The following is a 144,179-nucleotide window of genomic DNA, read 5'->3' on the forward strand; positions in this document are numbered from 1 at the left end:
AAGATTTTGACAGTTTCATCTGAAGTGTACATTCGGGCTGAAAGTGCATTTAAAGCAATACAAAGTTCATTTTGGCTCTCACACCTTAACTAAATGTTGTACACTCAAACTTTTTGCTGTCATTAGTGTATTTTAGCAACTTGAAGATGATTCCAGCATTAATTTCATTGTGCTTTTGCTCATTTTGAAGATTTTGACACTTTCACCTGAAATGTACAATCAAGGGCTGAAAACGCGTTTAAAGCAATAAAAAGTTAATTTAGGCTCTCACACCTTAACTAAATGTTGTAGACTCAAACTTTTTGCTGTCATTAGTGTATTTTAGCAACTTGAAGATGATTCCAACATTAATTTAATTGTGCTTTTGCTCATTTTGAAGATTTTGACAGTTTCACCTGAAGTGTACATTCTGGTGCATAAAACGCGTTTACAGCAATACAAAGTTCATTTTGGCTCTCACACCTTAACTAAATGTTGTAGACTCAAACTTTTTGCTGTCATTAGTGTATTTTAGCAACTTGAATATGATTCCATTATTAATTTCATTGTGCTTTTGCTCATTTTGAAGATTTTGACAGTTTCACCTGAAGTGTACAATCAGGTGCTGAAAACGCGTTTACAGCAATACAAAGTTCATTTTGGCTCTCACACCTTAACTAAATGTTGTAGACTCAAACTTTTTGCTGTCATTAGTGTATTTTAGCAACTTGAAGATGATTCCATCATTAATTTAATTGTGCTTTTGCTCATTTTGAAGATTTTGACAGTTTCACCTGAAGTGTACTATCGGGCTGAAAATGCATTTAAAGCAATACAAAGTTCATTTTGACTCTCACACCTTAACTAAATGTTGTAGACTCAAACTTTTTGCTGTCATTAGTGTATTTTAGCAACTTGAAGATGATTCCAGCATTAATTTCATTGTGCTTTTGCTCATTTTGAAGATTTTGACAGTTTCACCTGAAGTTTACAATCAGGTGCTGAAAACGCGTTTACAGCAATACAAAGTTCATTTAGGCTCTCACACCTTAACTAAATGTTGTAGACTCAAACTTTTTGCTGTCATTAGTGTATTTTAGCAACTTGAAGATGATTCCAGCATTAATTTCATTGTGCTTTTGCTCATTTTGAAGATTTTGACAGTTTCATCTGAAGTGTACATTCGGGCTGAAAGTGCATTTCAAGCAATACAAAGTTCATTTTGGCTCTCACACCTTAACTAAATGTTGTACACTCAAACTTTTTGCTGTCATTAGTGTATTTTAGCAACTTGAAGATGATTCCAGCATTAATTTCATTGTGCTTTTGCTCATTTTGAAGATTTTGACACTTTCACCTGAAGTGTACAATCAAGGGCTGAAAACACGTTTAAAGCAATAAAAAGTTAATTTAGGCTCTCACACCTTAACTAAATGTTGTAGACTCAAACTCTTTGCTGTCTTTAGTGTATTTTAGCAACTTGAAGATGATTCCAACATTAATTTAATTGTGCTTTTGCTCATTTTGAAGATTTTGACAGTTTCACCTGAAGTGTACATTCAGGTGCTGAAAACGCGTTTACAGCAATACAAAGTTAATTTTGGCTCTCACACCTTAACTAAATGTTGTAAACTCAAACTTTTTTCTGTCATTAGTGTATTTTAGCAACTTGAAGATGATTCCAGCATTAATTTCATTGTGCTTTTGCTCATTTTGAATATTTTGACAGTTTCACCTGAAGTGTACAATCAGGTGCTGAAAACGCGTTTACAGCAATACAAAGTTCATTTTGGCTCTCACACCTTAACTAAATGTTGTAGACTCAAACTTGTTGCTGTCATTAGTGTATTTTAGCAACTTGAAGATGTTTCCAGCATTAATTTCATTGTGCTTTTGCTCATTTTGAAGAATTTGACAGTTTCACCTGAAGTGTACATTCGGGCTGAAAATGCATTTAAAGCAATACAACGTTCATTTTGGCTCTCACACCTTAACTAAATGTTGTAGACTTAAACTTTTTACTGTCATTAGTGTATTTTAGCAACTTGAAGATGATTCCAGCATTAATTTAATTTTGCTTTTGCTCATTTTGAAGATTTTGACAGTTTCACCTGAAGTGTCCAATCGGGCTGAAAATGCATTTAAAGCAATACAAAGTTCATTTTGGCTCTCACACCTTAACTAAACGTTGTAGACTCAAACTTTTTGCTGTCATTAGTGTATTTTAGAAACTTGAAGATGATTCCATCATTAATTTCATTGTGCTTTTGCTCATTTTGAAGATTTTGACAGTTTCACCTGAAGTGTACAATCGGGCTGAAAATGAATTTTAAAGCAATACAAAGTTCATTTTGGCTCTCACACCTTAACTAAATATTGTAGACTCAAACGTTTTGCTGTCATTAGTGTATTTTAGCAACTTGAAGATGATTCCAACATTAATTTCATTGTGCTTTTGCTCATTTTGAAGATTTTGACAGTTTCACCTGAAGTGTACAATCGGGCTGAAAATGAATTTTAAAGCAATACAAAGTTAATTTTGGCTCTCACACCTTAACTAAATGTTGTAGACTCAAACTTTTTGCTGTCATTAGTGTATTTTAGCAACTTGAAGATGATTCCAGCATTAATTTCATTGTGCTTTTGCTCATTTTTAAGATTTTGACAGTTTCATCTGAAGTGTACATTCGGGCTGAAAGTGCATTTAAAGCAATACAAAGTTCATTTTGGCTCTCACACCTTAACTAAATGTTGTACACTCAAACTTTTTGCTGTCATTAGTGTATTTTAGCAACTTGAAGATGATTCCAGCATTAATTTCATTGTGCTTTTGCTCATTTTGAAGATTTTGACACTTTCACCTGAAATGTACAATCAAGGGCTGAAAACGCGTTTAAAGCAATAACAAGTTAATTTAGGCTCTCACACCTTAACTAAATGTTGTAGACTCAAACTCTTTGCTGTCATTAGTGTATTTTAGCAACTTGAAGATGATTCCAACATTAATTTAATTGTGCTTTTGCTCATTTTGAAGATTTTGACAGTTTCACCTGAAGTGTACATTCAGGTGCTGAAAACGCGTTTACAGCAATACAAAGTTCATTTTGGCTCTCACACCTTAACTAAATGTTGTAGACTCAAACTTTTTGCTGTCATTAGTGTATTTTAGCAACTTGAATATGATTCCATTATTAATTTCATTGTGCTTTTGCTCATTTTGAAGATTTTGACAGTTTCACCTGAAGTGTACAATCAGGTGCTGAAAACGCGTTTACAGCAATACAAAGTTCATTTTGGCTCTCACACCTTAACTAAATGTTGTAGACTCAAACTTTTTGCTGTCATTAGTGTATTTTAGCAACTTGAAGATGATTCCATCATTAATTTAATTGTGCTTTTGCTCATTTTGAAGATTTTGACAGTTTCACCTGAAGTGTACTATCGGGCTGAAAATGCATTTAAATCAATACAAAGTTCATTTTGACTCTCACACCTTAACTAAATGTTGTAGACTCAAAATTTTTGCTGTCATTAGTGTATTTTAGCAACTTGAAGATGATTCCAGCATTAATTTCATTGTGCTTTTGCTCATTTTGAAGATTTTGACAGTTTCACCTGAAGTTTACAATCAGGTGCTGAAAACGCGTTTACAGCAATACAAAGTTCATTTAGGCTCTCACACCTTAACTAAATGTTGTAGACTCAAACTTTTTGCTGTCATTAGTGTATTTTAGCAACTTGAAGATGATTCCAGCATTAATTTCATTGTGCTTTTGCTCATTTTGAAGATTTTGACAGTTTCATCTGAAGTGTACATTCGGGCTGAAAGTGCATTTCAAGCAATACAAAGTTCATTTTGGCTCTCACACCTTAACTAAATGTTGTAGACTCAAACTTTTTGCTGTCATTAGTGTATTTTAGCAACTTGAAGATGATTCCAGCATTAATTTCATTGTGCTTTTGCTCATTTTGAAGATTTTGACAGTTTCACCTGAAGTGTACATTCATGTGCTGAAAACGCGTTTACAGCAATAAAAAGTTCATTTTGGCTCTCACACCTCAACTAAATGTTGTAGACACAAAATGTTTGCTGTCATTAGTGCATTTTAGCAACTTGAAGATGATTCCAGCATTAATTTCATTGTGCTTTTGCTCATTTTGAACATTTTGACAGTTTCACCTGAAGTGTACAATCAGGTGCTGAAAACGCGTTTACAGCAATACAAAGTTCATTTTGGCTCTCACACCTTAACTAAATGTTGTAGACTCAAACTTTTTGCTGTCATTAGTGTATTTTAGCAACTTGAAGATGATTCCAGCATTAATTTCATTGTGCTTTTGCTCATTTTGAAGATTTTGACAGTTTCACCTGAAGTGTACAATCAGGTGCTGAAAACGCGTTTACAGCAATACAAAGTTCATTTAGGCTCTCACACCTCAACTAAATGTTGTAGACTCAAACTTTTTGCTGTCATTAGTGTATTTTAGCAACTTGAAGATGATTCCAACATTAATTTCATTGTGCTTTTGCTCATTTTGAAGATTTTGACAGTTTCACCTGAAGTGTACAATCGGGCTGAAAATGAATTTTAAAGCAATACAAAGTTCATTTTGGCTCTCACACCTTAACTAAATATTGTAGACTCAAACTTTTTGCTGTCATTAGTGTATTTTAGCAACTTGAAGATGATTCCAGCATTAATTTCATTGTGCTTTTGCTCATTTTGAAGATTTTGACAGTTTCACCTGAAGTGTACAATCAGGTGCTGAAAACGCGTTTACAGCAATACAAAGTTCATTTTGGCTCTCACACCTTAACTAAATGTTGTAGACTCAAACTTTTTGCTGTCATTAGTGTATTTTAGCAACTTGAAGATGATTCCATCATTAATTTAATTGTGCTTTTGCTCATTTTGAAGATTTTGACAGTTTCACCTGAAGTGTACTATCGGGCTGAAAATGCATTTAAAGCAATACAAAGTTCATTTTGGCTCTCACACCTTAACTAAATGTTGTAGACTCAAACTTTTTGCTGTCATTGGTGTATTTTAGCAACTTGAAGATGATTCCAGCATTAATTTCATTGTGCTTTTGCTAATTTTGAAGATTTTGAAAGTTTCACCTGAAGTGTACAATCAGGTGCTGAAAATGCGTTTACAGCAATACAAAGTTCATTTAGGCTCTCACACCTTAACTAAATGTTGTAGACTCAAACTTGTTGCTGTCATTAGTGTATTTTAGCAACTTGAAGATGATTCCAGCATTAATTTCATTGTGCTTTTGCTCATTTTGAAGATTTTGACAGTTTCACCTGAAGTGTACATTCAGGTGCTGAAAACGCGTTTAAAGCAATAAAAAGTTAATTTAGGCTCTCACAACTTAACTAAATGTTGTAGACTCAAACTTTTTGCTGTCATTAGTGTATTTTAGCAACTTGAAGATGATTCCAGCATTAATTTCATTGTGCTTTTGCTCATTTTGAAGATTTTGACAGTTTCACCTGAAGTGTACAATCAGGTGCTGAAAACGCGTTTACAGCAATACAAAGTTCATTTTGGCTCTCACACCTTAACTAAATGTTGTAGACTCAAACTTTTTGCTGTCATTAGTGTATTTTAGCAACTTGAAGATGATTCCATCATTAATTTATTTGTGCTTTTGCTCATTTTGAAGATTTTGACAGTTTCACCTGAAGTGTACTATCGGGCTGAAAATGCATTTAAAGCAATACAAAGTTCATTTTGGCTCTCACACCTTAACTAAATGTTGTAGACTCAAACTTGTTGCTGTCATTAGTGTATTTTAGCAACTTGAAGATGATTCCAGCATTAATTTCATTGTGCTTTTGCTCATTTTTAAGATTTTGACAGTTTCACCTGAAGTGTACAATCAGGTGCTGAAAACGCGTTTACAGCAATACAAAGTTCATTTAGGCTCTCACACCTTAACTAAATGTTGTAGACTCAAAATTGTTGCTGTCATTAGTGTATTTTAGCAACTTGAATATGATTCCAGCATTAATTTCATTGTGCTTTTGCTCATGTTGAAGATTTTGACAGTTTCACCTGAATTGTACAATCAAGGGCTGAAAACGCGTTTAAAGCAATACAAAGTTCATTTAGGCTCTCACACCTCAACTAAATGTTGTAGACTCAAACTTTTTGCTGTCATTAGTGTATTTTAGCAACTTGAAGATGATTCCAGCATTAATTTCATTGTGCTTTTGCTCATTTTGAAGATTTTGACACTTTCACCTGAAATGTACAATCAAGGGCTGAAAACGCGTTTAAAGCAATAAAAAGTTAATTTAGGCTCTCACAACTTAACTAAATGTTGTAGACTCAAACTCTTTGCTGTCATTAGTGTATTTTAGCAACTTGAAGATGATTCCAACATTAATTTAATTGTGCTTTTGCTCATTTTGAAGATTTTGACAGTTTCACCTGAAGTGTACATTCAGGTGCTGAAAACGCGTTTACAGCAATACAAAGTTCATTTTGGCTCTCACACCTTAACTAAATGTTGTAGACTCAAACTTTTTGCTGTCATTAGTGTATTTTAGCAACTTGAATATGATTCCATTATTAATTTCATTGTGCTTTTGCTCATTTTGAAGATTTTGACAGTTTCACCTGAAGTGTACAATCAGGTGCTGAAAACGCGTTTACAGCAATACAAAGTTCATTTTGGCTCTCACACCTTAACTAAATGTTGCAGACTCAAACTTTTTGCTGTCATTAGTGTATTTTAGCAACTTGAAGATGATTCCATCATTAATTTAATTGTGCTTTTGCTCATTTTGAAGATTTTGACAGTTTCACCTGAAGTGTACTATCGGGCTGAAAATGCATTTAAAGCAATACAAAGTTCATTTTGACTCTCACACCTTAACTAAATGTTGTAGACTCAAACTTTTTGCTGTCATTAGTGTATTTTAGCAACTTGAAGATGATTCCAGCATTAATTTCATTGTGCTTTTGCTCATTTTGAAGATTTTGACAGTTTCACCTGAAGTTTACAATCAGGTGCTGAAAACGCGTTTACAGCAATACAAAGTTCATTTAGGCTCTCACACCTTAACTAAATGTTGTAGACTCAAACTTTTTGCTGTCATTAGTGTATTTTAGCAACTTGAAGATGATTCCAGCATTAATTTCATTGTGCTTTTGCTCATTTTGAAGATTTTGACAGTTTCATCTGAAGTGTACATTCGGGCTGAAAGTGCATTTAAAGCAATACAAAGTTCATTTTGGCTCTCACACCTTAACTAAATGTTGTACACTCAAACTTTTTGCTGTCATTAGTGTATTTTAGCAACTTGAAGATGATTCCAGCATTAATTTCATTGTGCTTTTGCTCATTTTGAAGATTTTGACACTTTCACCTGAAATGTACAATCAAGGGCTGAAAACGCGTTTAAAGCAATAAAAAGTTAATTTAGGCTCTCACACCTTAACTAAATGTTGTAGACTCAAACTTTTTGCTGTCATTAGTGTATTTTAGCAACTTGAAGATGATTCCAACATTAATTTAATTGTGCTTTTGCTCATTTTGAAGATTTTGACAGTTTCACCTGAAGTGTACATTCTGGTGCATAAAACGCGTTTACAGCAATACAAAGTTCATTTTGGCTCTCACACCTTAACTAAATGTTGTAGACTCAAACTTTTTGCTGTCATTAGTGTATTTTAGCAACTTGAATATGATTCCATTATTAATTTCATTGTGCTTTTGCTCATTTTGAAGATTTTGACAGTTTCACCTGAAGTGTACAATCAGGTGCTGAAAACGCGTTTACAGCAATACAAAGTTCATTTTGGCTCTCACACCTTAACTAAATGTTGTAGACTCAAACTTTTTGCTGTCATTAGTGTATTTTAGCAACTTGAAGATGATTCCATCATTAATTTAATTGTGCTTTTGCTCATTTTGAAGATTTTGACAGTTTCACCTGAAGTGTACTATCGGGCTGAAAATGCATTTAAAGCAATACAAAGTTCATTTTGACTCTCACACCTTAACTAAATGTTGTAGACTCAAACTTTTTGCTGTCATTAGTGTATTTTAGCAACTTGAAGATGATTCCAGCATTAATTTCATTGTGCTTTTGCTCATTTTGAAGATTTTGACAGTTTCACCTGAAGTTTACAATCAGGTGCTGAAAACGCGTTTACAGCAATACAAAGTTCATTTAGGCTCTCACACCTTAACTAAATGTTGTAGACTCAAACTTTTTGCTGTCATTAGTGTATTTTAGCAACTTGAAGATGATTCCAGCATTAATTTCATTGTGCTTTTGCTCATTTTGAAGATTTTGACAGTTTCATCTGAAGTGTACATTCGGGCTGAAAGTGCATTTCAAGCAATACAAAGTTCATTTTGGCTCTCACACCTTAACTAAATGTTGTACACTCAAACTTTTTGCTGTCATTAGTGTATTTTAGCAACTTGAAGATGATTCCAGCATTAATTTCATTGTGCTTTTGCTCATTTTGAAGATTTTGACACTTTCACCTGAAGTGTACAATCAAGGGCTGAAAACACGTTTAAAGCAATAAAAAGTTAATTTAGGCTCTCACACCTTAACTAAATGTTGTAGACTCAAACTCTTTGCTGTCTTTAGTGTATTTTAGCAACTTGAAGATGATTCCAACATTAATTTAATTGTGCTTTTGCTCATTTTGAAGATTTTGACAGTTTCACCTGAAGTGTACATTCAGGTGCTGAAAACGCGTTTACAGCAATACAAAGTTAATTTTGGCTCTCACACCTTAACTAAATGTTGTAAACTCAAACTTTTTTCTGTCATTAGTGTATTTTAGCAACTTGAAGATGATTCCAGCATTAATTTCATTGTGCTTTTGCTCATTTTGAATATTTTGACAGTTTCACCTGAAGTGTACAATCAGGTGCTGAAAACGCGTTTACAGCAATACAAAGTTCATTTTGGCTCTCACACCTTAACTAAATGTTGTAGACTCAAACTTGTTGCTGTCATTAGTGTATTTTAGCAACTTGAAGATGTTTCCAGCATTAATTTCATTGTGCTTTTGCTCATTTTGAAGAATTTGACAGTTTCACCTGAAGTGTACATTCGGGCTGAAAATGCATTTAAAGCAATACAACGTTCATTTTGGCTCTCACACCTTAACTAAATGTTGTAGACTTAAACTTTTTACTGTCATTAGTGTATTTTAGCAACTTGAAGATGATTCCAGCATTAATTTAATTTTGCTTTTGCTCATTTTGAAGATTTTGACAGTTTCACCTGAAGTGTCCAATCGGGCTGAAAATGCATTTAAAGCAATACAAAGTTCATTTTGGCTCTCACACCTTAACTAAACGTTGTAGACTCAAACTTTTTGCTGTCATTAGTGTATTTTAGAAACTTGAAGATGATTCCATCATTAATTTCATTGTGCTTTTGCTCATTTTGAAGATTTTGACAGTTTCACCTGAAGTGTACAATCGGGCTGAAAATGAATTTTAAAGCAATACAAAGTTCATTTTGGCTCTCACACCTTAACTAAATATTGTAGACTCAAACGTTTTGCTGTCATTAGTGTATTTTAGCAACTTGAAGATGATTCCAACATTAATTTCATTGTGCTTTTGCTCATTTTGAAGATTTTGACAGTTTCACCTGAAGTGTACAATCGGGCTGAAAATGAATTTTAAAGCAATACAAAGTTAATTTTGGCTCTCACACCTTAACTAAATGTTGTAGACTCAAACTTTTTGCTGTCATTAGTGTATTTTAGCAACTTGAAGATGATTCCAGCATTAATTTCATTGTGCTTTTGCTCATTTTTAAGATTTTGACAGTTTCACCTGAAGTGTACAATCAGGTGCTGAAAACGCGTTTACAGCAATACAAAGTTCATTTAGGCTCTCACACCTTAACTAAATGTTGTAGACTCAAAATTGTTGCTGTCATTAGTGTATTTTAGCAACTTGAATATGATTCCAGCATTAATTTCATTGTGCTTTTGCTCATGTTGAAGATTTTGACAGTTTCACCTGAATTGTACAATCAAGGGCTGAAAACGCGTTTAAAGCAATAAAAAGTTCATTTAGGCTCTCACACCTCAACTAAATGTTGTAGACTCAAACTTTTTGCTGTCATTAGTGTATTTTAGCAACTTGAAGATGATTCCAGCATTAATTTCATTGTGCTTTTGCTCATTTTGAAGATTTTGACACTTTCACCTGAAATGTACAATCAAGGGCTGAAAACGCGTTTAAAGCAATAAAAAGTTAATTTAGGCTCTCACAACTTAACTAAATGTTGTAGACTCAAACTCTTTGCTGTCATTAGTGTATTTTAGCAACTTGAAGATGATTCCAACATTAATTTAATTGTGCTTTTGCTCATTTTGAAGATTTTGACAGTTTCACCTGAAGTGTACATTCAGGTGCTGAAAACGCGTTTACAGCAATACAAAGTTCATTTTGGCTCTCACACCTTAACTAAATGTTGTAGACTCAAACTTTTTGCTGTCATTAGTGTATTTTAGCAACTTGAATATGATTCCATTATTAATTTCATTGTGCTTTTGCTCATTTTGAAGATTTTGACAGTTTCACCTGAAGTGTACAATCAGGTGCTGAAAACGCGTTTACAGCAATACAAAGTTCATTTTGGCTCTCACACCTTAACTAAATGTTGTAGACTCAAACTTTTTGCTGTCATTAGTGTATTTTAGCAACTTGAAGATGCTTCCATCATTAATTTAATTGTGCTTTTGCTCATTTTGAAGATTTTGACAGTTTCACCTGAAGTGTACTATCGGGCTGAAAATGCATTTAAAGCAATACAAAGTTCATTTTGACTCTCACACCTTAACTAAATGTTGTAGACTCAAACTTTTTGCTGTCATTAGTGTATTTTAGCAACTTGAAGATGATTCCAGCATTAATTTCATTGTGCTTTTGCTCATTTTGAAGATTTTGACAGTTTCACCTGAAGTTTACAATCAGGTGCTGAAAACGCGTTTACAGCAATACAAAGTTCATTTAGGCTCTCACACCTTAACTAAATGTTGTAGACTCAAACTTTTTGCTGTCATTAGTGTATTTTAGCAACTTGAAGATGATTCCAGCATTAATTTCATTGTGCTTTTGCTCATTTTGAAGATTTTGACAGTTTCATCTGAAGTGTACATTCGGGCTGAAAGTGCATTTAAAGCAATACAAAGTTCATTTTGGCTCTCACACCTTAACTAAATGTTGTACACTCAAACTTTTTGCTGTCATTAGTGTATTTTAGCAACTTGAAGATGATTCCAGCATTAATTTCATTGTGCTTTTGCTCATTTTGAAGATTTTGACACTTTCACCTGAAATGTACAATCAAGGGCTGAAAACGCGTTTAAAGCAATAACAAGTTAATTTAGGCTCTCACACCTTAACTAAATGTTGTAGACTCAAACTCTTTGCTGTCATTAGTGTATTTTAGCAACTTGAAGATGATTCCAACATTAATTTAATTGTGCTTTTGCTCATTTTGAAGATTTTGACAGTTTCACCTGAAGTGTACATTCAGGTGCTGAAAACGCGTTTACAGCAATACAAAGTTCATTTTGGCTCTCACACCTTAACTAAATGTTGTAGACTCAAACTTTTTGCTGTCATTAGTGTATTTTAGCAACTTGAATATGATTCCATTATTAATTTCATTGTGCTTTTGCTCATTTTGAAGATTTTGACAGTTTCACCTGAAGTGTACAATCAGGTGCTGAAAACGCGTTTACAGCAATACAAAGTTCATTTTGGCTCTCACACCTTAACTAAATGTTGTAGACTCAAACTTTTTGCTGTCATTAGTGTATTTTAGCAACTTGAAGATGATTCCATCATTAATTTAATTGTGCTTTTGCTCATTTTGAAGATTTTGACAGTTTCACCTGAAGTGTACTATCGGGCTGAAAATGCATTTAAATCAATACAAAGTTCATTTTGACTCTCACACCTTAACTAAATGTTGTAGACTCAAAATTTTTGCTGTCATTAGTGTATTTTAGCAACTTGAAGATGATTCCAGCATTAATTTCATTGTGCTTTTGCTCATTTTGAAGATTTTGACAGTTTCACCTGAAGTTTACAATCAGGTGCTGAAAACGCGTTTACAGCAATACAAAGTTCATTTAGGCTCTCACACCTTAACTAAATGTTGTAGACTCAAACTTTTTGCTGTCATTAGTGTATTTTAGCAACTTGAAGATGATTCCAGCATTAATTTCATTGTGCTTTTGCTCATTTTGAAGATTTTGACAGTTTCATCTGAAGTGTACATTCGGGCTGAAAGTGCATTTCAAGCAATACAAAGTTCATTTTGGCTCTCACACCTTAACTAAATGTTGTAGACTCAAACTTTTTGCTGTCATTAGTGTATTTTAGCAACTTGAAGATGATTCCAGCATTAATTTCATTGTGCTTTTGCTCATTTTGAAGATTTTGACAGTTTCACCTGAAGTGTACATTCATGTGCTGAAAACGCGTTTACAGCAATAAAAAGTTCATTTTGGCTCTCACACCTCAACTAAATGTTGTAGACACAAAATGTTTGCTGTCATTAGTGCATTTTAGCAACTTGAAGATGATTCCAGCATTAATTTCATTGTGCTTTTGCTCATTTTGAACATTTTGACAGTTTCACCTGAAGTGTACAATCAGGTGCTGAAAACGCGTTTACAGCAATACAAAGTTCATTTTGGCTCTCACACCTTAACTAAATGTTGTAGACTCAAACTTTTTGCTGTCATTAGTGTATTTTAGCAACTTGAAGATGATTCCAGCATTAATTTCATTGTGCTTTTGCTCATTTTGAAGATTTTGACAGTTTCACCTGAAGTGTACAATCAGGTGCTGAAAACGCGTTTACAGCAATACAAAGTTCATTTAGGCTCTCACACCTCAACTAAATGTTGTAGACTCAAACTTTTTGCTGTCATTAGTGTATTTTAGCAACTTGAAGATGATTCCAACATTAATTTCATTGTGCTTTTGCTCATTTTGAAGATTTTGACAGTTTCACCTGAAGTGTACAATCGGGCTGAAAATGAATTTTAAAGCAATACAAAGTTCATTTTGGCTCTCACACCTTAACTAAATATTGTAGACTCAAACTTTTTGCTGTCATTAGTGTATTTTAGCAACTTGAAGATGATTCCAGCATTAATTTCATTGTGCTTTTGCTCATTTTGAAGATTTTGACAGTTTCACCTGAAGTGTACAATCAGGTGCTGAAAACGCGTTTACAGCAATACAAAGTTCATTTTGGCTCTCACACCTTAACTAAATGTTGTAGACTCAAACTTTTTGCTGTCATTAGTGTATTTTAGCAACTTGAAGATGATTCCATCATTAATTTAATTGTGCTTTTGCTCATTTTGAAGATTTTGACAGTTTCACCTGAAGTGTACTATCGGGCTGAAAATGCATTTAAAGCAATACAAAGTTCATTTTGGCTCTCACACCTTAACTAAATGTTGTAGACTCAAACTTTTTGCTGTCATTGGTGTATTTTAGCAACTTGAAGATGATTCCAGCATTAATTTCATTGTGCTTTTGCTAATTTTGAAGATTTTGAAAGTTTCACCTGAAGTGTACAATCAGGTGCTGAAAATGCGTTTACAGCAATACAAAGTTCATTTAGGCTCTCACACCTTAACTAAATGTTGTAGACTCAAACTTGTTGCTGTCATTAGTGTATTTTAGCAACTTGAAGATGATTCCAGCATTAATTTCATTGTGCTTTTGCTCATTTTGAAGATTTTGACAGTTTCACCTGAAGTGTACATTCAGGTGCTGAAAACGCGTTTAAAGCAATAAAAAGTTAATTTAGGCTCTCACAACTTAACTAAATGTTGTAGACTCAAACTTTTTGCTGTCATTAGTGTATTTTAGCAACTTGAAGATGATTCCAGCATTAATTTCATTGTGCTTTTGCTCATTTTGAAGATTTTGACAGTTTCACCTGAAGTGTACAATCAGGTGCTGAAAACGCGTTTACAGCAATACAAAGTTCATTTTGGCTCTCACACCTTAACTAAATGTTGTAGACTCAAACTTTTTGCTGTCATTAGTGTATTTTAGCAACTTGAAGATGATTCCATCATTAATTTATTTGTGCTTTTGCTCATTTTGAAGATTTTGACAGTTTCACCTGAAGTGTACTATCGGGCTGAAAATGCATTTAAAGCAATACAAAGTTCATTTTGGCTCTCACACCTTAACTAAATGTTGTAGACTCAAACTTGTTGCTGTCATTAGTGTATTTTAGCAACTTGAAGATGATTCCAGCATTAATTTCATTGTGCTTTTGCTCATTTTTAAGATTTTGACAGTTTCACCTGAAGTGTACAATCAGGTGCTGAAAACGCGTTTACAGCAATACAAAGTTCATTTAGGCTCTCACACCTTAACTAAATGTTGTAGACTCAAAATTGTTGCTGTCATTAGTGTATTTTAGCAACTTGAATATGATTCCAGCATTAATTTCATTGTGCTTTTGCTCATGTTGAAGATTTTGACAGTTTCACCTGAATTGTACAATCAAGGGCTGAAAACGCGTTTAAAGCAATACAAAGTTCATTTAGGCTCTCACACCTCAACTAAATGTTGTAGACTCAAACTTTTTGCTGTCATTAGTGTATTTTAGCAACTTGAAGATGATTCCAGCATTAATTTCATTGTGCTTTTGCTCATTTTGAAGATTTTGACAGTTTCACCTGAAGTGTACAATCGGGCTGAAAATGCATTTAAAGCAATACAAAGTTCATTTAGGCTCTCACACCTTAACTAAATGTTGTAGACTCAAACTTTTTGCTGTCATTAGTGTATTTTAGCAACTTGAATATGATTCCATTATTAATTTCATTGTGCTTTTGCTCATTTTGAAGATTTTGACAGTTTCACCTGAAGTGTACAATCAGGTGCTGAAAACGCGTTTACAGCAATACAAAGTTCATTTTGGCTCTCACACCTTAACTAAATGTTGTAGACTCAAACTTTTTGCTGTCATTAGTGTATTTTAGCAACTTGAAGATGATTCCATCATTAATTTAATTGTGCTTTTGCTCATTTTGAAGATTTTGACAGTTTCACCTGAAGTGTACTATCGGGCTGAAAATGCATTTAAAGCAATACAAAGTTCATTTTGGCTCTCACACCTTAACTAAATGTTGTAGACTCAAACTTTTTGCTGTCATTGGTGTATTTTAGCAACTTGAAGATGATTCCAGCATTAATTTCATTGTGCTTTTGCTCATTTTGAAGATTTTGACAGTTTCACCTGAAGTGTACAATCGGGCTGAAAATGCATTTAAAGCAATACAAAGTTCATTTAGGCTCTCACACCTTAACTAAATGTTGTAGACTCAAACTTGTTGCTGTCATTAGTGTATTTTAGCAACTTGAAGATGATTCCAGCATTAATTTCATTGTGCTTTTGCTCATTTTGAAGATTTTGACAGTTTCACCTGAAGTGTACAATCAGGGGCTGAAAACGCGTTTAAAGCAATACAAAGTTCATTTAGGCTCTCACACCTTAACTAAATGTTGTAGACTTAAACTTTTTACTGTCATTAGTGTATTTTAGCAACTTGAAGATGATTCCAGCATTAATTTCATTGTGCTTTTGCTCATTTTGAAGATTTTGACAGTTTCACCTGAAGTGTCCAATCGGGCTGAAAATGCATTTAAAGCAATACAAAGTTAATTTTGAATCTCACACCTTACCTAAATGTTGTAGACTCAAACTTGTTGCTGTCATTAGTGTATTTTAGCAACTTGAAGATGATTCCAGCATTAATTTCATTGTGCTTTTGCTCATGTTGAAGATTTTGACAGTTTCACCTGAATTGTACAATCAAGGGCTGAAAACGCGTTTAAAGCAATAAAAAGTTAATTTAGGCTCTCACACCTCAACTAAATGTTGTAGACTCAAACTTTTTGCTGTCATTAGTGTATTTTAGCAACTTGAAGATGATTCCAACATTAATTTCATTGTGCTTTTGCTCATTTTGAAGATTTTGACAGTTTCACCTGAAGTGTACAATCGGGCTGAAAATGAATTTTAAAGCAATACAAAGTTCATTTTGGCTCTCACACCTTAACTAAATATTGTAGACTCAAACTTTTTGCTGTCATTAGTGTATTTTAGCAACTTGAAGATGATTCCAGCATTAATTTCATTGTGCTTTTGCTCATTTTGAAGATTTTGACAGTTTCACCTGAAGTGTACAATCAGGTGCTGAAAACGCGTTTACAGCAATACAAAGTTCATTTTGGCTCTCACACCTTAACTAAATGTTGTAGACTCAAACTTTTTGCTGTCATTAGTGTATTTTAGCAACTTGAAGATGATTCCATCATTAATTTAATTGTGCTTTTGCTCATTTTGAAGATTTTGACAGTTTCACCTGAAGTGTACTATCGGGCTGAAAATGCATTTAAAGCAATACAAAGTTCATTTTGGCTCTCACACCTTAACTAAATGTTGTAGACTCAAACTTTTTGCTGTCATTGGTGTATTTTAGCAACTTGAAGATGATTCCAGCATTAATTTCATTGTGCTTTTGCTAATTTTGAAGATTTTGAAAGTTTCACCTGAAGTGTACAATCAGGTGCTGAAAATGCGTTTACAGCAATACAAAGTTCATTTAGGCTCTCACACCTTAACTAAATGTTGTAGACTCAAACTTGTTGCTGTCATTAGTGTATTTTAGCAACTTGAAGATGATTCCAGCATTAATTTCATTGTGCTTTTGCTCATTTTGAAGATTTTGACAGTTTCACCTGAAGTGTACATTCAGGTGCTGAAAACGCGTTTAAAGCAATAAAAAGTTAATTTAGGCTCTCACAACTTAACTAAATGTTGTAGACTCAAACTTTTTGCTGTCATTAGTGTATTTTAGCAACTTGAAGATGATTCCAGCATTAATTTCATTGTGCTTTTGCTCATTTTGAAGATTTTGACAGTTTCACCTGAAGTGTACTATCGGGCTGAAAATGCATTTAAAGCAATACAAAGTTAATTTTGGCTCTCACACCTTAACTAAATGTTGTAGACTCAAACTTGTTGCTGTCATTAGTGTATTTTAGCAACTTGAAGATGATTCCAGCATTAATTTCATTGTGCTTTTGCTCATTTTTAAGATTTTGACAGTTTCACCTGAAGTGTACAATCAGGTGCTGAAAACGCGTTTACAGCAATACAAAGTTCATTTAGGCTCTCACACCTTAACTAAATGTTGTAGACTCAAAATTGTTGCTGTCATTAGTGTATTTTAGCAACTTGAATATGATTCCAGCATTAATTTCATTGTGCTTTTGCTCATGTTGAAGATTTTGACAGTTTCACCTGAATTGTACAATCAAGGGCTGAAAACGCGTTTAAAGCAATACAAAGTTCATTTAGGCTCTCACACCTCAACTAAATGTTGTAGACTCAAACTTTTTGCTGTCATTAGTGTATTTTAGCAACTTGAAGATGATTCCAGCATTAATTTCATTGTGCTTTTGCTCATTTTGAAGATTTTGACACTTTCACCTGAAATGTACAATCAAGGGCTGAAAACGCGTTTAAAGCAATAAAAAGTTAATTTAGGCTCTCACAACTTAACTAAATGTTGTAGACTCAAACTCTTTGCTGTCATTAGTGTATTTTAGCAACTTGAAGATGATTCCAACATTAATTTAATTGTGCTTTTGCTCATTTTGAAGATTTTGACAGTTTCACCTGAAGTGTACATTCAGGTGCTGAAAACGCGTTTACAGCAATACAAAGTTCATTTTGGCTCTCACACCTTAACTAAATGTTGTAGACTCAAACTTTTTGCTGTCATTAGTGTATTTTAGCAACTTGAATATGATTCCATTATTAATTTCATTGTGCTTTTGCTCATTTTGAAGATTTTGACAGTTTCACCTGAAGTGTACAATCAGGTGCTGAAAACGCGTTTACAGCAATACAAAGTTCATTTTGGCTCTCACACCTTAACTAAATGTTGCAGACTCAAACTTTTTGCTGTCATTAGTGTATTTTAGCAACTTGAAGATGATTCCATCATTAATTTAATTGTGCTTTTGCTCATTTTGAAGATTTTGACAGTTTCACCTGAAGTGTACTATCGGGCTGAAAATGCATTTAAAGCAATACAAAGTTCATTTTGACTCTCACACCTTAACTAAATGTTGTAGACTCAAACTTTTTGCTGTCATTAGTGTATTTTAGCAACTTGAAGATGATTCCAGCATTAATTTCATTGTGCTTTTGCTCATTTTGAAGATTTTGACAGTTTCACCTGAAGTTTACAATCAGGTGCTGAAAACGCGTTTACAGCAATACAAAGTTCATTTAGGCTCTCACACCTTAACTAAATGTTGTAGACTCAAACTTTTTGCTGTCATTAGTGTATTTTAGCAACTTGAAGATGATTCCAGCATTAATTTCATTGTGCTTTTGCTCATTTTGAAGATTTTGACAGTTTCATCTGAAGTGTACATTCGGGCTGAAAGTGCATTTAAAGCAATACAAAGTTCATTTTGGCTCTCACACCTTAACTAAATGTTGTACACTCAAACTTTTTGCTGTCATTAGTGTATTTTAGCAACTTGAAGATGATTCCAGCATTAATTTCATTGTGCTTTTGCTCATTTTGAAGATTTTGACACTTTCACCTGAAATGTACAATCAAGGGCTGAAAACGCGTTTAAAGCAATAAAAAGTTAATTTAGGCTCTCACACCTTAACTAAATGTTGTAGACTCAAACTTTTTGCTGTCATTAGTGTATTTTAGCAACTTGAAGATGATTCCAACATTAATTTAATTGTGCTTTTGCTCATTTTGAAGATTTTGACAGTTTCACCTGAAGTGTACATTCTGGTGCATAAAACGCGTTTACAGCAATACAAAGTTCATTTTGGCTCTCACACCTTAACTAAATGTTGTAGACTCAAACTTTTTGCTGTCATTAGTGTATTTTAGCAACTTGAATATGATTCCATTATTAATTTCATTGTGCTTTTGCTCATTTTGAAGATTTTGACAGTTTCACCTGAAGTGTACAATCAGGTGCTGAAAACGCGTTTACAGCAATACAAAGTTCATTTTGGCTCTCACACCTTAACTAAATGTTGTAGACTCAAACTTTTTGCTGTCATTAGTGTATTTTAGCAACTTGAAGATGATTCCATCATTAATTTAATTGTGCTTTTGCTCATTTTGAAGATTTTGACAGTTTCACCTGAAGTGTACTATCGGGCTGAAAATGCATTTAAAGCAATACAAAGTTCATTTTGACTCTCACACCTTAACTAAATGTTGTAGACTCAAACTTTTTGCTGTCATTAGTGTATTTTAGCAACTTGAAGATGATTCCAGCATTAATTTCATTGTGCTTTTGCTCATTTTGAAGATTTTGACAGTTTCACCTGAAGTTTACAATCAGGTGCTGAAAACGCGTTTACAGCAATACAAAGTTCATTTAGGCTCTCACACCTTAACTAAATGTTGTAGACTCAAACTTTTTGCTGTCATTAGTGTATTTTAGCAACTTGAAGATGATTCCAGCATTAATTTCATTGTGCTTTTGCTCATTTTGAAGATTTTGACAGTTTCATCTGAAGTGTACATTCGGGCTGAAAGTGCATTTCAAGCAATACAAAGTTCATTTTGGCTCTCACACCTTAACTAAATGTTGTACACTCAAACTTTTTGCTGTCATTAGTGTATTTTAGCAACTTGAAGATGATTCCAGCATTAATTTCATTGTGCTTTTGCTCATTTTGAAGATTTTGACACTTTCACCTGAAGTGTACAATCAAGGGCTGAAAACACGTTTAAAGCAATAAAAAGTTAATTTAGGCTCTCACACCTTAACTAAATGTTGTAGACTCAAACTCTTTGCTGTCTTTAGTGTATTTTAGCAACTTGAAGATGATTCCAACATTAATTTAATTGTGCTTTTGCTCATTTTGAAGATTTTGACAGTTTCACCTGAAGTGTACATTCAGGTGCTGAAAACGCGTTTACAGCAATACAAAGTTAATTTTGGCTCTCACACCTTAACTAAATGTTGTAAACTCAAACTTTTTTCTGTCATTAGTGTATTTTAGCAACTTGAAGATGATTCCAGCATTAATTTCATTGTGCTTTTGCTCATTTTGAATATTTTGACAGTTTCACCTGAAGTGTACAATCAGGTGCTGAAAACGCGTTTACAGCAATACAAAGTTCATTTTGGCTCTCACACCTTAACTAAATGTTGTAGACTCAAACTTGTTGCTGTCATTAGTGTATTTTAGCAACTTGAAGATGTTTCCAGCATTAATTTCATTGTGCTTTTGCTCATTTTGAAGAATTTGACAGTTTCACCTGAAGTGTACATTCGGGCTGAAAATGCATTTAAAGCAATACAACGTTCATTTTGGCTCTCACACCTTAACTAAATGTTGTAGACTTAAACTTTTTACTGTCATTAGTGTATTTTAGCAACTTGAAGATGATTCCAGCATTAATTTAATTTTGCTTTTGCTCATTTTGAAGATTTTGACAGTTTCACCTGAAGTGTCCAATCGGGCTGAAAATGCATTTAAAGCAATACAAAGTTCATTTTGGCTCTCACACCTTAACTAAATGTTGTAGACTCAAACTTTTTGCTGTCATTAGTGTATTTTAGAAACTTGAAGATGATTCCATCATTAATTTCATTGTGCTTTTGCTCATTTTGAAGATTTTGACAGTTTCACCTGAAGTGTACAATCGGGCTGAAAATGAATTTTAAAGCAATACAAAGTTCATTTTGGCTCTCACACCTTAACTAAATATTGTAGACTCAAACGTTTTGCTGTCATTAGTGTATTTTAGCAACTTGAAGATGATTCCAACATTAATTTCATTGTGCTTTTGCTCATTTTGAAGATTTTGACAGTTTCACCTGAAGTGTACAATCGGGCTGAAAATGAATTTTAAAGCAATACAAAGTTAATTTTGGCTCTCACACCTTAACTAAATGTTGTAGACTCAAACTTTTTGCTGTCATTAGTGTATTTTAGCAACTTGAAGATGATTCCAGCATTAATTTCATTGTGCTTTTGCTCATTTTTAAGATTTTGACAGTTTCACCTGAAGTGTACAATCAGGTGCTGAAAACGCGTTTACAGCAATACAAAGTTCATTTAGGCTCTCACACCTTAACTAAATGTTGTAGACTCAAAATTGTTGCTGTCATTAGTGTATTTTAGCAACTTGAATATGATTCCAGCATTAATTTCATTGTGCTTTTGCTCATGTTGAAGATTTTGACAGTTTCACCTGAATTGTACAATCAAGGGCTGAAAACGCGTTTAAAGCAATAAAAAGTTCATTTAGGCTCTCACAACTTAACTAAATGTTGTAGACTCAAACTCTTTGCTGTCATTAGTGTATTTTAGCAACTTGAAGATGATTCCAACATTAATTTAATTGTGCTTTTGCTCATTTTGAAGATTTTGACAGTTTCACCTGAAGTGTACATTCAGGTGCTGAAAACGCGTTTACAGCAATACAAAGTTCATTTTGGCTCTCACACCTTAACTAAATGTTGTAGACTCAAACTTTTTGCTGTCATTAGTGTATTTTAGCAACTTGAATATGATTCCATTATTAATTTCATTGTGCTTTTGCTCATTTTGAAGATTTTGACAGTTTCACCTGAAGTGTACAATCAGGTGCTGAAAACGCGTTTACAGCAATACAAAGTTCATTTTGGCTCTCACACCTTAACTAAATGTTGTAGACTCAAACTTTTTGCTGTCATTAGTGTATTTTAGCAACTTGAAGATGCTTCCATCATTAATTTAATTGTGCTTTTGCTCATTTTGAAGATTTTGACAGTTTCACCTGAAGTGTACTATCGGGCTGAAAATGCATTTAAAGCAATACAAAGTTCATTTTGACTCTCACACCTTAACTAAATGTTGTAGACTCAAACTTTTTGCTGTCATTAGTGTATTTTAGCAACTTGAAGATGATTCCAGCATTAATTTCATTGTGCTTTTGCTCATTTTGAAGATTTTGACAGTTTCACCTGAAGTTTACAATCAGGTGCTGAAAACGCGTTTACAGCAATACAAAGTTCATTTAGGCTCTCACACCTTAACTAAATGTTGTAGACTCAAACTTTTTGCTGTCATTAGTGTATTTTAGCAACTTGAAGATGATTCCAGCATTAATTTCATTGTGCTTTTGCTCATTTTGAAGATTTTGACAGTTTCATCTGAAGTGTACATTCGGGCTGAAAGTGCATTTAAAGCAATACAAAGTTCATTTTGGCTCTCACACCTTAACTAAATGTTGTACACTCAAACTTTTTGCTGTCATTAGTGTATTTTAGCAACTTGAAGATGATTCCAGCATTAATTTCATTGTGCTTTTGCTCATTTTGAAGATTTTGACACTTTCACCTGAAATGTACAATCAAGGGCTGAAAACGCGTTTAAAGCAATAACAAGTTAATTTAGGCTCTCACACCTTAACTAAATGTTGTAGACTCAAACTCTTTGCTGTCATTAGTGTATTTTAGCAACTTGAAGATGATTCCAACATTAATTTAATTGTGCTTTTGCTCATTTTGAAGATTTTGACAGTTTCACCTGAAGTGTACATTCAGGTGCTGAAAACGCGTTTACAGCAATACAAAGTTCATTTTGGCTCTCACACCTTAACTAAATGTTGTAGACTCAAACTTTTTGCTGTCATTAGTGTATTTTAGCAACTTGAATATGATTCCATTATTAATTTCATTGTGCTTTTGCTCATTTTGAAGATTTTGACAGTTTCACCTGAAGTGTACAATCAGGTGCTGAAAACGCGTTTACAGCAATACAAAGTTCATTTTGGCTCTCACACCTTAACTAAATGTTGTAGACTCAAACTTTTTGCTGTCATTAGTGTATTTTAGCAACTTGAAGATGATTCCATCATTAATTTAATTGTGCTTTTGCTCATTTTGAAGATTTTGACAGTTTCACCTGAAGTGTACTATCGGGCTGAAAATGCATTTAAATCAATACAAAGTTCATTTTGACTCTCACACCTTAACTAAATGTTGTAGACTCAAACTTTTTGCTGTCATTAGTGTATTTTAGCAACTTGAAGATGATTCCAGCATTAATTTCATTGTGCTTTTGCTCATTTTGAAGATTTTGACAGTTTCACCTGAAGTTTACAATCAGGTGCTGAAAACGCGTTTACAGCAATACAAAGTTCATTTAGGCTCTCACACCTTAACTAAATGTTGTAGACTCAAACTTTTTGCTGTCATTAGTGTATTTTAGCAACTTGAAGATGATTCCAGCATTAATTTCATTGTGCTTTTGCTCATTTTGAAGATTTTGACAGTTTCATCTGAAGTGTACATTCGGGCTGAAAGTGCATTTCAAGCAATACAAAGTTCATTTTGGCTCTCACACCTTAACTAAATGTTGTAGACTCAAACTTTTTGCTGTCATTAGTGTATTTTAGCAACTTGAAGATGATTCCAGCATTAATTTCATTGTGCTTTTGCTCATTTTGAAGATTTTGACAGTTTCACCTGAAGTGTACATTCATGTGCTGAAAACGCGTTTACAGCAATAAAAAGTTCATTTTGGCTCTCACACCTCAACTAAATGTTGTAGACACAAAATGTTTGCTGTCATTAGTGCATTTTAGCAACTTGAAGATGATTCCAGCATTAATTTCATTGTGCTTTTGCTCATTTTGAACATTTTGACAGTTTCACCTGAAGTGTACAATCAGGTGCTGAAAACGCGTTTACAGCAATACAAAGTTCATTTTGGCTCTCACACCTTAACTAAATGTTGTAGACTCAAACTTTTTGCTGTCATTAGTGTATTTTAGCAACTTGAAGATGATTCCAGCATTAATTTCATTGTGCTTTTGCTCATTTTGAAGATTTTGACAGTTTCACCTGAAGTGTACAATCAGGTGCTGAAAACGCGTTTACAGCAATACAAAGTTCATTTAGGCTCTCACACCTTAACTAAATGTTGTAGACTCAAATTTTTTGCTGTCATTGGTGTATTTTAGCAACTTGAAGATGATTCCAGCATTAATTTCATTGTGCTTTTTCTCATTTTGAAGATTTTGACAGTTTCATCTGAAGTGTACATTCGGGCTGAAAGTGCATTTAAAGCAATACAAAGTTCATTTTGGCTCTCACACCTTAACTAAATGTTGTACACTCAAACTTTTTACTGTCATTAGTGTATTTTAGCAACTTGAAGATGATTCCAGCATTAATTTCATTGTGCTTTTGTTCATTTTGAAGATTTTGACAGTTTCACCTGAAGTGTACAATCGGCCTGATAATGCATTTAAAGCAATACAAAGTTCATTTTGGCTCTCACACCTTAACTAAATGTTGTAGACTCAAACTTTTTGCTGTCATTAGTGTATTTTAGCAACTTGAAGATGATTCCAGCATTAATTTAATTGTGCTTTTGCTCATTTTGAAGATTTTGACAGTTTCACCTGAAGTGTACAATCAGGGGCTGAAAACGCGTTTAAAGCAATACAAAGTTCATTTAGGCTCTCACACCTTAACTAAATGTTGTAGACTCAAACTTTTTGCTGTCATTAGTGTATTTTAGCAAATTGAAGATGATTCCAGCATTAATTTCATTGTGCTTTTGCTCATTTTGAAGATTTTGACAGTTTCACCTGAAGTGTACAATCGGGCTGAAAATGCATTTAAAGCAATACAAAGTTCATTTAGGCTCTCACACCTTAACTAAATGTTGTAGACTCAAACTTGTTGCTGTCATTAGTGTATTTTAGCAACTTGAAGATGATTCCAGCATTAATTTCATTGTGCTTTTGCTCATTTTGAAGATTTTGACAGTTTCACCTGAAGTGTACAATCAGGGGCTGAAAACGCGTTTAAAGCAATACAAAGTTCATTTAGGCTCTCACACCTTAACTAAATGTTGTAGACTTAAACTTTTTACTGTCATTAGTGTATTTTAGCAACTTGAAGATGATTCCAGCATTAATTTCATTGTGCTTTTGCTCATTTTGAAGATTTTGACAGTTTCACCTGAAGTGTCCAATCGGGCTGAAAATGCATTTAAAGCAATACAAAGTTAATTTTGAATCTCACACCTTAACTAAATGTTGTAGACTCAAACTTGTTGCTGTCATTAGTGTATTTTAGCAACTTGAAGATGATTCCAGCATTAATTTCATTGTGCTTTTGCTCATGTTGAAGATTTTGACAGTTTCACCTGAATTGTACAATCAAGGGCTGAAAACGCGTTTAAAGCAATAAAAAGTTCATTTAGGCTCTCACACCTCAACTAAATGTTGTAGACTCAAACTTTTTGCTGTCATTAGTGTATTTTAGCAACTTGAAGATGATTCCAACATTAATTTCATTGTGCTTTTGCTCATTTTGAAGATTTTGACAGTTTCACCTGAAGTGTACAATCGGGCTGAAAACGCGTTTAAAGCAATACAAAGTTCATTTTGGCTCTCACACCTTAACTAAATATTGTAGACTCAAACTTTTTGCTGTCATTAGTGTATTTTAGCAACTTGAAGATGATTCCAGCATTAATTTCATTGTGCTTTTGCTCATTTTGAAGATTTTGACAGTTTCACCTGAAGTGTACAATCAGGTGCTGAAAACGCGTTTACAGCAATACAAAGTTCATTTTGGCTCTCACACCTTAACTAAATGTTGTAGACTCAAACTTTTTGCTGTCATTAGTGTATTTTAGCAACTTGAAGATGATTCCATCATTAATTTAATTGTGCTTTTGCTCATTTTGAAGATTTTGACAGTTTCACCTGAAGTGTACTATCGGGCTGAAAATGCATTTAAAGCAATACAAAGTTCATTTTGGCTCTCACACCTTAACTAAATGTTGTAGACTCAAACTTTTTGCTGTCATTGGTGTATTTTAGCAACTTGAAGATGATTCCAGCATTAATTTCATTGTGCTTTTGCTCATTTTGAAGATTTTGACAGTTTCACCTGAAGTGTCCAATCGGGCTGAAAATGCATTTAAAGCAATACAAAGTTAATTTTGAATCTCACACCTTAACTAAATGTTGTAGACTCAAACTTTTTGCTGTCATTAGTGTATTTTAGCAAATTGAAGATGATTCCAGCATTAATTTCATTGTGCTTTTGCTCATTTTGAAGATTTTGACAGTTTCACCTGAAGTGTACAATCGGGCTGAAAATGCATTTAAAGCAATACAAAGTTCATTTAGGCTCTCACACCTTAACTAAATGTTGTAGACTCAAACTTGTTGCTGTCATTAGTGTATTTTAGCAACTTGAAGATGATTCCAGCATTAATTTCATTGTGCTTTTGCTCATTTTGAAGATTTTGACAGTTTCACCTGAAGTGTACAATCAGGGGCTGAAAACGCGTTTAAAGCAATACAAAGTTCATTTAGGCTCTCACACCTTAACTAAATGTTGTAGACTTAAACTTTTTACTGTCATTAGTGTATTTTAGCAACTTGAAGATGATTCCAGCATTAATTTCATTGTGCTTTTGCTCATTTTGAAGATTTTGACAGTTTCACCTGAAGTGTCCAATCGGGCTGAAAATGCATTTAAAGCAATACAAAGTTAATTTTGAATCTCACACCTTAACTAAATGTTGTAGACTCAAACTTGTTGCTGTCTTTAGTGTATTTTAGAAACTTGAAGATGATTCCAGCATTAATTTCATTGTGCTTTTGCTCATGTTGAAGATTTTGACAGTTTCACCTGAATTGTACAATCAAGGGCTGAAAACGCGTTTAAAGCAATAAAAAGTTCATTTAGGCTCTCACACCTCAACTAAATGTTGTAGACTCAAACTTTTTGCTGTCATTAGTGTATTTTAGCAACTTGAAGATGATTCCAACATTAATTTCATTGTGCTTTTGCTCATTTTGAAGATTTTGACAGTTTCACCTGAAGTGTACAATCGGGCTGAAAATGAATTTTAAAGCAATACAAAGTTCATTTTGGCTCTCACACCTTAACTAAATATTGTAGACTCAAACTTTTTGCTGTCATTAGTGTATTTTAGCAACTTGAAGATGATTCCAGCATTAATTTCATTGTGCTTTTGGTCATTTTGAAGATTTTGACAGTTTCACCTGAAGTGTACAATCAGGTGCTGAAAACGCGTTTACAGCAATACAAAGTTCATTTTGGCTCTCACACCTTAACTAAATGTTGTAGACTCAAACTTTTTGCTGTCATTAGTGTATTTTAGCAACTTGAAGATGATTCCATCATTAATTTAATTGTGCTTTTGCTCATTTTGAAGATTTTGACAGTTTCACCTGAAGTGTACTATCGGGCTGAAAATGCATTTAAAGCAATACAAAGTTCATTTTGGCTCTCACACCTTAACTAAATGTTGTAGACTCAAACTTTTTGCTGTCATTGGTGTATTTTAGCAACTTGAAGATGATTCCAGCATTAATTTCATTGTGCTTTTGCTCATTTTGAAGATTTTGACAGTTTCACCTGAAGTGTACAATCGGGCTGAAAATGCGTTTAAAGCAATACAAAGTTCATTTAGGCTCTCACACCTTAACTAAATGTTGTAGACTTAAACTTTTTACTGTCATTAGTGTATTTTAGCAACTTGAAGATGATTCCAGCATTAATTTCATTGTGCTTTTGCTCATTTTGAAGATTTTGACAGTTTCACCTGAAGTGTCCAATCGGGCTGAAAATGCATTTAAAGCAATACAAAGTTAATTTTGAATCTCACACCTTAACTAAATGTTGTAGACTCAAACTTGTTGCTGTCATTAGTGTATTTTAGCAACTTGAAGATGATTCCAGCATTAATTTCATTGTGCTTTTGCTCATGTTGAAGATTTTGACAGTTTCAACTGAATTGTACAATCAAGGGCTGAAAACGCGTTTAAAGCAATAAAAAGTTCATTTAGGCTCTCACACCTCAACTAAATGTTGTAGACTCAAACTTTTTGCTGTCATTAGTGTATTTTAGCAACTTGAAGATGATTCCAACATTAATTTCATTGTGCTTTTGCTCATTTTGAAGATTTTGACAGTTTCACCTGAAGTGTACAATCGGGCTGAAAATGAATTTTAAAGCAATACAAAGTTCATTTTGGCTCTCACACCTTAACTAAATATTGTAGACTCAAACTTTTTGCTGTCATTAGTGTATTTTAGCAACTTGAAGATGATTCCAGCATTAATTTCATTGTGCTTTTGCTCATTTTGAAGATTTTGACAGTTTCACCTGAAGTGTACAATCAGGTGCTGAAAACGCGTTTACAGCAATACAAAGTTCATTTTGGCTCTCACACCTTAACTAAATGTTGTAGACTCAAACTTTTTGCTGTCATTAGTGTATTTTAGCAACTTGAAGATGATTCCATCATTAATTTAATTGTGCTTTTGCTCATTTTGAAGATTTTGACAGTTTCACCTGAAGTGTACTATCGGGCTGAAAATGCATTTAAAGCAATACAAAGTTCATTTTGGCTCTCACACCTTAACTAAATGTTGTAGACTCAAACTTTTTGCTGTCATTAGTGTATTTTAGCAACTTGAAGATGATTCCAACATTAATTTAATTGTGCTTTTGCTCATTTTGAAGATTTTGACAGTTTCACCTGAAGTGTACATTCAGGTGCTGAAAACGCGTTTACAGCAATACAAAGTTCATTTTGGCTCTCACACCTTAACTAAATGTTGTAGACTCAAACTTTTTGCTGTCATTAGTGTATTTTAGCAACTTGAAGATGATTCCAGCATTAATTTCATTGTGCTTTTGCTCATTTTGAATATTTTGACAGTTTCACCTGAAGTGTACAATCAGGTGCTGAAAACGCGTTTACAGCAATACAAAGTTCATTTTGGCTTTCACACCTTAACTAAATGTTGTAGACTCAAACTTGTTGCTGTCATTAGTGTATTTTAGCAACTTGAAGATGTTTCCAGAATTAATTTCATTGTGCTTTTGCTCATTTTGAAGAATTTGACAGTTTCACCTGAAGTGTACATTCGGGCTGAAAATGCATTTAAAGCAATACAACGTTCATTTTGGCTCTCACACCTTAACTAAATGTTGTAGACTCAAACTTGTTGCTGTCATTAGTGTATTTTAGCAACTTGAAGATGATTCCAGCATTAATTTCATTGTGCTTTTGCTCATTTTGAAGATTTTGACAGTTTCACCTGAAGTGAACAAACAAGGGCTGAAAACGCGTTTAAAGCAATAAAAAGTTAATTTAGGCTCTCACAACTTAACTAAATGTTGTAGACTCAAACTTTTTGCTGTCATTAGTGTATTTTAGCAACTTGAAGATGATTCCAGCATTAATTTCATTGTGCTTTTGCTCATTTTGAAGATTTTGACAGTTTCACCTGAAGTGTACAATCAGGTGCTGAAAACGCGTTTACAGCAATACAAAGTTCATTTTGGCTCTCACACCTTAACTAAATGTTGTAGACTCAAACTTTTTGCTGTCATTAGTGTATTTTAGCAACTTGAAGATGATTCCATCATTAATTTATTTGTGCTTTTGCTCATTTTGAAGATTTTGACAGTTTCACCTGAAGTGTACTATCGGGCTGAAAATGCATTTAAAGCAATACAAAGTTCATTTTGGCTCTCACACCTTAACTAAATGTTGTAGACTCAAACTTGTTGCTGTCATTAGTGTATTTTAGCAACTTGAAGATGATTCCAGCATTAATTTCATTGTGCTTTTGCTCATTTTGAAGATTTTGACAGTTTCACCTGAAGTGTACAATCAGGTGCTGAAAACGCGTTTACAGCAATACAAAGTTCATTTAGGCTCTCACACCTTAACTAAATGTTGTAGACTCAAATTTTTTGCTGTCATTGGTGTATTTTAGCAACTTGAAGATGATTCCAGCATTAATTTCATTGTGCTTTTTCTCATTTTGAAGATTTTGACAGTTTCATCTGAAGTGTACATTCGGGCTGAAAGTGCATTTAAAGCAATACAAAGTTCATTTTGGCTCTCACACCTTAACTAAATGTTGTACACTCAAACTTTTTACTGTCATTAGTGTATTTTAGCAACTTGAAGATGATTCCAGCATTAATTTCATTGTGCTTTTGTTCATTTTGAAGATTTTGACAGTTTCACCTGAAGTGTACAATCGGCCTGATAATGCATTTAAAGCAATACAAAGTTCATTTTGGCTCTCACACCTTAACTAAATGTTGTAGACTCAAACTTTTTGCTGTCATTAGTGTATTTTAGCAACTTGAAGATGATTCCAGCATTAATTTAATTGTGCTTTTGCTCATTTTGAAGATTTTGACAGTTTCACCTGAAGTGTACAATCAGGGGCTGAAAACGCGTTTAAAGCAATACAAAGTTCATTTAGGCTCTCACACCTTAACTAAATGTTGTAGACTCAAACTTTTTGCTGTCATTAGTGTATTTTAGCAAATTGAAGATGATTCCAGCATTAATTTCATTGTGCTTTTGCTCATTTTGAAGATTTTGACAGTTTCGCCTGAAGTGTACAATCGGGCTGAAAATGCATTTAAAGCAATACAAAGTTCATTTAGGCTCTCACACCTTAACTAAATGTTGTAGACTCAAACTTGTTGCTGTCATTAGTGTATTTTAGCAACTTGAAGATGATTCCAGCATTAATTTAATTGTGCTTTTGCTCATTTTGAAGATTTTGACAGTTTCACCTGAAGTGTACAATCAGGGGCTGAAAACGCGTTTAAAGCAATACAAAGTTCATTTAGGCTCTCACACCTTAACTAAATGTTGTAGACTTAAACTTTTTACTGTCATTAGTGTATTTTAGCAACTTGAAGATGATTCCAGCATTAATTTCATTGTGCTTTTGCTCATTTTGAAGATTTTGACAGTTTCACCTGAAGTGTCCAATCGGGCTGAAAATGCATTTAAAGCAATACAAAGTTAATTTTGAATCTCACACCTTAACTAAATGTTGTAGACTCAAACTTGTTGCTGTCATTAGTGTATTTTAGCAACTTGAAGATGATTCCAGCATTAATTTCATTGTGCTTTTGCTCATGTTGAAGATTTTGACAGTTTCACCTGAATTGTACAATCAAGGGCTGAAAACGCGTTTAAAGCAATAAAAAGTTCATTTAGGCTCTCACACCTCAACTAAATGTTGTAGACTCAAACTTTTTGCTGTCATTAGTGTATTTTAGCAACTTGAAGATGATTCCAACATTAATTTCATTGTGCTTTTGCTCATTTTGAAGATTTTGACAGTTTCACCTGAAGTGTACAATCGGGCTGAAAACGCGTTTAAAGCAATACAAAGTTCATTTTGGCTCTCACACCTTAACTAAATATTGTAGACTCAAACTTTTTGCTGTCATTAGTGTATTTTAGCAACTTGAAGATGATTCCAGCATTAATTTCATTGTGCTTTTGCTCATTTTGAAGATTTTGACAGTTTCACCTGAAGTGTACAATCAGGTGCTGAAAACGCGTTTACAGCAATACAAAGTTCATTTTGGCTCTCACACCTTAACTAAATGTTGTAGACTCAAACTTTTTGCTGTCATTAGTGTATTTTAGCAACTTGAAGATGATTCCATCATTAATTTAATTGTGCTTTTGCTCATTTTGAAGATTTTGACAGTTTCACCTGAAGTGTACTATCGGGCTGAAAATGCATTTAAAGCAATACAAAGTTCATTTTGGCTCTCACACCTTAACTAAATGTTGTAGACTCAAACTTTTTGCTGTCATTGGTGTATTTTAGCAACTTGAAGATGATTCCAGCATTAATTTCATTGTGCTTTTGCTCATTTTGAAGATTTTGACAGTTTCACCTGAAGTGTACAATCGGGCTGAAAATGCATTTAAAGCAATACAAAGTTCATTTAGGCTCTCACACCTTAACTAAATGTTGTAGACTCAAACTTGTTGCTGTCATTAGTGTATTTTAGCAACTTGAAGATGATTCCAGCATTAATTTCATTGTGCTTTTGCTCATTTTGAAGATTTTGACAGTTTCACCTGAAGTGTCCAATCGGGCTGAAAATGCATTTAAAGCAATACAAAGTTAATTTTGAATCTCACACCTTAACTAAATGTTGTAGACTCAAACTTTTTGCTGTCATTAGTGTATTTTAGCAAATTGAAGATGATTCCAGCATTAATTTCATTGTGCTTTTGCTCATTTTGAAGATTTTGACAGTTTCACCTGAAGTGTACAATCGGGCTGAAAATGCATTTAAAGCAATACAAAGTTCATTTAGGCTCTCACACCTTAACTAAATGTTGTAGACTCAAACTTGTTGCTGTCATTAGTGTATTTTAGCAACTTGAAGATGATTCCAGCATTAATTTCATTGTGCTTTTGCTCATTTTGAAGATTTTGACAGTTTCACCTGAAGTGTACAATCAGGGGCTGAAAACGCGTTTAAAGCAATACAAAGTTCATTTAGGCTCTCACACCTTAACTAAATGTTGTAGACTTAAACTTTTTACTGTCATTAGTGTATTTTAGCAACTTGAAGATGATTCCAGCATTAATTTCATTGTGCTTTTGCTCATTTTGAAGATTTTGACAGTTTCACCTGAAGTGTCCAATCGGGCTGAAAATGCATTTAAAGCAATACAAAGTTAATTTTGAATCTCACACCTTAACTAAATGTTGTAGACTCAAACTTGTTGCTGTCTTTAGTGTATTTTAGAAACTTGAAGATGATTCCAGCATTAATTTCATTGTGCTTTTGCTCATGTTGAAGATTTTGACAGTTTCACCTGAATTGTACAATCAAGGGCTGAAAACGCGTTTAAAGCAATAAAAAGTTCATTTAGGCTCTCACACCTCAACTAAATGTTGTAGACTCAAACTTTTTGCTGTCATTAGTGTATTTTAGCAACTTGAAGATGATTCCAACATTAATTTCATTGTGCTTTTGCTCATTTTGAAGATTTTGACAGTTTCACCTGAAGTGTACAATCGGGCTGAAAATGAATTTTAAAGCAATACAAAGTTCATTTTGGCTCTCACACCTTAACTAAATATTGTAGACTCAAACTTTTTGCTGTCATTAGTGTATTTTAGCAACTTGAAGATGATTCCAGCATTAATTTCATTGTGCTTTTGGTCATTTTGAAGATTTTGACAGTTTCACCTGAAGTGTACAATCAGGTGCTGAAAACGCGTTTACAGCAATACAAAGTTCATTTTGGCTCTCACACCTTAAATAAATGTTGTAGACTCAAACTTTTTGCTGTCATTAGTGTATTTTAGCAACTTGAAGATGATTCCATCATTAATTTAATTGTGCTTTTGCTCATTTTGAAGATTTTGACAGTTTCACCTGAAGTGTACTATCGGGCTGAAAATGCATTTAAAGCAATACAAAGTTCATTTTGGCTCTCACACCTTAACTAAATGTTGTAGACTCAAACTTTTTGCTGTCATTGGTGTATTTTAGCAACTTGAAGATGATTCCAGCATTAATTTCATTGTGCTTTTGCTCATTTTGAAGATTTTGACAGTTTCACCTGAAGTGTACAATCGGGCTGAAAATGCGTTTAAAGCAATACAAAGTTCATTTAGGCTCTCACACCTTAACTAAATGTTGTAGACTTAAACTTTTTACTGTCATTAGTGTATTTTAGCAACTTGAAGATGATTCCAGCATTAATTTCATTGTGCTTTTGCTCATTTTGAAGATTTTGACAGTTTCACCTGAAGTGTCCAATCGGGCTGAAAATGCATTTAAAGCAATACAAAGTTAATTTTGAATCTCACACCTTAACTAAATGTTGTAGACTCAAACTTGTTGCTGTCATTAGTGTATTTTAGCAACTTGAAGATGATTCCAGCATTAATTTCATTGTGCTTTTGCTCATGTTGAAGATTTTGACAGTTTCAACTGAATTGTACAATCAAGGGCTGAAAACGCGTTTAAAGCAATAAAAAGTTCATTTAGGCTCTCACACCTCAACTAAATGTTGTAGACTCAAACTTTTTGCTGTCATTAGTGTATTTTAGCAACTTGAAGATGATTCCAACATTAATTTCATTGTGCTTTTGCTCATTTTGAAGATTTTGACAGTTTCACCTGAAGTGTACAATCGGGCTGAAAATGAATTTTAAAGCAATACAAAGTTCATTTTGGCTCTCACACCTTAACTAAATATTGTAGACTCAAACTTTTTGCTGTCATTAGTGTATTTTAGCAACTTGAAGATGATTCCAGCATTAATTTCATTGTGCTTTTGCTCATTTTGAAGATTTTGACAGTTTCACCTGAAGTGTACAATCAGGTGCTGAAAACGCGTTTACAGCAATACAAAGTTCATTTTGGCTCTCACACCTTAACTAAATGTTGTAGACTCAAACTTTTTGCTGTCATTAGTGTATTTTAGCAACTTGAAGATGATTCCATCATTAATTTAATTGTGCTTTTGCTCATTTTGAAGATTTTGACAGTTTCACCTGAAGTGTACTATCGGGCTGAAAATGCATTTAAAGCAATACAACGTTCATTTTGGCTCTCACACCTTAACTAAATGTTGTAGACTCAAACTTGTTGCTGTCATTAGTGTATTTTAGCAACTTGAAGATGATTCCAGCATTAATTTCATTGTGCTTTTGCTCATTTTGAAGATTTTGACAGTTTCACCTGAAGTGAACAAACAAGGGCTGAAAACGCGTTTAAAGCAATAAAAAGTTAATTTAGGCTCTCACAACTTAACTAAATGTTGTAGACTCAAACTTTTTGCTGTCATTAGTGTATTTTAGCAACTTGAAGATGATTCCAGCATTAATTTCATTGTGCTTTTGCTCATTTTGAAGATTTTGACAGTTTCACCTGAAGTGTACAATCAGGTGCTGAAAACGCGTTTACAGCAATACAAAGTTCATTTTGGCTCTCACACCTTAACTAAATGTTGTAGACTCAAACTTTTTGCTGTCATTAGTGTATTTTAGCAACTTGAAGATGATTCCATCATTAATTTATTTGTGCTTTTGCTCATTTTGAAGATTTTGACAGTTTCACCTGAAGTGTACTATCGGGCTGAAAATGCATTTAAAGCAATACAAAGTTCATTTTGGCTCTCACACCTTAACTAAATGTTGTAGACTCAAACTTGTTGCTGTCATTAGTGTATTTTAGCAACTTGAAGATGATTCCAGCATTAATTTCATTGTGCTTTTGCTCATTTTTAAGATTTTGACAGTTTCACCTGAAGTGTACAATCAGGTGCTGAAAACGCGTTTACAGCAATACAAAGTTCATTTAGGCTCTCACACCTTACCTAAATGTTGTAGACTCAAAATTGTTGCTGTCATTAGTGTATTTTAGCAACTTGAATATGATTCCAGCATTAATTTCATTGTGCTTTTGCTCATGTTGAAGATTTTGACAGTTTCACCTGAATTGTACAATCAAGGGCTGAAAACGCGTTTAAAGCAATAAAAAGTTCATTTAGGCTCTCACACCTCAACTAAATGTTGTAGACTCAAACTTTTTGCTGTCATTAGTGTATTTTAGCAACTTGAAGATGATTCCAGCATTAATTTCATTGTGCTTTTGCTCATTTTGAAGATTTTGACACTTTCACCTGAAATGTACAATCAAGGGCTGAAAACGCGTTTAAAGCAATAAAAAGTTAATTTAGGCTCTCACAACTTAACTAAATGTTGTAGACTCAAACTCTTTGCTGTCATTAGTGTATTTTAGCAACTTGAAGATGATTCCAACATTAATTTAATTGTGCTTTTGCTCATTTTGAAGATTTTGACAGTTTCACCTGAAGTGTACATTCAGGTGCTGAAAACGCGTTTACAGCAATACAAAGTTCATTTTGGCTCTCACACCTTAACTAAATGTTGTAGACTCAAACTTTTTGCTGTCATTAGTGTATTTTAGCAACTTGAATATGATTCCATTATTAATTTCATTGTGCTTTTGCTCATTTTGAAGATTTTGACAGTTTCACCTGAAGTGTACAATCAGGTGCTGAAAACGCGTTTACAGCAATACAAAGTTCATTTTGGCTCTCACACCTTAACTAAATGTTGTAGACTCAAACTTTTTGCTGTCATTAGTGTATTTTAGCAACTTGAAGATGATTCCATCATTAATTTAATTGTGCTTTTGCTCATTTTGAAGATTTTGACAGTTTCACCTGAAGTGTACTATCGGGCTGAAAATGCATTTAAAGCAATACAAAGTTCATTTTGACTCTCACACCTTAACTAAATGTTGTAGACTCAAACTTTTTACTGTCATTAGTGTATTTTAGCAACTTGAAGATGATTCCAGCATTAATTTCATTGTGCTTTTGCTCATTTTGAAGATTTTGACAGTTTCACCTGAAGTGTCCAATCGGGCTGAAAATGCATTTAAAGCAATACAAAGTTAATTTTGAATCTCACACCTTAACTAAATGTTGTAGACTCAAACTTGTTGCTGTCATTAGTGTATTTTAGCAACTTGAAGATGATTCCAGCATTAATTTCATTGTGCTTTTGCTCATGTTGAAGATTTTGACAGTTTCACCTGAATTGTACAATCAAGGGCTGAAAACGCGTTTAAAGCAATAAAAAGTTCATTTAGGCTCTCACACCTCAACTAAATGTTGTAGACTCAAACTTTTTGCTGTCATTAGTGTATTTTAGCAACTTGAAGATGATTCCAACATTAATTTCATTGTGCTTTTGCTCATTTTGAAGATTTTGACAGTTTCACCTGAAGTGTACAATCGGGCTGAAAACGCGTTTAAAGCAATACAAAGTTCATTTTGGCTCTCACACCTTAACTAAATATTGTAGACTCAAACTTTTTGCTGTCATTAGTGTATTTTAGCAACTTGAAGATGATTCCAGCATTAATTTCATTGTGCTTTTGCTCATTTTGAAGATTTTGACAGTTTCACCTGAAGTGTACAATCAGGTGCTGAAAACGCGTTTACAGCAATACAAAGTTCATTTTGGCTCTCACACCTTAACTAAATGTTGTAGACTCAAACTTTTTGCTGTCATTAGTGTATTTTAGCAACTTGAAGATGATTCCATCATTAATTTAATTGTGCTTTTGCTCATTTTGAAGATTTTGACAGTTTCACCTGAAGTGTACTATCGGGCTGAAAATGCATTTAAAGCAATACAAAGTTCATTTTGGCTCTCACACCTTAACTAAATGTTGTAGACTCAAACTTTTTGCTGTCATTGGTGTATTTTAGCAACTTGAAGATGATTCCAGCATTAATTTCATTGTGCTTTTGCTCATTTTGAAGATTTTGACAGTTTCACCTGAAGTGTACAATCGGGCTGAAAATGCATTTAAAGCAATACAAAGTTCATTTAGGCTCTCACACCTTAACTAAATGTTGTAGACTCAAACTTGTTGCTGTCATTAGTGTATTTTAGCAACTTGAAGATGATTCCAGCATTAATTTCATTGTGCTTTTGCTCATTTTGAAGATTTTGACAGTTTCACCTGAAGTGTCCAATCGGGCTGAAAATGCATTTAAAGCAATACAAAGTTAATTTTGAATCTCACACCTTAACTAAATGTTGTAGACTCAAACTTTTTGCTGTCATTAGTGTATTTTAGCAAATTGAAGATGATTCCAGCATTAATTTCATTGTGCTTTTGCTCATTTTGAAGATTTTGACAGTTTCACCTGAAGTGTACAATCGGGCTGAAAATGCATTTAAAGCAATACAAAGTTCATTTAGGCTCTCACACCTTAACTAAATGTTGTAGACTCAAACTTGTTGCTGTCATTAGTGTATTTTAGCAACTTGAAGATGATTCCAGCATTAATTTCATTGTGCTTTTGCTCATTTTGAAGATTTTGACAGTTTCACCTGAAGTGTACAATCAGGGGCTGAAAACGCGTTTACAGCAATACAAAGTTCATTTTGAATCTCACACCTTAACTAAATGTTGTAGACTCAAACTTGTTGCTGTCTTTAGTGTATTTTAGCAACTTGAAGATGATTCCAGCATTAATTTCATTGTGCTTTTGCTCATGTTGAAGATTTTGACAGTTTCACCTGAATTGTACAATCAAGGGCTGAAAACGCGTTTAAAGCAATAAAAAGTTCATTTAGGCTCTCACACCTCAACTAAATGTTGTAGACTCAAACTTTTTGCTGTCATTAGTGTATTTTAGCAACTTGAAGATGATTCCAACATTAATTTCATTGTGCTTTTGCTCATTTTGAAGATTTTGACAGTTTCACCTGAAGTGTACAATCGGGCTGAAAATGAATTTTAAAGCAATACAAAGTTCATTTTGGCTCTCACACCTTAACTAAATATTGTAGACTCAAACTTTTTGCTGTCATTAGTGTATTTTAGCAACTTGAAGATGATTCCAGCATTAATTTCATTGTGCTTTTGCTCATTTTGAAGATTTTGACAGTTTCACCTGAAGTGTACAATCAGGTGCTGAAAACGCGTTTACAGCAATACAAAGTTCATTTTGGCTCTCACACCTTAACTAAATGTTGTAGACTCAAACTTTTTGCTGTCATTAGTGTATTTTAGCAACTTGAAGATGATTCCATCATTAATTTAATTGTGCTTTTGCTCATTTTGAAGATTTTGACAGTTTCACCTGAAGTGTAGTATCGGGCTGAAAATGCATTTAAAGCAATACAAAGTTCATTTTGGCTCTCACACCTTAACTAAATGTTGTAGACTCAAACTTTTTGCTGTCATTGGTGTATTTTAGCAACTTGAAGATGATTCCAGCATTAATTTCACTGTGCTTTTGCTCATTTTGAAGATTTTGACAGTTTCACCTGAAGTGTACAATCGGGCTGAAAATGCGTTTAAAGCAATACAAAGTTCATTTAGGCTCTCACACCTTAACTAAATGTTGTAGACTTAAACTTTTTACTGTCATTAGTGTATTTTAGCAACTTGAAGATGATTCCAGCATTAATTTCATTGTGCTTTTGCTCATTTTGAAGATTTTGACAGTTTCACCTGAAGTGTCCAATCGGGCTGAAAATGCATTTAAAGCAATACAAAGTTAATTTTGAATCTCACACCTTAACTAAATGTTGTAGACTCAAACTTGTTGCTGTCATTAGTGTATTTTAGCAACTTGAAGATGATTCCAGCATTAATTTCATTGTGCTTTTGCTCATGTTGAAGATTTTGACAGTTTCACCTGAATTGTACAATCAAGGGCTGAAAACGCGTTTAAAGCAATAAAAAGTTCATTTAGGCTCTCACACCTCAACTAAATGTTGTAGACTCAAACTTTTTGCTGTCATTAGTGTATTTTAGCAACTTGAAGATGATTCCATCATTAATTTAATTGTGCTTTTGCTCATTTTGAAGATTTTGACAGTTTCACCTGAAGTGTACTATCGGGCTGAAAATGCATTTAAAGCAATACAAAGTTCATTTTGGCTCTCACACCTTAACTAAATGTTGTAGACTCAAACTTTTTGCTGTCATTGGTGTATTTTAGCAACTTGAAGATGATTCCAGCATTAATTTCATTCTGCTTTTGCTAATTTTGAAGATTTTGAAAGTTTCACCTGACGTGTACAATCAGGTGCTGAAAATGCGTTTACAGCAATACAAAGTTCATTTAGGCTCTCACACCTTAACTAAATGTTGTAGACTCAAACTTTTTGCTGTCATTAGTGTATTTTAGCAACTTGAAGATGATTCCAACATTAATTTAATTGTGCTTTTGCTCATTTTGAAGATTTTGACAGTTTCACCTGAAGTGTACATTCAGGTGCTGAAAACGCGTTTACAGCAATACAAAGTTCATTTTGGCTCTCACACCTTAACTAAATGTTGTAGACTCAAACTTTTTGCTGTCATTAGTGTATTTTAGCAACTTGAAGATGATTCCAGCATTAATTTCATTGTGCTTTTGCTCATTTTGAATATTTTGACAGTTTCACCTGAAGTGTACAATCAGGTGCTGAAAACGCGTTTACAGCAATACAAAGTTCATTTTGGCTTTCACACCTTAACTAAATGTTGTAGACTCAAACTTGTTGCTGTCATTAGTGTATTTTAGCAACTTGAAGATGTTTCCAGAATTAATTTCATTGTGCTTTTGCTCATTTTGAAGAATTTGACAGTTTCACCTGAAGTGTACATTCGGGCTGAAAATGCATTTAAAGCAATACAACGTTCATTTTGGCTCTCACACCTTAACTAAATGTTGTAGACTCAAACTTGTTGCTGTCATTAGTGTATTTTAGCAACTTGAAGATGATTCCAGCATTAATTTCATTGTGCTTTTGCTCATTTTGAAGATTTTGACAGTTTCACCTGAAGTGAACAAACAAGGGCTGAAAACGCGTTTAAAGCAATAAAAAGTTAATTTAGGCTCTCACAACTTAACTAAATGTTGTAGACTCAAACTTTTTGCTGTCATTAGTGTATTTTAGCAACTTGAAGATGATTCCAGCATTAATTTCATTGTGCTTTTGCTCATTTTGAAGATTTTGACAGTTTCACCTGAAGTGTACAATCAGGTGCTGAAAACGCGTTTACAGCAATACAAAGTTCATTTTGGCTCTCACACCTTAACTAAATGTTGTAGACTCAAACTTTTTGCTGTCATTAGTGTATTTTAGCAACTTGAAGATGATTCCATCATTAATTTATTTGTGCTTTTGCTCATTTTGAAGATTTTGACAGTTTCACCTGAAGTGTACTATCGGGCTGAAAATGCATTTAAAGCAATACAAAGTTCATTTTGGCTCTCACACCTTAACTAAATGTTGTAGACTCAAACTTGTTGCTGTCATTAGTGTATTTTAGCAACTTGAAGATGATTCCAGCATTAATTTCATTGTGCTTTTGCTAATTTTGAAGATTTTGACAGTTTCACCTGAAGTGTACAATCAGGTGCTGAAAACGCGTTTACAGCAATACAAAGTTCATTTAGGCTCTCACACCTTACCTAAATGTTGTAGACTCAAAATTGTTGCTGTCATTAGTGTATTTTAGCAACTTGAATATGATTCCAGCATTAATTTCATTGTGCTTTTGCTCATGTTGAAGATTTTGACAGTTTCACCTGAATTGTACAATCAAGGGCTGAAAACGCGTTTAAAGCAATAAAAAGTTCATTTAGGCTCTCACACCTCAACTAAATGTTGTAGACTCAAACTTTTTGCTGTCATTAGTGTATTTTAGCAACTTGAAGATGATTCCAGCATTAATTTCATTGTGCTTTTGCTCATTTTGAAGATTTTGACACTTTCACCTGAAATGTACAATCAAGGGCTGAAAACGCGTTTAAAGCAATAAAAAGTTAATTTAGGCTCTCACAACTTAACTAAATGTTGTAGACTCAAACTCTTTGCTGTCATTAGTGTATTTTAGCAACTTGAAGATGATTCCAACATTAATTTAATTGTGCTTTTGCTCATTTTGAAGATTTTGACAGTTTCACCTGAAGTGTACATTCAGGTGCTGAAAACGCGTTTACAGCAATACAAAGTTCATTTTGGCTCTCACACCTTAACTAAATGTTGTAGACTCAAACTTTTTGCTGTCATTAGTGTATTTTAGCAACTTGAATATGATTCCATTATTAATTTCATTGTGCTTTTGCTCATTTTGAAGATTTTGACAGTTTCACCTGAAGTGTACAATCAGGTGCTGAAAACGCGTTTACAGCAATACAAAGTTCATTTTGGCTCTCACACCTTAACTAAATGTTGTAGACTCAAACTTTTTGCTGTCATTAGTGTATTTTAGCAACTTGAAGATGATTCCATCATTAATTTAATTGTGCTTTTGCTCATTTTGAAGATTTTGACAGTTTCACCTGAAGTGTACTATCGGGCTGAAAATGCATTTAAAGCAATACAAAGTTCATTTTGACTCTCACACCTTAACTAAATGTTGTAGACTCAAACTTTTTGCTGTCATTAGTGTATTTTAGCAACTTGAAGATGATTCCAGCATTAATTTCATTGTGCTTTTGCTCATTTTGAAGATTTTGACAGTTTCACCTGAAGTTTACAATCAGGTGCTGAAAACGCGTTTACAGCAATACAAAGTTCATTTAGGCTCTCACACCTTAACTAAATGTTGTAGACTCAAACTTTTTGCTGTCATTAGTGTATTTTAGCAACTTGAAGATGATTCCAGCATTAATTTCATTGTGCTTTTGCTCATTTTGAAGATTTTGACAGTTTCATCTGAAGTGTACATTCGGGCTGAAAGTGCATTTAAAGCAATACAAAGTTCATTTTGGCTCTCACACCTTAACTAAATGTTGTACACTCAAACTTTTTGCTGTCATTAGTGTATTTTAGCAACTTGAAGATGATTCCAGCATTAATTTCATTGTGCTTTTGCTCATTTTGAAGATTTTGACACTTTCACCTGAAATGTACAATCAAGGGCTGAAAACGCGTTTAAAGCAATAAAAAGTTAATTTAGGCTCTCACACCTTAACTAAATGTTGTAGACTCAAACTTTTTGCTGTCATTAGTGTATTTTAGCAACTTGAAGATGATTCCAACATTAATTTAATTGTGCTTTTGCTCATTTTGAAGATTTTGACAGTTTCACCTGAAGTGTACATTCAGGTGCTGAAAACGCGTTTACAGCAATACAAAGTTCATTTTGGCTCTCACACCTTAACTAAATGTTGTAGACTCAAACTTTTTGCTGTCATTAGTGTATTTTAGCAACTTGAATATGATTCCATTATTAATTTCATTGTGCTTTTGCTCATTTTGAAGATTTTGACAGTTTCACCTGAAGTGTACAATCAGGTGCTGAAAACGCGTTTACAGCAATACAAAGTTCATTTTGGCTCTCACACCTTAACTAAATGTTGTAGACTCAAACTTTTTGCTGTCATTAGTGTATTTTAGCAACTTGAAGATGATTCCATCATTAATTTAATTGTGCTTTTGCTCATTTTGAAGATTTTGACAGTTTCACCTGAAGTGTACTATCGGGCTGAAAATGCATTTAAAGCAATACAAAGTTCATTTTGACTCTCACACCTTAACTAAATGTTGTAGACTCAAACTTTTTGCTGTCATTAGTGTATTTTAGCAACTTGAAGATGATTCCAGCATTAATTTCATTGTGCTTTTGCTCATTTTGAAGATTTTGACAGTTTCACCTGAAGTTTACAATCAGGTGCTGAAAACGCGTTTACAGCAATACAAAGTTCATTTAGGCTCTCACACCTTAACTAAATGTTGTAGACTCAAACTTTTTGCTGTCATTAGTGTATTTTAGCAACTTGAAGATGATTCCAGCATTAATTTCATTGTGCTTTTGCTCATTTTGAAGATTTTGACAGTTTCATCTGAAGTGTACATTCGGGCTGAAAGTGCATTTAAAGCAATACAAAGTTAATTTAGGCTCTCACAACTTAACTAAATGTTGTAGACTCAAACTTTTTGCTGTCATTAGTGTATTTTAGCAACTTGAAGATGATTCCAGCATTAATTTCATTGTGCTTTTGCTCATTTTGAAGATTTTGACACTTTCACCTGAAATGTACAATCAAGGGCTGAAAACGCGTTTAAAGCAATAAAAAGTTAATTTAGGCTCTCACACCTTAACTAAATGTTGTAGACTCAAACTTTTTGCTGTCATTAGTGTATTTTAGCAACTTGAAGAAGATTCCAACATTAATTTAATTGTGCTTTTGCTCATTTTGAAGATTTTGACAGTTTCACCTGAAGTGTACATTCAGGTGCTGAAAACGCGTTTACAGCAATACAAAGTTCATTTTGGCTCTCACACCTTAACTAAATGTTGTAGACTCAAACTTTTTGCTGTCATTAGTGTATTTTAGCAACTTGAAGATGATTCCAGCATTAATTTCATTGTGCTTTTGCTCATTTTGAAGATTTTGACAGTTTCACCTGAAGTTTAGAATCAGGTGCTGAAAACGCGTTTACAGCAATACAAAGTTCATTTAGGCTCTCACACCTTAACTAAATGTTGTAGACTCAAACTTTTTGCTGTCATTAGTGTATTTTAGCAACTTGAAGATGATTCCAGCATTAATTTCATTGTGCTTTTGCTCATTTTGAAGATTTTGACAGTTTCATCTGAAGTGTACATTCGGGCTGAAAGTGCATTTCAAGCAATACAAAGTTCATTTTGGCTCTCACACCTTAACTAAATGTTGTAGACTCAAACTTTTTGCTGTCATTAGTGTATTTTAGCAAATTGAAGATGATTCCAGCATTAATTTCATTGTGCTTTTGCTCATTTTGAAGATTTTGACAGTTTCACCTGAAGTGTACAATCGGGCTGAAAATGCATTTAAAGCAATACAAAGTTCATTTAGGCTCTCACACCTTAACTAAATGTTGTAGACTCAAACTTGTTGCTGTCATTAGTGTATTTTAGCAACTTGAAGATGATTCCAGCATTAATTTCATTGTGCTTTTGCTCATTTTGAAGATTTTGACAGTTTCACCTGAAGTGTACAATCAGGGGCTGAAAACGCGTTTAAAGCAATACAAAGTTCATTTAGGCTCTCACACCTTAACTAAATGTTGTAGACTTAAACTTTTTACTGTCATTAGTGTATTTTAGCAACTTGAAGATGATTCCAGCATTAATTTCATTGTGCTTTTGCTCATTTTGAAGATTTTGACAGTTTCACCTGAAGTGTCCAATCGGGCTGAAAATGCATTTAAAGCAATACAAAGTTAATTTTGAATCTCACACCTTAACTAAATGTTGTAGACTCAAACTTGTTGCTGTCATTAGTGTATTTTAGCAACTTGAAGATGATTCCAGCATTAATTTCATTGTGCTTTTGCTCATGTTGAAGATTTTGACAGTTTCACCTGAATTGTACAATCAAGGGCTGAAAACGCGTTTAAAGCAATAAAAAGTTCATTTAGGCTCTCACACCTTAACTAAATGTTGTAGACTCAAACTTTTTGCTGTCATTGGTGTATTTTAGCAACTTGAAGATGATTCCAGCATTAATTTCACTGTGCTTTTGCTCATTTTGAAGATTTTGACAGTTTCACCTGAAGTGTACAATCGGGCTGAAAATGCGTTTAAAGCAATACAAAGTTCATTTAGGCTCTCACACCTTAACTAAATGTTGTAGACTTAAACTTTTTACTGTCATTAGTGTAATTTAGCAACTTGAAGATGATTCCAGCATTAATTTCATTGTGCTTTTGCTCATTTTGAAGATTTTGACAGTTTCACCTGAAGTGTCCAATCGGGCTGAAAATGCATTTAAAGCAATACAAAGTTAATTTTGAATCTCACACCTTAACTAAATGTTGTAGACTCAAACTTGTTGCTGTCATTAGTGTATTTTAGCAACTTGAAGATGATTCCAGCATTAATTTCATTGTGCTTTTGCTCATGTTGAAGATTTTGACAGTTTCACCTGAATTGTACAATCAAGGGCTGAAAACGCGTTTAAAGCAATAAAAAGTTCATTTAGGCTCTCACACCTCAACTAAATGTTGTAGACTCAAACTTTTTGCTGTCATTAGTGTATTTTAGCAACTTGAAGATGATTCCATCATTAATTTAATTGTGCTTTTGCTCATTTTGAAGATTTTGACAGTTTCACCTGAAGTGTACTATCGGGCTGAAAATGCATTTAAAGCAATACAAAGTTCATTTTGGCTCTCACACCTTAACTAAATGTTGTAGACTCAAACTTTTTGCTGTCATTGGTGTATTTTAGCAACTTGAAGATGATTCCAGCATTAATTTCATTGTGCTTTTGCTAATTTTGAAGATTTTGAAAGTTTCACCTGACGTGTACAATCAGGTGCTGAAAATGCGTTTACAGCAATACAAAGTTCATTTAGGCTCTCACACCTTAACTAAATGTTGTAGACTCAAACTTTTTGCTGTCATTAGTGTATTTTAGCAACTTGAAGATGATTCCAACATTAATTTAATTGTGCTTTTGCTCATTTTGAAGATTTTGACAGTTTCACCTGAAGTGTACATTCAGGTGCTGAAAACGCGTTTACAGCAATACAAAGTTCATTTTGGCTCTCACACCTTAACTAAATGTTGTAGACTCAAACTTTTTGCTGTCATTAGTGTATTTTAGCAACTTGAAGATGATTCCAGCATTAATTTCATTGTGCTTTTGCTCATTTTGAATATTTTGACAGTTTCACCTGAAGTGTACAATCAGGTGCTGAAAACGCGTTTACAGCAATACAAAGTTCATTTTGGCTTTCACACCTTAACTAAATGTTGTAGACTCAAACTTGTTGCTGTCATTAGTGTATTTTAGCAACTTGAAGATGTTTCCAGAATTAATTTCATTGTGCTTTTGCTCATTTTGAAGAATTTGACAGTTTCACCTGAAGTGTACATTCGGGCTGAAAATGCATTTAAAGCAATACAACGTTCATTTTGGCTCTCACACCTTAACTAAATGTTGTAGACTCAAACTTGTTGCTGTCATTAGTGTATTTTAGCAACTTGAAGATGATTCCAGCATTAATTTCATTGTGCTTTTGCTCATTTTGAAGATTTTGACAGTTTCACCTGAAGTGAACAAACAAGGGCTGAAAACGCGTTTAAAGCAATAAAAAGTTAATTTAGGCTCTCACAACTTAACTAAATGTTGTAGACTCAAACTTTTTGCTGTCATTAGTGTATTTTAGCAACTTGAAGATGATTCCAGCATTAATTTCATTGTGCTTTTGCTCATTTTGAAGATTTTGACAGTTTCACCTGAAGTGTACAATCAGGTGCTGAAAACGCGTTTACAGCAATACAAAGTTCATTTTGGCTCTCACACCTTAACTAAATGTTGTAGACTCAAACTTTTTGCTGTCATTAGTGTATTTTAGCAACTTGAAGATGATTCCATCATTAATTTATTTGTGCTTTTGCTCATTTTGAAGATTTTGACAGTTTCACCTGAAGTGTACTATCGGGCTGAAAACGCGTTTACAGCAATACAAAGTTCATTTAGGCTCTCACACCTTACCTAAATGTTGTAGACTCAAAATTGTTGCTGTCATTAGTGTATTTTAGCAACTTGAATATGATTCCAGCATTAATTTCATTGTGCTTTTGCTCATGTTGAAGATTTTGACAGTTTCACCTGAATTGTACAATCAAGGGCTGAAAACGCGTTTAAAGCAATAAAAAGTTAATTTAGGCTCTCACACCTCAACTAAATGTTGTAGACTCAAACTTTTTGCTGTCATTAGTGTATTTTAGCAACTTGAAGATGATTCCAGCATTAATTTCATTGTGCTTTTGCTCATTTTGAAGATTTTGACACTTTCACCTGAAATGTACAATCAAGGGCTGAAAACGCGTTTAAAGCAATAAAAAGTTAATTTAGGCTCTCACAACTTAACTAAATGTTGTAGACTCAAACTCTTTGCTGTCATTAGTGTATTTTAGCAACTTGAAGATGATTCCAACATTAATTTAATTGTGCTTTTGCTCATTTTGAAGATTTTGACAGTTTCACCTGAAGTGTACATTCAGGTGCTGAAAACGCGTTTACAGCAATACAAAGTTCATTTTGGCTCTCACACCTTAACTAAATGTTGTAGACTCAAACTTTTTGCTGTCATTAGTGTATTTTAGCAACTTGAATATGATTCCATTATTAATTTCATTGTGCTTTTGCTCATTTTGAAGATTTTGACAGTTTCACCTGAAGTGTACAATCAGGTGCTGAAAACGCGTTTACAGCAATACAAAGTTCATTTTGGCTCTCACACCTTAACTAAATGTTGTAGACTCAAACTTTTTGCTGTCATTAGTGTATTTTAGCAACTTGAAGATGATTCCATCATTAATTTAATTGTGCTTTTGCTCATTTTGAAGATTTTGACAGTTTCACCTGAAGTGTACTATCGGGCTGAAAATGCATTTAAAGCAATACAAAGTTCATTTTGACTCTCACAACTTAACTAAATGTTGTAGACTCAAACTTTTTGCTGTCATTAGTGTATTTTAGCAACTTGAAGATGATTCCAGCATTAATTTCATTGTGCTTTTGCTCATTTTGAAGATTTTGACAGTTTCACCTGAAGTTTACAATCAGGTGCTGAAAACGCGTTTACAGCAATACAAAGTTCATTTAGGCTCTCACACCTTAACTAAATGTTGTAGACTCAAACTTTTTGCTGTCATTAGTGTATTTTAGCAACTTGAAGATGATTCCAGCATTAATTTCATTGTGCTTTTGCTCATTTTGAAGATTTTGACAGTTTCATCTGAAGTGTACATTCGGGCTGAAAGTGCATTTAAAGCAATACAAAGTTAATTTAGGCTCTCACAACTTAACTAAATGTTGTAGACTCAAACTTTTTGCTGTCATTAGTGTATTTTAGCAACTTGAAGATGATTCCAGCATTAATTTCATTGTGCTTTTGCTCATTTTGAAGATTTTGACACTTTCACCTGAAATGTACAATCAAGGGCTGAAAACGCGTTTAAAGCAATAAAAAGTTAATTTAGGCTCTCACACCTTAACTAAATGTTGTAGACTCAAACTTTTTGCTGTCATTAGTGTATTTTAGCAACTTGAAGAAGATTCCAACATTAATTTAATTGTGCTTTTGCTCATTTTGAAGATTTTGACAGTTTCACCTGAAGTGTACATTCAGGTGCTGAAAACGCGTTTACAGCAATACAAAGTTCATTTTGGCTCTCACACCTTAACTAAATGTTGTAGACTCAAACTTTTTGCTGTCATTAGTGTATTTTAGCAACTTGAAGATGATTCCAGCATTAATTTCATTGTGCTTTTGCTCATTTTGAAGATTTTGACAGTTTCACCTGAAGTTTACAATCAGGTGCTGAAAACGCGTTTACAGCAATACAAAGTTCATTTAGGCTCTCACACCTTAACTAAATGTTGTAGACTCAAACTTTTTGCTGTCATTAGTGTATTTTAGCAACTTGAAGATGATTCCAGCATTAATTTCATTGTGCTTTTGCTCATTTTGAAGATTTTGACAGTTTCATCTGAAGTGTACATTCGGGCTGAAAGTGCATTTCAAGCAATACAAAGTTCATTTTGGCTCTCACACCTTAACTAAATGTTGTAGACTCAAACTTTTTGCTGTCATTAGTGTATTTTAGCAAATTGAAGATGATTCCAGCATTAATTTCATTGTGCTTTTGCTCATTTTGAAGATTTTGACAGTTTCACCTGAAGTGTACAATCGGGCTGAAAATGCATTTAAAGCAATACAAAGTTCATTTAGGCTCTCACACCTTAACTAAATGTTGTAGACTCAAACTTGTTGCTGTCATTAGTGTATTTTAGCAACTTGAAGATGATTCCAGCATTAATTTCATTGTGCTTTTGCTCATTTTGAAGATTTTGACAGTTTCACCTGAAGTGTACAATCAGGGGCTGAAAACGCGTTTAAAGCAATACAAAGTTCATTTAGGCTCTCACACCTTAACTAAATGTTGTAGACTTAAACTTTTTACTGTCATTAGTGTATTTTAGCAACTTGAAGATGATTCCAGCATTAATTTCATTGTGCTTTTGCTCATTTTGAAGATTTTGACAGTTTCACCTGAAGTGTCCAATCGGGCTGAAAATGCATTTAAAGCAATACAAAGTTAATTTTGAATCTCACACCTTAACTAAATGTTGTAGACTCAAACTTGTTGCTGTCATTAGTGTATTTTAGCAACTTGAAGATGATTCCAGCATTAATTTCATTGTGCTTTTGCTCATGTTGAAGATTTTGACAGTTTCACCTGAATTGTACAATCAAGGGCTGAAAACGCGTTTAAAGCAATAAAAAGTTCATTTAGGCTCTCACACCTTAACTAAATGTTGTAGACTCAAACTTTTTGCTGTCATTGGTGTATTTTAGCAACTTGAAGATGATTCCAGCATTAATTTCATTGTGCTTTTGCTCATTTTGAAGATTTTGACAGTTTCACCTGAAGTGTACAATCGGGCTGAAAATGCGTTTAAAGCAATACAAAGTTCATTTAGGCTCTCACACCTTAACTAAATGTTGTAGACTTAAACTTTTTACTGTCATTAGTGTAATTTAGCAACTTGAAGATGATTCCAGCATTAATTTCATTGTGCTTTTGCTCATTTTGAAGATTTTGACAGTTTCACCTGAAGTGTCCAATCGGGCTGAAAATGCATTTAAAGCAATACAAAGTTAATTTTGAATCTCACACCTTAACTAAATGTTGTAGACTCAAACTTGTTGCTGTCATTAGTGTATTTTAGCAACTTGAAGATGATTCCAGCATTAATTTCATTGTGCTTTTGCTCATGTTGAAGATTTTGACAGTTTCACCTGAATTGTACAATCAAGGGCTGAAAACGCGTTTAAAGCAATAAAAAGTTCATTTAGGCTCTCACACCTCAACTAAATGTTGTAGACTCAAACTTTTTGCTGTCATTAGTGTATTTTAGCAACTTGAAGATGATTCCATCATTAATTTAATTGTGCTTTTGCTCATTTTGAAGATTTTGACAGTTTCACCTGAAGTGTACTATCGGGCTGAAAATGCATTTAAAGCAATACAAAGTTCATTTTGGCTCTCACACCTTAACTAAATGTTGTAGACTCAAACTTTTTGCTGTCATTGGTGTATTTTAGCAACTTGAAGATGATTCCAGCATTAATTTCATTGTGCTTTTGCTAATTTTGAAGATTTTGAAAGTTTCACCTGACGTGTACAATCAGGTGCTGAAAATGCGTTTACAGCAATACAAAGTTCATTTAGGCTCTCACACCTTAACTAAATGTTGTAGACTCAAACTTTTTGCTGTCATTAGTGTATTTTAGCAACTTGAAGATGATTCCAACATTAATTTAATTGTGCTTTTGCTCATTTTGAAGATTTTGACAGTTTCACCTGAAGTGTACATTCAGGTGCTGAAAACGCGTTTACAGCAATACAAAGTTCATTTTGGCTCTCACACCTTAACTAAATGTTGTAGACTCAAACTTTTTGCTGTCATTAGTGTATTTTAGCAACTTGAAGATGATTCCAGCATTAATTTCATTGTGCTTTTGCTCATTTTGAATATTTTGACAGTTTCACCTGAAGTGTACAATCAGGTGCTGAAAACGCGTTTACAGCAATACAAAGTTCATTTTGGCTTTCACACCTTAACTAAATGTTGTAGACTCAAACTTGTTGCTGTCATTAGTGTATTTTAGCAACTTGAAGATGTTTCCAGAATTAATTTCATTGTGCTTTTGCTCATTTTGAAGAATTTGACAGTTTCACCTGAAGTGTACATTCGGGCTGAAAATGCATTTAAAGCAATACAACGTTCATTTTGGCTCTCACACCTTAACTAAATGTTGTAGACTCAAACTTGTTGCTGTCATTAGTGTATTTTAGCAACTTGAAGATGATTCCAGCATTAATTTCATTGTGCTTTTGCTCATTTTGAAGATTTTGACAGTTTCACCTGAAGTGAACAAACAAGGGCTGAAAACGCGTTTAAAGCAATAAAAAGTTAATTTAGGCTCTCACAACTTAACTAAATGTTGTAGACTCAAACTTTTTGCTGTCATTAGTGTATTTTAGCAACTTGAAGATGATTCCAGCATTAATTTCATTGTGCTTTTGCTCATTTTGAAGATTTTGACAGTTTCACCTGAAGTGTACAATCAGGTGCTGAAAACGCGTTTACAGCAATACAAAGTTCATTTTGGCTCTCACACCTTAACTAAATGTTGTAGACTCAAACTTTTTGCTGTCATTAGTGTATTTTAGCAACTTGAAGATGATTCCATCATTAATTTATTTGTGCTTTTGCTCATTTTGAAGATTTTGACAGTTTCACCTGAAGTGTACTATCGGGCTGAAAATGCATTTAAAGCAATACAAAGTTCATTTTGGCTCTCACACCTTAACTAAATGTTGTAGACTCAAACTTGTTGCTGTCATTAGTGTATTTTAGCAACTTGAAGATGATTCCAGCATTAATTTCATTGTGCTTTTGCTCATTTTGAAGATTTTGACAGTTTCACCTGAAGTGTACAATCAGGTGCTGAAAACGCGTTTACAGCAATACAAAGTTCATTTAGGCTCTCACACCTTACCTAAATGTTGTAGACTCAAAATTGTTGCTGTCATTAGTGTATTTTAGCAACTTGAATATGATTCCAGCATTAATTTCATTGTGCTTTTGCTCATGTTGAAGATTTTGACAGTTTCACCTGAATTGTACAATCAAGGGCTGAAAACGCGTTTAAAGCAATAAAAAGTTCATTTAGGCTCTCACACCTCAACTAAATGTTGTAGACTCAAACTTTTTGCTGTCATTAGTGTATTTTAGCAACTTGAAGATGATTCCAGCATTAATTTCATTGTGCTTTTGCTCATTTTGAAGATTTTGACACTTTCACCTGAAATGTACAATCAAGGGCTGAAAACGCGTTTAAAGCAATAAAAAGTTAATTTAGGCTCTCACAACTTAACTAAATGTTGTAGACTCAAACTCTTTGCTGTCATTAGTGTATTTTAGCAACTTGAAGATGATTCCAACATTAATTTAATTGTGCTTTTGCTCATTTTGAAGATTTTGACAGTTTCACCTGAAGTGTACATTCAGGTGCTGAAAACGCGTTTACAGCAATACAAAGTTCATTTTGGCTCTCACACCTTAACTAAATGTTGTAGACTCAAACTTTTTGCTGTCATTAGTGTATTTTAGCAACTTGAATATGATTCCATTATTAATTTCATTGTGCTTTTGCTCATTTTGAAGATTTTGACAGTTTCACCTGAAGTGTACAATCAGGTGCTGAAAACGCGTTTACAGCAATACAAAGTTCATTTTGGCTCTCACACCTTAACTAAATGTTGTAGACTCAAACTTTTTGCTGTCATTAGTGTATTTTAGCAACTTGAAGATGATTCCATCATTAATTTAATTGTGCTTTTGCTCATTTTGAAGATTTTGACAGTTTCACCTGAAGTGTACTATCGGGCTGAAAATGCATTTAAAGCAATACAAAGTTCATTTTGACTCTCACACCTTAACTAAATGTTGTAGACTCAAACTTTTTGCTGTCATTAGTGTATTTTAGCAACTTGAAGATGATTCCAGCATTAATTTCATTGTGCTTTTGCTCATTTTGAAGATTTTGACAGTTTCACCTGAAGTTTACAATCAGGTGCTGAAAACGCGTTTACAGCAATACAAAGTTCATTTAGGCTCTCACACCTTAACTAAATGTTGTAGACTCAAACTTTTTGCTGTCATTAGTGTATTTTAGCAACTTGAAGATGATTCCAGCATTAATTTCATTGTGCTTTTGCTCATTTTGAAGATTTTGACAGTTTCATCTGAAGTGTACATTCGGGCTGAAAGTGCATTTAAAGCAATACAAAGTTCATTTTGGCTCTCACACCTTAACTAAATGTTGTACACTCAAACTTTTTGCTGTCATTAGTGTATTTTAGCAACTTGAAGATGATTCCAGCATTAATTTCATTGTGCTTTTGCTCATTTTGAAGATTTTGACACTTTCACCTGAAATGTACAATCAAGGGCTGAAAACGCGTTTAAAGCAATAAAAAGTTAATTTAGGCTCTCACACCTTAACTAAATGTTGTAGACTCAAACTTTTTGCTGTCATTAGTGTATTTTAGCAACTTGAAGATGATTCCAACATTAATTTAATTGTGCTTTTGCTCATTTTGAAGATTTTGACAGTTTCACCTGAAGTGTACATTCAGGTGCTGAAAACGCGTTTACAGCAATACAAAGTTCATTTTGGCTCTCACACCTTAACTAAATGTTGTAGACTCAAACTTTTTGCTGTCATTAGTGTATTTTAGCAACTTGAATATGATTCCATTATTAATTTCATTGTGCTTTTGCTCATTTTGAAGATTTTGACAGTTTCACCTGAAGTGTACAATCAGGTGCTGAAAACGCGTTTACAGCAATACAAAGTTCATTTTGGCTCTCACACCTTAACTAAATGTTGTAGACTCAAACTTTTTGCTGTCATTAGTGTATTTTAGCAACTTGAAGATGATTCCATCATTAATTTAATTGTGCTTTTGCTCATTTTGAAGATTTTGACAGTTTCACCTGAAGTGTACTATCGGGCTGAAAATGCATTTAAAGCAATACAAAGTTCATTTTGACTCTCACACCTTAACTAAATGTTGTAGACTCAAACTTTTTGCTGTCATTAGTGTATTTTAGCAACTTGAAGATGATTCCAGCATTAATTTCATTGTGCTTTTGCTCATTTTGAAGATTTTGACAGTTTCACCTGAAGTTTACAATCAGGTGCTGAAAACGCGTTTACAGCAATACAAAGTTCATTTAGGCTCTCACACCTTAACTAAATGTTGTAGACTCAAACTTTTTGCTGTCATTAGTGTATTTTAGCAACTTGAAGATGATTCCAGCATTAATTTCATTGTGCTTTTGCTCATTTTGAAGATTTTGACAGTTTCATCTGAAGTGTACATTCGGGCTGAAAGTGCATTTAAAGCAATACAAAGTTAATTTAGGCTCTCACAACTTAACTAAATGTTGTAGACTCAAACTTTTTGCTGTCATTAGTGTATTTTAGCAACTTGAAGATGATTCCAGCATTAATTTCATTGTGCTTTTGCTCATTTTGAAGATTTTGACACTTTCACCTGAAATGTACAATCAAGGGCTGAAAACGCGTTTAAAGCAATAAAAAGTTAATTTAGGCTCTCACACCTTAACTAAATGTTGTAGACTCAAACTTTTTGCTGTCATTAGTGTATTTTAGCAACTTGAAGAAGATTCCAACATTAATTTAATTGTGCTTTTGCTCATTTTGAAGATTTTGACAGTTTCACCTGAAGTGTACATTCAGGTGCTGAAAACGCGTTTACAGCAATACAAAGTTCATTTTGGCTCTCACACCTTAACTAAATGTTGTAGACTCAAACTTTTTGCTGTCATTAGTGTATTTTAGCAACTTGAAGATGATTCCAGCATTAATTTCATTGTGCTTTTGCTCATTTTGAAGATTTTGACAGTTTCACCTGAAGTTTACAATCAGGTGCTGAAAACGCGTTTACAGCAATACAAAGTTCATTTAGGCTCTCACACCTTAACTAAATGTTGTAGACTCAAACTTTTTGCTGTCATTAGTGTATTTTAGCAACTTGAAGATGATTCCAGCATTAATTTCATTGTGCTTTTGCTCATTTTGAAGATTTTGACAGTTTCATCTGAAGTGTACATTCGGGCTGAAAGTGCATTTCAAGCAATACAAAGTTCATTTTGGCTCTCACACCTTAACTAAATGTTGTAAACTCAAACTTTTTTCTGTCATTAGTGTATTTTAGCAACTTGAAGATGATTCCAGCATTAATTTCATTGTGCTTTTGCTCATTTTGAATATTTTGACAGTTTCACCTGAAGTGTACAATCAGGTGCTGAAAACGCGTTTACAGCAATACAAAGTTCATTTTGGCTCTCACACCTTAACTAAATGTTGTAGACTCAAACTTGTTGCTGTCATTAGTGTATTTTAGCAACTTGAAGATGTTTCCAGCATTAATTTCATTGTGCTTTTGCTCATTTTGAAGAATTTGACAGTTTCATCTGAAGTGTACATTCGGGCTGAAAGTGCATTTAAAGCAATACAAAGTTCATTTTGGCTCTCACACCTTAACTAAATGTTGTACACTCAAACTTTTTGCTGTCATTAGTGTATTTTAGCAACTTGAAGATGATTCCAGCATTAATTTCATTGTGCTTTTGCTCATTTTGAAGATTTTGACAGTTTCACCTGAAGTGTACAATCAGGGGCTGAAAACGCGTTTAAAGCAATACAAAGTTCATTTTGGCTCTCACACCTTAACTAAATGTTGTAGACTCAAACTTTTTGCTGTCATTAGTGTATTTTAGCAACTTGAAGATGATTCCATCATTAATGGAATTGTGCTTTTGCTCATTTTGAAGATTTTGACAGTTTCACCTGAAGTGTACTATCGGGCTGAAAATGCATTTAAAGCAATACAAAGTTCATTTTGACTCTCACACCTTAACTAAATGTTGTAGACTCAAACTTTTTGCTGTCATTAGTGTATTTTAGCAACTTGAAGATGATTCCAGCATTAATTTCATTGTGCTTTTGCTCATTTTGAAGATTTTGACAGTTTCACCTGAAGTTTACAATCAGGTGCTGAAAACGCGTTTACAGCAATACAAAGTTCATTTAGGCTCTCACACCTTAACTAAATGTTGTAGACTCAAACTTTTTGCTGTCGTTAGTGTATTTTAGCAACTTGAAGATGATTCCAGCATTAATTTCATTGTGCTTTTGCTCATTTTGAAGATTTTGACAGTTTCATCTGAAGTGTACATTCGGGCTGAAAGTGCATTTCAAGCAATACAAAGTTCATTTTGGCTCTCACACCTTAACTAAATGTTGTAGACTCAAACTTTTTGCTGTCATTAGTGTATTTTAGCAACTTGAAGATGATTCCAGCATTAATTTCATTGTGCTTTTGCTCATTTTGAAGATTTTGACAGTTTCACCTGAAGTGTACATTCAGGTGCTGAAAACGCGTTTACAGCAATAAAAAGTTCATTTTGGCTCTCACACCTCAACTAAATGTTGTAGACACAAAATGTTTGCTGTCATTAGTGCATTTTAGCAACTTGAAGATGATTCCAGCATTAATTTCATTGTGCTTTTGCTCATTTTGAACATTTTGACAGTTTCACCTGAAGTGTACAATCAGGTGCTGAAAACGCGTTTACAGCAATACAAAGTTCATTTTGGCTCTCACACCTTAACTAAATGTTGTAGACTCAAACTTTTTGCTGTCATTAGTGTATTTTAGCAACTTGAAGATGATTCCAGCATTAATTTCATTGTGCTTTTGCTCATTTTGAAGATTTTGACAGTTTCACCTGAAGTGTACAATCAGGTGCTGAAAACGCGTTTACAGCAATACAAAGTTCATTTAGGCTCTCACACCTTAACTAAATGTTGTAGACTCAAATTTTTTGCTGTCATTAGTGTATTTTAGCAACTTGAAGATGATTCCAGCATTAATTTCATTGTGCTTTTGCTCATTTTGAAGATTTTGACAGTTTCATCTGAAGTGTACATTCGGGCTGAAAGTGCATTTAAAGCAATACAAAGTTCATTTTGGCTCTCACACCTTAACTAAATGTTGTACACTCAAACTTTTTACTGTCATTAGTGTATTTTAGCAACTTGAAGATGATTCCAGCATTAATTTCATTGTGCTTTTGCTCATTTTGAAGATTTTGACAGTTTCACCTGAAGTGTCCAATCGGGCTGAAAATGCATTTAAAGCAATACAAAGTTAATTTTGAATCTCACACCTTAACTAAATGTTGTAGACTCAAACTTGTTGCTGTCATTAGTGTATTTTAGCAACTTGAAGATGATTCCAGCATTAATTTCATTGTGCTTTTGCTCATGTTGAAGATTTTGACAGTTTCACCTGAATTGTACAATCAAGGGCTGAAAACGCGTTTAAAGCAATAAAAAGTTCATTTAGGCTCTCACACCTCAACTAAATGTTGTAGACTCAAACTTTTTGCTGTCATTAGTGTATTTTAGCAACTTGAAGATGATTCCAACATTAATTTCATTGTGCTTTTGCTCATTTTGAAGATTTTGACAGTTTCACCTGAAGTGTACAATCGGGCTGAAAATGCATTTAAAGCAATACAAAGTTCATTTAGGCTCTCACACCTTAACTAAATGCTGTAGACTCAAACTTGTTGCTGTCATTAGTGTATTTTAGCAACTTGAAGATGATTCCAGCATTAATTTCATTGTGCTTTTGCTCATTTTGAAGATTTTGACAGTTTCACCTGAAGTGTACAATCAGGGGCTGAAAACGCGTTTAAAGCAATACAAAGTTCATTTAGGCTCTCACACCTTAACTAAATGTTGTAGACTTAAACTTTTTACTGTCATTAGTGTATTTTAGCAACTTGAAGATGATTCCAGCATTAATTTCATTGTGCTTTTGCTCATTTTGAAGATTTTGACAGTTTCACCTGAAGTGTCCAATCGGGCTGAAAATGCATTTAAAGCAATACAAAGTTAATTTTGAATCTCACACCTTAACTAAATGTTGTAGACTCAAACTTTTTGCTGTCATTAGTGTATTTTAGCAACTTGAAGATGATTCCATCATTAATTTATTTGTGCTTTTGCTCATTTTGAAGATTTTGACAGTTTCACCTGAAGTGTACTATCGGGCTGAAAATGCATTTAAAGCAATACAAAGTTCATTTTGGCTCTCACACCTTAACTAAATGTTGTAGACTCAAACTTGTTGCTGTCATTAGTGTATTTTAGCAACTTGAAGATGATTCCAGCATTAATTTCATTGTGCTTTTGCTCATTTTTAAGATTTTGACAGTTTCACCTGAAGTGTACAATCAGGTGCTGAAAACGCGTTTACAGCAATACAAAGTTCATTTAGGCTCTCACACCTTAACTAAATGTTGTAGACTCAAAATTGTTGCTGTCATTAGTGTATTTTAGCAACTTGAATATGATTCCAGCATTAATTTCATTGTGCTTTTGCTCATGTTGAAGATTTTGACAGTTTCACCTGAAGTGTACAATCAGGTGCTGAAAACGCGTTTACAGCAATACAAAGTTCATTTTGGCTCTCACACCTTAACTAAATGTTGTAGACTCAAACTTTTTGCTGTCATTAGTGTATTTTAGCAACTTGAAGATGATTCCATCATTAATTTAATTGTGCTTTTGCTCATTTTGAAGATTTTGACAGTTTCACCTGAAGTGTACTATCGGGCTGAAAATGCATTTAAAGCAATACAAAGTTCATTTTGGCTCTCACACCTTAACTAAATGTTGTAGACTCAAACTTTTTGCTGTCATTTGTGTATTTTAGCAACTTGAAGATGATTCCAGCATTAATTTCATTGTGCTTTTGCTCATTTTGAAGATTTTGACAGTTTCACCTGAAGTGTACAATCGGGCTGAAAATGCATTTAAAGCAATACAAAGTTCATTTAGGCTCTCACACCTTAACTAAATGTTGTAGACTCAAACTTGTTGCTGTCATTAGTGTATTTTAGCAACTTGAAGATGATTCCAGCATTAATTTCATTGTGCTTTTGCTCATTTTGAAGATTTTGACAGTTTCACCTGAAGTGTACAATCAGGGGCTGAAAACGCGTTTAAAGCAATACAAAGTTCATTTAGGCTCTCACACCTTAACTAAATGTTGTAGACTTAAACTTTTTACTGTCATTAGTGTATTTTAGCAACTTGAAGATGATTCCAGCATTAATTTCATTGTGCTTTTGCTCATTTTGAAGATTTTGACAGTTTCACCTGAAGTGTCCAATCGGGCTGAAAATGCATTTAAAGCAATACAAAGTTAATTTTGAATCTCACACCTTAACTAAATGTTGTAGACTCAAACTTGTTGCTGTCATTAGTGTATTTTAGCAACTTGAAGATGATTCCAGCATTAATTTCATTGTGCTTTTGCTCATGTTGAAGATTTTGACAGTTTCACCTGAATTGTACAATCAAGGGCTGAAAACGCGTTTAAAGCAATAAAAAGTTAATTTAGGCTCTCACACCTCAACTAAATGTTGTAGACTCAAACTTTTTGCTGTCATTAGTGTATTTTAGCAACTTGAAGATGATTCCAACATTAATTTCATTGTGCTTTTGCTCATTTTGAAGATTTTGACAGTTTCACCTGAAGTGTACAATCGGGCTGAAAATGAATTTTAAAGCAATACAAAGTTCATTTTGGCTCTCACACCTTAACTAAATGTTGTAGACTCAAACTTTTTGCTGTCATTAGTGTATTTTAGCAACTTGAAGATGATTCCAGCATTAATTTCATTGTGCTTTTGCTCATTTTGAAGATTTTGACAGTTTCACCTGAAGTGTACAATCAGGTGCTGAAAACGCGTTTACAGCAATACAAAGTTCATTTTGGCTCTCACACCTTAACTAAATGTTGTAGACTCAAACTTTTTGCTGTCATTAGTGTATTTTAGCAACTTGAAGATGATTCCATCATTAATTTAATTGTGCTTTTGCTCATTTTGAAGATTTTGACAGTTTCACCTGAAGTGTACTATCGGGCTGAAAATGCATTTAAAGCAATACAAAGTTCATTTTGGCTCTCACACCTTAACTAAATGTTGTAGACTCAAACTTTTTGCTGTCATTGGTGTATTTTAGCAACTTGAAGATGATTCCAGCATTAATTTCATTGTGCTTTTGCTAATTTTGAAGATTTTGAAAGTTTCACCTGAAGTGTACAATCAGGTGCTGAAAATGCGTTTACAGCAATACAAAGTTCATTTAGGCTCTCACACCTTAACTAAATGTTGTAGACTCAAACTTGTTGCTGTCATTAGTGTATTTTAGCAACTTGAAGATGATTCCAGCATTAATTTCATTGTGCTTTTGCTCATTTTGAAGATTTTGACAGTTTCACCTGAAGTGAACAAACAAGGGCTGAAAACGCGTTTAAAGCAATAAAAAGTTAATTTAGGCTCTCACAACTTAACTAAATGTTGTAGACTCAAACTTTTTTCTGTCATTAGTGTATTTTAGCAACTTGAAGATGATTCCAGCATTAATTTCATTGTGCTTTTGCTCATTTTGAAGATTTTGACAGTTTCACCTGAAGTGTACAATCAGGTGCTGAAAACGCGTTTACAGCAATACAAAGTTCATTTTGGCTCTCACACCTTAACTAAATGTTGTAGACTCAAACTTTTTGCTGTCATTAGTGTATTTTAGCAACTTGAAGATGATTCCATCATTAATTTATTTGTGCTTTTGCTCATTTTGAAGATTTTGACAGTTTCACCTGAAGTGTACTATCGGGCTGAAAATGCATTTAAAGCAATACAAAGTTCATTTTGGCTCTCACACCTTAACTAAATGTTGTAGACTCAAACTTGTTGCTGTCATTAGTGTATTTTAGCAACTTGAAGATGATTCCAGCATTAATTTAATTGTGCTTTTGCTCATTTTGAAGATTTTGACAGTTTCACCTGAAGTGTACTATCGGGCTGAAAATGCATTTAAAGCAATACAAAGTTCATTTTGACTCTCACACCTTAACTAAATGTTGTAGACTCAAACTTTTTGCTGTCATTAGTGTATTTTAGCAACTTGAAGATGATTCCAGCATTAATTTCATTGTGCTTTTGCTCATTTTGAAGATTTTGACAGTTTCATCTGAAGTGTACATTCGGGCTGAAAGTGCATTTAAAGCAATACAAAGTTAATTTAGGCTCTCACAACTTAACTAAATGTTGTAGACTCAAACTTTTTGCTGTCATTAGTGTATTTTAGCAACTTGAAGATGATTCCAGCATTAATTTCATTGTGCTTTTGCTCATTTTGAAGATTTTGACAGTTTCACCTGAAGTGTACAATCAGGTGCTGAAAACGCGTTTACAGCAATACAAAGTTCATTTTGGCTCTCACACCTTAACTAAATGTTGTAGACTCAAACTTTTTGCTGTCATTAGTGTATTTTAGCAACTTGAAGATGATTCCATCATTAATTTAATTGTGCTTTTGCTCATTTTGAAGATTTTGACAGTTTCACCTGAAGTGTACTATCGGGCTGAAAATGCATTTAAAGCAATACAAAGTTCATTTTGGCTTTCACACCTTAACTAAATGTTGTAGACTCAAACTTGTTGCTGTCATTAGTGTATTTTAGCAACTTGAAGATGTTTCCAGAATTAATTTCATTGTGCTTTTGCTCATTTTGAAGAATTTGACAGTTTCACCTGAAGTGTACATTCGGGCTGAAAATGCATTTAAAGCAATACAACGTTCATTTTGGCTCTCACACCTTACCTAAATGTTGTAGACTCAAAATTGTTGCTGTCATTAGTGTATTTTAGCAACTTGAATATGATTCCAGCATTAATTTCATTGTGCTTTTGCTCATGTTGAAGATTTTGACAGTTTCACCTGAATTGTACAATCAAGGGCTGAAAACGCGTTTAAAGCAATACAAAGTTCATTTAGGCTCTCACACCTCAACTAAATGTTGTAGACTCAAACTTTTTGCTGTCATTAGTGCATTTTAGCAACTTGAAGATGATTCCAGCATTAATTTCATTGTGCTTTTGCTCATTTTGAAGATTTTGACACTTTCACCTGAAATGTACAATCAAGGGCTGAAAACGCGTTTAAAGCAATAAAAAGTTAATTTAGGCTCTCACAACTTAACTAAATGTTGTAGACTCAAACTCTTTGCTGTCATTAGTGTATTTTAGCAACTTGAAGATGATTCCAACATTAATTTAATTGTGCTTTTGCTCATTTTGAAGATTTTGACAGTTTCACCTGAAGTGTACATTCAGGTGCTGAAAACGCGTTTACAGCAATACAAAGTTCATTTTGGCTCTCACACCTTAACTAAATGTTGTAGACTCAAACTTTTTGCTGTCATTAGTGTATTTTAGCAACTTGAATATGATTCCATTATTAATTTCATTGTGCTTTTGCTCATTTTGAAGATTTTGACAGTTTCACCTGAAGTGTACAATCAGGTGCTGAAAACGCGTTTACAGCAATACAAAGTTCATTTTGGCTCTCACACCTTAACTAAATGTTGCAGACTCAAACTTTTTGCTGTCATTAGTGTATTTTAGCAACTTGAAGATGATTCCATCATTAATTTAATTGTGCTTTTGCTCATTTTGAAGATTTTGACAGTTTCACCTGAAGTGTACTATCGGGCTGAAAATGCATTTAAAGCAATACAAAGTTCATTTTGACTCTCACACCTTAACTAAATGTTGTAGACTCAAACTTTTTGCTGTCATTAGTGTATTTTAGCAACTTGAAGATGATTCCAGCATTAATTTCATTGTGCTTTTGCTCATTTTGAAGATTTTGACAGTTTCACCTGAAGTTTACAATCAGGTGCTGAAAACGCGTTTACAGCAATACAAAGTTCATTTAGGCTCTCACACCTTAACTAAATGTTGTAGACTCAAACTTTTTGCTGTCATTAGTGTATTTTAGCAACTTGAAGATGATTCCAGCATTAATTTCATTGTGCTTTTGCTCATTTTGAAGATTTTGACAGTTTCATCTGAAGTGTACATTCGGGCTGAAAGTGCATTTAAAGCAATACAAAGTTCATTTTGGCTCTCACACCTTAACTAAATGTTGTACACTCAAACTTTTTGCTGTCATTAGTGTATTTTAGCAACTTGAAGATGATTCCAGCATTAATTTCATTGTGCTTTTGCTCATTTTGAAGATTTTGACACTTTCACCTGAAATGTACAATCAAGGGCTGAAAACGCGTTTAAAGCAATAAAAAGTTAATTTAGGCTCTCACACCTTAACTAAATGTTGTAGACTCAAACTTTTTGCTGTCATTAGTGTATTTTAGCAACTTGAAGATGATTCCAACATTAATTTAATTGTGCTTTTGCTCATTTTGAAGATTTTGACAGTTTCACCTGAAGTGTACATTCTGGTGCATAAAACGCGTTTACAGCAATACAAAGTTCATTTTGGCTCTCACACCTTAACTAAATGTTGTAGACTCAAACTTTTTGCTGTCATTAGTGTATTTTAGCAACTTGAATATGATTCCATTATTAATTTCATTGTGCTTTTGCTCATTTTGAAGATTTTGACAGTTTCACCTGAAGTGTACAATCAGGTGCTGAAAACGCGTTTACAGCAATACAAAGTTCATTTTGGCTCTCACACCTTAACTAAATGTTGTAGACTCAAACTTTTTGCTGTCATTAGTGTATTTTAGCAACTTGAAGATGATTCCATCATTAATTTAATTGTGCTTTTGCTCATTTTGAAGATTTTGACAGTTTCACCTGAAGTGTACTATCGGGCTGAAAATGCATTTAAAGCAATACAAAGTTCATTTTGACTCTCACACCTTAACTAAATGTTGTAGACTCAAACTTTTTGCTGTCATTAGTGTATTTTAGCAACTTGAAGATGATTCCAGCATTAATTTCATTGTGCTTTTGCTCATTTTGAAGATTTTGACAGTTTCACCTGAAGTTTACAATCAGGTGCTGAAAACGCGTTTACAGCAATACAAAGTTCATTTAGGCTCTCACACCTTAACTAAATGTTGTAGACTCAAACTTTTTGCTGTCATTAGTGTATTTTAGCAACTTGAAGATGATTCCAGCATTAATTTCATTGTGCTTTTGCTCATTTTGAAGATTTTGACAGTTTCATCTGAAGTGTACATTCGGGCTGAAAGTGCATTTCAAGCAATACAAAGTTCATTTTGGCTCTCACACCTTAACTAAATGTTGTACACTCAAACTTTTTGCTGTCATTAGTGTATTTTAGCAACTTGAAGATGATTCCAGCATTAATTTCATTGTGCTTTTGCTCATTTTGAAGATTTTGACACTTTCACCTGAAGTGTACAATCAAGGGCTGAAAACACGTTTAAAGCAATAAAAAGTTAATTTAGGCTCTCACACCTTAACTAAATGTTGTAGACTCAAACTCTTTGCTGTCTTTAGTGTATTTTAGCAACTTGAAGATGATTCCAACATTAATTTAATTGTGCTTTTGCTCATTTTGAAGATTTTGACAGTTTCACCTGAAGTGTACATTCAGGTGCTGAAAACGCGTTTACAGCAATACAAAGTTAATTTTGGCTCTCACACCTTAACTAAATGTTGTAAACTCAAACTTTTTTCTGTCATTAGTGTATTTTAGCAACTTGAAGATGATTCCAGCATTAATTTCATTGTGCTTTTGCTCATTTTGAATATTTTGACAGTTTCACCTGAAGTGTACAATCAGGTGCTGAAAACGCGTTTACAGCAATACAAAGTTCATTTTGGCTCTCACACCTTAACTAAATGTTGTAGACTCAAACTTGTTGCTGTCATTAGTGTATTTTAGCAACTTGAAGATGATTCCAGCATTAATTTCATTGTGCTTTTGCTCATTTTGAAGATTTTGACACTTTCACCTGAAGTGTACAATCAAGGGCTGAAAACACGTTTAAAGCAATAAAAAGTTAATTTAGGCTCTCACACCTTAACTAAATGTTGTAGACTCAAACTCTTTGCTGTCTTTAGTGTATTTTAGCAACTTGAAGATGATTCCAACATTAATTTAATTGTGCTTTTGCTCATTTTGAAGATTTTGACAGTTTCACCTGAAGTGTACATTCAGGTGCTGAAAACGCGTTTACAGCAATACAAAGTTAATTTTGGCTCTCACACCTTAACTAAATGTTGTAAACTCAAACTTTTTTCTGTCATTAGTGTATTTTAGCAACTTGAAGATGATTCCAGCATTAATTTCATTGTGCTTTTGCTCATTTTGAATATTTTGACAGTTTCACCTGAAGTGTACAATCAGGTGCTGAAAACGCGTTTACAGCAATACAAAGTTCATTTTGGCTCTCACACCTTAACTAAATGTTGTAGACTCAAACTTGTTGCTGTCATTAGTGTATTTTAGCAACTTGAAGATGATTCCAGCATTAATTTAATTTTGCTTTTGCTCATTTTGAAGATTTTGACAGTTTCACCTGAAGTGTCCAATCGGGCTGAAAATGCATTTAAAGCAATACAAAGTTCATTTTGGCTCTCACACCTTAACTAAATGTTGTAGACTCAAACTTTTTGCTGTCATTAGTGTATTTTAGAAACTTGAAGATGATTCCATCATTAATTTCATTGTGCTTTTGCTCATTTTGAAGATTTTGACAGTTTCACCTGAAGTGTACAATCGGGCTGAAAATGAATTTTAAAGCAATACAAAGTTCATTTTGGCTCTCACACCTTAACTAAATATTGTAGACTCAAACGTTTTGCTGTCATTAGTGTATTTTAGCAACTTGAAGATGATTCCAACATTAATTTCATTGTGCTTTTGCTCATTTTGAAGATTTTGACAGTTTCACCTGAAGTGTACAATCGGGCTGAAAATGAATTTTAAAGCAATACAAAGTTAATTTTGGCTCTCACACCTTAACTAAATGTTGTAGACTCAAACTTTTTGCTGTCATTAGTGTATTTTAGCAACTTGAAGATGATTCCAGCATTAATTTCATTGTGCTTTTGCTCATTTTTAAGATTTTGACAGTTTCACCTGAAGTGTACAATCAGGTGCTGAAAACGCGTTTACAGCAATACAAAGTTCATTTTGGCTCTCACACCTTAACTAAATGTTGTAGACTCAAAATTGTTGCTGTCATTAGTGTATTTTAGCAACTTGAATATGATTCCAGCATTAATTTCATTGTGCTTTTGCTCATGTTGAAGATTTTGACAGTTTCACCTGAATTGTACAATCAAGGGCTGAAAACGCGTTTAAAGCAATAAAAAGTTCATTTAGGCTCTCACACCTCAACTAAATGTTGTAGACTCAAACTTTTTGCTGTCATTAGTGTATTTTAGCAACTTGAAGATGATTCCAGCATTAATTTCATTGTGCTTTTGCTCATTTTGAAGATTTTGACACTTTCACCTGAAATGTACAATCAAGGGCTGAAAACGCGTTTAAAGCAATAAAAAGTTAATTTAGGCTCTCACAACTTAACTAAATGTTGTAGACTCAAACTCTTTGCTGTCATTAGTGTATTTTAGCAACTTGAAGATGATTCCAACATTAATTTAATTGTGCTTTTGCTCATTTTGAAGATTTTGACAGTTTCACCTGAAGTGTACATTCAGGTGCTGAAAACGCGTTTACAGCAATACAAAGTTCATTTTGGCTCTCACACCTTAACTAAATGTTGTAGACTCAAACTTTTTGCTGTCATTAGTGTATTTTAGCAACTTGAATATGATTCCATTATTAATTTCATTGTGCTTTTGCTCATTTTGAAGATTTTGACAGTTTCACCTGAAGTGTACAATCAGGTGCTGAAAACGCGTTTACAGCAATACAAAGTTCATTTTGGCTCTCATACCTTAACTAAATGTTGTAGACTCAAACTTTTTGCTGTCATTAGTGTATTTTAGCAACTTGAAGATGCTTCCATCATTAATTTAATTGTGCTTTTGCTCATTTTGAAGATTTTGACAGTTTCACCTGAAGTGTACTATCGGGCTGAAAATGCATTTAAAGCAATACAAAGTTCATTTTGACTCTCACACCTTAACTAAATGTTGTAGACTCAAACTTTTTGCTGTCATTAGTGTATTTTAGCAACTTGAAGATGATTCCAGCATTAATTTCATTGTGCTTTTGCTCATTTTGAAGATTTTGACAGTTTCACCTGAAGTTTACAATCAGGTGCTGAAAACGCGTTTACAGCAATACAAAGTTCATTTAGGCTCTCACACCTTAACTAAATGTTGTAGACTCAAACTTTTTGCTGTCATTAGTGTATTTTAGCAACTTGAAGATGATTCCAGCATTAATTTCATTGTGCTTTTGCTCATTTTGAAGATTTTGACAGTTTCATCTGAAGTGTACATTCGGGCTGAAAGTGCATTTAAAGCAATACAAAGTTCATTTTGGCTCTCACACCTTAACTAAATGTTGTACACTCAAACTTTTTGCTGTCATTAGTGTATTTTAGCAACTTGAAGATGATTCCAGCATTAATTTCATTGTGCTTTTGCTCATTTTGAAGATTTTGACACTTTCACCTGAAATGTACAATCAAGGGCTGAAAACGCGTTTAAAGCAATAACAAGTTAATTTAGGCTCTCACACCTTAACTAAATGTTGTAGACTCAAACTCTTTGCTGTCATTAGTGTATTTTAGCAACTTGAAGATGATTCCAACATTAATTTAATTGTGCTTTTGCTCATTTTGAAGATTTTGACAGTTTCACCTGAAGTGTACATTCAGGTGCTGAAAACGCGTTTACAGCAATACAAAGTTCATTTTGGCTCTCACACCTTAACTAAATGTTGTAGACTCAAACTTTTTGCTGTCATTAGTGTATTTTAGCAACTTGAATATGATTCCATTATTAATTTCATTGTGCTTTTGCTCATTTTGAAGATTTTGACAGTTTCACCTGAAGTGTACAATCAGGTGCTGAAAACGCGTTTACAGCAATACAAAGTTCATTTTGGCTCTCACACCTTAACTAAATGTTGTAGACTCAAACTTTTTGCTGTCATTAGTGTATTTTAGCAACTTGAAGATGATTCCATCATTAATTTAATTGTGCTTTTGCTCATTTTGAAGATTTTGACAGTTTCACCTGAAGTGTACTATCGGGCTGAAAATGCATTTAAATCAATACAAAGTTCATTTTGACTCTCACACCTTAACTAAATGTTGTAGACTCAAACTTTTTGCTGTCATTAGTGTATTTTAGCAACTTGAAGATGATTCCAGCATTAATTTCATTGTGCTTTTGCTCATTTTGAAGATTTTGACAGTTTCACCTGAAGTTTACAATCAGGTGCTGAAAACGCGTTTACAGCAATACAAAGTTCATTTAGGCTCTCACACCTTAACTAAATGTTGTAGACTCAAACTTTTTGCTGTCATTAGTGTATTTTAGCAACTTGAAGATGATTCCAGCATTAATTTCATTGTGCTTTTGCTCATTTTGAAGATTTTGACAGTTTCATCTGAAGTGTACATTCGGGCTGAAAGTGCATTTCAAGCAATACAAAGTTCATTTTGGCTCTCACACCTTAACTAAATGTTGTAGACTCAAACTTTTTGCTGTCATTAGTGTATTTTAGCAACTTGAAGATGATTCCAGCATTAATTTCATTGTGCTTTTGCTCATTTTGAAGATTTTGACAGTTTCACCTGAAGTGTACATTCATGTGCTGAAAACGCGTTTACAGCAATAAAAAGTTCATTTTGGCTCTCACACCTCAACTAAATGTTGTAGACACAAAATGTTTGCTGTCATTAGTGCATTTTAGCAACTTGAAGATGATTCCAGCATTAATTTCATTGTGCTTTTGCTCATTTTGAACATTTTGACAGTTTCACCTGAAGTGTACAATCAGGTGCTGAAAACGCGTTTACAGCAATACAAAGTTCATTTTGGCTCTCACACCTTAACTAAATGTTGTAGACTCAAACTTTTTGCTGTCATTAGTGTATTTTAGCAACTTGAAGATGATTCCAGCATTAATTTCATTGTGCTTTTGCTCATTTTGAAGATTTTGACAGTTTCACCTGAAGTGTACAATCAGGTGCTGAAAACGCGTTTACAGCAATACAAAGTTCATTTAGGCTCTCACACCTTAACTAAATGTTGTAGACTCAAATTTTTTGCTGTCATTGGTGTATTTTAGCAACTTGAAGATGATTCCAGCATTAATTTCATTGTGCTTTTGCTCATTTTGAAGATTTTGACAGTTTCATCTGAAGTGTACATTCGGGCTGAAAGTGCATTTAAAGCAATACAAAGTTCATTTTGGCTCTCACACCTTAACTAAATGTTGTACACTCAAACTTTTTACTGTCATTAGTGTATTTTAGCAACTTGAAGATGATTCCAGCATTAATTTCATTGTGCTTTTGTTCATTTTGAAGATTTTGACAGTTTCACCTGAAGTGTACAATCGGCCTGATAATGCATTTAAAGCAATACAAAGTTCATTTTGGCTCTCACACCTTAACTAAATGTTGTAGACTCAAACTTTTTGCTGTCATTAGTGTATTTTAGCAACTTGAAGATGATTCCAGCATTAATTTAATTGTGCTTTTGCTCATTTTGAAGATTTTGACAGTTTCACCTGAAGTGTACAATCAGGGGCTGAAAACGCGTTTAAAGCAATACAAAGTTCATTTAGGCTCTCACACCTTAACTAAATGTTGTAGACTCAAACTTTTTGCTGTCATTAGTGTATTTTAGCAAATTGAAGATGATTCCAGCATTAATTTCATTGTGCTTTTGCTCATTTTGAAGATTTTGACAGTTTCACCTGAAGTGTACAATCGGGCTGAAAATGCATTTAAAGCAATACAAAGTTCATTTAGGCTCTCACACCTTAACTAAATGTTGTAGACTCAAACTTGTTGCTGTCATTAGTGTATTTTAGCAACTTGAAGATGATTCCAGCATTAATTTCATTGTGCTTTTGCTCATTTTGAAGATTTTGACAGTTTCACCTGAAGTGTAAAATCAGGGAATGAAAACGCGTTTAAAGCAATACAAAGTTCATTTAGGCTCTCACACCTTAACTAAATGTTGTAGACTTAAACTTTTTACTGTCATTAGTGTATTTTAGCAACTTGAAGATGATTCCAGCATTAATTTCATTGTGCTTTTGCTCATTTTGAAGATTTTGACAGTTTCACCTGAAGTGTCCAATCGGGCTGAAAATGCATTTAAAGCAATACAAAGTTAATTTTGAATCTCACACCTTAACTAAATGTTGTAGACTCAAACTTGTTGCTGTCATTAGTGTATTTTAGCAACTTGAAGATGATTCCAGCATTAATTTCATTGTGCTTTTGCTCATTTTGAAGATTTTGACAGTTTCACCTGAATTGTACAATCAAGGGCTGAAAACGCGTTTAAAGCAATAAAAAGTTCATTTAGGCTCTCACACCTCAACTAAATGTTGTAGACTCAAACTTTTTGCTGTCATTAGTGTATTTTAGCAACTTGAAGATGATTCCAACATTAATTTCATTGTGCTTTTGCTCATTTTGAAGATTTTGACAGTTTCACCTGAAGTGTACAATCGGGCTGAAAACGCGTTTAAAGCAATACAAAGTTCATTTTGGCTCTCACACCTTAACTAAATATTGTAGACTCAAACTTTTTGCTGTCATTAGTGTATTTTAGCAACTTGAAGATGATTCCAGCATTAATTTCATTGTGCTTTTGCTCATTTTGAAGATTTTGACAGTTTCACCTGAAGTGTACAATCAGGTGCTGAAAACGCGTTTACAGCAATACAAAGTTCATTTTGGCTCTCACACCTTAACTAAATGTTGTAGACTCAAACTTTTTGCTGTCATTAGTGTATTTTAGCAACTTGAAGATGATTCCATCATTAATTTAATTGTGCTTTTGCTCATTTTGAAGATTTTGACAGTTTCACCTGAAGTGTACTATCGGGCTGAAAATGCATTTAAAGCAATACAAAGTTCATTTTGGCTCTCACACCTTAACTAAATGTTGTAGACTCAAACTTTTTGCTGTCATTGGTGTATTTTAGCAACTTGAAGATGATTCCAGCATTAATTTCATTGTGCTTTTGCTCATTTTGAAGATTTTGACAGTTTCACCTGAAGTGTACAATCGGGCTGAAAATGCATTTAAAGCAATTCAAAGTTCATTTAGGCTCTCACACCTTAACTAAATGTTGTAGACTCAAACTTGTTGCTGTCATTAGTGTATTTTAGCAACTTGAAGATGATTCCAGCATTAATTTCATTGTGCTTTTGCTCATTTTGAAGATTTTGACAGTTTCACCTGAAGTGTCCAATCGGGCTGAAAATGCATTTAAAGCAATACAAAGTTAATTTTGAATCTCACACCTTAACTAAATGTTGTAGACTCAAACTTTTTGCTGTCATTAGTGTATTTTAGCAAATTGAAGATGATTCCAGCATTAATTTCATTGTGCTTTTGCTCATTTTGAAGATTTTGACAGTTTCACCTGAAGTGTACAATCGGGCTGAAAATGCATTTAAAGCAATACAAAGTTCATTTAGGCTCTCACACCTTAACTAAATGTTGTAGACTCAAACTTGTTGCTGTCATTAGTGTATTTTAGCAACTTGAAGATGATTCCAGCATTAATTTCATTGTGCTTTTGCTCATTTTGAAGATTTTGACAGTTTCACCTGAAGTGTACAATCAGGGGCTGAAAACGCGTTTAAAGCAATACAAAGTTCATTTAGGCTCTCACACCTTAACTAAATGTTGTAGACTTAAACTTTTTACTGTCATTAGTGTATTTTAGCAACTTGAAGATGATTCCAGCATTAATTTCATTGTGCTTTTGCTCATTTTGAAGATTTTGACAGTTTCACCTGAAGTGTCCAATCGGGCTGAAAATGCATTTAAAGCAATACAAAGTTAATTTTGAATCTCACACCTTAACTAAATGTTGTAGACTCAAACTTGTTGCTGTCTTTAGTGTATTTTAGCAACTTGAAGATGATTCCAGCATTAATTTCATTGTGCTTTTGCTCATGTTGAAGATTTTGACAGTTTCACCTGAATTGTACAATCAAGGGCTGAAAACGCGTTTAAAGCAATAAAAAGTTCATTTAGGCTCTCACACCTCAACTAAATGTTGTAGACTCAAACTTTTTGCTGTCATTAGTGTATTTTAGCAACTTGAAGATGATTCCAACATTAATTTCATTGTGCTTTTGCTCATTTTGAAGATTTTGACAGTTTCACCTGAAGTGTACAATCGGGCTGAAAATGAATTTTAAAGCAATACAAAGTTCATTTTGGCTCTCACACCTTAACTAAATATTGTAGACTCAAACTTTTTGCTGTCATTAGTGTATTTTAGCAACTTGAAGATGATTCCAGCATTAATTTCATTGTGCTTTTGGTCATTTTGAAGATTTTGACAGTTTCACCTGAAGTGTACAATCAGGTGCTGAAAACGCGTTTACAGCAATACAAAGTTCATTTTGGCTCTCACACCTTAACTAAATGTTGTAGACTCAAACTTTTTGCTGTCATTAGTGTATTTTAGCAACTTGAAGATGATTCCATCATTAATTTAATTGTGCTTTTGCTCATTTTGAAGATTTTGACAGTTTCACCTGAAGTGTACTATCGGGCTGAAAATGCATTTAAAGCAATACAAAGTTCATTTTGGCTCTCACACCTTAACTAAATGTTGTAGACTCAAACTTTTTGCTGTCATTGGTGTATTTTAGCAACTTGAAGATGATTCCAGCATTAATTTCATTGTGCTTTTGCTCATTTTGAAGATTTTGACAGTTTCACCTGAAGTGTACAATCGGGCTGAAAATGCGTTTAAAGCAATACAAAGTTCATTTAGGCTCTCACACCTTAACTAAATGTTGTAGACTTAAACTTTTTACTGTCATTAGTGTATTTTAGCAACTTGAAGATGATTCCAGCATTAATTTCATTGTGCTTTTGCTCATTTTGAAGATTTTGACAGTTTCACCTGAAGTGTCCAATCGGGCTGAAAATGCATTTAAAGCAATACAAAGTTAATTTTGAATCTCACACCTTAACTAAATGTTGTAGACTCAAACTTGTTGCTGTCATTAGTGTATTTTAGCAACTTGAAGATGATTCCAGCATTAATTTCATTGTGCTTTTGCTCATTTTGAAGATTTTGACAGTTTCACCTGAAGTGTACAATCAGGTGCTGAAAACGCGTTTACAGCAATACAAAGTTCATTTAGGCTCTCACACCTTAACTAAATGTTGTAGACTCAAACTTTTTGCTGTCATTAGTGTATTTTAGCAACTTGAAGATGATTCCATCATTAATTTAATTGTGCTTTTGCTCATTTTGAAGATTTTGACAGTTTCACCTGAAGTGTACTATCGGGCTGAAAATGCATTTAAAGCACAAATACAAAGTTCATTTTGGCTCTCACACCTTAACTAAATGTTGTAGACTCAAACTTTTTGCTGTCATTGGTGTATTTTAGCAACTTGAAGATGATTCCAGCATTAATTTCATTGTGCTTTTGCTAATTTTGAAGATTTTGAAAGTTTCACCTGACGTGTACAATCAGGTGCTGAAAATGCGTTTACAGCAATACAAAGTTCATTTAGGCTCTCACACCTTAACTAAATGTTGTAGACTCAAACTTTTTGCTGTCATTAGTGTATTTTAGCAACTTGAAGATGATTCCAACATTAATTTAATTGTGCTTTTGCTCATTTTGAAGATTTTGACAGTTTCACCTGAAGTGTACATTCAGGTGCTGAAAACGCGTTTACAGCAATACAAAGTTCATTTTGGCTCTCACACCTTAACTAAATGTTGTAGACTCAAACTTTTTGCTGTCATTAGTGTATTTTAGCAACTTGAAGATGATTCCAGCATTAATTTCATTGTGCTTTTGCTCATTTTGAATATTTTGACAGTTTCACCTGAAGTGTACAATCAGGTGCTGAAAACGCGTTTACAGCAATACAAAGTTCATTTTGGCTTTCACACCTTAACTAAATGTTGTAGACTCAAACTTGTTGCTGTCATTAGTGTATTTTAGCAACTTGAAGATGTTTCCAGAATTAATTTCATTGTGCTTTTGCTCATTTTGAAGAATTTGACAGTTTCACCTGAAGTGTACATTCGGGCTGAAAATGCATTTAAAGCAATACAACGTTCATTTTGGCTCTCACACCTTAACTAAATGTTGTAGACTCAAACTTGTTGCTGTCATTAGTGTATTTTAGCAACTTGAAGATGATTCCAGCATTAATTTCATTGTGCTTTTGCTCATTTTGAAGATTTTGACAGTTTCACCTGAAGTGAACAAACAAGGGCTGAAAACGCGTTTAAAGCAATAAAAAGTTAATTTAGGCTCTCACAACTTAACTAAATGTTGTAGACTCAAACTTTTTGCTGTCATTAGTGTATTTTAGCAACTTGAAGATGATTCCAGCATTAATTTCATTGTGCTTTTGCTCATTTTGAAGATTTTGACAGTTTCACCTAAAGTGTACAATCAGGTGCTGAAAACGCGTTTACAGCAATACAAAGTTCATTTTGGCTCTCACACCTTAACTAAATGTTGTAGACTCAAACTTTTTGCTGTCATTAGTGTATTTTAGCAACTTGAAGATGATTCCATCATTAATTTATTTGTGCTTTTGCTCATTTTGAAGATTTTGACAGTTTCACCTGAAGTGTACTATCGGGCTGAAAATGCATTTAAAGCAATACAAAGTTCATTTTGGCTCTCACACCTTAACTAAATGTTGTAGACTCAATCTTGTTGCTGTCATTAGTGTATTTTAGCAACTTGAAGATGATTCCAGCATTAATTTCATTGTGCTTTTGCTCATTTTTAAGATTTTGACAGTTTCACCTGAAGTGTACAATCAGGTGCTGAAAACGCGTTTACAGCAATACAAAGTTCATTTAGGCTCTCACACCTTACCTAAATGTTGTAGACTCAAAATTGTTGCTGTCATTAGTGTATTTTAGCAACTTGAATATGATTCCAGCATTAATTTCATTGTGCTTTTGCTCATGTTGAAGATTTTGACAGTTTCACCTGAATTGTACAATCAAGGGCTGAAAACGCGTTTAAAGCAATAAAAAGTTCATTTAGGCTCTCACACCTCAACTAAATGTTGTAGACTCAAACTTTTTGCTGTCATTAGTGTATTTTAGCAACTTGAAGATGATTCCAGCATTAATTTCATTGTGCTTTTGCTCATTTTGAAGATTTTGACACTTTCACCTGAAATGTACAATCAAGGGCTGAAAACGCGTTTAAAGCAATAAAAAGTTAATTTAGGCTCTCACAACTTAACTAAATGTTGTAGACTCAAACTCTTTGCTGTCATTAGTGTATTTTAGCAACTTGAAGATGATTCCAACATTAATTTAATTGTGCTTTTGCTCATTTTGAAGATTTTGACAGTTTCACCTGAAGTGTACATTCAGGTGCTGAAAACGCGTTTACAGCAATACAAAGTTCATTTTGGCTCTCACACCTTAACTAAATGTTGTAGACTCAAACTTTTTGCTGTCATTAGTGTATTTTAGCAACTTGAATATGATTCCATTATTAATTTCATTGTGCTTTTGCTCATTTTGAAGATTTTGACAGTTTCACCTGAAGTGTACAATCAGGTGCTGAAAACGCGTTTACAGCAATACAAAGTTCATTTTGGCTCTCACACCTTAACTAAATGTTGTAGACTCAAACTTTTTGCTGTCATTAGTGTATTTTAGCAACTTGAAGATGATTCCATCATTAATTTAATTGTGCTTTTGCTCATTTTGAAGATTTTGACAGTTTCACCTGAAGTGTACTATCGGGCTGAAAATGCATTTAAAGCAATACAAAGTTCATTTTGACTCTCACACCTTAACTAAATGTTGTAGACTCAAACTTTTTACTGTCATTAGTGTATTTTAGCAACTTGAAGATGATTCCAGCATTAATTTCATTGTGCTTTTGCTCATTTTGAAGATTTTGACAGTTTCACCTGAAGTGTCCAATCGGGCTGAAAATGCATTTAAAGCAATACAAAGTTAATTTTGAATCTCACACCTTAACTAAATGTTGTAGACTCAAACTTGTTGCTGTCATTAGTGTATTTTAGCAACTTGAAGATGATTCCAGCATTAATTTCATTGTGCTTTTGCTCATGTTGAAGATTTTGACAGTTTCACCTGAATTGTACAATCAAGGGCTGAAAACGCGTTTAAAGCAATAAAAAGTTCATTTAGGCTCTCACACCTCAACTAAATGTTGTAGACTCAAACTTTTTGCTGTCATTAGTGTATTTTAGCAACTTGAAGATGATTCCAACATTAATTTCATTGTGCTTTTGCTCATTTTGAAGATTTTGACAGTTTCACCTGAAGTGTACAATCGGGCTGAAAACGCGTTTAAAGCAATACAAAGTTCATTTTGGCTCTCACACCTTAACTAAATATTGTAGACTCAAACTTTTTGCTGTCATTAGTGTATTTTAGCAACTTGAAGATGATTCCAGCATTAATTTCATTGTGCTTTTGCTCATTTTGAAGATTTTGACAGTTTCACCTGAAGTGTACAATCAGGTGCTGAAAACGCGTTTACAGCAATACAAAGTTCATTTTGGCTCTCACACCTTAACTAAATGTTGTAGACTCAAACTTTTTGCTGTCATTAGTGTATTTTAGCAACTTGAAGATGATTCCATCATTAATTTAATTGTGCTTTTGCTCATTTTGAAGATTTTGACAGTTTCACCTGAAGTGTACTATCGGGCTGAAAATGCATTTAAAGCAATACAAAGTTCATTTTGGCTCTCACACCTTAACTAAATGTTGTAGACTCAAACTCTTTGCTGTCATTGGTGTATTTTAGCAACTTGAAGATGATTCCAGCATTAATTTCATTGTGCTTTTGCTCATTTTGAAGATTTTGACAGTTTCACCTGAAGTGTACAATCGGGCTGAAAATGCATTTAAAGCAATACAAAGTTCATTTAGGCTCTCACACCTTAACTAAATGTTGTAGACTCAAACTTGTTGCTGTCATTAGTGTATTTTAGCAACTTGAAGATGATTCCAGCATTAATTTCATTGTGCTTTTGCTCATTTTGAAGATTTTGACAGTTTCACCTGAAGTGTCCAATCGGGCTGAAAATGCATTTAAAGCAATACAAAGTTAATTTTGAATCTCACACCTTAACTAAATGTTGTAGACTCAAACTTTTTGCTGTCATTAGTGTATTTTAGCAAATTGAAGATGATTCCAGCATTAATTTCATTGTGCTTTTGCTCATTTTGAAGATTTTGACAGTTTCACCTGAAGTGTACAATCGGGCTGAAAATGCATTTAAAGCAATACAAAGTTCATTTAGGCTCTCACACCTTAACTAAATGTTGTAGACTCAAACTTGTTGCTGTCATTAGTGTATTTTAGCAACTTGAAGATGATTCCAGCATTAATTTCATTGTGCTTTTGCTCATTTTGAAGATTTTGACAGTTTCACCTGAAGTGTACAATCAGGGGCTGAAAACGCGTTTAAAGCAATACAAAGTTCATTTAGGCTCTCACACCTTAACTAAATGTTGTAGACTTAAACTTTTTACTGTCATTAGTGTATTTTAGCAACTTGAAGATGATTCCAGCATTAATTTCATTGTGCTTTTGCTCATTTTGAAGATTTTGACAGTTTCACCTGAAGTGTCCAATCGGGCTGAAAATGCATTTAAAGCAATACAAAGTTAATTTTGAATCTCACACCTTAACTAAATGTTGTAGACTCAAACTTGTTGCTGTCTTTAGTGTATTTTAGCAACTTGAAGATGATTCCAGCATTAATTTCATTGTGCTTTTGCTCATGTTGAAGATTTTGACAGTTTCACCTGAATTGTACAATCAAGGGCTGAAAACGCGTTTAAAGCAATAAAAAGTTCATTTAGGCTCTCACACCTCAACTAAATGTTGTAGACTCAAACTTTTTGCTGTCATTAGTGTATTTTAGCAACTTGAAGATGATTCCAACATTAATTTCATTGTGCTTTTGCTCATTTTGAAGATTTTGACAGTTTCACCTGAAGTGTACAATCGGGCTGAAAATGAATTTTAAAGCAATACAAAGTTCATTTTGGCTCTCACACCTTAACTAAATATTGTAGACTCAAACTTTTTGCTGTCATTAGTGTATTTTAGCAACTTGAAGATGATTCCAGCATTAATTTCATTGTGCTTTTGCTCATTTTGAAGATTTTGACAGTTTCACCTGAAGTGTACAATCAGGTGCTGAAAACGCGTTTACAGCAATACAAAGTTCATTTTGGCTCTCACACCTTAACTAAATGTTGTAGACTCAAACTTTTTGCTGTCATTAGTGTATTTTAGCAACTTGAAGATGATTCCATCATTAATTTAATTGTGCTTTTGCTCATTTTGAAGATTTTGACAGTTTCACCTGAAGTGTAGTATCGGGCTGAAAATGCATTTAAAGCAATACAAAGTTCATTTTGGCTCTCACACCTTAACTAAATGTTGTAGACTCAAACTTTTTGCTGTCATTGGTGTATTTTAGCAACTTGAAGATGATTCCAGCATTAATTTCATTGTGCTTTTGCTCATTTTGAAGATTTTGACAGTTTCACCTGAAGTGTACAATCTGGCTGAAAATGCGTTTAAAGCAATACAAAGTTCATTTAGGCTCTCACACCTTAACTAAATGTTGTAGACTTAAACTTTTTACTGTCATTAGTGTATTTTAGCAACTTGAAGATGATTCCAGCATTAATTTCATTGTGCTTTTGCTCATTTTGAAGATTTTGACAGTTTCACCTGAAGTGTCCAATCGGGCTGAAAATGCATTTAAAGCAATACAAAGTTAATTTTGAATCTCACACCTTAACTAAATGTTGTAGACTCAAACTTGTTGCTGTCATTAGTGTATTTTAGCAACTTGAAGATGATTCCAGCATTAATTTCATTGTGCTTTTGCTCATGTTGAAGATTTTGACAGTTTCACCTGAATTGTACAATCAAGGGCTGAAAACGCGTTTAAAGCAATAAAAAGTTCATTTAGGCTCTCACACCTCAACTAAATGTTGTAGACTCAAACTTTTTGCTGTCATTAGTGTATTTTAGCAACTTGAAGATGATTCCATCATTAATTTAATTGTGCTTTTGCTCATTTTGAAGATTTTGACAGTTTCACCTGAAGTGTACTATCGGGCTGAAAATGCATTTAAAGCAATACAAAGTTCATTTTGGCTCTCACACCTTAACTAAATGTTGTAGACTCAAACTTTTTGCTGTCATTGGTGTATTTTAGCAACTTGAAGATGATTCCAGCATTAATTTCATTGTGCTTTTGCTAATTTTGAAGATTTTGAAAGTTTCACCTGACGTGTACAATCAGGTGCTGAAAATGCGTTTACAGCAATACAAAGTTCATTTAGGCTCTCACACCTTAACTAAATGTTGTAGACTCAAACTTTTTGCTGTCATTAGTGTATTTTAGCAACTTGAAGATGATTCCAACATTAATTTAATTGTGCTTTTGCTCATTTTGAAGATTTTGACAGTTTCACCTGAAGTGTACATTCAGGTGCTGAAAACGCGTTTACAGCAATACAAAGTTCATTTTGGCTCTCACACCTTAACTAAATGTTGTAGACTCAAACTTTTTGCTGTCATTAGTGTATTTTAGCAACTTGAAGATGATTCCAGCATTAATTTCATTGTGCTTTTGCTCATTTTGAAGATTTTGACAGTTTCACCTGAAGTTTACAATCAGGTGCTGAAAACGCGTTTACAGCAATACAAAGTTCATTTAGGCTCTCACACCTTAACTAAATGTTGTAGACTCAAACTTTTTGCTGTCATTAGTGTATTTTAGCAACTTGAAGATGATTCCAGCATTAATTTCATTGTGCTTTTGCTCATTTTGAAGATTTTGACAGTTTCACCTGAAGTGAACAAACAAGGGCTGAAAACGCGTTTAAAGCAATAAAAAGTTAATTTAGGCTCTCACAACTTAACTAAATGTTGTAGACTCAAACTTTTTGCTGTCATTAGTGTATTTTAGCAACTTGAAGATGATTCCAGCATTAATTTCATTGTGCTTTTGCTCATTTTGAAGATTTTGACAGTTTCACCTGAAGTGTACAATCAGGTGCTGAAAACGCGTTTACAGCAATACAAAGTTCATTTTGGCTCTCACACCTTAACTAAATGTTGTAGACTCAAACTTTTTGCTGTCATTAGTGTATTTTAGCAACTTGAAGATGATTCCATCATTAATTTATTTGTGCTTTTGCTCATTTTGAAGATTTTGACAGTTTCACCTGAAGTGTACTATCGGGCTGAAAATGCATTTAAAGCAATACAAAGTTCATTTTGGCTCTCACACCTTAACTAAATGTTGTAGACTCAAACTTGTTGCTGTCATTAGTGTATTTTAGCAACTTGAAGATGATTCCAGCATTAATTTCATTGTGCTTTTGCTCATTTTGAAGATTTTGACAGTTTCACCTGAAGTGTACAATCAGGTGCTGAAAACGCGTTTACAGCAATACAAAGTTCATTTAGGCTCTCACACCTTACCTAAATGTTGTAGACTCAAAATTGTTGCTGTCATTAGTGTATTTTAGCAACTTGAATATGATTCCAGCATTAATTTCATTGTGCTTTTGCTCATGTTGAAGATTTTGACAGTTTCACCTGAATTGTACAATCAAGGGCTGAAAACGCGTTTAAAGCAATAAAAAGTTCATTTAGGCTCTCACACCTCAACTAAATGTTGTAGACTCAAAATTTTTGCTGTCATTAGTGTATTTTACTAACTTGAAGATGATTCCAGCATTAATTTCATTGTGCTTTTGCTCATTTTGAAGATTTTGACACTTTCACCTGAAATGTACAATCAAGGGCTGAAAACGCGTTTAAAGCAATAAAAAGTTAATTTAGGCTCTCACAACTTAACTAAATGTTGTAGACTCAAACTCTTTGCTGTCATTAGTGTATTTTAGCAACTTGAAGATGATTCCAACATTAATTTAATTGTGCTTTTGCTCATTTTGAAGATTTTGACAGTTTCACCTGAAGTGTACATTCAGGTGCTGAAAACGCGTTTACAGCAATACAAAGTTCATTTTGGCTCTCACACCTTAACTAAATGTTGTAGACTCAAACTTTTTGCTGTCATTAGTGTATTTTAGCAACTTGAATATGATTCCATTATTAATTTCATTGTGCTTTTGCTCATTTTGAAGATTTTGACAGTTTCACCTGAAGTGTACAATCAGGTGCTGAAAACGCGTTTACAGCAATACAAAGTTCATTTTGGCTCTCACACCTTAACTAAATGTTGTAGACTCAAACTTTTTGCTGTCATTAGTGTATTTTAGCAACTTGAAGATGATTCCATCATTAATTTAATTGTGCTTTTGCTCATTTTGAAGATTTTGACAGTTTCACCTGAAGTGTACTATCGGGCTGAAAATGCATTTAAAGCAATACAAAGTTCATTTTGACTCTCACACCTTAACTAAATGTTGTAGACTCAAACTTTTTGCTGTCATTAGTGTATTTTAGCAACTTGAAGATGATTCCAGCATTAATTTCATTGTGCTTTTGCTCATTTTGAAGATTTTGACAGTTTCACCTGAAGTTTACAATCAGGTGCTGAAAACGCGTTTACAGCAATACAAAGTTCATTTAGGCTCTCACACCTTAACTAAATGTTGTAGACTCAAACTTTTTGCTGTCATTAGTGTATTTTAGCAACTTGAAGATGATTCCAGCATTAATTTCATTGTGCTTTTGCTCATTTTGAAGATTTTGACAGTTTCATCTGAAGTGTACATTCGGGCTGAAAGTGCATTTAAAGCAATACAAAGTTAATTTAGGCTCTCACAACTTAACTAAATGTTGTAGACTCAAACTTTTTGCTGTCATTAGTGTATTTTAGCAACTTGAAGATGATTCCAGCATTAATTTCATTGTGCTTTTGCTCATTTTGAAGATTTTGACACTTTCACCTGAAATGTACAATCAAGGGCTGAAAACGCGTTTAAAGCAATAAAAAGTTAATTTAGGCTCTCACACCTTAACTAAATGTTGTAGACTCAAACTTTTTGCTGTCATTAGTGTATTTTAGCAACTTGAAGAAGATTCCAACATTAATTTAATTGTGCTTTTGCTCATTTTGAAGATTTTGACAGTTTCACCTGAAGTGTACATTCAGGTGCTGAAAACGCGTTTACAGCAATACAAAGTTCATTTTGGCTCTCACACCTTAACTAAATGTTGTAGACTCAAACTTTTTGCTGTCATTAGTGTATTTTAGCAACTTGAAGATGATTCCAGCATTAATTTCATTGTGCTTTTGCTCATTTTGAAGATTTTGACAGTTTCACCTGAAGTTTACAATCAGGTGCTGAAAACGCGTTTACAGCAATACAAAGTTCATTTAGGCTCTCACACCTTAACTAAATGTTGTAGACTCAAACTTTTTGCTGTCATTAGTGTATTTTAGCAACTTGAAGATGATTCCAGCATTAATTTCATTGTGCTTTTGCTCATTTTGAAGATTTTGACAGTTTCATCTGAAGTGTACATTCGGGCTGAAAGTGCATTTCAAGCAATACAAAGTTCATTTTGGCTCTCACACCTTAACTAAATGTTGTAAACTCAAACTTTTTTCTGTCATTAGTGTATTTTAGCAACTTGAAGATGATTCCAGCATTAATTTCATTGTGCTTTTGCTCATTTTGAATATTTTGACAGTTTCACCTGAAGTGTACAATCAGGTGCTGAAAACGCGTTTACAGCAATACAAAGTTCATTTAGGCTCTCACACCTTAACTAAATGTTGTAGACTCAAACTTTTTGCTGTCATTAGTGTATTTTAGCAACTTGAAGATGATTCCAGCATTAATTTCATTGTGCTTTTGCTCATTTTGAAGAATTTGACAGTTTCACCTGAAGTGTACATTCGGGCTGAAAATGCATTTAAAGCAATACAACGTTCATTTTGGCTCTCACACCTTAACTAAATGTTGTAGACTTAAACTTTTTACTGTCATTAGTGTATTTTAGCAACTTGAAGATGATTCCAGCATTAATTTAATTTTGCTTTTGCTCATTTTGAAGATTTTGACAGTTTCACCTGAAGTGTCCAATCGGGCTGAAAATGCATTTAAAGCAATACAAAGTTCATTTTGGCTCTCACACCTTAACTAAATGTTGTAGACTCAAACTTTTTGCTGTCATTAGTGTATTTTAGAAACTTGAAGATGATTCCATCATTAATTTCATTGTGCTTTTGCTCATTTTGAAGATTTTGACAGTTTCACCTGAAGTGTACAATCAAGGGCTGAAAACGCGTTTAAAGCAATAAAAAGTTAATTTAGGCTCTCACAACTTAACTAAATGTTGTAGACTCAAACTTTTTGCTGTCATTAGTGTATTTTAGCAACTTGAAGATGATTCCAACATTAATTTCATTGTGCTTTTGCTCATTTTTAAGATTTTGACAGTTTCACCTGAAGTGTACAATCGGGCTGAAAATGAATTTTAAAGCAATACAAAGTTCATTTTGGCTCTCACACCTTAACTAAATATTGTAGACTCAAACTTTTTGCTGTCATTAGTGTATTTTAGCAAAATGAAGATGATTCAAGCATTAATTTCATTGTGCTTTTGCTCATTTTGAAGATTTTGACATTTTCACCTGAAATGTACAATTAGGGGCTGAAAACGCGTTTAAAGCAATAAAAAGTTAATTTTGACTCTCACACCTTAACTAAATGTTGTAGACTCAAACTTGTTGCTGTCATTAGTGTATTTTAGCAACTTGAAGATGATTCCAGCATTAATTTCATTGTGCTTTTGCTCATTTTTAAGATTTTGACAGTTTCACCTGAAGTGTACAATCAGGTGCTGAAAACGCGTTTACAGCAATACAAAGTTCATTTAGGCTCTCACACCTTACCTAAATGTTGTAGACTCAAAATTGTTGCTGTCATTAGTGTATTTTAGCAACTTGAATATGATTCCAGCATTAATTTCATTGTGCTTTTGCTCATGTTGAAGATTTTGACAGTTTCACCTGAATTGTACAATCAAGGGCTGAAAACGCGTTTAAAGCAATAAAAAGTTCATTTAGGCTCTCACACCTCAACTAAATGTTGTAGACTCAAACTTTTTGCTGTCATTAGTGTATTTTAGCAACTTGAAGATGATTCCAGCATTAATTTCATTGTGCTTTTGCTCATTTTGAAGATTTTGACACTTTCACCTGAAATGTACAATCAAGGGCTGAAAACGCGTTTAAAGCAATAAAAAGTTAATTTAGGCTCTCACAACTTAACTAAATGTTGTAGACTCAAACTCTTTGCTGTCATTAGTGTATTTTAGCAACTTGAAGATGATTCCAACATTAATTTAATTGTGCTTTTGCTCATTTTGAAGATTTTGACAGTTTCACCTGAAGTGTACATTCAGGTGCTGAAAACGCGTTTACAGCAATACAAAGTTCATTTTGGCTCTCACACCTTAACTAAATGTTGTAGACTCAAACTTTTTGCTGTCATTAGTGTATTTTAGCAACTTGAATATGATTCCATTATTAATTTCATTGTGCTTTTGCTCATTTTGAAGATTTTGACAGTTTCACCTGAAGTGTACAATCAGGTGCTGAAAACGCGTTTACAGCAATACAAAGTTCATTTTGGCTCTCACACCTTAACTAAATGTTGTAGACTCAAACTTTTTGCTGTCATTAGTGTATTTTAGCAACTTGAAGATGATTCCATCATTAATTTAATTGTGCTTTTGCTCATTTTGAAGATTTTGACAGTTTCACCTGAAGTGTACTATCGGGCTGAAAATGCATTTAAAGCAATACAAAGTTCATTTTGACTCTCACACCTTAACTAAATGTTGTAGACTCAAACTTTTTGCTGTCATTAGTGTATTTTAGCAACTTGAAGATGATTCCAGCATTAATTTCATTGTGCTTTTGCTCATTTTGAAGATTTTGACAGTTTCACCTGAAGTTTACAATCAGGTGCTGAAAACGCGTTTACAGCAATACAAAGTTCATTTAGGCTCTCACACCTTAACTAAATGTTGTAGACTCAAACTTTTTGCTGTCATTAGTGTATTTTAGCAACTTGAAGATGATTCCAGCATTAATTTCATTGTGCTTTTGCTCATTTTGAAGATTTTGACAGTTTCATCTGAAGTGTACATTCGGGCTGAAAGTGCATTTAAAGCAATACAAAGTTCATTTTGGCTCTCACACCTTAACTAAATGTTGTACACTCAAACTTTTTGCTGTCATTAGTGTATTTTAGCAACTTGAAGATGATTCCAGCATTAATTTCATTGTGCTTTTGCTCATTTTGAAGATTTTGACACTTTCACCTGAAATGTACAATCAAGGGCTGAAAACGCGTTTAAAGCAATAAAAAGTTAATTTAGGCTCTCACACCTTAACTAAATGTTGTAGACTCAAACTTTTTGCTGTCATTAGTGTATTTTAGCAACTTGAAGATGATTCCAACATTAATTTAATTGTGCTTTTGCTCATTTTGAAGATTTTGACAGTTTCACCTGAAGTGTACATTCAGGTGCTGAAAACGCGTTTACAGCAATACAAAGTTCATTTTGGCTCTCACACCTTAACTAAATGTTGTAGACTCAAACTTTTTGCTGTCATTAGTGTATTTTAGCAACTTGAATATGATTCCATTATTAATTTCATTGTGCTTTTGCTCATTTTGAAGATTTTGACAGTTTCACCTGAAGTGTACAATCAGGTGCTGAAAACGCGTTTACAGCAATACAAAGTTCATTTTGGCTCTCACACCTTAACTAAATGTTGTAGACTCAAACTTTTTGCTGTCATTAGTGTATTTTAGCAACTTGAAGATGATTCCATCATTAATTTAATTGTGCTTTTGCTCATTTTGAAGATTTTGACAGTTTCACCTGAAGTGTACTATCGGGCTGAAAATGCATTTAAAGCAATACAAAGTTCATTTTGACTCTCACACCTTAACTAAATGTTGTAGACTCAAACTTTTTGCTGTCATTAGTGTATTTTAGCAACTTGAAGATGATTCCAGCATTAATTTCATTGTGCTTTTGCTCATTTTGAAGATTTTGACAGTTTCACCTGAAGTTTACAATCAGGTGCTGAAAACGCGTTTACAGCAATACAAAGTTCATTTAGGCTCTCACACCTTAACTAAATGTTGTAGACTCAAACTTTTTGCTGTCATTAGTGTATTTTAGCAACTTGAAGATGATTCCAGCATTAATTTCATTGTGCTTTTGCTCATTTTGAAGATTTTGACAGTTTCATCTGAAGTGTACATTCGGGCTGAAAGTGCATTTAAAGCAATACAAAGTTAATTTAGGCTCTCACAACTTAACTAAATGTTGTAGACTCAAACTTTTTGCTGTCATTAGTGTATTTTAGCAACTTGAAGATGATTCCAGCATTAATTTCATTGTGCTTTTGCTCATTTTGAAGATTTTGACACTTTCACCTGAAATGTACAATCAAGGGCTGAAAACGCGTTTAAAGCAATAAAAAGTTAATTTAGGCTCTCACACCTTAACTAAATGTTGTAGACTCAAACTCTTTGCTGTCATTAGTGTATTTTAGCAACTTGAAGATGATTCCAACATTAATTTAATTGTGCTTTTGCTCATTTTGAAGATTTTGACAGTTTCACCTGAAGTGTACATTCAGGTGCTGAAAACGCGTTTACAGCAATACAAAGTTCATTTTGGCTCTCACACCTTAACTAAATGTTGTAGACTCAAACTTTTTGCTGTCATTAGTGTATTTTAGCAACTTGAATATGATTCCATTATTAATTTCATTGTGCTTTTGCTCATTTTGAAGATTTTGACAGTTTCACCTGAAGTGTACAATCAGGTGCTGAAAACGCGTTTACAGCAATACAAAGTTCATTTTGGCTCTCACACCTTAACTAAATGTTGTAGACTCAAACTTTTTGCTGTCATTAGTGTATTTTAGCAACTTGAAGATGATTCCATCATTAATTTAATTGTGCTTTTGCTCATTTTGAAGATTTTGACAGTTTCACCTGAAGTGTACTATCGGGCTGAAAATGCATTTAAAGCAATACAAAGTTCATTTTGACTCTCACACCTTAACTAAATGTTGTAGACTCAAACTTTTTGCTGTCATTAGTGTATTTTAGCAACTTGAAGATGATTCCAGCATTAATTTCATTGTGCTTTTGCTCATTTTGAAGATTTTGACAGTTTCACCTGAAGTTTACAATCAGGTGCTGAAAACGCGTTTACAGCAATACAAAGTTCATTTAGGCTCTCACACCTTAACTAAATGTTGTAGACTCAAACTTTTTGCTGTCATTAGTGTATTTTAGCAACTTGAAGATGATTCCAGCATTAATTTCATTGTGCTTTTGCTCATTTTGAAGATTTTGACAGTTTCATCTGAAGTGTACATTCGGGCTGAAAGTGCATTTAAAGCAATACAAAGTTCATTTTGGCTCTCACACCTTAACTAAATGTTGTACACTCAAACTTTTTGCTGTCATTAGTGTATTTTAGCAACTTGAAGATGATTCCAGCATTAATTTCATTGTGCTTTTGCTCATTTTGAAGATTTTGACACTTTCACCTGAAATGTACAATCAAGGGCTGAAAACGCGTTTAAAGCAATAAAAAGTTAATTTAGGCTCTCACACCTTAACTAAATGTTGTAGACTCAAACTTTTTGCTGTCATTAGTGTATTTTAGCAACTTGAAGATGATTCCAACATTAATTTAATTGTGCTTTTGCTCATTTTGAAGATTTTGACAGTTTCACCTGAAGTGTACATTCAGGTGCTGAAAACGCGTTTACAGCAATACAAAGTTCATTTTGGCTCTCACACCTTAACTAAATGTTGTAGACTCAAACTTTTTGCTGTCATTAGTGTATTTTAGCAACTTGAATATGATTCCATTATTAATTTCATTGTGCTTTTGCTCATTTTGAAGATTTTGACAGTTTCACCTGAAGTGTACAATCAGGTGCTGAAAACGCGTTTACAGCAATACAAAGTTCATTTTGGCTCTCACACCTTAACTAAATGTTGTAGACTCAAACTTTTTGCTGTCATTAGTGTATTTTAGCAACTTGAAGATGATTCCATCATTAATTTAATTGTGCTTTTGCTCATTTTGAAGATTTTGACAGTTTCACCTGAAGTGTACTATCGGGCTGAAAATGCATTTAAAGCAATACAAAGTTCATTTTGACTCTCACACCTTAACTAAATGTTGTAGACTCAAACTTTTTGCTGTCATTAGTGTATTTTAGCAACTTGAAGATGATTCCAGCATTAATTTCATTGTGCTTTTGCTCATTTTGAAGATTTTGACAGTTTCACCTGAAGTTTACAATCAGGTGCTGAAAACGCGTTTACAGCAATACAAAGTTCATTTAGGCTCTCACACCTTAACTAAATGTTGTAGACTCAAACTTTTTGCTGTCATTAGTGTATTTTAGCAACTTGAAGATGATTCCAGCATTAATTTCATTGTGCTTTTGCTCATTTTGAAGATTTTGACAGTTTCATCTGAAGTGTACATTCGGGCTGAAAGTGCATTTAAAGCAATACAAAGTTAATTTAGGCTCTCACAACTTAACTAAATGTTGTAGACTCAAACTTTTTGCTGTCATTAGTGTATTTTAGCAACTTGAAGATGATTCCAGCATTAATTTCATTGTGCTTTTGCTCATTTTGAAGATTTTGACACTTTCACCTGAAATGTACAATCAAGGGCTGAAAACGCGTTTAAAGCAATAAAAAGTTAATTTAGGCTCTCACACCTTAACTAAATGTTGTAGACTCAAACTTTTTGCTGTCATTAGTGTATTTTAGCAACTTGAAGAAGATTCCAACATTAATTTAATTGTGCTTTTGCTCATTTTGAAGATTTTGACAGTTTCACCTGAAGTGTACATTCAGGTGCTGAAAACGCGTTTACAGCAATACAAAGTTCATTTTGGCTCTCACACCTTAACTAAATGTTGTAGACTCAAACTTTTTGCTGTCATTAGTGTATTTTAGCAACTTGAAGATGATTCCAGCATTAATTTCATTGTGCTTTTGCTCATTTTGAAGATTTTGACAGTTTCACCTGAAGTTTACAATCAGGTGCTGAAAACGCGTTTACAGCAATACAAAGTTCATTTAGGCTCTCACACCTTAACTAAATGTTGTAGACTCAAACTTTTTGCTGTCATTAGTGTATTTTAGCAACTTGAAGATGATTCCAGCATTAATTTCATTGTGCTTTTGCTCATTTTGAAGATTTTGACAGTTTCATCTGAAGTGTACATTCGGGCTGAAAGTGCATTTCAAGCAATACAAAGTTCATTTTGGCTCTCACACCTTAACTAAATGTTGTAAACTCAAACTTTTTTCTGTCATTAGTGTATTTTAGCAACTTGAAGATGATTCCAGCATTAATTTCATTTTGCTTTTGCTCATTTTGAATATTTTGACAGTTTCACCTGAAGTGTACAATCAGGTGCTGAAAACGCGTTTACAGCAATACAAAGTTCATTTTGGCTCTCACACCTTAACTAAATGTTGTAGACTCAAACTTGTTGCTGTCATTAGTGTATTTTAGCAACTTGAAGATGTTTCCAGCATTAATTTCATTGTGCTTTTGCTCATTTTGAAGAATTTGACAGTTTCACCTGAAGTGTACATTCGGGCTGAAAATGCATTTAAAGCAATACAACGTTCATTTTGGCTCTCACACCTTAACTAAATGTTGTAGACTTAAACTTTTTGCTGTCATTAGTGTATTTTAGCAACTTGAAGATGATTCCAGCATTAATTTCATTGTGCTTTTGCTCATTTTGAAGATTTTGACAGTTTCACCTGAAGTTTACAATCAGGTGCTGAAAACGCGTTTACAGCAATACAAAGTTCATTTAGGCTCTCACACCTTAACTAAATGTTGTAGACTCAAACTTTTTGCTGTCATTAGTGTATTTTAGCAACTTGAAGATGATTCCAGCATTAATTTCATTGTGCTTTTGCTCATTTTGAAGATTTTGACAGTTTCATCTGAAGTGTACATTCGGGCTGAAAGTGCATTTAAAGCAATACAAAGTTCATTTTGGCTCTCACACCTTAACTAAATGTTGTACACTCAAACTTTTTGCTGTCATTAGTGTATTTTAGCAACTTGAAGATGATTCCAGCATTAATTTCATTGTGCTTTTGCTCATTTTGAAGATTTTGACACTTTCACCTGAAATGTACAATCAAGGGCTGAAAACGCGTTTAAAGCAATAAAAAGTTAATTTAGGCTCTCACACCTTAACTAAATGTTGTAGACTCAAACTTTTTGCTGTCATTAGTGTATTTTAGCAACTTGAAGATGATTCCAACATTAATTTAATTGTGCTTTTGCTCATTTTGAAGATTTTGACAGTTTCACCTGAAGTGTACATTCAGGTGCTGAAAACGCGTTTACAGCAATACAAAGTTCATTTTGGCTCTCACACCTTAACTAAATGTTGTAGACTCAAACTTTTTGCTGTCATTAGTGTATTTTAGCAACTTGAATATGATTCCATTATTAATTTCATTGTGCTTTTGCTCATTTTGAAGATTTTGACAGTTTCACCTGAAGTGTACAATCAGGTGCTGAAAACGCGTTTACAGCAATACAAAGTTCATTTTGGCTCTCACACCTTAACTAAATGTTGTAGACTCAAACTTTTTGCTGTCATTAGTGTATTTTAGCAACTTGAAGATGATTCCATCATTAATTTAATTGTGCTTTTGCTCATTTTGAAGATTTTGACAGTTTCACCTGAAGTGTACTATCGGGCTGAAAATGCATTTAAAGCAATACAAAGTTCATTTTGACTCTCACACCTTAACTAAATGTTGTAGACTCAAACTTTTTGCTGTCATTAGTGTATTTTAGCAACTTGAAGATGATTCCAGCATTAATTTCATTGTGCTTTTGCTCATTTTGAAGATTTTGACAGTTTCACCTGAAGTTTACAATCAGGTGCTGAAAACGCGTTTACAGCAATACAAAGTTCATTTAGGCTCTCACACCTTAACTAAATGTTGTAGACTCAAACTTTTTGCTGTCATTAGTGTATTTTAGCAACTTGAAGATGATTCCAGCATTAATTTCATTGTGCTTTTGCTCATTTTGAAGATTTTGACAGTTTCATCTGAAGTGTACATTCGGGCTGAAAGTGCATTTAAAGCAATACAAAGTTAATTTAGGCTCTCACAACTTAACTAAATGTTGTAGACTCAAACTTTTTGCTGTCATTAGTGTATTTTAGCAACTTGAAGATGATTCCAGCATTAATTTCATTGTGCTTTTGCTCATTTTGAAGATTTTGACACTTTCACCTGAAATGTACAATCAAGGGCTGAAAACGCGTTTAAAGCAATAAAAAGTTAATTTAGGCTCTCACACCTTAACTAAATGTTGTAGACTCAAACTTTTTGCTGTCATTAGTGTATTTTAGCAACTTGAAGAAGATTCCAACATTAATTTAATTGTGCTTTTGCTCATTTTGAAGATTTTGACAGTTTCACCTGAAGTGTACATTCAGGTGCTGAAAACGCGTTTACAGCAATACAAAGTTCATTTTGGCTCTCACACCTTAACTAAATGTTGTAGACTCAAACTTTTTGCTGTCATTAGTGTATTTTAGCAACTTGAAGATGATTCCAGCATTAATTTCATTGTGCTTTTGCTCATTTTGAAGATTTTGACAGTTTCACCTGAAGTTTACAATCAGGTGCTGAAAACGCGTTTACAGCAATACAAAGTTCATTTAGGCTCTCACACCTTAACTAAATGTTGTAGACTCAAACTTTTTGCTGTCATTAGTGTATTTTAGCAACTTGAAGATGATTCCAGCATTAATTTCATTGTGCTTTTGCTCATTTTGAAGATTTTGACAGTTTCATCTGAAGTGTACATTCGGGCTGAAAGTGCATTTCAAGCAATACAAAGTTCATTTTGGCTCTCACACCTTAACTAAATGTTGTAAACTCAAACTTTTTTCTGTCATTAGTGTATTTTAGCAACTTGAAGATGATTCCAGCATTAATTTCATTGTGCTTTTGCTCATTTTGAATATTTTGACAGTTTCACCTGAAGTGTACAATCAGGTGCTGAAAACGCGTTTACAGCAATACAAAGTTCATTTAGGCTCTCACACCTTAACTAAATGTTGTAGACTCAAACTTTTTGCTGTCATTAGTGTATTTTAGCAACTTGAAGATGATTCCAGCATTAATTTCATTGTGCTTTTGCTCATTTTGAAGAATTTGACAGTTTCACCTGAAGTGTACATTCGGGCTGAAAATGCATTTAAAGCAATACAACGTTCATTTTGGCTCTCACACCTTAACTAAATGTTGTAGACTTAAACTTTTTACTGTCATTAGTGTATTTTAGCAACTTGAAGATGATTCCAGCATTAATTTAATTTTGCTTTTGCTCATTTTGAAGATTTTGACAGTTTCACCTGAAGTGTCCAATCGGGCTGAAAATGCATTTAAAGCAATACAAAGTTCATTTTGGCTCTCACACCTTAACTAAATGTTGTAGACTCAAACTTTTTGCTGTCATTAGTGTATTTTAGAAACTTGAAGATGATTCCATCATTAATTTCATTGTGCTTTTGCTCATTTTGAAGATTTTGACAGTTTCACCTGAAGTGTACAATCAAGGGCTGAAAACGCGTTTAAAGCAATAAAAAGTTAATTTAGGCTCTCACAACTTAACTAAATGTTGTAGACTCAAACTTTTTGCTGTCATTAGTGTATTTTAGCAACTTGAAGATGATTCCAACATTAATTTCATTGTGCTTTTGCTCATTTTTAAGATTTTGACAGTTTCACCTGAAGTGTACAATCGGGCTGAAAATGAATTTTAAAGCAATACAAAGTTCATTTTGGCTCTCACACCTTAACTAAATATTGTAGACTCAAACTTTTTGCTGTCATTAGTGTATTTTAGCAAAATGAAGATGATTCAAGCATTAATTTCATTGTGCTTTTGCTCATTTTGAAGATTTTGACATTTTCACCTGAAGTGTACAATTAGGGGCTGAAAACGCGTTTAAAGCAATAAAAAGTTAATTTTGACTCTCACACCTTAACTAAATGTTGTAGACTCAAACTTGTTGCTGTCATTAGTGTATTTTAGCAACTTGAAGATGATTCCAGCATTAATTTCATTGTGCTTTTGCTCATTTTTAAGATTTTGACAGTTTCACCTGAAGTGTACAATCAGGTGCTGAAAACGCGTTTACAGCAATACAAAGTTCATTTAGGCTCTCACACCTTACCTAAATGTTGTAGACTCAAAATTGTTGCTGTCATTAGTGTATTTTAGCAACTTGAATATGATTCCAGCATTAATTTCATTGTGCTTTTGCTCATGTTGAAGATTTTGACAGTTTCACCTGAATTGTACAATCAAGGGCTGAAAACGCGTTTAAAGCAATAAAAAGTTCATTTAGGCTCTCACACCTCAACTAAATGTTGTAGACTCAAACTTTTTGCTGTCATTAGTGTATTTTAGCAACTTGAAGATGATTCCAGCATTAATTTCATTGTGCTTTTGCTCATTTTGAAGATTTTGACACTTTCACCTGAAATGTACAATCAAGGGCTGAAAACGCGTTTAAAGCAATAAAAAGTTAATTTAGGCTCTCACAACTTAACTAAATGTTGTAGACTCAAACTCTTTGCTGTCATTAGTGTATTTTAGCAACTTGAAGATGATTCCAACATTAATTTAATTGTGCTTTTGCTCATTTTGAAGATTTTGACAGTTTCACCTGAAGTGTACATTCAGGTGCTGAAAACGCGTTTACAGCAATACAAAGTTCATTTTGGCTCTCACACCTTAACTAAATGTTGTAGACTCAAACTTTTTGCTGTCATTAGTGTATTTTAGCAACTTGAATATGATTCCATTATTAATTTCATTGTGCTTTTGCTCATTTTGAAGATTTTGACAGTTTCACCTGAAGTGTACAATCAGGTGCTGAAAACGCGTTTACAGCAATACAAAGTTCATTTTGGCTCTCACACCTTAACTAAATGTTGTAGACTCAAACTTTTTGCTGTCATTAGTGTATTTTAGCAACTTGAAGATGATTCCATCATTAATTTAATTGTGCTTTTGCTCATTTTGAAGATTTTGACAGTTTCACCTGAAGTGTACTATCGGGCTGAAAATGCATTTAAAGCAATACAAAGTTCATTTTGACTCTCACACCTTAACTAAATGTTGTAGACTCAAACTTTTTGCTGTCATTAGTGTATTTTAGCAACTTGAAGATGATTCCAGCATTAATTTCATTGTGCTTTTGCTCATTTTGAAGATTTTGACAGTTTCACCTGAAGTTTACAATCAGGTGCTGAAAACGCGTTTACAGCAATACAAAGTTCATTTAGGCTCTCACACCTTAACTAAATGTTGTAGACTCAAACTTTTTGCTGTCATTAGTGTATTTTAGCAACTTGAAGATGATTCCAGCATTAATTTCATTGTGCTTTTGCTCATTTTGAAGATTTTGACAGTTTCATCTGAAGTGTACATTCGGGCTGAAAGTGCATTTAAAGCAATACAAAGTTAATTTAGGCTCTCACAACTTAACTAAATGTTGTAGACTCAAACTTTTTGCTGTCATTAGTGTATTTTAGCAACTTGAAGATGATTCCAGCATTAATTTCATTGTGCTTTTGCTCATTTTGAAGATTTTGACACTTTCACCTGAAATGTACAATCAAGGGCTGAAAACGCGTTTAAAGCAATAAAAAGTTAATTTAGGCTCTCACACCTTAACTAAATGTTGTAGACTCAAACTTTTTGCTGTCATTAGTGTATTTTAGCAACTTGAAGAAGATTCCAACATTAATTTAATTGTGCTTTTGCTCATTTTGAAGATTTTGACAGTTTCACCTGAAGTGTACATTCAGGTGCTGAAAACGCGTTTACAGCAATACAAAGTTCATTTTGGCTCTCACACCTTAACTAAATGTTGTAGACTCAAACTTTTTGCTGTCATTAGTGTATTTTAGCAACTTGAAGATGATTCCAGCATTAATTTCATTGTGCTTTTGCTCATTTTGAAGATTTTGACAGTTTCACCTGAAGTTTACAATCAGGTGCTGAAAACGCGTTTACAGCAATACAAAGTTCATTTAGGCTCTCACACCTTAACTAAATGTTGTAGACTCAAACTTTTTGCTGTCATTAGTGTATTTTAGCAACTTGAAGATGATTCCAGCATTAATTTCATTGTGCTTTTGCTCATTTTGAAGATTTTGACAGTTTCATCTGAAGTGTACATTCGGGCTGAAAGTGCATTTCAAGCAATACAAAGTTCATTTTGGCTCTCACACCTTAACTAAATGTTGTAAACTCAAACTTTTTTCTGTCATTAGTGTATTTTAGCAACTTGAAGATGATTCCAGCATTAATTTCATTGTGCTTTTGCTCATTTTGAATATTTTGACAGTTTCACCTGAAGTGTACAATCAGGTGCTGAAAACGCGTTTACAGCAATACAAAGTTCATTTTGGCTCTCACACCTTAACTAAATGTTGTAGACTCAAACTTGTTGCTGTCATTAGTGTATTTTAGCAACTTGAAGATGTTTCCAGCATTAATTTCATTGTGCTTTTGCTCATTTTGAAGAATTTGACAGTTTCACCTGAAGTGTACATTCGGGCTGAAAATGCATTTAAAGCAATACAACGTTCATTTTGGCTCTCACACCTTAACTAAATGTTGTAGACTTAAACTTTTTACTGTCATTAGTGTATTTTAGCAACTTGAAGATGATTCCAGCATTAATTTAATTTTGCTTTTGCTCATTTTGAAGATTTTGACAGTTTCACCTGAAGTGTCCAATCGGGCTGAAAATGCATTTAAAGCAATACAAAGTTCATTTTGGCTCTCACACCTTAACTAAATGTTGTAGACTCAAACTTTTTGCTGTCATTAGTGTATTTTAGAAACTTGAAGATGATTCCATCATTAATTTCATTGTGCTTTTGCTCATTTTGAAGATTTTGACAGTTTCACCTGAAGTGTACAATCAAGGGCTGAAAACGCGTTTAAAGCAATAAAAAGTTAATTTAGGCTCTCACAACTTAACTAAATGTTGTAGACTCAATCTTTTTGCTGTCATTAGTGTATTTTAGCAACTTGAAGATGATTCCAACATTAATTTCATTGTGCTTTTGCTCATTTTTAAGATTTTGACAGTTTCACCTGAAGTGTACAATCGGGCTGAAAATGAATTTTAAAGCAATACAAAGTTCATTTTGGCTCTCACACCTTAACTAAATATTGTAGACTCAAACTTTTTGCTGTCATTAGTGTATTTTAGCAAAATGAAGATGATTCAAGCATTAATTTCATTGTGCTTTTGCTCATTTTGAAGATTTTGACATTTTCACCTGAAGTGTACAATTAGGGGCTGAAAACGCGTTTAAAGCAATAAAAAGTTAATTTTGACTCTCACACCTTAACTAAATGTTGTAGACTCAAACTTGTTGCTGTCATTAGTGTATTTTAGCAACTTGAAGATGATTCCAGCATTAATTTCATTGTGCTTTTGCTCATTTTTAAGATTTTGACAGTTTCACCTGAAGTGTACAATCAGGTGCTGAAAACGCGTTTACAGCAATACAAAGTTCATTTAGGCTCTCACACCTTAACTAAATGTTGTAGACTCAAAATTGTTGCTGTCATTAGTGTATTTTAGCAACTTGAATATGATTCCAGCATTAATTTCATTGTGCTTTTGCTCATGTTGAAGATTTTGACAGTTTCACCTGAATTGTACAATCAAGGGCTGAAAACGCGTTTAAAGCAATAAAAAGTTCATTTAGGCTCTCACACCTCAACTAAATGTTGTAGACTCAGACTTTTTGCTGTCATTAGTGTATTTTAGCAACTTGAAGATGATTCCAGCATTAATTTCATTGTGCTTTTGCTCATTTTGAAGATTTTGACACTTTCACCTGAAATGTACAATCAAGGGCTGAAAACGCGTTTAAAGCAATAAAAAGTTAATTTAGGCTCTCACAACTTAACTAAATGTTGTAGACTCAAACTCTTTGCTGTCATTAGTGTATTTTAGCAACTTGAAGATGATTCCAACATTAATTTAATTGTGCTTTTGCTCATTTTGAAGATTTTGACAGTTTCACCTGAAGTGTACATTCAGGTGCTGAAAACGCGTTTACAGCAATACAAAGTTCATTTTGGCTCTCACACCTTAACTAAATGTTGTAGACTCAAACTTTTTGCTGTCATTAGTGTATTTTAGCAACTTGAAGATGATTCCAGCATTAATTTCATTGTGCTTTTGCTCATTTTGAAGATTTTGACACTTTCACCTGAAATGTACAATCAAGGGCTGAAAACGCGTTTAAAGCAATAAAAAGTTAATTTAGGCTCTCACACCTTAACTAAATGTTGTAGACTCAAACTTTTTGCTGTCATTAGTGTATTTTAGCAACTTGAAGAAGATTCCAACATTAATTTAATTGTGCTTTTGCTCATTTTGAAGATTTTGACAGTTTCACCTGAAGTGTACATTCAGGTGCTGAAAACGCGTTTACAGCAATACAAAGTTCATTTTGGCTCTCACACCTTAACTAAATGTTGTAGACTCAAACTTTTTGCTGTCATTAGTGTATTTTAGCAACTTGAAGATGATTCCAGCATTAATTTCATTGTGCTTTTGCTCATTTTGAAGATTTTGACAGTTTCACCTGAAGTTTACAATCAGGTGCTGAAAACGCGTTTACAGCAATACAAAGTTCATTTAGGCTCTCACACCTTAACTAAATGTTGTAGACTCAAACTTTTTGCTGTCATTAGTGTATTTTAGCAACTTGAAGATGATTCCAGCATTAATTTCATTGTGCTTTTGCTCATTTTGAAGATTTTGACAGTTTCATCTGAAGTGTACATTCGGGCTGAAAGTGCATTTCAAGCAATACAAAGTTCATTTTGGCTCTCACACCTTAACTAAATGTTGTAAACTCAAACTTTTTTCTGTCATTAGTGTATTTTAGCAACTTGAAGATGATTCCAGCATTAATTTCATTGTGCTTTTGCTCATTTTGAATATTTTGACAGTTTCACCTGAAGTGTACAATCAGGTGCTGAAAACGCGTTTACAGCAATACAAAGTTCATTTTGGCTCTCACACCTTAACTAAATGTTGTAGACTCAAACTTGTTGCTGTCATTAGTGTATTTTAGCAACTTGAAGATGTTTCCAGCATTAATTTCATTGTGCTTTTGCTCATTTTGAAGAATTTGACAGTTTCACCTGAAGTGTACATTCGGGCTGAAAATGCATTTAAAGCAATACAACGTTCATTTTGGCTCTCACACCTTAACTAAATGTTGTAGACTTAAACTTTTTACTGTCATTAGTGTATTTTAGCAACTTGAAGATGATTCCAGCATTAATTTAATTTTGCTTTTGCTCATTTTGAAGATTTTGACAGTTTCACCTGAAGTGTCCAATCGGGCTGAAAATGCATTTAAAGCAATACAAAGTTCATTTTGGCTCTCACACCTTAACTAAATGTTGTAGACTCAAACTTTTTGCTGTCATTAGTGTATTTTAGAAACTTGAAGATGATTCCATCATTAATTTCATTGTGCTTTTGCTCATTTTGAAGATTTTGACAGTTTCACCTGAAGTGTACAATCAAGGGCTGAAAACGCGTTTAAAGCAATAAAAAGTTAATTTAGGCTCTCACAACTTAACTAAATGTTGTAGACTCAATCTTTTTGCTGTCATTAGTGTATTTTAGCAACTTGAAGATGATTCCAACATTAATTTCATTGTGCTTTTGCTCATTTTTAAGATTTTGACAGTTTCACCTGAAGTGTACAATCGGGCTGAAAATGAATTTTAAAGCAATACAAAGTTCATTTTGGCTCTCACACCTTAACTAAATATTGTAGACTCAAACTTTTTGCTGTCATTAGTGTATTTTAGCAAAATGAAGATGATTCAAGCATTAATTTCATTGTGCTTTTGCTCATTTTGAAGATTTTGACATTTTCACCTGAAGTGTACAATTAGGGGCTGAAAACGCGTTTAAAGCAATAAAAAGTTAATTTTGACTCTCACACCTTAACTAAATGTTGTAGACTCAAACTTGTTGCTGTCATTAGTGTATTTTAGCAACTTGAAGATGATTCCAGCATTAATTTCATTGTGCTTTTGCTCATTTTTAAGATTTTGACAGTTTCACCTGAAGTGTACAATCAGGTGCTGAAAACGCGTTTACAGCAATACAAAGTTCATTTAGGCTCTCACACCTTAACTAAATGTTGTAGACTCAAAATTGTTGCTGTCATTAGTGTATTTTAGCAACTTGAATATGATTCCAGCATTAATTTCATTGTGCTTTTGCTCATGTTGAAGATTTTGACAGTTTCACCTGAATTGTACAATCAAGGGCTGAAAACGCGTTTAAAGCAATAAAAAGTTCATTTAGGCTCTCACACCTCAACTAAATGTTGTAGACTCAGACTTTTTGCTGTCATTAGTGTATTTTAGCAACTTGAAGATGATTCCAGCATTAATTTCATTGTGCTTTTGCTCATTTTGAAGATTTTGACACTTTCACCTGAAATGTACAATCAAGGGCTGAAAACGCGTTTAAAGCAATAAAAAGTTAATTTAGGCTCTCACAACTTAACTAAATGTTGTAGACTCAAACTCTTTGCTGTCATTAGTGTATTTTAGCAACTTGAAGATGATTCCAACATTAATTTAATTGTGCTTTTGCTCATTTTGAAGATTTTGACAGTTTCACCTGAAGTGTACATTCAGGTGCTGAAAACGCGTTTACAGCAATACAAAGTTCATTTTGGCTCTCACACCTTAACTAAATGTTGTAGACTCAAACTTTTTGCTGTCATTAGTGTATTTTAGCAACTTGAATATGATTCCATTATTAATTTCATTGTGCTTTTGCTCATTTTGAAGATTTTGACAGTTTCACCTGAAGTGTACTATCGGGCTGAAAATGCATTTAAAGCAATACAAAGTTCATTTTGACTCTCACACCTTAACTAAATGTTGTAGACTCAAACTTTTTGCTGTCATTAGTGTATTTTAGCAACTTGAAGATGATTCCAGCATTAATTTCATTGTGCTTTTGCTCATTTTGAAGATTTTGACAGTTTCACCTGAAGTTTACAATCAGGTGCTGAAAACGCGTTTACAGCAATACAAAGTTCATTTAGGCTCTCACACCTTAACTAAATGTTGTAGACTCAAACTTTTTGCTGTCATTAGTGTATTTTAGCAACTTGAAGATGATTCCAGCATTAATTTCATTGTGCTTTTGCTCATTTTGAAGATTTTGACAGTTTCACCTGAAGTTTACAATCAGGTGCTGAAAACGCGTTTACAGCAATACAAAGTTCATTTAGGCTCTCACACCTTAACTAAATGTTGTAGACTCAAACTTTTTGCTGTCATTAGTGTATTTTAGCAACTTGAAGATGATTCCAGCATTAATTTCATTGTGCTTTTGCTCATTTTGAAGATTTTGACAGTTTCATCTGAAGTGTACATTCGGGCTGAAAGTGCATTTAAAGCAATACAAAGTTCATTTTGGCTCTCACACCTTAACTAAATGTTGTACACTCAAACTTTTTGCTGTCATTAGTGTATTTTAGCAACTTGAAGATGATTCCAGCATTAATTTCATTGTGCTTTTGCTCATTTTGAAGATTTTGACACTTTCACCTGAAATGTACAATCAAGGGCTGAAAACGCGTTTAAAGCAATAACAAGTTAATTTAGGCTCTCACACCTTAACTAAATGTTGTAGACTCAAACTCTTTGCTGTCATTAGTGTATTTTAGCAACTTGAAGATGATTCCAACATTAATTTAATTGTGCTTTTGCTCATTTTGAAGATTTTGACAGTTTCACCTGAAGTGTACATTCAGGTGCTGAAAACGCGTTTACAGCAATACAAAGTTCATTTTGGCTCTCACACCTTAACTAAATGTTGTAGACTCAAACTTTTTGCTGTCATTAGTGTATTTTAGCAACTTGAATATGATTCCATTATTAATTTCATTGTGCTTTTGCTCATTTTGAAGATTTTGACAGTTTCACCTGAAGTGTACAATCAGGTGCTGAAAACGCGTTTACAGCAATACAAAGTTCATTTTGGCTCTCACACCTTAACTAAATGTTGTAGACTCAAACTTTTTGCTGTCATTAGTGTATTTTAGCAACTTGAAGATGATTCCATCATTAATTTAATTGTGCTTTTGCTCATTTTGAAGATTTTGACAGTTTCACCTGAAGTGTACTATCGGGCTGAAAATGCATTTAAATCAATACAAAGTTCATTTTGACTCTCACACCTTAACTAAATGTTGTAGACTCAAACTTTTTGCTGTCATTAGTGTATTTTAGCAACTTGAAGATGATTCCAGCATTAATTTCATTGTGCTTTTGCTCATTTTGAAGATTTTGACAGTTTCACCTGAAGTTTACAATCAGGTGCTGAAAACGCGTTTACAGCAATACAAAGTTCATTTAGGCTCTCACACCTTAACTAAATGTTGTAGACTCAAACTTTTTGCTGTCATTAGTGTATTTTAGCAACTTGAAGATGATTCCAGCATTAATTTCATTGTGCTTTTGCTCATTTTGAAGATTTTGACAGTTTCATCTGAAGTGTACATTCGGGCTGAAAGTGCATTTCAAGCAATACAAAGTTCATTTTGGCTCTCACACCTTAACTAAATGTTGTAGACTCAAACTTTTTGCTGTCATTAGTGTATTTTAGCAACTTGAAGATGATTCCAGCATTAATTTCATTGTGCTTTTGCTCATTTTGAAGATTTTGACAGTTTCACCTGAAGTGTACATTCATGTGCTGAAAACGCGTTTACAGCAATAAAAAGTTCATTTTGGCTCTCACACCTCAACTAAATGTTGTAGACACAAAATGTTTGCTGTCATTAGTGCATTTTAGCAACTTGAAGATGATTCCAGCATTAATTTCACTGTGCTTTTGCTCATTTTGAACATTTTGACAGTTTCACCTGAAGTGTACAATCAGGTGCTGAAAACGCGTTTACAGCAATACAAAGTTCATTTTGGCTCTCACACCTTAACTAAATGTTGTAGACTCAAACTTTTTGCTGTCATTAGTGTATTTTAGCAACTTGAAGATGATTCCAGCATTAATTTCATTGTGCTTTTGCTCATTTTGAAGATTTTGACAGTTTCACCTGAAGTGTACAATCAGGTGCTGAAAACGCGTTTACAGCAATACAAAGTTCATTTAGGCTCTCACACCTTAACTAAATGTTGTAGACTCAAATTTTTTGCTGTCATTGGTGTATTTTAGCAACTTGAAGATGATTCCAGCATTAATTTCATTGTGCTTTTGCTCATTTTGAAGATTTTGACAGTTTCATCTGAAGTGTACATTCGGGCTGAAAGTGCATTTAAAGCAATACAAAGTTCATTTTGGCTCTCACACCTTAACTAAATGTTGTACACTCAAACTTTTTACTGTCATTAGTGTATTTTAGCAACTTGAAGATGATTCCAGCATTAATTTCATTGTGCTTTTGTTCATTTTGAAGATTTTGACAGTTTCACCTGAAGTGTACAATCGGCCTGATAATGCATTTAAAGCAATACAAAGTTCATTTTGGCTCTCACACCTTAACTAAATGTTGTAGACTCAAACTTTTTGCTGTCATTAGTGTATTTTAGCAACTTGAAGATGATTCCAGCATTAATTTAATTGTGCTTTTGCTCATTTTGAAGATTTTGACAGTTTCACCTGAAGTGTACAATCAGGGGCTGAAAACGCGTTTAAAGCAATACAAAGTTCATTTAGGCTCTCACACCTTAACTAAATGTTGTAGACTCAAACTTTTTGCTGTCATTAGTGTATTTTAGCAAAATGAAGATGATTCCAGCATTAATTTCATTGTGCTTTTGCTCATTTTGAAGATTTTGACAGTTTCACCTGAAGTGTACAATCGGGCTGAAAATGCATTTAAAGCAATACAAAGTTCATTTAGGCTCTCACACCTTAACTAAATGTTGTAGACTCAAACTTGTTGCTGTCATTAGTGTATTTTAGCAACTTGAAGATGATTCCAGCATTAATTTCATTGTGCTTTTGCTCATTTTGAAGATTTTGACAGTTTCACCTGAAGTGTACAATCAGGGGCTGAAAACGCGTTTAAAGCAATACAAAGTTGATTTAGGCTCTCACACCTTAACTAAATGTTGTAGACTTAAACTTTTTACTGTCATTAGTGTATTTTAGCAACTTGAAGATGATTCCAGCATTAATTTCATTGTGCTTTTGCTCATTTTGAAGATTTTGACAGTTTCACCTGAAGTGTCCAATCGGGCTGAAAATGCATTTAAAGCAATACAAAGTTAATTTTGAATCTCACACCTTAACTAAATGTTGTAGACTCAAACTTGTTGCTGTCATTAGTGTATTTTAGCAACTTGAAGATGATTCCAGCATTAATTTCATTGTGCTTTTGCTCATGTTGAAGATTTTGACAGTTTCACCTGAATTGTACAATCAAGGGCTGAAAACGCGTTTAAAGCAATAAAAAGTTCATTTAGGCTCTCACACCTCAACTAAATGTTGTAGACTCAAACTTTTTGCTGTCATTAGTGTATTTTAGCAACTTGAAGATGATTCCAACATTAATTTCATTGTGCTTTTGCTCATTTTGAAGATTTTGACAGTTTCACCTGAAGTGTACAATCGGGCTGAAAACGCGTTTAAAGCAATACAAAGTTCATTTTGGCTCTCACACCTTAACTAAATATTGTAGACTCAAACTTTTTGCTGTCATTAGTGTATTTTAGCAACTTGAAGATGATTCCAGCATTAATTTCATTGTGCTTTTGCTCATTTTGAAGATTTTGACAGTTTCACCTGAAGTGTACAATCAGGTGCTGAAAACGCGTTTACAGCAATACAAAGTTCATTTTGGCTCTCACACCTTAACTAAATGTTGTAGACTCAAACTTTTTGCTGTCATTAGTGTATTTTAGCAACTTGAAGATGATTCCATCATTAATTTAATTGTGCTTTTGCCTATTTTGAAGATTTTGACAGTTTCACCTGAAGTGTACTATCGGGCTGAAAATGCATTTAAAGCAATACAAAGTTCATTTTGGCTCTCACACCTTAACTAAATGTTGTAGACTCAAACTTTTTGCTGTCATTGGTGTATTTTAGCAACTTGAAGATGATTCCAGCATTAATTTCATTGTGCTTTTGCTCATTTTGAAGATTTTGACAGTTTCACCTGAAGTGTACAATCGGGCTGAAAATGCATTTAAAGCAATACAAAGTTCATTTAGGCTCTCACACCTTAACTAAATGTTGTAGACTCAAACTTGTTGCTGTCATTAGTGTATTTTAGCAACTTGAAGATGATTCCAGCATTAATTTCATTGTGCTTTTGCTCATTTTGAAGATTTTGACAGTTTCACCTGAAGTGTCCAATCGGGCTGAAAATGCATTTAAAGCAATACAAAGTTAATTTTGAATCTCACACCTTAACTAAATGTTGTAGACTCAAACTTTTTGCTGTCATTAGTGTATTTTAGCAAATTGAAGATGATTCCAGCATTAATTTCATTGTGCTTTTGCTCATTTTGAAGATTTTGACAGTTTCACCTGAAGTGTACAATCGGGCTGAAAATGCATTTAAAGCAATACAAAGTTCATTTAGGCTCTCACACCTTAACTAAATGTTGTAGACTCAAACTTGTTGCTGTCATTAGTGTATTTTAGCAACTTGAAGATGATTCCAGCATTAATTTCATTGTGCTTTTGCTCATTTTGAAGATTTTGACAGTTTCACCTGAAGTGTACAATCAGGGGCTGAAAACGCGTTTAAAGCAATACAAAGTTCATTTAGGCTCTCACACCTTAACTAAATGTTGTAGACTTAAACTTTTTACTGTCATTAGTGTATTTTAGCAACTTGAAGATGATTCCAGCATTAATTTCATTGTGCTTTTGCTCATTTTGAAGATTTTGACAGTTTCACCTGAAGTGTCCAATCGGGCTGAAAATGCATTTAAAGCAATACAAAGTTAATTTTGAATCTCACACCTTAACTAAATGTTGTAGACTCAAACTTGTTGCTGTCTTTAGTGTATTTTAGCAACTTGAAGATGATTCCAGCATTAATTTCATTGTGCTTTTGCTCATGTTGAAGATTTTGACAGTTTCACCTGAATTGTACAATCAAGGGCTGAAAACGCGTTTAAAGCAATAAAAAGTTCATTTAGGCTCTCACACCTCAACTAAATGTTGTAGACTCAAACTTTTTGCTGTCATTAGTGTATTTTAGCAACTTGAAGATGATTCCAACATTAATTTCATTGTGCTTTTGCTCATTTTGAAGATTTTGACAGTTTCACCTGAAGTGTACAATCGGGCTGAAAATGAATTTTAAAGCAATACAAAGTTCATTTTGGCTCTCACACCTTAACTAAATATTGTAGACTCAAACTTTTTGCTGTCATTAGTGTATTTTAGCAACTTGAAGATGATTCCAGCATTAATTTCATTGTGCTTTTGGTCATTTTGAAGATTTTGACAGTTTCACCTGAAGTGTACAATCAGGTGCTGAAAACGCGTTTACAGCAATACAAAGTTCATTTTGGCTCTCACACCTTAACTAAATGTTGTAGACTCAAACTTTTTGCTGTCATTAGTGTATTTTAGCAACTTGAAGATGATTCCATCATTAATTTAATTGTGCTTTTGCTCATTTTGAAGATTTTGACAGTTTCACCTGAAGTGTACTATCGGGCTGAAAATGCATTTAAAGCAATACAAAGTTCATTTTGGCTCTCACACCTTAACTAAATGTTGTAGACTCAAACTTTTTGCTGTCATTGGTGTATTTTAGCAACTTGAAGATGATTCCAGCATTAATTTCATTGTGCTTTTGCTCATTTTGAATATTTTGACAGTTTCACCTGAAGTGTACAATCAGGTGCTGAAAACGCGTTTACAGCAATACAAAGTTCATTTTGGCTTTCACACCTTAACTAAATGTTGTAGACTCAAACTTGTTGCTGTCATTAGTGTATTTTAGCAACTTGAAGATGTTTCCAGAATTAATTTCATTGTGCTTTTGCTCATTTTGAAGAATTTGACAGTTTCACCTGAAGTGTACATTCGGGCTGAAAATGCATTTAAAGCAATACAACGTTCATTTTGGCTCTCACACCTTAACTAAATGTTGTAGACTCAAACTTGTTGCTGTCATTAGTGTATTTTAGCAACTTGAAGATGATTCCAGCATTAATTTCATTGTGCTTTTGCTCATTTTGAAGATTTTGACAGTTTCACCTGAAGTGAACAAACAAGGGCTGAAAACGCGTTTAAAGCAATAAAAAGTTAATTTAGGCTCTCACAACTTAACTAAATGTTGTAGACTCAAACTTTTTGCTGTCATTAGTGTATTTTAGCAACTTGAAGATGATTCCAGCATTAATTTCATTGTGCTTTTGCTCATTTTGAAGATTTTGACAGTTTCACCTGAAGTGTACAATCAGGTGCTGAAAACGCGTTTACAGCAATACAAAGTTCATTTTGGCTCTCACACCTTAACTAAATGTTGTAGACTCAAACTTTTTGCTGTCATTAGTGTATTTTAGCAACTTGAAGATGATTCCATCATTAATTTATTTGTGCTTTTGCTCATTTTGAAGATTTTGACAGTTTCACCTGAAGTGTACTATCGGGCTGAAAATGCATTTAAAGCAATACAAAGTTCATTTTGGCTCTCACACCTTAACTAAATGTTGTAGACTCAAACTTGTTGCTGTCATTAGTGTATTTTAGCAACTTGAAGATGATTCCAGCATTAATTTCATTGTGCTTTTGCTCATTTTGAAGATTTTGACAGTTTCACCTGAAGTGTACAATCAGGTGCTGAAAACGCGTTTACAGCAATACAAAGTTCATTTAGGCTCTCACACCTTACCTAAATGTTGTAGACTCAAAATTGTTGCTGTCATTAGTGTATTTTAGCAACTTGAATATGATTCCAGCATTAATTTCATTGTGCTTTTGCTCATGTTGAAGATTTTGACAGTTTCACCTGAATTGTACAATCAAGGGCTGAAAACGCGTTTAAAGCAATAAAAAGTTCATTTAGGCTCTCACACCTCAACTAAATGTTGTAGACTCAAACTTTTTGCTGTCATTAGTGTATTTTAGCAACTTGAAGATGATTCCAGCATTAATTTCATTGTGCTTTTGCTCATTTTGAAGATTTTGACACTTTCACCTGAAATGTACAATCAAGGGCTGAAAACGCGTTTAAAGCAATAAAAAGTTAATTTAGGCTCTCACAACTTAACTAAATGTTGTAGACTCAAACTCTTTGCTGTCATTAGTGTATTTTAGCAACTTGAAGATGATTCCAACATTAATTTAATTGTGCTTTTGCTCATTTTGAAGATTTTGACAGTTTCACCTGAAGTGTACATTCAGGTGCTGAAAACGCGTTTACAGCAATACAAAGTTCATTTTGGCTCTCACACCTTAACTAAATGTTGTAGACTCAAACTTTTTGCTGTCATTAGTGTATTTTAGCAACTTGAATATGATTCCATTATTAATTTCATTGTGCTTTTGCTCATTTTGAAGATTTTGACAGTTTCACCTGAAGTGTACAATCAGGTGCTGAAAACGCGTTTACAGCAATACAAAGTTCATTTTGGCTCTCACACCTTAACTAAATGTTGTAGACTCAAACTTTTTGCTGTCATTAGTGTATTTTAGCAACTTGAAGATGATTCCATCATTAATTTAATTGTGCTTTTGCTCATTTTGAAGATTTTGACAGTTTCACCTGAAGTGTACTATCGGGCTGAAAATGCATTTAAAGCAATACAAAGTTCATTTTGACTCTCACACCTTAACTAAATGTTGTAGACTCAAACTTTTTGCTGTCATTAGTGTATTTTAGCAACTTGAAGATGATTCCAGCATTAATTTCATTGTGCTTTTGCTCATTTTGAAGATTTTGACAGTTTCACCTGAAGTTTACAATCAGGTGCTGAAAACGCGTTTACAGCAATACAAAGTTCATTTAGGCTCTCACACCTTAACTAAATGTTGTAGACTCAAACTTTTTGCTGTCATTAGTGTATTTTAGCAACTTGAAGATGATTCCAGCATTAATTTCATTGTGCTTTTGCTCATTTTGAAGATTTTGACAGTTTCATCTGAAGTGTACATTCGGGCTGAAAGTGCATTTAAAGCAATACAAAGTTCATTTTGGCTCTCACACCTTAACTAAATGTTGTACACTCAAACTTTTTGCTGTCATTAGTGTATTTTAGCAACTTGAAGATGATTCCAGCATTAATTTCATTGTGCTTTTGCTCATTTTGAAGATTTTGACACTTTCACCTGAAATGTACAATCAAGGGCTGAAAACGCGTTTAAAGCAATAAAAAGTTAATTTAGGCTCTCACACCTTAACTAAATGTTGTAGACTCAAACTTTTTGCTGTCATTAGTGTATTTTAGCAACTTGAAGATGATTCCAACATTAATTTAATTGTGCTTTTGCTCATTTTGAAGATTTTGACAGTTTCACCTGAAGTGTACATTCAGGTGCTGAAAACGCGTTTACAGCAATACAAAGTTCATTTTGGCTCTCACACCTTAACTAAATGTTGTAGACTCAAACTTTTTGCTGTCATTAGTGTATTTTAGCAACTTGAATATGATTCCATTATTAATTTCATTGTGCTTTTGCTCATTTTGAAGATTTTGACAGTTTCACCTGAAGTGTACAATCAGGTGCTGAAAACGCGTTTACAGCAATACAAAGTTCATTTTGGCTCTCACACCTTAACTAAATGTTGTAGACTCAAACTTTTTGCTGTCATTAGTGTATTTTAGCAACTTGAAGATGATTCCATCATTAATTTAATTGTGCTTTTGCTCATTTTGAAGATTTTGACAGTTTCACCTGAAGTGTACTATCGGGCTGAAAATGCATTTAAAGCAATACAAAGTTCATTTTGACTCTCACACCTTAACTAAATGTTGTAGACTCAAACTTTTTGCTGTCATTAGTGTATTTTAGCAACTTGAAGATGATTCCAGCATTAATTTCATTGTGCTTTTGCTCATTTTGAAGATTTTGACAGTTTCACCTGAAGTTTACAATCAGGTGCTGAAAACGCGTTTACAGCAATACAAAGTTCATTTAGGCTCTCACACCTTAACTAAATGTTGTAGACTCAAACTTTTTGCTGTCATTAGTGTATTTTAGCAACTTGAAGATGATTCCAGCATTAATTTCATTGTGCTTTTGCTCATTTTGAAGATTTTGACAGTTTCATCTGAAGTGTACATTCGGGCTGAAAGTGCATTTAAAGCAATACAAAGTTAATTTAGGCTCTCACAACTTAACTAAATGTTGTAGACTCAAACTTTTTGCTGTCATTAGTGTATTTTAGCAACTTGAAGATGATTCCAGCATTAATTTCATTGTGCTTTTGCTCATTTTGAAGATTTTGACACTTTCACCTGAAATGTACAATCAAGGGCTGAAAACGCGTTTAAAGCAATAAAAAGTTAATTTAGGCTCTCACACCTTAACTAAATGTTGTAGACTCAAACTTTTTGCTGTCATTAGTGTATTTTAGCAACTTGAAGAAGATTCCAACATTAATTTAATTGTGCTTTTGCTCATTTTGAAGATTTTGACAGTTTCACCTGAAGTGTACATTCAGGTGCTGAAAACGCGTTTACAGCAATACAAAGTTCATTTTGGCTCTCACACCTTAACTAAATGTTGTAGACTCAAACTTGTTGCTGTCATTAGTGTATTTTAGCAACTTGAAGATGATTCCAGCATTAATTTCATTGTGCTTTTGCTCATTTTGAAGATTTTGACAGTTTCACCTGAAGTGTACAATCAGGTGCTGAAAACGCGTTTACAGCAATACAAAGTTCATTTAGGCTCTCACACCTTACCTAAATGTTGTAGACTCAAAATTGTTGCTGTCATTAGTGTATTTTAGCAACTTGAATATGATTCCAGCATTAATTTCATTGTGCTTTTGCTCATGTTGAAGATTTTGACAGTTTCACCTGAATTGTACAATCAAGGGCTGAAAACGCGTTTAAAGCAATAAAAAGTTCATTTAGGCTCTCACACCTCAACTAAATGTTGTAGACTCAAACTTTTTGCTGTCATTAGTGTATTTTAGCAACTTGAAGATGATTCCAGCATTAATTTCATTGTGCTTTTGCTCATTTTGAAGATTTTGACACTTTCACCTGAAATGTACAATCAAGGGCTGAAAACGCGTTTAAAGCAATAAAAAGTTAATTTAGGCTCTCACAACTTAACTAAATGTTGTAGACTCAAACTCTTTGCTGTCATTAGTGTATTTTAGCAACTTGAAGATGATTCCAACATTAATTTAATTGTGCTTTTGCTCATTTTGAAGATTTTGACAGTTTCACCTGAAGTGTACATTCAGGTGCTGAAAACGCGTTTACAGCAATACAAAGTTCATTTTGGCTCTCACACCTTAACTAAATGTTGTAGACTCAAACTTTTTGCTGTCATTAGTGTATTTTAGCAACTTGAATATGATTCCATTATTAATTTCATTGTGCTTTTGCTCATTTTGAAGATTTTGACAGTTTCACCTGAAGTGTACAATCAGGTGCTGAAAACGCGTTTACAGCAATACAAAGTTCATTTTGGCTCTCACACCTTAACTAAATGTTGTAGACTCAAACTTTTTGCTGTCATTAGTGTATTTTAGCAACTTGAAGATGATTCCATCATTAATTTAATTGTGCTTTTGCTCATTTTGAAGATTTTGACAGTTTCACCTGAAGTGTACTATCGGGCTGAAAATGCATTTAAAGCAATACAAAGTTCATTTTGACTCTCACACCTTAACTAAATGTTGTAGACTCAAACTTTTTGCTGTCATTAGTGTATTTTAGCAACTTGAAGATGATTCCAGCATTAATTTCATTGTGCTTTTGCTCATTTTGAAGATTTTGACAGTTTCACCTGAAGTTTACAATCAGGTGCTGAAAACGCGTTTACAGCAATACAAAGTTCATTTAGGCTCTCACACCTTAACTAAATGTTGTAGACTCAAACTTTTTGCTGTCATTAGTGTATTTTAGCAACTTGAAGATGATTCCAGCATTAATTTCATTGTGCTTTTGCTCATTTTGAAGATTTTGACAGTTTCATCTGAAGTGTACATTCGGGCTGAAAGTGCATTTAAAGCAATACAAAGTTCATTTTGGCTCTCACACCTTAACTAAATGTTGTACACTCAAACTTTTTGCTGTCATTAGTGTATTTTAGCAACTTGAAGATGATTCCAGCATTAATTTCATTGTGCTTTTGCTCATTTTGAAGATTTTGACACTTTCACCTGAAATGTACAATCAAGGGCTGAAAACGCGTTTAAAGCAATAAAAAGTTAATTTAGGCTCTCACACCTTAACTAAATGTTGTAGACTCAAACTTTTTGCTGTCATTAGTGTATTTTAGCAACTTGAAGATGATTCCAACATTAATTTAATTGTGCTTTTGCTCATTTTGAAGATTTTGACAGTTTCACCTGAAGTGTACATTCAGGTGCTGAAAACGCGTTTACAGCAATACAAAGTTCATTTTGGCTCTCACACCTTAACTAAATGTTGTAGACTCAAACTTTTTGCTGTCATTAGTGTATTTTAGCAACTTGAATATGATTCCATTATTAATTTCATTGTGCTTTTGCTCATTTTGAAGATTTTGACAGTTTCACCTGAAGTGTACAATCAGGTGCTGAAAACGCGTTTACAGCAATACAAAGTTCATTTTGGCTCTCACACCTTAACTAAATGTTGTAGACTCAAACTTTTTGCTGTCATTAGTGTATTTTAGCAACTTGAAGATGATTCCATCATTAATTTAATTGTGCTTTTGCTCATTTTGAAGATTTTGACAGTTTCACCTGAAGTGTACTATCGGGCTGAAAATGCATTTAAAGCAATACAAAGTTCATTTTGACTCTCACACCTTAACTAAATGTTGTAGACTCAAACTTTTTGCTGTCATTAGTGTATTTTAGCAACTTGAAGATGATTCCAGCATTAATTTCATTGTGCTTTTGCTCATTTTGAAGATTTTGACAGTTTCACCTGAAGTTTACAATCAGGTGCTGAAAACGCGTTTACAGCAATACAAAGTTCATTTAGGCTCTCACACCTTAACTAAATGTTGTAGACTCAAACTTTTTGCTGTCATTAGTGTATTTTAGCAACTTGAAGATGATTCCAGCATTAATTTCATTGTGCTTTTGCTCATTTTGAAGATTTTGACAGTTTCATCTGAAGTGTACATTCGGGCTGAAAGTGCATTTAAAGCAATACAAAGTTAATTTAGGCTCTCACAACTTAACTAAATGTTGTAGACTCAAACTTTTTGCTGTCATTAGTGTATTTTAGCAACTTGAAGATGATTCCAGCATTAATTTCATTGTGCTTTTGCTCATTTTGAAGATTTTGACACTTTCACCTGAAATGTACAATCAAGGGCTGAAAACGCGTTTAAAGCAATAAAAAGTTAATTTAGGCTCTCACACCTTAACTAAATGTTGTAGACTCAAACTTTTTGCTGTCATTAGTGTATTTTAGCAACTTGAAGAAGATTCCAACATTAATTTAATTGTGCTTTTGCTCATTTTGAAGATTTTGACAGTTTCACCTGAAGTGTACATTCAGGTGCTGAAAACGCGTTTACAGCAATACAAAGTTCATTTTGGCTCTCACACCTTAACTAAATGTTGTAGACTCAAACTTTTTGCTGTCATTAGTGTATTTTAGCAACTTGAAGATGATTCCAGCATTAATTTCATTGTGCTTTTGCTCATTTTGAAGATTTTGACAGTTTCACCTGAAGTTTACAATCAGGTGCTGAAAACGCGTTTACAGCAATACAAAGTTCATTTAGGCTCTCACACCTTAACTAAATGTTGTAGACTCAAACTTTTTGCTGTCATTAGTGTATTTTAGCAACTTGAAGATGATTCCAGCATTAATTTCATTGTGCTTTTGCTCATTTTGAAGATTTTGACAGTTTCATCTGAAGTGTACATTCGGGCTGAAAGTGCATTTCAAGCAATACAAAGTTCATTTTGGCTCTCACACCTTAACTAAATATTGTAAACTCAAACTTTTTTCTGTCATTAGTGTATTTTAGCAACTTGAAGATGATTCCAGCATTAATTTCATTGTGCTTTTGCTCATTTAGAATATTTTGACAGTTTCACCTGAAGTGTACAATCAGGTGCTGAAAACGCGTTTACAGCAATACAAAGTTCATTTAGGCTCTCACACCTTAACTAAATGTTGTAGACTCAAACTTTTTGCTGTCATTAGTGTATTTTAGCAACTTGAAGATGATTCCAGCATTAATTTCATTGTGCTTTTGCTCATTTTGAAGAATTTGACAGTTTCACCTGAAGTGTACATTCGGGCTGAAAATGCATTTAAAGCAATACAACGTTCATTTTGGCTCTCACACCTTAACTAAATGTTGTAGACTTAAACTTTTTACTGTCATTAGTGTATTTTAGCAACTTGAAGATGATTCCAGCATTAATTTAATTTTGCTTTTGCTCATTTTGAAGATTTTGACAGTTTCACCTGAAGTGTCCAATCGGGCTGAAAATGCATTTAAAGCAATACAAAGTTCATTTTGGCTCTCACACCTTAACTAAATGTTGTAGACTCAAACTTTTTGCTGTCATTAGTGTATTTTAGAAACTTGAAGATGATTCCATCATTAATTTCATTGTGCTTTTGCTCATTTTGAAGATTTTGACAGTTTCACCTGAAGTGTCCAATCGGGCTGAAAATGCATTTAAAGCAATACAAAGTTAATTTTGAATCTCACACCTTAACTAAATGTTGTAGACTCAAACTTTTTGCTGTCATTAGTGTATTTTAGCAAATTGAAGATGATTCCAGCATTAATTTCATTGTGCTTTTGCTCATTTTGAAGATTTTGACAGTTTCACCTGAAGTGTACAATCGGGCTGAAAATGCATTTAAAGCAATACAAAGTTCATTTAGGCTCTCACACCTTAACTAAATGTTGTAGACTCAAACTTGTTGCTGTCATTAGTGTATTTTAGCAACTTGAAGATGATTCCAGCATTAATTTCATTGTGCTTTTGCTCATTTTGAAGATTTTGACAGTTTCACCTGAAGTGTACAATCAGGGGCTGAAAACGCGTTTAAAGCAATACAAAGTTCATTTAGGCTCTCACACCTTAACTAAATGTTGTAGACTTAAACTTTTTACTGTCATTAGTGTATTTTAGCAACTTGAAGATGATTCCAGCATTAATTTCATTGTGCTTTTGCTCATTTTGAAGATTTTGACAGTTTCACCTGAAGTGTCCAATCGGGCTGAAAATGCATTTAAAGCAATACAAAGTTAATTTTGAATCTCACACCTTAACTAAATGTTGTAGACTCAAACTTGTTGCTGTCTTTAGTGTATTTTAGCAACTTGAAGATGATTCCAGCATTAATTTCATTGTGCTTTTGCTCATGTTGAAGATTTTGACAGTTTCACCTGAATTGTACAATCAAGGGCTGAAAACGCGTTTAAAGCAATAAAAAGTTCATTTAGGCTCTCACACCTCAACTAAATGTTGTAGACTCAAACTTTTTGCTGTCATTAGTGTATTTTAGCAACTTGAAGATGATTCCAACATTAATTTCATTGTGCTTTTGCTCATTTTGAAGATTTTGACAGTTTCACCTGAAGTGTACAATCGGGCTGAAAATGAATTTTAAAGCAATACAAAGTTCATTTTGGCTCTCACACCTTAACTAAATATTGTAGACTCAAACTTTTTGCTGTCATTAGTGTATTTTAGCAACTTGAAGATGATTCCAGCATTAATTTCATTGTGCTTTTGGTCATTTTGAAGATTTTGACAGTTTCACCTGAAGTGTACAATCAGGTGCTGAAAACGCGTTTACAGCAATACAAAGTTCATTTTGGCTCTCACACCTTAACTAAATGTTGTAGACTCAAACTTTTTGCTGTCATTAGTGTATTTTAGCAACTTGAAGATGATTCCATCATTAATTTAATTGTGCTTTTGCTCATTTTGAAGATTTTGACAGTTTCACCTGAAGTGTACTATCGGGCTGAAAATGCATTTAAAGCAATACAAAGTTCATTTTGGCTCTCACACCTTAACTAAATGTTGTAGACTCAAACTTTTTGCTGTCATTGGTGTATTTTAGCAACTTGAAGATGATTCCAGCATTAATTTCATTGTGCTTTTGCTCATTTTGAATATTTTGACAGTTTCACCTGAAGTGTACAATCAGGTGCTGAAAACGCGTTTACAGCAATACAAAGTTCATTTTGGCTTTCACACCTTAACTAAATGTTGTAGACTCAAACTTGTTGCTGTCATTAGTGTATTTTAGCAACTTGAAGATGTTTCCAGAATTAATTTCATTGTGCTTTTGCTCATTTTGAAGAATTTGACAGTTTCACCTGAAGTGTACATTCGGGCTGAAAATGCATTTAAAGCAATACAACGTTCATTTTGGCTCTCACACCTTAACTAAATGTTGTAGACTCAAACTTGTTGCTGTCATTAGTGTATTTTAGCAACTTGAAGATGATTCCAGCATTAATTTCATTGTGCTTTTGCTCATTTTGAAGATTTTGACAGTTTCACCTGAAGTGAACAAACAAGGGCTGAAAACGCGTTTAAAGCAATAAAAAGTTAATTTAGGCTCTCACAACTTAACTAAATGTTGTAGACTCAAACTTTTTGCTGTCATTAGTGTATTTTAGCAACTTGAAGATGATTCCAGCATTAATTTCATTGTGCTTTTGCTCATTTTGAAGATTTTGACAGTTTCACCTGAAGTGTACAATCAGGTGCTGAAAACGCGTTTACAGCAATACAAAGTTCATTTTGGCTCTCACACCTTAACTAAATGTTGTAGACTCAAACTTTTTGCTGTCATTAGTGTATTTTAGCAACTTGAAGATGATTCCATCATTAATTTATTTGTGCTTTTGCTCATTTTGAAGATTTTGACAGTTTCACCTGAAGTGTACTATCGGGCTGAAAATGCATTTAAAGCAATACAAAGTTCATTTTGGCTCTCACACCTTAACTAAATGTTGTAGACTCAAACTTGTTGCTGTCATTAGTGTATTTTAGCAACTTGAAGATGATTCCAGCATTAATTTCATTGTGCTTTTGCTCATTTTGAATATTTTGACAGTTTCACCTGAAGTGTACAATCAGGTGCTGAAAACGCGTTTACAGCAATACAAAGTTCATTTTGGCTTTCACACCTTAACTAAATGTTGTAGACTCAAACTTGTTGCTGTCATTAGTGTATTTTAGCAACTTGAAGATGTTTCCAGAATTAATTTCATTGTGCTTTTGCTCATTTTGAAGAATTTGACAGTTTCACCTGAAGTGTACATTCGGGCTGAAAATGCATTTAAAGCAATACAACGTTCATTTTGGCTCTCACACCTTAACTAAATGTTGTAGACTCAAACTTGTTGCTGTCATTAGTGTATTTTAGCAACTTGAAGATGATTCCAGCATTAATTTCATTGTGCTTTTGCTCATTTTGAAGATTTTGACAGTTTCACCTGAAGTGAACAAACAAGGGCTGAAAACGCGTTTAAAGCAATAAAAAGTTAATTTAGGCTCTCACAACTTAACTAAATGTTGTAGACTCAAACTTTTTGCTGTCATTAGTGTATTTTAGCAACTTGAAGATGATTCCAGCATTAATTTCATTGTGCTTTTGCTCATTTTGAAGATTTTGACAGTTTCACCTGAAGTGTACAATCAGGTGCTGAAAACGCGTTTACAGCAATACAAAGTTCATTTTGGCTCTCACACCTTAACTAAATGTTGTAGACTCAAACTTTTTGCTGTCATTAGTGTATTTTAGCAACTTGAAGATGATTCCATCATTAATTTATTTGTGCTTTTGCTCATTTTGAAGATTTTGACAGTTTCACCTGAAGTGTACTATCGGGCTGAAAATGCATTTAAAGCAATACAAAGTTCATTTTGGCTCTCACACCTTAACTAAATGTTGTAGACTCAAACTTGTTGCTGTCATTAGTGTATTTTAGCAACTTGAAGATGATTCCAGCATTAATTTCATTGTGCTTTTGCTCATTTTGAAGATTTTGACAGTTTCACCTGAAGTGTACAATCAGGTGCTGAAAACGCGTTTACAGCAATACAAAGTTCATTTAGGCTCTAACACCTTACCTAAATGTTGTAGACTCAAAATTGTTGCTGTCATTAGTGTATTTTAGCAACTTGAATATGATTCCAGCATTAATTTCATTGTGCTTTTGCTCATGTTGAAGATTTTGACAGTTTCACCTGAATTGTACAATCAAGGGCTGAAAACGCGTTTAAAGCAATAAAAAGTTCATTTAGGCTCTCACACCTCAACTAAATGTTGTAGACTCAAACTTTTTGCTGTCATTAGTGTATTTTAGCAACTTGAAGATGATTCCAGCATTAATTTCATTGTGCTTTTGCTCATTTTGAAGATTTTGACACTTTCACCTGAAATGTACAATCAAGGGCTGAAAACGCGTTTAAAGCAATAAAAAGTTAATTTAGGCTCTCACAACTTAACTAAATGTTGTAGACTCAAACTCTTTGCTGTCATTAGTGTATTTTAGCAACTTGAAGATGATTCCAACATTAATTTAATTGTGCTTTTGCTCATTTTGAAGATTTTGACAGTTTCACCTGAAGTGTACATTCAGGTGCTGAAAACGCGTTTACAGCAATACAAAGTTCATTTTGGCTCTCACACCTTAACTAAATGTTGTAGACTCAAACTTTTTGCTGTCATTAGTGTATTTTAGCAACTTGAATATGATTCCATTATTAATTTCATTGTGCTTTTGCTCATTTTGAAGATTTTGACAGTTTCACCTGAAGTGTACAATCAGGTGCTGAAAACGCGTTTACAGCAATACAAAGTTCATTTTGGCTCTCACACCTTAACTAAATGTTGTAGACTCAAACTTTTTGCTGTCATTAGTGTATTTTAGCAACTTGAAGATGATTCCATCATTAATTTAATTGTGCTTTTGCTCATTTTGAAGATTTTGACAGTTTCACCTGAAGTGTACTATCGGGCTGAAAATGCATTTAAAGCAATACAAAGTTCATTTTGACTCTCACACCTTAACTAAATGTTGTAGACTCAAACTTTTTGCTGTCATTAGTGTATTTTAGCAACTTGAAGATGATTCCAGCATTAATTTCATTGTGCTTTTGCTCATTTTGAAGATTTTGACAGTTTCACCTGAAGTTTACAATCAGGTGCTGAAAACGCGTTTACAGCAATACAAAGTTCATTTAGGCTCTCACACCTTAACTAAATGTTGTAGACTCAAACTTTTTGCTGTCATTAGTGTATTTTAGCAACTTGAAGATGATTCCAGCATTAATTTCATTGTGCTTTTGCTCATTTTGAAGATTTTGACAGTTTCATCTGAAGTGTACATTCGGGCTGAAAGTGCATTTAAAGCAATACAAAGTTCATTTTGGCTCTCACACCTTAACTAAATGTTGTACACTCAAACTTTTTGCTGTCATTAGTGTATTTTAGCAACTTGAAGATGATTCCAGCATTAATTTCATTGTGCTTTTGCTCATTTTGAAGATTTTGACACTTTCACCTGAAATGTACAATCAAGGGCTGAAAACGCGTTTAAAGCAATAAAAAGTTAATTTAGGCTCTCACACCTTAACTAAATGTTGTAGACTCAAACTTTTTGCTGTCATTAGTGTATTTTAGCAACTTGAAGATGATTCCAACATTAATTTAATTGTGCTTTTGCTCATTTTGAAGATTTTGACAGTTTCACCTGAAGTGTACAATCAGGTGCTGAAAACGCGTTTACAGCAATACAAAGTTCATTTTGGCTCTCACACCTTAACTAAATGTTGTAGACTCAAACTTTTTGCTGTCATTAGTGTATTTTAGCAACTTGAATATGATTCCATTATTAATTTCATTGTGCTTTTGCTCATTTTGAAGATTTTGACAGTTTCACCTGAAGTGTACAATCAGGTGCTGAAAACGCGTTTACAGCAATACAAAGTTCATTTTGGCTCTCACACCTTAACTAAATGTTGTAGACTCAAACTTTTTGCTGTCATTAGTGTATTTTAGCAACTTGAAGATGATTCCATCATTAATTTAATTGTGCTTTTGCTCATTTTGAAGATTTTGACAGTTTCACCTGAAGTGTACTATCGGGCTGAAAATGCATTTAAAGCAATACAAAGTTCATTTTGACTCTCACACCTTAACTAAATGTTGTAGACTCAAACTTTTTGCTGTCATTAGTGTATTTTAGCAACTTGAAGATGATTCCAGCATTAATTTCATTGTGCTTTTGCTCATTTTGAAGATTTTGACAGTTTCACCTGAAGTTTACAATCAGGTGCTGAAAACGCGTTTACAGCAATACAAAGTTCATTTAGGCTCTCACACCTTAACTAAATGTTGTAGACTCAAACTTTTTGCTGTCATTAGTGTATTTTAGCAACTTGAAGATGATTCCAGCATTAATTTCATTGTGCTTTTGCTCATTTTGAAGATTTTGACAGTTTCATCTGAAGTGTACATTCGGGCTGAAAGTGCATTTAAAGCAATACAAAGTTAATTTAGGCTCTCACAACTTAACTAAATGTTGTAGACTCAAACTTTTTGCTGTCATTAGTGTATTTTAGCAACTTGAAGATGATTCCAGCATTAATTTCATTGTGCTTTTGCTCATTTTGAAGATTTTGACACTTTCACCTGAAATGTACAATCAAGGGCTGAAAACGCGTTTAAAGCAATAAAAAGTTAATTTAGGCTCTCACACCTTAACTAAATGTTGTAGACTCAAACTTTTTGCTGTCATTAGTGTATTTTAGCAACTTGAAGAAGATTCCAACATTAATTTAATTGTGCTTTTGCTCATTTTGAAGATTTTGACAGTTTCACCTGAAGTGTACATTCAGGTGCTGAAAACGCGTTTACAGCAATACAAAGTTCATTTTGGCTCTCACACCTTAACTAAATGTTGTAGACTCAAACTTTTTGCTGTCATTAGTGTATTTTAGCAACTTGAAGATGATTCCAGCATTAATTTCATTGTGCTTTTGCTCATTTTGAAGATTTTGACAGTTTCACCTGAAGTTTACAATCAGGTGCTGAAAACGCGTTTACAGCAATACAAAGTTCATTTAGGCTCTCACACCTTAACTAAATGTTGTAGACTCAAACTTTTTGCTGTCATTAGTGTATTTTAGCAACTTGAAGATGATTCCAGCATTAATTTCATTGTGCTTTTGCTCATTTTGAAGATTTTGACAGTTTCATCTGAAGTGTACATTCGGGCTGAAAGTGCATTTCAAGCAATACAAAGTTCATTTTGGCTCTCACACCTTAACTAAATGTTGTAAACTCAAACTTTTTTCTGTCATTAGTGTATTTTAGCAACTTGAAGATGATTCCAGCATTAATTTCATTGTGCTTTTGCTCATTTTGAATATTTTGACAGTTTCACCTGAAGTGTACAATCAGGTGCTGAAAACGCGTTTACAGCAATACAAAGTTCATTTAGGCTCTCACACCTTAACTAAATGTTGTAGACTCAAACTTTTTGCTGTCATTAGTGTATTTTAGCAACTTGAAGATGATTCCAGCATTAATTTCATTGTGCTTTTGCTCATTTTGAAGAATTTGACAGTTTCACCTGAAGTGTACATTCGGGCTGAAAATGCATTTAAAGCAATACAACGTTCATTTTGGCTCTCACACCTTAACTAAATGTTGTAGACTTAAACTTTTTACTGTCATTAGTGTATTTTAGCAACTTGAAGATGATTCCAGCATTAATTTAATTTTGCTTTTGCTCATTTTGAAGATTTTGACAGTTTCACCTGAAGTGTCCAATCGGGCTGAAAATGCATTTAAAGCAATACAAAGTTCATTTTGGCTCTCACACCTTAACTAAATGTTGTAGACTCAAACTTTTTGCTGTCATTAGTGTATTTTAGAAACTTGAAGATGATTCCATCATTAATTTCATTGTGCTTTTGCTCATTTTGAAGATTTTGACAGTTTCACCTGAAGTGTCCAATCGGGCTGAAAATGCATTTAAAGCAATACAAAGTTAATTTTGAATCTCACACCTTAACTAAATGTTGTAGACTCAAACTTTTTGCTGTCATTAGTGTATTTTAGCAACTTGAATATGATTCCATTATTAATTTCATTGTGCTTTTGCTCATTTTGAAGATTTTGACAGTTTCACCTGAAGTGTACAATCAGGTGCTGAAAACGCGTTTACAGCAATACAAAGTTCATTTTGGCTCTCACACCTTAACTAAATGTTGTAGACTCAAACTTTTTGCTGTCATTAGTGTATTTTAGCAACTTGAAGATGATTCCATCATTAATTTAATTGTGCTTTTGCTCATTTTGAAGATTTTGACAGTTTCACCTGAAGTGTACTATCGGGCTGAAAATGCATTTAAAGCAATACAAAGTTCATTTTGACTCTCACACCTTAACTAAATGTTGTAGACTCAAACTTTTTGCTGTCATTAGTGTATTTTAGCAACTTGAAGATGATTCCAGCATTAATTTCATTGTGCTTTTGCTCATTTTGAAGATTTTGACAGTTTCACCTGAAGTTTACAATCAGGTGCTGAAAACGCGTTTACAGCAATACAAAGTTCATTTAGGCTCTCACACCTTAACTAAATGTTGTAGACTCAAACTTTTTGCTGTCATTAGTGTATTTTAGCAACTTGAAGATGATTCCAGCATTAATTTCATTGTGCTTTTGCTCATTTTGAAGATTTTGACAGTTTCATCTGAAGTGTACATTCGGGCTGAAAGTGCATTTAAAGCAATACAAAGTTAATTTAGGCTCTCACAACTTAACTAAATGTTGTAGACTCAAACTTTTTGCTGTCATTAGTGTATTTTAGCAACTTGAAGATGATTCCAGCATTAATTTCATTGTGCTTTTGCTCATTTTGAAGATTTTGACACTTTCACCTGAAATGTACAATCAAGGGCTGAAAACGCGTTTAAAGCAATAAAAAGTTAATTTAGGCTCTCACACCTTAACTAAATGTTGTAGACTCAAACTTTTTGCTGTCATTAGTGTATTTTAGCAACTTGAAGAAGATTCCAACATTAATTTAATTGTGCTTTTGCTCATTTTGAAGATTTTGACAGTTTCACCTGAAGTGTACATTCAGGTGCTGAAAACGCGTTTACAGCAATACAAAGTTCATTTTGGCTCTCACACCTTAACTAAATGTTGTAGACTCAAACTTTTTGCTGTCATTAGTGTATTTTAGCAACTTGAAGATGATTCCAGCATTAATTTCATTGTGCTTTTGCTCATTTTGAAGATTTTGACAGTTTCACCTGAAGTTTACAATCAGGTGCTGAAAACGCGTTTACAGCAATACAAAGTTCATTTAGGCTCTCACACCTTAACTAAATGTTGTAGACTCAAACTTTTTGCTGTCATTAGTGTATTTTAGCAACTTGAAGATGATTCCAGCATTAATTTCATTGTGCTTTTGCTCATTTTGAAGATTTTGACAGTTTCATCTGAAGTGTACATTCGGGCTGAAAGTGCATTTCAAGCAATACAAAGTTCATTTTGGCTCTCACACCTTAACTAAATGTTGTAAACTCAAACTTTTTTCTGTCATTAGTGTATTTTAGCAACTTGAAGATGATTCCAGCATTAATTTCATTGTGCTTTTGCTCATTTTGAATATTTTGACAGTTTCACCTGAAGTGTACAATCAGGTGCTGAAAACGCGTTTACAGCAATACAAAGTTCATTTAGGCTCTCACACCTTAACTAAATGTTGTAGACTCAAACTTTTTGCTGTCATTAGTGTATTTTAGCAACTTGAAGATGATTCCAGCATTAATTTCATTGTGCTTTTGCTCATTTTGAAGAATTTGACAGTTTCACCTGAAGTGTACATTCGGGCTGAAAATGCATTTAAAGCAATACAACGTTCATTTTGGCTCTCACACCTTAACTAAATGTTGTAGACTTAAACTTTTTACTGTCATTAGTGTATTTTAGCAACTTGAAGATGATTCCAGCATTAATTTAATTTTGCTTTTGCTCATTTTGAAGATTTTGACAGTTTCACCTGAAGTGTCCAATCGGGCTGAAAATGCATTTAAAGCAATACAAAGTTCATTTTGGCTCTCACACCTTAACTAAATGTTGTAGACTCAAACTTTTTGCTGTCATTAGTGTATTTTAGAAACTTGAAGATGATTCCATCATTAATTTCATTGTGCTTTTGCTCATTTTGAAGATTTTGACAGTTTCACCTGAAGTGTACAATCAAGGGCTGAAAACGCGTTTAAAGCAATAAAAAGTTAATTTAGGCTCTCACAACTTAACTAAATGTTGTAGACTCAAACTTTTTGCTGTCATTAGTGTATTTTAGCAACTTGAAGATGATTCCAACATTAATTTCATTGTGCTTTTGCTCATTTTTAAGATTTTGACAGTTTCACCTGAAGTGTACAATCGGGCTGAAAATGAATTTTAAAGCAATACAAAGTTCATTTTGGCTCTCACACCTTAACTAAATATTGTAGACTCAAACTTTTTGCTGTCATTAGTGTATTTTAGCAAAATGAAGATGATTCAAGCATTAATTTCATTGTGCTTTTGCTCATTTTGAAGATTTTGACATTTTCACCTGAAGTGTACAATTAGGGGCTGAAAACGCGTTTAAAGCAATAAAAAGTTAATTTTGACTCTCACACCTTAACTAAATGTTGTAGAATCAAACTTGTTGCTGTCATTAGTGTATTTTAGCAACTTGAAGATGATTCCAGCATTAATTTCATTGTGCTTTTGCTCATTTTTAAGATTTTGACAGTTTCACCTGAAGTGTACAATCAGGTGCTGAAAACGCGTTTACAGCAATACAAAGTTCATTTAGGCTCTCACACCTTACCTAAATGTTGTAGACTCAAAATTGTTGCTGTCATTAGTGTATTTTAGCAACTTGAATATGATTCCAGCATTAATTTCATTGTGCTTTTGCTCATGTTGAAGATTTTGACAGTTTCACCTGAATTGTACAATCAAGGGCTGAAAACGCGTTTAAAGCAATAAAAAGTTCATTTAGGCTCTCACACCTCAACTAAATGTTGTAGACTCAAACTTTTTGCTGTCATTAGTGTATTTTAGCAACTTGAAGATGATTCCAGCATTAATTTCATTGTGCTTTTGCTCATTTTGAAGATTTTGACACTTTCACCTGAAATGTACAATCAAGGGCTGAAAACGCGTTTAAAGCAATAAAAAGTTAATTTAGGCTCTCACAACTTAACTAAATGTTGTAGACTCAAACTCTTTGCTGTCATTAGTGTATTTTAGCAACTTGAAGATGATTCCAACATTAATTTAATTGTGCTTTTGCTCATTTTGAAGATTTTGACAGTTTCACCTGAAGTGTACATTCAGGTGCTGAAAACGCGTTTACAGCAATACAAAGTTCATTTTGGCTCTCACACCTTAACTAAATGTTGTAGACTCAAACTTTTTGCTGTCATTAGTGTATTTTAGCAACTTGAATATGATTCCATTATTAATTTCATTGTGCTTTTGCTCATTTTGAAGATTTTGACAGTTTCACCTGAAGTGTACAATCAGGTGCTGAAAACGCGTTTACAGCAATACAAAGTTCATTTTGGCTCTCACACCTTAACTAAATGTTGTAGACTCAAACTTTTTGCTGTCATTAGTGTATTTTAGCAACTTGAAGATGATTCCATCATTAATTTAATTGTGCTTTTGCTCATTTTGAAGATTTTGACAGTTTCACCTGAAGTGTACTATCGGGCTGAAAATGCATTTAAAGCAATACAAAGTTCATTTTGACTCTCACACCTTAACTAAATGTTGTAGACTCAAACTTTTTGCTGTCATTAGTGTATTTTAGCAACTTGAAGATGATTCCAGCATTAATTTCATTGTGCTTTTGCTCATTTTGAAGATTTTGACAGTTTCACCTGAAGTTTACAATCAGGTGCTGAAAACGCGTTTACAGCAATACAAAGTTCATTTAGGCTCTCACACCTTAACTAAATGTTGTAGACTCAAACTTTTTGCTGTCATTAGTGTATTTTAGCAACTTGAAGATGATTCCAGCATTAATTTCATTGTGCTTTTGCTCATTTTGAAGATTTTGACAGTTTCATCTGAAGTGTACATTCGGGCTGAAAGTGCATTTAAAGCAATACAAAGTTCATTTTGACTCTCACACCTTAACTAAATGTTGTACACTCAAACTTTTTGCTGTCATTAGTGTATTTTAGCAACTTGAAGATGATTCCAGCATTAATTTCATTGTGCTTTTGCTCATTTTGAAGATTTTGACACTTTCACCTGAAATGTACAATCAAGGGCTGAAAACGCGTTTAAAGCAATAAAAAGTTAATTTAGGCTCTCACACCTTAACTAAATGTTGTAGACTCAAACTTTTTGCTGTCATTAGTGTATTTTAGCAACTTGAAGATGATTCCAACATTAATTTAATTGTGCTTTTGCTCATTTTGAAGATTTTGACAGTTTCACCTGAAGTGTACATTCAGGTGCTGAAAACGCGTTTACAGCAATACAAAGTTCATTTTGGCTCTCACACCTTAACTAAATGTTGTAGACTCAAACTTTTTGCTGTCATTAGTGTATTTTAGCAACTTGAATATGATTCCATTATTAATTTCATTGTGCTTTTGCTCATTTTGAAGATTTTGACAGTTTCACCTGAAGTGTACAATCAGGTGCTGAAAACGCGTTTACAGCAATACAAAGTTCATTTTGGCTCTCACACCTTAACTAAATGTTGTAGACTCAAACTTTTTGCTGTCATTAGTGTATTTTAGCAACTTGAAGATGATTCCATCATTAATTTAATTGTGCTTTTGCTCATTTTGAAGATTTTGACAGTTTCACCTGAAGTGTACTATCGGGCTGAAAATGCATTTAAAGCAATACAAAGTTCATTTTGACTCTCACACCTTAACTAAATGTTGTAGACTCAAACTTTTTGCTGTCATTAGTGTATTTTAGCAACTTGAAGATGATTCCAGCATTAATTTCATTGTGCTTTTGCTCATTTTGAAGATTTTGACAGTTTCACCTGAAGTTTACAATCAGGTGCTGAAAACGCGTTTACAGCAATACAAAGTTCATTTAGGCTCTCACACCTTAACTAAATGTTGTAGACTCAAACTTTTTGCTGTCATTAGTGTATTTTAGCAACTTGAAGATGATTCCAGCATTAATTTCATTGTGCTTTTGCTCATTTTGAAGATTTTGACAGTTTCATCTGAAGTGTACATTCGGGCTGAAAGTGCATTTAAAGCAATACAAAGTTAATTTAGGCTCTCACAACTTAACTAAATGTTGTAGACTCAAACTTTTTGCTGTCATTAGTGTATTTTAGCAACTTGAAGATGATTCCAGCATTAATTTCATTGTGCTTTTGCTCATTTTGAAGATTTTGACACTTTCACCTGAAATGTACAATCAAGGGCTGAAAACGCGTTTAAAGCAATAAAAAGTTAATTTAGGCTCTCACACCTTAACTAAATGTTGTAGACTCAAACTTTTTGCTGTCATTAGTGTATTTTAGCAACTTGAAGAAGATTCCAACATTAATTTAATTGTGCTTTTGCTCATTTTGAAGATTTTGACAGTTTCACCTGAAGTGTACATTCAGGTGCTGAAAACGCGTTTACAGCAATACAAAGTTCATTTTGGCTCTCACACCTTAACTAAATGTTGTAGACTCAAACTTTTTGCTGTCATTAGTGTATTTTAGCAACTTGAAGATGATTCCAGCATTAATTTCATTGTGCTTTTGCTCATTTTGAAGATTTTGACAGTTTCACCTGAAGTTTACAATCAGGTGCTGAAAACGCGTTTACAGCAATACAAAGTTCATTTAGGCTCTCACACCTTAACTAAATGTTGTAGACTCAAACTTTTTGCTGTCATTAGTGTATTTTAGCAACTTGAAGATGATTCCAGCATTAATTTCATTGTGCTTTTGCTCATTTTGAAGATTTTGACAGTTTCATCTGAAGTGTACATTCGGGCTGAAAGTACATTTCAAGCAATACAAAGTTCATTTTGGCTCTCACACCTTAACTAAATGTTGTAAACTCAAACTTTTTTCTGTCATTAGTGTATTTTAGCAACTTGAAGATGATTCCAGCATTAATTTCATTGTGCTTTTGCTCATTTTGAATATTTTGACAGTTTCACCTGAAGTGTACAATCAGGTGCTGAAAACGCGTTTACAGCAATACAAAGTTCATTTTGGCTCTCACACCTTAACTAAATGTTGTAGACTCAAACTTGTTGCTGTCATTAGTGTATTTTAGCAACTTGAAGATGTTTCCAGCATTAATTTCATTGTGCTTTTGCTCATTTTGAAGAATTTGACAGTTTCACCTGAAGTGTACATTCGGGCTGAAAATGCATTTAAAGCAATACAACGTTCATTTTGGCTCTCACACCTTAACTAAATGTTGTAGACTTAAACTTTTTACTGTCATTAGTGTATTTTAGCAACTTGAAGATGATTCCAGCATTAATTTAATTTTGCTTTTGCTCATTTTGAAGATTTTGACAGTTTCACCTGAAGTGTCCAATCGGGCTGAAAATGCATTTAAAGCAATACAAAGTTCATTTTGGCTCTCACACCTTAACTAAATGTTGTAGACTCAAACTTTTTGCTGTCATTAGTGTATTTTAGAAACTTGAAGATGATTCCATCATTAATTTCATTGTGCTTTTGCTCATTTTGAAGATTTTGACAGTTTCACCTGAAGTGTACAATCAAGGGCTGAAAACTCGTTTAAAGCAATAAAAAGTTAATTTAGGCTCTCACAACTTAACTAAATGTTGTAGACTCAATCTTTTTGCTGTCATTAGTGTATTTTAGCAACTTGAAGATGATTCCAACATTAATTTCATTGTGCTTTTGCTCATTTTTAAGATTTTGACAGTTTCACCTGAAGTGTACAATCGGGCTGAAAATGAATTTTAAAGCAATACAAAGTTCATTTTGGCTCTCACACCTTAACTAAATATTGTAGACTCAAACTTTTTGCTGTCATTAGTGTATTTTAGCAAAATGAAGATGATTCAAGCATTAATTTCATTGTGCTTTTGCTCATTTTGAAGATTTTGACATTTTCACCTGAAGTGTACAATTAGGGGCTGAAAACGCGTTTAAAGCAATAAAAAGTTAATTTTGACTCTCACACCTTAACTAAATGTTGTAGACTCAAACTTGTTGCTGTCATTAGTGTATTTTAGCAACTTGAAGATGATTCCAGCATTAATTTCATTGTGCTTTTGCTCATTTTTAAGATTTTGACAGTTTCACCTGAAGTGTACAATCAGGTGCTGAAAACGCGTTTACAGCAATACAAAGTTCATTTAGGCTCTCACACCTTAACTAAATGTTGTAGACTCAAAATTGTTGCTGTCATTAGTGTATTTTAGCAACTTGAATATGATTCCAGCATTAATTTCATTGTGCTTTTGCTCATGTTGAAGATTTTGACAGTTTCACCTGAATTGTACAATCAAGGGCTGAAAACGCGTTTAAAGCAATAAAAAGTTCATTTAGGCTCTCACACCTCAACTAAATGTTGTAGACTCAGACTTTTTGCTGTCATTAGTGTATTTTAGCAACTTGAAGATGATTCCAGCATTAATTTCATTGTGCTTTTGCTCATTTTGAAGATTTTGACACTTTCACCTGAAATGTACAATCAAGGGCTGAAAACGCGTTTAAAGCAATAAAAAGTTAATTTAGGCTCTCACAACTTAACTAAATGTTGTAGACTCAAACTCTTTGCTGTCATTAGTGTATTTTAGCAACTTGAAGATGATTCCAACATTAATTTAATTGTGCTTTTGCTCATTTTGAAGATTTTGACAGTTTCACCTGAAGTGTACATTCAGGTGCTGAAAACGCGTTTACAGCAATACAAAGTTCATTTTGGCTCTCACACCTTAACTAAATGTTGTAGACTCAAACTTTTTGCTGTCATTAGTGTATTTTAGCAACTTGAATATGATTCCATTATTAATTTCATTGTGCTTTTGCTCATTTTGAAGATTTTGACAGTTTCACCTGAAGTGTACAATCAGGTGCTGAAAACGCGTTTACAGCAATACAAAGTTCATTTTGGCTCTCACACCTTAACTAAATGTTGTAGACTCAAACTTTTTGCTGTCATTAGTGTATTTTAGCAACTTGAAGATGATTCCATCATTAATTTAATTGTGCTTTTGCTCATTTTGAAGATTTTGACAGTTTCACCTGAAGTGTACTATCGGGCTGAAAATGCATTTAAAGCAATACAAAGTTCATTTTGACTCTCACACCTTAACTAAATGTTGTAGACTCAAACTTTTTGCTGTCATTAGTGTATTTTAGCAACTTGAAGATGATTCCAGCATTAATTTCATTGTGCTTTTGCTCATTTTGAAGATTTTGACAGTTTCACCTGAAGTTTACAATCAGGTGCTGAAAACGCGTTTACAGCAATACAAAGTTCATTTAGGCTCTCACACCTTAACTAAATGTTGTAGACTCAAACTTTTTGCTGTCATTAGTGTATTTTAGCAACTTGAAGATGATTCCAGCATTAATTTCATTGTGCTTTTGCTCATTTTGAAGATTTTGACAGTTTCATCTGAAGTGTACATTCGGGCTGAAAGTGCATTTAAAGCAATACAAAGTTCATTTTGGCTCTCACACCTTAACTAAATGTTGTACACTCAAACTTTTTGCTGTCATTAGTGTATTTTAGCAACTTGAAGATGATTCCAGCATTAATTTCATTGTGCTTTTGCTCATTTTGAAGATTTTGACACTTTCACCTGAAATGTACAATCAAGGGCTGAAAACGCGTTTAAAGCAATAACAAGTTAATTTAGGCTCTCACACCTTAACTAAATGTTGTAGACTCAAACTCTTTGCTGTCATTAGTGTATTTTAGCAACTTGAAGATGATTCCAACATTAATTTAATTGTGCTTTTGCTCATTTTGAAGATTTTGACAGTTTCACCTGAAGTGTACATTCAGGTGCTGAAAACGCGTTTACAGCAATACAAAGTTCATTTTGGCTCTCACACCTTAACTAAATGTTGTAGACTCAAACTTTTTGCTGTCATTAGTGTATTTTAGCAACTTGAATATGATTCCATTATTAATTTCATTGTGCTTTTGCTCATTTTGAAGATTTTGACAGTTTCACCTGAAGTGTACAATCAGGTGCTGAAAACGCGTTTACAGCAATACAAAGTTCATTTTGGCTCTCACACCTTAACTAAATGTTGTAGACTCAAACTTTTTGCTGTCATTAGTGTATTTTAGCAACTTGAAGATGATTCCATCATTAATTTAATTGTGCTTTTGCTCATTTTGAAGATTTTGACAGTTTCACCTGAAGTGTACTATCGGGCTGAAAATGCATTTAAATCAATACAAAGTTCATTTTGACTCTCACACCTTAACTAAATGTTGTAGACTCAAACTTTTTGCTGTCATTAGTGTATTTTAGCAACTTGAAGATGATTCCAGCATTAATTTCATTGTGCTTTTGCTCATTTTGAAGATTTTGACAGTTTCACCTGAAGTTTACAATCAGGTGCTGAAAACGCGTTTACAGCAATACAAAGTTCATTTAGGCTCTCACACCTTAACTAAATGTTGTAGACTCAAACTTTTTGCTGTCATTAGTGTATTTTAGCAACTTGAAGATGATTCCAGCATTAATTTCATTGTGCTTTTGCTCATTTTGAAGATTTTGACAGTTTCATCTGAAGTGTACATTCGGGCTGAAAGTGCATTTCAAGCAATACAAAGTTCATTTTGGCTCTCACACCTTAACTAAATGTTGTAGACTCAAACTTTTTGCTGTCATTAGTGTATTTTAGCAACTTGAAGATGATTCCAGCATTAATTTCATTGTGCTTTTGCTCATTTTGAAGATTTTGACAGTTTCACCTGAAGTGTACATTCATGTGCTGAAAACGCGTTTACAGCAATAAAAAGTTCATTTTGGCTCTCACACCTCAACTAAATGTTGTAGACACAAAATGTTTGCTGTCATTAGTGCATTTTAGCAACTTGAAGATGATTCCAGCATTAATTTCATTGTGCTTTTGCTCATTTTGAACATTTTGACAGTTTCACCTGAAGTGTACAATCAGGTGCTGAAAACGCGTTTACAGCAATACAAAGTTCATTTTGGCTCTCACACCTTAACTAAATGTTGTAGACTCAAACTTTTTGCTGTCATTAGTGTATTTTAGCAACTTGAAGATGATTCCAGCATTAATTTCATTGTGCTTTTGCTCATTTTGAAGATTTTGACAGTTTCACCTGAAGTGTACAATCAGGTGCTGAAAACGCGTTTACAGCAATACAAAGTTCATTTAGGCTCTCACACCTTAACTAAATGTTGTAGACTCAAATTTTTTGCTGTCATTGGTGTATTTTAGCAACTTGAAGATGATTCCAGCATTAATTTCATTGTGCTTTTGCTCATTTTGAAGATTTTGACAGTTTCATCTGAAGTGTACATTCGGGCTGAAAGTGCATTTAAAGCAATACAAAGTTCATTTTGGCTCTCACACCTTAACTAAATGTTGTACACTCAAACTTTTTACTGTCATTAGTGTATTTTAGCAACTTGAAGATGATTCCAGCATTAATTTCATTGTGCTTTTGTTCATTTTGAAGATTTTGACAGTTTCACCTGAAGTGTACAATCGGCCTGATAATGCATTTAAAGCAATACAAAGTTCATTTTGGCTCTCACACCTTAACTAAATGTTGTAGACTCAAACTTTTTGCTGTCATTAGTGTATTTTAGCAACTTGAAGATGATTCCAGCATTAATTTAATTGTGCTTTTGCTCATTTTGAAGATTTTGACAGTTTCACCTGAAGTGTACAATCAGGGGCTGAAAACGCGTTTAAAGCAATACAAAGTTCATTTAGGCTCTCACACCTTAACTAAATGTTGTAGACTCAAACTTTTTGCTGTCATTAGTGTATTTTAGCAAAATGAAGATGATTCCAGCATTAATTTCATTGTGCTTTTGCTCATTTTGAAGATTTTGACAGTTTCACCTGAAGTGTACAATCGGGCTGAAAATGCATTTAAAGCAATACAAAGTTCATTTAGGCTCTCACACCTTAACTAAATGTTGTAGACTCAAACTTGTTGCTGTCATTAGTGTATTTTAGCAACTTGAAGATGATTCCAGCATTAATTTCATTGTGCTTTTGCTCATTTTGAAGATTTTGACAGTTTCACCTGAAGTGTACAATCAGGGGCTGAAAACGCGTTTAAAGCAATACAAAGTTCATTTAGGCTCTCACACCTTAACTAAATGTTGTAGACTTAAACTTTTTACTGTCATTAGTGTATTTTAGCAACTTGAAGATGATTCCAGCATTAATTTCATTGTGCTTTTGCTCATTTTGAAGATTTTGACAGTTTCACCTGAAGTGTCCAATCGGGCTGAAAATGCATTTAAAGCAATACAAAGTTAATTTTGAATCTCACACCTTAACTAAATGTTGTAGACTCAAACTTGTTGCTGTCATTAGTGTATTTTAGCAACTTGAAGATGATTCCAGCATTAATTTCATTGTGCTTTTGCTCATGTTGAAGATTTTGACAGTTTCACCTGAATTGTACAATCAAGGGCTGAAAACGCGTTTAAAGCAATAAAAAGTTCATTTAGGCTCTCACACCTCAACTAAATGTTGTAGACTCAAACTTTTTGCTGTCATTAGTGTATTTTAGCAACTTGAAGATGATTCCAACATTAATTTCATTGTGCTTTTGCTCATTTTGAAGATTTTGACAGTTTCACCTGAAGTGTACAATCGGGCTGAAAACGCGTTTAAAGCAATACAAAGTTCATTTTGGCTCTCACACCTTAACTAAATATTGTAGACTCAAACTTTTTGCTGTCATTAGTGTATTTTAGCAACTTGAAGATGATTCCAGCATTAATTTCATTGTGCTTTTGCTCATTTTGAAGATTTTGACAGTTTCACCTGAAGTGTACAATCAGGTGCTGAAAACGCGTTTACAGCAATACAAAGTTCATTTTGGCTCTCACACCTTAACTAAATGTTGTAGACTCAAACTTTTTGCTGTCATTAGTGTATTTTAGCAACTTGAAGATGATTCCATCATTAATTTAATTGTGCTTTTGCTCATTTTGAAGATTTTGACAGTTTCACCTGAAGTGTACTATCGGGCTGAAAATGCATTTAAAGCAATACAAAGTTCATTTTGGCTCTCACACCTTAACTAAATGTTGTAGACTCAAACTTTTTGCTGTCATTGGTGTATTTTAGCAACTTGAAGATGATTCCAGCATTAATTTCATTGTGCTTTTGCTCATTTTGAAGATTTTGACAGTTTCACCTGAAGTGTACAATCGGGCTGAAAATGCATTTAAAGCAATACAAAGTTCATTTAGGCTCTCACACCTTAACTAAATGTTGTAGACTCAAACTTGTTGCTGTCATTAGTGTATTTTAGCAACTTGAAGATGATTCCAGCATTAATTTCATTGTGCTTTTGCTCATTTTGAAGATTTTGACAGTTTCACCTGAAGTGTCCAATCGGGCTGAAAATGCATTTAAAGCAATACAAAGTTAATTTTGAATCTCACACCTTAACTAAATGTTGTAGACTCAAACTTTTTGCTGTCATTAGTGTATTTTAGCAAATTGAAGATGATTCCAGCATTAATTTCATTGTGCTTTTGCTCATTTTGAAGATTTTGACAGTTTCACCTGAAGTGTACAATCGGGCTGAAAATGCATTTAAAGCAATACAAAGTTCATTTAGGCTCTCACACCTTAACTAAATGTTGTAGACTCAAACTTGTTGCTGTCATTAGTGTATTTTAGCAACTTGAAGATGATTCCAGCATTAATTGCATTGTGCTTTTGCTCATTTTGAAGATTTTGACAGTTTCACCTGAAGTGTACAATCAGGGGCTGAAAACGCGTTTAAAGCAATACAAAGTTCATTTAGGCTCTCACACCTTAACTAAATGTTGTAGACTTAAACTTTTTACTGTCATTAGTGTATTTTAGCAACTTGAAGATGATTCCAGCATTAATTTCATTGTGCTTTTGCTCATTTTGAAGATTTTGACAGTTTCACCTGAAGTGTCCAATCGGGCTGAAAATGCATTTAAAGCAATACAAAGTTAATTTTGAATCTCACACCTTAACTAAATGTTGTAGACTCAAACTTGTTGCTGTCTTTAGTGTATTTTAGCAACTTGAAGATGATTCCAGCATTAATTTCATTGTGCTTTTGCTCATGTTGAAGATTTTGACAGTTTCACCTGAATTGTACAATCAAGGGCTGAAAACGCGTTTAAAGCAATAAAAAGTTCATTTAGGCTCTCACACCTCAACTAAATGTTGTAGACTCAAACTTTTTGCTGTCATTAGTGTATTTTAGCAACTTGAAGATGATTCCAACATTAATTTCATTGTGCTTTTGCTCATTTTGAAGATTTTGACAGTTTCACCTGAAGTGTACAATCGGGCTGAAAATGAATTTTAAAGCAATACAAAGTTCATTTTGGCTCTCACACCTTAACTAAATATTGTAGACTCAAACTTTTTGCTGTCATTAGTGTATTTTAGCAACTTGAAGATGATTCCAGCATTAATTTCATTGTGCTTTTGGTCATTTTGAAGATTTTGACAGTTTCACCTGAAGTGTACAATCAGGTGCTGAAAACGCGTTTACAGCAATACAAAGTTCATTTTGGCTCTCACACCTTAACTAAATGTTGTAGACTCAAACTTTTTGCTGTCATTAGTGTATTTTAGCAACTTGAAGATGATTCCATCATTAATTTAATTGTGCTTTTGCTCATTTTGAAGATTTTGACAGTTTCACCTGAAGTGTACTATCGGGCTGAAAATGCATTTAAAGCAATACAAAGTTCATTTTGGCTCTCACACCTTAACTAAATGTTGTAGACTCAAACTTTTTGCTGTCATTGGTGTATTTTAGCAACTTGAAGATGATTCCAGCATTAATTTCATTGTGCTTTTGCTCATTTTGAAGATTTTGACAGTTTCACCTGAAGTGTACAATCGGGCTGAAAATGCGTTTAAAGCAATACAAAGTTCATTTAGGCTCTCACACCTTAACTAAATGTTGTAGACTTAAACTTTTTACTGTCATTAGTGTATTTTAGCAACTTGAAGATGATTCCAGCATTAATTTCATTGTGCTTTTGCTCATTTTGAAGATTTTGACAGTTTCACCTGAAGTGTACAATCGGGCTGAAAATGCATTTAAAGCAATACAAAGTTCATTTAGGCTCTCACACCTTAACTAAATGTTGTAGACTCAAACTTGTTGCTGTCATTAGTGTATTTTAGCAACTTGAAGATGATTCCAGCATTAATTTCATTGTGCTTTTGCTCATTTTGAAGATTTTGACAGTTTCACCTGAAGTGTACAATCAGGTGCTGAAAACGCGTTTACAGCAATACAAAGTTCATTTAGGCTCTCACACCTTAACTAAATGTTGTAGACTCAAACTTTTTGCTGTCATTAGTGTATTTTAGCAACTTGAAGATGATTCCATCATTAATTTAATTGTGCTTTTGCTCATTTTGAAGATTTTGACAGTTTCACCTGAAGTGTACTATCGGGCTGAAAATGCATTTAAAGCAATACAAAGTTCATTTTGGCTCTCACACCTTAACTAAATGTTGTAGACTCAAACTTTTTGCTGTCATTGGTGTATTTTAGCAACTTGAAGATGATTCCAGCATTAATTTCATTGTGCTTTTGCTAATTTTGAAGATTTTGAAAGTTTCACCTGACGTGTACAATCAGGTGCTGAAAATGCGTTTACAGCAATACAAAGTTCATTTAGGCTCTCACACCTTAACTAAATGTTGTAGACTCAAACTTTTTGCTGTCATTAGTGTATTTTAGCAACTTGAAGATGATTCCAACATTAATTTAATTGTGCTTTTGCTCATTTTGAAGATTTTGACAGTTTCACCTGAAGTGTACATTCAGGTGCTGAAAACGCGTTTACAGCAATACAAAGTTCATTTTGGCTCTCACACCTTAACTAAATGTTGTAGACTCAAACTTTTTGCTGTCATTAGTGTATTTTAGCAACTTGAAGATGATTCCAGCATTAATTTCATTGTGCTTTTGCTCATTTTGAATATTTTGACAGTTTCACCTGAAGTGTACAATCAGGTGCTGAAAACGCGTTTACAGCAATACAAAGTTCATTTTGGCTTTCACACCTTAACTAAATGTTGTAGACTCAAACTTGTTGCTGTCATTAGTGTATTTTAGCAACTTGAAGATGTTTCCAGAATTAATTTCATTGTGCTTTTGCTCATTTTGAAGAATTTGACAGTTTCACCTGAAGTGTACATTCGGGCTGAAAATGCATTTAAAGCAATACAACGTTCATTTTGGCTCTCACACCTTAACTAAATGTTGTAGACTCAAACTTTTTGCTGTCATTAGTGTATTTTAGCAACTTGAAGATGATTCCAGCATTAATTTCATTGTGCTTTTGCTCATTTTGAAGATTTTGACAGTTTCACCTGAAGTGAACAAACAAGGGCTGAAAACGCGTTTAAAGCAATAAAAAGTTAATTTAGGCTCTCACAACTTAACTAAATGTTGTAGACTCAAACTTTTTGCTGTCATTAGTGTATTTTAGCAACTTGAAGATGATTCCAGCATTAATTTCATTGTGCTTTTGCTCATTTTGAATATTTTGACAGTTTCACCTGAAGTGTACAATCAGGTGCTGAAAACGCGTTTACAGCAATACAAAGTTCATTTTGGCTTTCACACCTTAACTAAATGTTGTAGACTCAAACTTGTTGCTGTCATTAGTGTATTTTAGCAACTTGAAGATGTTTCCAGAATTAATTTCATTGTGCTTTTGCTCATTTTGAAGAATTTGACAGTTTCACCTGAAGTGTACATTCGGGCTGAAAATGCATTTAAAGCAATACAACGTTCATTTTGGCTCTCACACCTTAACTAAATGTTGTAGACTCAAACTTTTTGCTGTCATTAGTGTATTTTAGCAACTTGAAGATGATTCCAGCATTAATTTCATTGTGCTTTTGCTCATTTTGAAGATTTTGACAGTTTCACCTGAAGTGAACAAACAAGGGCTGAAAACGCGTTTAAAGCAATAAAAAGTTAATTTAGGCTCTCACAACTTAACTAAATGTTGTAGACTCAAACTTTTTGCTGTCATTAGTGTATTTTAGCAACTTGAAGATGATTCCAGCATTAATTTCATTGTGCTTTTGCTCATTTTGAAGATTTTGACAGTTTCACCTGAAGTGTACAATCAGGTGCTGAAAACGCGTTTACAGCAATACAAAGTTCATTTTGGCTCTCACACCTTAACTAAATGTTGTAGACTCAAACTTTTTGCTGTCATTAGTGTATTTTAGCAACTTGAAGATGATTCCATCATTAATTTATTTGTGCTTTTGCTCATTTTGAAGATTTTGACAGTTTCACCTGAAGTGTACTATCGGGCTGAAAATGCATTTAAAGCAATACAAAGTTCATTTTGGCTCTCACACCTTAACTAAATGTTGTAGACTCAAACTTGTTGCTGTCATTAGTGTATTTTAGCAACTTGAAGATGATTCCAGCATTAATTTCATTGTGCTTTTGCTCATTTTTAAGATTTTGACAGTTTCACCTGAAGTGTACAATCAGGTGCTGAAAACGCGTTTACAGCAATACAAAGTTCATTTAGGCTCTCACACCTTACCTAAATGTTGTAGACTCAAAATTGTTGCTGTCATTAGTGTATTTTAGCAACTTGAATATGATTCCAGCATTAATTTCATTGTGCTTTTGCTCATGTTGAAGATTTTGACAGTTTCACCTGAATTGTACAATCAAGGGCTGAAAACGCGTTTAAAGCAATAAAAAGTTCATTTAGGCTCTCACACCTCAACTAAATGTTGTAGACTCAAACTTTTTGCTGTCATTAGTGTATTTTAGCAACTTGAAGATGATTCCAGCATTAATTTCATTGTGCTTTTGCTCATTTTGAAGATTTTGACACTTTCACCTGAAATGTACAATCAAGGGCTGAAAACGCGTTTAAAGCAATAAAAAGTTAATTTAGGCTCTCACAACTTAACTAAATGTTGTAGACTCAAACTCTTTGCTGTCATTAGTGTATTTTAGCAACTTGAAGATGATTCCAACATTAATTTAATTGTGCTTTTGCTCATTTTGAAGATTTTGACAGTTTCACCTGAAGTGTACATTCAGGTGCTGAAAACGCGTTTACAGCAATACAAAGTTCATTTTGGCTCTCACACCTTAACTAAATGTTGTAGACTCAAACTTTTTGCTGTCATTAGTGTATTTTAGCAACTTGAATATGATTCCATTATTAATTTCATTGTGCTTTTGCTCATTTTGAAGATTTTGACAGTTTCACCTGAAGTGTACAATCAGGTGCTGAAAACGCGTTTACAGCAATACAAAGTTCATTTTGGCTCTCACACCTTAACTAAATGTTGTAGACTCAAACTTTTTGCTGTCATTAGTGTATTTTAGCAACTTGAAGATGATTCCATCATTAATTTAATTGTGCTTTTGCTCATTTTGAAGATTTTGACAGTTTCACCTGAAGTGTACTATCGGGCTGAAAATGCATTTAAAGCAATACAAAGTTCATTTTGACTCTCACACCTTAACTAAATGTTGTAGACTCAAACTTTTTACTGTCATTAGTGTATTTTAGCAACTTGAAGATGATTCCAGCATTAATTTCATTGTGCTTTTGCTCATTTTGAAGATTTTGACAGTTTCACCTGAAGTGTCCAATCGGGCTGAAAATGCATTTAAAGCAATACAAAGTTAATTTTGAATCTCACACCTTAACTAAATGTTGTAGACTCAAACTTGTTGCTGTCATTAGTGTATTTTAGCAACTTGAAGATGATTCCAGCATTAATTTCATTGTGCTTTTGCTCATTTTGAAGATTTTGACAGTTTCACCTGAAGTGTACAATCAGGGGCTGAAAACGCGTTTAAAGCAATACAAAGTTCATTTAGGCTCTCACACCTTAACTAAATGTTGTAGACTTAAACTTTTTACTGTCATTAGTGTATTTTAGCAACTTGAAGATGATTCCAGCATTAATTTCATTGTGCTTTTGCTCATTTTGAAGATTTTGACAGTTTCACCTGAAGTGTCCAATCGGGCTGAAAATGCATTTAAAGCAATACAAAGTTAATTTTGAATCTCACACCTTAACTAAATGTTGTAGACTCAAACTTGTTGCTGTCTTTAGTGTATTTTAGCAACTTGAAGATGATTCCAGCATTAATTTCATTGTGCTTTTGCTCATGTTGAAGATTTTGACAGTTTCACCTGAATTGTACAATCAAGGGCTGAAAACGCGTTTAAAGCAATAAAAAGTTCATTTAGGCTCTCACACCTCAACTAAATGTTGTAGACTCAAACTTTTTGCTGTCATTAGTGTATTTTAGCAACTTGAAGATGATTCCAACATTAATTTCATTGTGCTTTTGCTCATTTTGAAGATTTTGACAGTTTCACCTGAAGTGTACAATCGGGCTGAAAATGAATTTTAAAGCAATACAAAGTTCATTTTGGCTCTCACACCTTAACTAAATATTGTAGACTCAAACTTTTTGCTGTCATTAGTGTATTTTAGCAACTTGAAGATGATTCCAGCATTAATTTCATTGTGCTTTTGGTCATTTTGAAGATTTTGACAGTTTCACCTGAAGTGTACAATCAGGTGCTGAAAACGCGTTTACAGCAATACAAAGTTCATTTTGGCTCTCACACCTTAACTAAATGTTGTAGACTCAAACTTTTTGCTGTCATTAGTGTATTTTAGCAACTTGAAGATGATTCCATCATTAATTTAATTGTGCTTTTGCTCATTTTGAAGATTTTGACAGTTTCACCTGAAGTGTACTATCGGGCTGAAAATGCATTTAAAGCAATACAAAGTTCATTTTGGCTCTCACACCTTAACTAAATGTTGTAGACTCAAACTTTTTGCTGTCATTGGTGTATTTTAGCAACTTGAAGATGATTCCAGCATTAATTTCATTGTGCTTTTGCTCATTTTGAAGATTTTGACAGTTTCACCTGAAGTGTACAATCGGGCTGAAAATGCGTTTAAAGCAATACAAAGTTCATTTAGGCTCTCACACCTTAACTAAATGTTGTAGACTTAAACTTTTTACTGTCATTAGTGTATTTTAGCAACTTGAAGATGATTCCAGCATTAATTTCATTGTGCTTTTGCTCATTTTGAAGATTTTGACAGTTTCACCTGAAGTGTCCAATCGGGCTGAAAATGCATTTAAAGCAATACAAAGTTAATTTTGAATCTCACACCTTAACTAAATGTTGTAGACTCAAACTTGTTGCTGTCATTAGTGTATTTTAGCAACTTGAAGATGATTCCAGCATTAATTTCATTGTGCTTTTGCTCATTTTGAAGATTTTGACAGTTTCACCTGAAGTGTACAATCAGGTGCTGAAAACGCGTTTACAGCAATACAAAGTTCATTTAGGCTCTCACACCTTAACTAAATGTTGTAGACTCAAACTTTTTGCTGTCATTAGTGTATTTTAGCAACTTGAAGATGATTCCATCATTAATTTAATTGTGCTTTTGCTCATTTTGAAGATTTTGACAGTTTCACCTGAAGTGTACTATCGGGCTGAAAATGCATTTAAAGCAATACAAAGTTCATTTTGGCTCTCACACCTTAACTAAATGTTGTAGACTCAAACTTTTTGCTGTCATTGGTGTATTTTAGCAACTTGAAGATGATTCCAGCATTAATTTCATTGTGCTTTTGCTAATTTTGAAGATTTTGAAAGTTTCACCTGACGTGTACAATCAGGTGCTGAAAATGCGTTTACAGCAATACAAAGTTCATTTAGGCTCTCACACCTTAACTAAATGTTGTAGACTCAAACTTTTTGCTGTCATTAGTGTTTTTTAGCAACTTGAAGATGATTCCAACATTAATTTAATTGTGCTTTTGCTCATTTTGAAGATTTTGACAGTTTCACCTGAAGTGTACATTCAGGTGCTGAAAACGCGTTTACAGCAATACAAAGTTCATTTTGGCTCTCACACCTTAACTAAATGTTGTAGACTCAAACTTTTTGCTGTCATTAGTGTATTTTAGCAACTTGAAGATGATTCCAGCATTAATTTCATTGTGCTTTTGCTCATTTTGAATATTTTGACAGTTTCACCTGAAGTGTACAATCAGGTGCTGAAAACGCGTTTACAGCAATACAAAGTTCATTTTGGCTTTCACACCTTAACTAAATGTTGTAGACTCAAACTTGTTGCTGTCATTAGTGTATTTTAGCAACTTGAAGATGTTTCCAGAATTAATTTCATTGTGCTTTTGCTCATTTTGAAGAATTTGACAGTTTCACCTGAAGTGTACATTCGGGCTGAAAATGCATTTAAAGCAATACAACGTTCATTTTGGCTCTCACACCTTAACTAAATGTTGTAGACTCAAACTTTTTGCTGTCATTAGTGTATTTTATTAACTTGAAGATGATTCCAGCATTAATTTCATTGTGCTTTTGCTCATTTTGAAGATTTTGACAGTTTCACCTGAAGTGAACAAACAAGGGCTGAAAACGCGTTTAAAGCAATAAAAAGTTAATTTAGGCTCTCACAACTTAACTAAATGTTGTAGACTCAAACTTTTTGCTGTCATTAGTGTATTTTAGCAACTTGAAGATGATTCCAGCATTAATTTCATTGTGCTTTTGCTCATTTTGAAGATTTTGACAGTTTCACCTGAAGTGTACAATCAGGTGCTGAAAACGCGTTTACAGCAATACAAAGTTCATTTTGGCTCTCACACCTTAACTAAATGTTGTAGACTCAAACTTTTTGCTGTCATTAGTGTATTTTAGCAACTTGAAGATGATTCCATCATTAATTTATTTGTGCTTTTGCTCATTTTGAAGATTTTGACAGTTTCACCTGAAGTGTACTATCGGGCTGAAAATGCATTTAAAGCAATACAAAGTTCATTTTGGCTCTCACACCTTAACTAAATGTTGTAGACTCAAACTTGTTGCTGTCATTAGTGTATTTTAGCAACTTGAAGATGATTCCAGCATTAATTTCATTGTGCTTTTGCTCATTTTTAAGATTTTGACAGTTTCACCTGAAGTGTACAATCAGGTGCTGAAAACGCGTTTACAGCAATACAAAGTTCATTTAGGCTCTCACACCTTACCTAAATGTTGTAGACTCAAAATTGTTGCTGTCATTAGTGTATTTTAGCAACTTGAATATGATTCCAGCATTAATTTCATTGTGCTTTTGCTCATGTTGAAGATTTTGACAGTTTCACCTGAATTGTACAATCAAGGGCTGAAAACGCGTTTAAAGCAATAAAAAGTTCATTTAGGCTCTCACACCTCAACTAAATGTTGTAGACTCAAACTTTTTGCTGTCATTAGTGTATTTTAGCAACTTGAAGATGATTCCAGCATTAATTTCATTGTGCTTTTGCTCATTTTGAAGATTTTGACACTTTCACCTGAAATGTACAATCAAGGGCTGAAAACTCGTTTAAAGCAATAAAAAGTTAATTTAGGCTCTCACAACTTAACTAAATGTTGTAGACTCAAACTCTTTGCTGTCATTAGTGTATTTTAGCAACTTGAAGATGATTCCAACATTAATTTAATTGTGCTTTTGCTCATTTTGAAGATTTTGACAGTTTCACCTGAAGTGTACATTCAGGTGCTGAAAACGCGTTTACAGCAATACAAAGTTCATTTTGGCTCTCACACCTTAACTAAATGTTGTAGACTCAAACTTTTTGCTGTCATTAGTGTATTTTAGCAACTTGAATATGATTCCATTATTAATTTCATTGTGCTTTTGCTCATTTTGAAGATTTTGACAGTTTCACCTGAAGTGTACAATCAGGTGCTGAAAACGCGTTTACAGCAATACAAAGTTCATTTTGGCTCTCACACCTTAACTAAATGTTGTAGACTCAAACTTTTTGCTGTCATTAGTGTATTTTAGCAACTTGAAGATGATTCCATCATTAATTTAATTGTGCTTTTGCTCATTTTGAAGATTTTGACAGTTTCACCTGAAGTGTACTATCGGGCTGAAAATGCATTTAAAGCAATACAAAGTTCATTTTGACTCTCACACCTTAACTAAATGTTGTAGACTCAAACTTTTTACTGTCATTAGTGTATTTTAGCAACTTGAAGATGATTCCAGCATTAATTTCATTGTGCTTTTGCTCATTTTGAAGATTTTGACAGTTTCACCTGAAGTGTCCAATCGGGCTGAAAATGCATTTAAAGCAATACAAAGTTAATTTTGAATCTCATACCTTAACTAAATGTTGTAGACTCAAACTTGTTGCTGTCATTAGTGTATTTTAGCAACTTGAAGATGATTCCAGCATTAATTTCATTGTGCTTTTGCTCATGTTGAAGATTTTGACAGTTTCACCTGAATTGTACAATCAAGGGCTGAAAACGCGTTTAAAGCAATAAAAAGTTCATTTAGGCTCTCACACCTTAACTAAATGTTGTAGACTCAAACTTTTTGCTGTCATTAGTGTATTTTAGCAACTTGAAGATGATTCCAACATTAATTTCATTGTGCTTTTG

The sequence above is a fragment of the Leptonotus elevatus genome, chromosome 6 (assembly GCF_054856555.1).
Source record: "Leptonotus elevatus isolate MCC_2025b chromosome 6, RoL_Lele_1.0, whole genome shotgun sequence".
NCBI classification, from domain to species: Eukaryota; Metazoa; Chordata; class Actinopteri; order Syngnathiformes; family Syngnathidae; genus Leptonotus; species Leptonotus elevatus.